The sequence below is a fragment of the Rhinoderma darwinii genome, chromosome 8, assembly GCF_050947455.1.
Source record: "Rhinoderma darwinii isolate aRhiDar2 chromosome 8, aRhiDar2.hap1, whole genome shotgun sequence".
Taxonomy (NCBI): Eukaryota; Metazoa; Chordata; class Amphibia; order Anura; family Rhinodermatidae; genus Rhinoderma; species Rhinoderma darwinii.
Window position 1 is genome coordinate 80,810,176 of NC_134694.1, and position 121,896 is coordinate 80,932,071.

Consider the following 121,896-nt stretch of genomic DNA (forward strand, 5'->3'; position numbering starts at 1 on the left):
AACACCACAATGCCCCTGTAGATAGTGTCCACATAGATAGTTCAACACTGCCCAAAGTAGGTAGTGCCCACATAGATACTGCCAGTGCCCACTGTAGATAGTGCCCACATAGTACAAGTGCCCACATAGATAGTGCCACAGTGCCTACAGTAGATAGTGCCCACATAGATAGTGCCACAGTGCCCACTGTAGATAGTGCCACACTGCCCACTGTAGATAGTGCCAACATTTAAAGTGCCAGGGCCCACACAGATAGTGCCACACACATCGTCCAGATAGCGGCACATTCTCCCCTGTAGAAAGTGCCCACACAGTTCCACAGTGACAACGTAGAAAGTGCCATACCCCCAACAGCCATATGGACAGTGATGTCAGGGGCTTATCCTAGGAGCGGAATTCTCGCATTACAATGCCCCTAACATCACTGTTCATATATGGACAATCACGTCAGTGGCTCCCTCTAAGAGTGGAATCCCCGGCCAGAGCGTTGCCGATGCTTTGTCTGGGGATTTCGGCATCTAAAAAGCCCCTAACTGCGCTGTCCATATATGGACAGTGACTTCTGGGGCTCCCTCTTGGAACTCCCTCTGGTATTCTTACATTACAATGTCCCTAACATCACTATCCATATATGGACAGTGACGTCAAGGTAGGGCTGGGCAATTATGACCTAAATCAAAATCACGATTAATTGAACATGTAACCTTAAATACAATTAATGAACGATTATTTAGGCCACACCCATTTTTTCATACCACGCCCCCTTATTTGCATGCTACACCATTGAATTAATATTTATCCCCTGAGCCTGCTGTATACTACTGTATATAATATACCCCCTGACACTGCCCCTAAACAGTATATTGGCCCCATAGTGCTCCCCACACAGTATAATGCCCCCATAGCTGCCCCCACACAGTATAATGTCCCTATATCTTCCCTCCACACAGTATACTGCCCCCATAGTGCTCCCCACACAGTATAATGCCCCTATAGCTGCCCCCACACCGTATAACACCCCTATAACTTCCCTCCACATAGTATACAGCCCCCCTAGTGCTCCCCCCACAGTATAATGCCCCAATAGCTGCCCCCACACAGTATAATACCCCTATACCCTCCCTCCACACAGTATATTGCCCCCCATAACGGCCCTCCACACAGTATATGCCCACCCACACAGTATAATGTCCCCCATAACTGCCCTCCAAACAGTATAATGTCCCCATAACTGCCCCCACACAGCTTCTATAGTGCCTAATAAAGTACATATTCACCTAACCCCGTTCCAACGACGAGTGGAGGAGATCCCTCTACTCCTCCGGTCCGTGTGGCTCGGTGCACACAGGCGCGATGACATCACTGCCTCGCGCCTGTCTGCGCCGAGCTGTGTGTCCGGCAATACACAGTGAATGGTAGAGCAGGGACCTTATGGCTCCCTGCTTTACCATTGGATTCAACTGTATCTGCATACTGAGGACACAGATACAGTTGAAAGCAGGGGGGGAATAAAATAAAATAAAAATAAAATTTCCGATTAATTGCCCAGCCTTCTTAACTTCTATGAGGGCCGTTGGGCCGTGAAAACGCCCTGAAAATAGAACATGTTTTATTTTTTGATGGCCAGTATTCACGGGCCGTTAAAAAACGGCCGTGTGTACACAGCCATGGAACTCCACTGTTCTGAAAATGGGCATGTGATGATCGTAAAAAAAAATTGTCCCTCACATGGGCGTTTTATAACTGTTGTGTGACTTTAGCCTAAGAGATTAAGATGTTGGTGTCTAGAAAATCATTTTGTTTTCATTATATTAGTAATTTATTATGTTCTGTTGTAGACAGACCGTGACCGCAGGACACTACCTTAATGCCGGCATCTCCCTCCCCAGAGACGCCGGCACATGCGGCTGCAGCTCCCCTCTGAGTTCTGTAAGATGCGCGCATCTGCTCGTTCCCGGCCTTAAAGTGCCAGCATGCGCACCAGTGCAAAGTTCCCTAATCAATCCCTATACACCATGGCTCTGCCCTTCCTCTCCTTGCCTGAGTGTTGTTGTGTCTGCCCATATTCGTTACTACAAATGTTCCCTTATTTGTATCCTGTGTTCCTGTACCCTGTATACTGTATCCAGTAATTCTGTTTGTTCCAGTGCAAAGTCAAGTGTCATCTGTGCCAAGTGTCATCTGTGCCAAGTGCCATCTGTGCCAAGTGTCATCAGTGTCAAGTGCCATCAGGGCCAAGTGCCATCAGGACCAAGTGTCTACTACTCCTCATGTCTGCTACATCATGTGTGCTACGTTGAGTGTCTGCCAAATCATCTATCCAGGTACTCTTGTTATTGACTATAGTTTGGACAGCTGCTACTCCGCTATGGCGGAACAGCCTAGTGGGTCCACATACTCCATAGCCGTGACACCTATAGACTATAAGGCTGGGTTCACATGAGCATGTTACGTCCGTAATGGACGGAACTTATTGCGGTCGGAAGTCCCGGACCGAACTCAGTGCAGGGAGCCGGGCTCCTAGCATCATAGTTATGTACAATGCTGGGAGTCACTGCCTCGCTGCCGGACAACTGTCCCGTACTGAAAACATGATTACAGTACGGGACAGTTGTCCGGCAGCGAGGCAGGGACTCCTAGCATCGTACATAACTATGATGCTAGGAGCCCGGCTCCCTGCAGTGTGTTCGGTCCGGGACTTCCGGCCGAAATACGTTCCGTCCATTACGGACGTAACATGCTCGTGTGAACCCAGCCTAATAGTATTAGTTTAAGGAATACTTCATGAACAGAACCATGAGAGTTCATGACGTATACGTTTAAAGTACACCCTTAAGGCCCTTTTACACAGGCCGATAAACGGCCGGTGCAGCGAGCGCCGATCAACAAGACATCGTTGATCGTCACTCGTTTGCTCTTGTCACACAGCTATGGATGGAGACGAGCGGTCGTTACTCCGATCGCTCGTCCCCATACATTATTATCATGTCGGCAGCGTGTCTCCCTGTTTACACACGGAGATGTGCTTCCGACAACAATAATATTTCACTTTTTTTAAACGATACAACTAGCAGATGATCGAGCGTTTGCGGAACTATTTTACCTGACAAAAATGACAGAATCTGTGATGGAGCCTCCTAACAGAGCCTCTGACATAGATGTGAACAGAGCCTAACCTGCACACAGAAACCATTCATTGTTTCTAAAACCAATAGCAGGCCTGCGCGCCAGTTGATAAAGTATCAGCAAAGCTGAGCTAACAAATCCTTCGACAGGTGTGTGGCACTGATTCATTTCCTGTATTTCTATCTAAGGGCATGTTCACACAATTATGCAAAAAACATCTGATTTTCAGCCGGTTTTTATTCAAACTCGCGTTTTTTACCGCCGTTTTTGGAGCTGTTTTTCTATAGAGTTAATAAAAAATGGTTCCAAAAACAGCTCAAGAAGTAACATGCACTTCTTTTTCACGGGTGTTTTTCTACACAGCCATTTTTAAACGCGGCCAGGTAAAAAAAAACGCTCCGTTGGTACAGAACGCCGTTTTTCCCATTGAAATCAATGGGCAGATGTTTGGAGGCGTTCTGCTTCCGATTTTCGTCAGTTTTTCGGCCGTTTACGGCCCGAAACACGGCCAGAAAAAAGCTGTGTGAACATACCCTTAGGCTAAGGTCACTTTTACATGGCAGTATTTCAGCCAGTATTTTGCGTCAGTATTATTAAGGTCCAAAACTCGGAAGAGGTACAAATCTTTCCATTATACTTTTTTTTGTGTAGGTTCCACCCCTGGTTTTGGCTTCCAAATACTGATGCTAAATATTGACCAAAATACTGCCGTGTGAAAGTGGGCTAAGGGTGTATTTACATGAGTCGATTTTGCATTGTTTTTTTGCCAGAATTTTTATCAAACCTGCGTTATTATTTTTTAAAAACTGGCGCAGTTTTGTCGGGAAAAAGAAAATTGTATAAAAAAAAGAATACTGCGATAAACGACTAGGGAAAGCTCCTAGCACATACACAAAAGGTATCTATAGGCTCCAGCCTACAGACGGAGGCCAAAAGAGTGTTCTGCTATGCGTCGGTACGCCAGAGGACGGACCAGGGTTTAGAACCAGGAGAAGAACAACAGGTACCAGGCGAAAATCCAAAGAAGCTAGATGGGAGCGTAATCCAGTAACAAAGAAAGAGTCAGGGTCAGGGTCAGGATTACAGTCAGGAACAATACAAACACAAGGATGTGCCCCAAATCACAGGCATGAGATACTGGCTAAATCTTCGCTTTAAATAGGCCCCCGGGCCTGACATATTTGCAGATGCCAACGATATTAACAGTATCAACTGGCAATCTAATGTATATTGGTCAGTCTAACTATCCGTCAATGTCTGCTTAGGCATGTTGTTCGATTTGGTATCATATTTGATTTGGTGCATACTTTCCACAGGAATTGCCGCTGCAGACACCAGATAAGGGGAGAAAAAAAAATGGTCCACTTACCTCCCCTTGGTTTCCCGATGCGACGCCTCACTCCTCCCAGGACTGGTGTCAGTGCTGCCGGCCTCCTTGGATGACTTTTTCTCCCATGCGACCGTTGCTGCCTATGATTGGCTACAGCCGTCACATAGGATGAAACGTCATCCCAGGAGGAAGGCAGCACTGACACCAGCCCTAGGAGGAGTGAGGCTTTGCTATTGGAATGGCAGGAGCAGTGACTATCGATTTTCGTTTTTTAAACTGTAACGTCTTGCTTACGATTTTTGCTGAAAATTTGCTTCTTTTCCACAGCAAATATCACAATATTTTCACTTCCCCATTGTGCCCAATAGGGAAAGTCTGCAACAAATATGCAACTATTTTGCAGCATATATTGAAATGCTGCGGTTTCAAAAATCTGCACTGCAGGTCAACTTTGGAATGGAAATTTTCAGCAGCGTGAGGTTGACATTTTTAAAATGTCATCCACTTTGCTGCTGCTGTAAGATGCTGCAGATTTTCCATTTCCTTAAATCCGGACGGAAAATCTGCAGCAATTAAGCTTCGTGTGCAATGGGGCCTAAGCGGAGAATTTAGTATTCTTTATTAGGCGCATACATTTTTTATTTTAATTGTAAAATCGTGCGCCCATTAATTAATACACACTTTATGGCCGCACGATTTTTCAGGTAATAGGGCGGTTTTACCCACAACAAAGCGCAGCCATTAACAGGGTATTTGACAGCCGCGCCGCACATGGTGGCGGCGCGGTTGTTGGGCACAATGTGGCCGCTCTGTGTGGCCTTACCCTAAGACTTCACCGTAATTAGATGAGCGCTGTAAATGACAGTAACCTCCAACATTTTTGTGAGTTTCTGTTAAATTCATAGGTAAGATATAAACAGTCACGGTCGGATAAGAAAAGGGAACAGCGCCCTTCTGACAGACATTCCCATTTCCTTTTGGTAGTTCTGGCAGTTGAGAGCACAGCTGGGCTAAACACAACTATAGTTATTGACGGGGAGTTGTTTTTCTTCTTTTTCTCTCTATAATTTGCATGTAGTAACTAAGCAAATAAATATAGCTCACAATTCTCCAGTGCTGGAGTAGAAAGCCATTTAGGCAGGATTTTTTTGGCTCAGTATCCCCTTCACACCTTTAATTACACACGACTATCAGATCTTTTTATGAAACTGCTTGCTGAGTCACACGGCTCCTGGTACTGATCATTTCCAAATGGATAACAATAAATTTTCCCTCCTACTACCACTGAGTCACTTCACAACTCTGGCCTCGGCGTGCATGTATAAGGCCACATGCACACGATGCGTATTACGTGTGGATTTGCAACGCGAATTTTACTGCGTCAAACAAATCCGCAGATTAATACAGTAACCGGAAAGTAATTTTTCCATACAGAAGGGCTTATTCAGACAAGCATTGTTAAACTCATCCGAGTTCAGTCAGTGAAATACTGATGAGTTTGCATCAGTTTTTTCTGAGATTTCCTTCAGTTTGTCAGTTTGTTCCATCAAGATGGCATCAGTTTGTCGTTTTCTTTTTTACAATAAAGATTTTTATTGGGTTTAAGATAATAGTAAGAAATAGGTAGAAAACATTGAAGGTCAACCGGACCAGAGACTGTCCCACATAGAATACCACATTGATAATAACATACAGTAATGAAGTAATGGTATGTTCACACGGCCTATTTACGGACGTAAATCGGGCGTTTTTGTCCCGAATTACGCCCGAAAATAGCGCCTCAATAGCGCTGACAAACATCTGCCCATTGAAAGCAATGGGCAGACGTTTGTCTGTTCACACGAGGCGTATATTTACGCGCCGCTGTCAAATGACGGCGCGTAAATAGACGCCCGCGTAGAAGAAGTGACCTGTCACTTCTTTGGCCGTAATTGGAGCCGCTATTCATTGACTCCAATGAATAGCAGCGCTAATTACGGCCGTAATCGACGCGGCGTTCAAGCGCCTGCACATGCCGGTACGGCTGAAATTACGGGGATGTTTTCAGGCTGAAACATCCCCGTAATTTCAGCCGTTACGGACCCCCGCCGTGTGAACATACCCTAATAGTTATCAGATGTGGGATAAAAAATGCTTATGGTAAAATGTCACAACTGGTGTACACATCTGCGTTGGAGGTTCCATTAAGGGCCTCCGTCACAGATGCGGCAGAGATTACCGGAAACAATAGCACAGCATGCTGCGCTGTTGTTTCCTGTAAAACCATGGATACTCCGAAATGAATGGGTTCCGTCGACAACCGGTGCTGTCTGTAATGCAATGGAACCGTCGCTTCCAGTTTTCCCTTGTTCCGGAAAGCAGCGACGCAGATGTGAACCAAGCCTTACACGTCTGCAAAAAAACCTGAAGAACGTCCTTATTTGTCAAAACCCACAGAAAACACCCCCAGAATGGTCTTAAGACCGCAGAAACATACTTTTTTACTGCTTATAGCATAGGGAGCATTGTGTTTTTGTGTGTGTATTTTTGGCTTCTGTCGTGTTTTAATCCAGGACCACAATGCTCTGGCTCTATTACTTAGTTTCACTTCTCAAGTGTTTCCAGGCAACCATCCGTGAAAAACAGAATGCAACGGTTAGCATCTGCGTGGCCTACGTTTTTCACGCAGACCAATTGACTTCTATGGGCCATTCCTGAGTGAAAAACAGACAAAAATAGAGCATGCTGTGTTTTTTTTTCACCAAGTGAAAAAAACTGCTGTCTAAATTGGGAAAAAACGCAACTGCATCGAAAAAAGCACCAAATTGTATTGCATTGCAAACGCTGGCATTTTTCAGATGTGTTTTGTAATGCAGTATTACCTGCACCTCAACTGCAACATCTGAATGGACCCTAAAGCTGGGATTCTACAGGCCGTTTTGATTGAGTTTTTGTAGTGATTTCTATGTGCTTCTTAAGGCTGGGTTTACACAACCTATTTTCAGACGTAATGGAGGCGTTTTACGCTTTGAATTACGTCTGAAAAAACGGCTCCAATACGTCGGCAAACATCTGCCCATTACTTTCAATGGGCTTTACGATGTTCTGTGCAGACGACCTGTCATTTTACACGTCGCTGTGAAAAGACGGCGCGTAAAATTACAGCCTCGTCAAAAGAAGTGCAGGACACTTCTTGGGACGTAATTGGAGCCGTTTTTCATTGACTCCAATGAAGAGCAGCTCCAAATTACGTCCGTGAAAGACGCAGCGCAAAACGTGAGTACATGCAATTACGTCTGAAATTCAGGAGCTGTTTTCTCCTGAAAACAGCTCCGTAATTTCAGACGTAATTGCAGTTATCTTGTGCACATACCCTTAGGGTATGTGCACACGATAATGTAAATTATGGCTGAAATTACGGAGCTATTTTCAGGAGAAAACAGCTCCTGAATTTCAGACGTAATTGCTCGTACTCGCCTTTGCGAGGCGTCAATTACGGACGTAATTTGGAGCTGTTCTTCATTGAAGTCAATGAAAAACGGCTCAAATTACATCCCAAGAAGTGTCCTGAACTTCTTTGACGACGCTGTTATTTTACGCGTCGTCTTTTGACAGCGACGCGTAAAATCACAGATCGTCGGCACAGTACGTCGGCAAACCCATTGAAATGAATGGGCAGATGTTTGCCGACGTATTTGAGACGTTTTTTCAGGCGTAATTCGAGGCGTAAAACGCCTCGTTTACGCCTGAAAATAGGTCGTGTGAACCTAGCCTTAGGGTATGTTCACACGCAAACTCAAAAACATCTGAAAATACAGAGCTGCTTTCAAGGGAAAACAGCTCCTGATTTTCAGAAGTTTTTTAAGCCACTCGCGTTTTTCGCTGCTTTTCTCGCGGCTATTTTTGGAGCTGTTTTCAATAGAGTCTATGAAAAACGGCTCCAAAAACGTCCCAAGAAGTGACCTGAACTTTTTCGCGGCCGTTTTTCAAAGTTGCCGCGTATAAAACGGCCTGTCGGAACAGAACGCCGTTTTTCCCATTGTAGTCAATGGACAGATGTTTGGAGGCGTTCTGCTTCAGATTTTTGTCTGTTTTTCGGTCGTTTACGGCCCGAAAAACGTCCGAAAATAACTCTAATTGTAAAAACCGCATGGTTAAAAATTTTATCCATGTACTTCACCTATAATAACCTCATGATGTTAAACTGCAGCGATTCGCATTAAAACGCATGTGTTTTTTCACAGCAATTAAAAAGCACATGAAAATCCCTACAAAGCCTCCTAAGAATCGCAATCAAAATGCCCTGTGGAATCCCCCCTGCAGTTGCTCGCTTATTATTACGTTTTTAATATAGATTTTTTATGTTGAATACTAAAAACCCATAAGGAACATACATCTACGTCTCAGGCATCATGCACACAACCGTTGGCATTTTGCAGACCGGAAAAACACGAATCCTAGTGGCTTCCGTGTGATGTCTGTTTTTTGGGCGGACCCATACACTAGAATGGATGGGACGGACTGCAGACACGAACAAGAATAGAACATGTCCTATAATTTTGCGGAACGGACACATGGAGCCGCAAAAAAAACGAATGTGTGCATGGCCCCGTATAAATTTATGGTTCAGTATGCTATCTGCAAAAAAAGATAAGGGTATGTTCACACGCAAACGCAAAATACGTCTGAAATTACGGAGCTGTTTTCAGGCGAAAACAGCTCCTGAATTTCAGACGTAATTGCAAGTACTCGTGTTTTTCACGGCGACCATTACGGACGTAATTGGAGCTGCTTTTCCTGGGCAGTCCAAAAAATCGGTCGTGTGAATAGCCCCATTTTGGGTCTATTGTTCCTACTGCGGTCGTGTGACGGCCGTTTTTTGAACGGCCGTGATACGGCCGGGAGACCCTGTCGTGTGAATAGGGCCTTAGTCTTCTGGCTGTGGGCGGAGCTAACTGGTGGTTGGGCTGTGGGCGGAGCTCTATGTGGGTGGAGCTCGATGTGAGCTTCGGACACCACGTCCTTCTCGGTTATATAATAGATTGGGAGACACTATAGGCACAATATTGTAGGAGGGCACAATGGTGGCATTATACTGTGTGGGCTGAACTGGCTGTGTATGGACAGGGAATTGTGCGGTGTTGGGGGCGTAGCTTAACGTAAAAAAAATTGCTGCACCGCATGAGTTGTTCCTCTTTACAGTACTTGAAAGTTGGGAAGTATGGTTCAGATGTTTTCTATCTCAGATTCAGATTTTGTTGCTGGTGCTTACTGACGTATATGTTTCATGTATACCAGTGACCGATGCCCAACAGTGGCATCCATCACCATAGGCTCCCATGTTAAAAAATATATATACCGCGCTGTATACGCTTTTTTGTGGGATCCCTCAGGCTGAAATAGCGTAGTCTACTACCTCTATTCCATCCATAAAAAAAAAAGGTTTACCAACATATACCAGCCAGACGGAGGCCTAAAGTACACCCTTTTGGCCTCCTTCGGGCTTATGGAGCCCTATGGACACGTTTATCGTGTACGTCGGGAGCTTTCCCGACGTACAAGATAAACTTAGTTCATAAACAAAATGTGAAGATGGCCTAAGTCACAATTATAGACAAACACAATCTAACATGTACTGTTTATGTCATATTAAGCATATTAAGTAAACATCTACAGTGCAGTGCGGTCGACTGCGGTAGTGATATCGTCAAAACAACAGAAACCTGTCACAACGGTGACAAACGGAAATCATAAACCAAGTTTCCGTCTCCATTGAGATCAATGGTGATACAAACGGAAGCTAAGGTTTCCATTTGCCTTACCGTTGAGGGGTTCCCCCGACTGAAATTTCCGACGGAACCCCTCAATGGAAAGACAACGCTGATGTGAACACAGGACGGTTATTGGGCAGACGAGCATTCATAGAACGTTCGTTGCCGATAATTGTAAACAGGGGAACAATCAGCAGATGAATGAGCAAACGCTCGATCATCTGCCGGTCGTATAGTTTTTAAAAAGTGAAATATTATCATTGTGGGTAACACATCTCCCTGTGTAAACAGGAAGACGCACTGCCGACATGATAATAATGTATGGGGACGAGCGATCGGAATAACGGCCACTCGTCCCCATCCATAGCTGTGTGACAGGAGCACACGAATGCCGATGTAAAAGGGCCTTAAGGGTGTACTTTAAACGTATACATCATGAACACTCATGGCTCTGTCCATGAAGTAATCATTAAACGAATACTATTATAGTCTACAGGTGTCTATGGGGTATGTGGACCCACTAGGCTGCTCCGCCATAGCGGAGTAGCAGCTGTCCAAACTATAGTCAATAACCGTCTCTAGGACAAGAGTACCTGGATAGATGATTTGGCAGACACTCGGCGTAGCTGCACTGGCCTCTTATCATCTGGTGTAAAAGAGCCTTTAGTCTAACCATGGATTGATGTACTCCCAGGTCTTTAGCAATGCTTTTGTAGCCTTTTCAAGCCTTTATGCCTATCTAAAACACATCTTCTGAGGTTATCTCAAAGTTGATTGCCTCAATTCAAGGATCTCACTGATCAAACTTTCTTGAAAAAACAACTGATTTGTAGGTAACCAAGCTTTGTGTGCCACACTCTTCCAAGATCTCCCTAATTAAGACATCTTATGGCAATTAGCTCTTACAGAAGTCATTAACACAGAGGCTCACTTAATTTTTCCCCCTGCATTGTAAGTGTTTACTCAACGTGCGTGATAAAATACATGAACATACAACTGTTTGTCTGTTATTAGTTTAGTTATATTGTGTTTGTCTATAATTGTGACATAACAATCAGACCACATTTTATTAGTAATCAATGCAGAAATCCAAGTAATACCAAAGTGTTCACTTACTTACTTTCTTGTGTTTTTCTTAGGCCTCCTTCACACCCACTTTTTTCTCAACATTTTAAAACACTGTGGAAGAGATGTTTCAATATTGCGCCAGTCTTCATGAAAAATGAAACCCACCCCAGCCAGGAGTTGGCATAGATTTCCGTTATAATTTATGTCAGTTTCTGTTATAAATTATAGTATAATATATAAACATGAACATTACTAAAATGTAGCCAAATTTGAAAAATCGACTGCTTTGCACTCTCAGAAGGCTGTGGATCTGGTGTTCCTGTACCCCCATACTTTGCATGCAGCTGGATCTTGAGTAGAGTAGCCAGGCCCCCTGAGATATCCCCACCTTCAAAGTGTTTCTGTATATGTGTTTATGTATGTAGATGTTAGGCATGAGAGCCATTATTGAGCATCTTTTACATAAACGGTCTAACAGAAAATCTGTTCCTCTTGCAGATAGTAATTCAGAGCTCAGCTTTAATTTCCTGTTTATCCAATCCAAATCAATCCTGAAAACCATGTTAAATGTTATGGATATACATATGTTTTTCTATGACCCTGGATGGAAGTGTGAGTAATGGGCAAGGACATAGAATGTGAAGAAAGAGTAGGAGGTTTCTTGAATTAACATCATGTAAATACAGATAATCTTGAATGTATTGTAGTAAATTGTGAGGCATATCCATTTTATAATGTATTGAAGCATAACAAACCTAGAAAAGGAAAATGAGAATTAGGAGAAGGGGATAAGGGAAGAATGGGGAGGAAGGGATAAGAGGGGGGGGGGGTGTACACCAGGCCTACTTCTAAGGCTGTACACTCGAATCAAACCAAGGCAGTAAAGTTGGCTGTGAATTATATTAGAAATGAATCCTCCCATCTAATCAGGACCCCAAGGAAACCGATGAGGTGGTGTGAAGTTAACCTGTAGAGGGATGTATAGATAACCAAACCCCCCATCTCGTTGAAAAGTTAGCAAGAATACGACTGGCTATCAAGCATTTTCTCGTACACACAATTTATGGAAACAATAGATATTAACTCATTCATGGACAGTGTTAATGTGGACTTCCAATGTCTAGCTATAAGCAAACGTGGTGCGTTTAAAATGTGGCACATAACTGTCCTGTATTGACCGGGTACTAGATCTATCTTAAGGAGAAGCAGAATCAAGGTAGGTTGTAAGGAACCAAATTGTGGGAAAATGGCCCTAATTACAGAGGATACCTGGAGCCAGTATTGGGAAATGTATGAGCAATGCCAGAAAGTATGGAATAAGGAACCCACCCCGCCAAATCCCCTCCAGCACTCCGGAGCAGAACCAACATATATTCGGGATAAGCTCAAAGGGGTGTAGTACCATCTTAATTTTAGTTTATGGTATTGTTCCCAATGGGATGTGCAATTCGTCGACTTATGGGCCCAAGTTAGAGCAAATCCCCAAGTCTTGGAAGTAAAGGTTTTGATGAAATCGGTTTCACATTTGAGAAAATTGGATAATTTCTGAAGGCACATATTATCAGACAGTAAATTCTAAAAAGGTTTAATACCTTTAACAGAAGTGGTGTTGGACTGGATCAACGTATCCAGTGGGAATGGAATGGAAACCTGAGTTTGCGGGTGTGTGTTCAAAAAGTTACGTATTTGTAAATATTTGAAATGTTCACAATGTTCTGGCAACTTAAATTTATTCTGGAGAAGAGGGAAAGACATAACCCTGGAGCCATCAAAAAGATCAGCAAAGTTGTGAATACCACGGTCTACCCATGAGCCAACCGAGATACCAGGGATTTGGAGGGTAAGAGCTAAGAGGGGCATATTTTGGTTTGTTTTTGGTATTGATGAATTGCCCATTTGGTAACATCTAACCCATGTATCCAAGGTGACTTTTACTGCAGGTGGGGTCGATCTAGGGAGCTTTTGGGGAGATGGAGGAGAAAGGAGGAAATTACTCCAATCTTTTATTTGTGACATTTGAGCTTCAAGGGATGGCCAGAGTTTATCAGAAGCAGACGAGCACCAATGCTTGATCTGTTGTAAAAGCCATATGATAGTGACGAAGATTGGCTATGCCCATACCTCCATGATTCATTTGTTTGGACATTATAGAGAAGGAAATTCTTGGTCGAGTGTTATTCCAAATAAAGGAGCTCATCTGCTTGTGAAATGAGGCAAATGTAGATAGGGGTATGGGGATAATCAATGTCCTTAGGTAATATAAAATACGAGGAAGGATTAGCATTTTATATAGTACTATTCTACCCATCCAACTTGATTTGAACGTAGAAAGTCTGTCCAATTCTTTTTTGTAAGGTACCTAATAAAGGGGGGAAGTTGAGCTCGACTAGTTTGGAAGTATTTTTGGTCATGAAAATTCCTAAGTTAGGAATTGACTTGGAGTTGCACTGGAAGGGAAAATCCTCCCTCAGCGACCTTTCAAGGAGATGCAGTATATTAAAGCCCAGTATCTGTGACTTAGATGCATTGATTTTGTAGTAGGAAACATCACTGAAACAATCCAACACATTCACGACTGCCTGCAGGGAATTGCTGGGGTCCGTCAGGGTAAGGATAACATCATCAGCGAACAAATTAATTTTGTGAGAGGAAGAGACAGACGGGACTCCTGTAATGTTTGGATTTGACCTAATAGTCTCCGCCAGAGGCTTCATTATGAGAGAAAATATGAGGGGAGACAACGGACACCCCTGGCGAGTGCCATTAGAAATCAAAAACGGCTTTGACAAAAGTCCATTAACCATCATGTTTGCTGAGGGGTGAGTATAAAGAGCCATAAAAGACGAAAGAGATGTCTCCATAAAACCAAACCTCCGCAAGGCCCCATCTATGTAGCTCCAGTGAACCCTATGCCTTCTCCCCATCCAAGGAAATGAGCAGAGAAGGCATCCGACCAGAGCCAATCCGAGCTATAAGGCTAATCAAGCAGCGTGTCCATTCCGGCACCTTTCTGCCCTTTGTGAAACCTACTTGGTCAGGCGCAATGAGAGAGGGGACAATAGGCAAAAGCCTTGGTGCTAAAATTTTGGCATAAAGTTTGACGTCCGCGTTAAAGAGACTCTGTCACCACATTATAAGTGCCCTATCTCCTATATAAGGAGATTGGCGCTGTAATGTAGGTGACAGTAATGCTTTTTATTTAAAAAAACGATATTTTTTCACAACGTTAGGAGCGATTTTGGTTTATGCTAATGAGCTTTCTTAATGCCCAAGTGGGCGTACTTTTACTTTCGACCAAGTGGGCGTTGTACAGAGGAGTGCATGACGCTGACCAATCAACATCATGCACTCCTCTCTATTCATTTACACTGCACTAGCGATATAGTTATATCACTATGTGCAGCCTCATACACAAACCCTAACATTACTACAGTGTCCCGATAATGAATACACATGAAATCCAGCCTGGACGTCATGTGTACTCAGAATCCTGACACTTCTGACTCTTTTTTTGTGAGATTCCGGCAAGTGAAACCAAATCTCGTTTAGCTCCGTGATCTCGTGAGATTTCGTATCCGTTGCTGGAATCTCACAAAAAAGAGTCAGAAGTGTCAGGATTCTGAGTACACATGACGTCCAGGCTGGATGGTCATGTGTATTCATTATCAGGACACTGTAGTAATGTTAGGGTTTGTGTATGAGGCTGCACATAGCGATATATCTATATCGCTAGTGCAGTGTAAATGAATGGAGAGGAGTGCATGATGCCGATTGCTCAGCGTCATGCACTCCTCTGTACTACACCCACTTGGTCGAAAGTAAAAGTACGCCCACTTGGGCATTAAGAAAGCTCATTAGCATAAACCAAAATCGCTCCTAACGTTGTGAAAAAATATCTTTTTTTTAAATAAAAAGCATTACTGTCACCTACATTACAGCGCCCATCTCCTTATATAGGAGATAGGGCACTTATAATGTGGTGACAGAGTCTCTTTAAGGAGGGATATTGGGTCGAAATTTGCTGGGGACATGGGCTCTTTACCAGGCTTAGGAAGGGTTATTATGGAGGCCTGTAGCAGTTCTTTCGGGAAAGAACCCGAGGTCCGTGCTAAGTTAAATAAGGAGCATAAATGAGGAGCCAAGACAGGGCCAAACAATCTGCAATACTCATTAGAAAAAACATCTGGTCCTGGGGATTTACATAATTTTAAGGAGCGTATAGCTCTAATTATCTCAGAGTCTGTAATATAAACATTTAAAGCTTCTAATTGGTCAGAAGATAGGCTAGGAAGATTAATTGAGTTTAGAAAGTGTTGTATTTGTGTCATCGTGGGCTGATGGGTGTCAGGGTCAGAGCAAAGATTATACAGTTTGCAGTAGTAATCGCTAAATGCATCTGCTATTTTCTGAGGATTCTCAACCTTTCCCCCAGTAGTATGATCTGCCAAATGTGCTATCCTCGCCTTTAATTAAGCAGCCGTGACTCTATTAGCCATTAATTTACTAGCTTTTTTATAAGAACAGTAATAGGAAATTTTGAGTTTCCTGGTATGTTTTTCAGATTCCGTAGTTAGAAGGCTCTTTAGGGCAAGATGGGCTTCTAATAGCGAGGACAGCACATCCGGAGAAGGTGTGGACTGATGTTGTAATTCCAAGGTAGCAATTTTGGCTAAAGCTAATTGCAGGTCATTGCGTCTCTTTTTGTTATATCTAGCAACTTGTTGGATTAATATGCCTCGCATGTATGCCTTATGTGAGTTCCACAAAGAAAAAGCATCAGTAGCGGAGGGTTGGTTAATATCAAAGAATTCTTTGAGCCTGGACTCAACATGCGTCTCAGATGAAGGAAGAGACATAACAAATGTGTTATTGCGCCATATGGAAGTATTAGGGGGACGCACAGGGGAGCACAGGGTTAAGGTTATCGGGGCATGGTCCGACGAAGTTATGTGACCGATGGTGCAGTCCTGAACCTCATGCATGAGCCATTTTGTAGAAGGAATCATATCAATACAAGTGTATGTATTATGACAGTTGGAATAGAAAGTATAATCACGTTCTGTTGCATGGAAACATCTCCACACATCATGCAAATCTTCTTGAAACAACCACAAAGCTAACTGAGGGGGGAGATCTGCTGCCCACAAAAGTGGAATCTACTGATATATCATGTATGATTTTGAAGTCTCCACAAATTATAACTTTACCACGAGTCTTTTGTCTAATTGACTTCCTCACATAGTTCATAAATGAAACCTGGGAGGTGTTTGGAGCATATATATTGACTATAGTGTATTCTATATTATTTATGGTGCATATTAGGGCTATAAATCTTCCCTTACACCGAGTCTTTAAGGCCTCATGCACACGACCGTGTTTTTGCGTCCGCAATTCCCCCGCAAATCCACGGGAGAATTGCGGACCCATTCTTTTCTATGGGGCCGTGCACACGACCGTAGTTTTTGCGGTCCGTGCACGGCCCGGGAACCCGGACCGCAGAAAGTACGGACATGTCCTATTATGGTCCGGAGTTGCGGTCCGGGCTCATTGAAAACAATGGCCCGGCCATGTGCATGTGCGGGCGGCTTGCGGCTGACAGTCCGCTGACAGTCCGCAGCCGGCCGACACGAAAATCACGGGCGTGCACACGGCTACGGTCGGGCTACGGTCGTGTGCATGAGGCCTAACTGCAATAAAACCCCCAGCTTTCTTTTTATCTACATTAGAGAAAAACATATGAGGGAAAGCTTTGTTAAAGAGTCTAGACGGTGACTTTTTCTGAAGATGGAACTCCTGAATACAGAGAATGTCCGCTTTAGACTGTTTCGCCTTCTTCCACAGAAGAGACCTTTTGAAAGGGCTATTCAACCCCTTCACATTCATCGACATTACCTTAAAGTGAATTTGTCGCTAGAAATGTACATTTTTTTTTCAGTTAAACAATTTGTGGAAGGGAACATTGTGGACATTGTGGAAGGGAAACGCGAGAAATTGCCATGAGTAGGAAAATTCCAGTAAGACCCAGCAATGGAAGGATAAAGAACCATGATTCAAAGCTGTTTGTGTCCGGTTTACCAAGGGAGGGAGGTTCAAAATGTGGAAGTTGCAACAGACAACAGAGGATGAGAATCCAAACATGAGGAACAAAGGTAACGTAGACTGTGCAGCGGGTTAGACTGCGCAAACTGGGGTGGGGGACAGTTTGCTAGGAAAATGTGAACAAGTATGGTGACCTGCAAAAAAATAGAACATGAAGACATGCACCTCAAGTCCCTTTAGAGTTGAATGACCAGTCTAAGGAAACTTTGGTTGTAGCAAGCCTTCCCGGATCAGAGGGAGCCAAGGCCGGTGCCGGGTTGGTTATACCCCACTGATGTAGAAGAGCCATTCCTTTTTCCAGAAAGCTGAAAATGTGTGTAGAGCCATTCTTTAAAACAATAACTTTCATCGGAAAACCCCATTTGAAAGGGATACCATGCTGTCGAAGAAGTTGTGGGCGCTACTTTCTTCCTAGCAGAAATAGTTGCTTGAGATAGGTTGATGAACAGTGAAATGTGTTGATATGGCTCCGGTAATTTAGATAGTTTCCTAGAAGCGAACATCAATTGTTCCTTAAAATGGAAGAAGTGGATTCTCGCAATGGTGTCACGAGGAATTGCATCCGGCAAGTTGTTGGGCTTTGGTAGCCTGTGATCACGGTCTATAGTCAAATCTTGAGCCGAGCAACGTGGAAGCATGGTTTATCATCAAATCTTGTAGATACAGAGTTAGGTCAGCCGCTATCACGGTTTCAGGTATACCTCTGAATTTTATGTTATTCCTACAGTTTCTATCTTCGATATCAGCCAATTTAAGTTTAACCGCTTCTAGGTCATCCTCTAGAGTATTATGGGCATTGGCAAATTCACCCATTTTCGTTTCCACATGGTCTATGCGTTCTCCCAGTGAGTCCACCTGAGCTGTCACATTGGAAATGGCACGCGTGGTCTTTTTGTATAGATATACGCAACGCCAACATGGCATCTTTTAGAAAGATTTCATAGGCCGCTTGATTCCGCGTAGGAATAGCAGTAAGTGCGTCTTCAGGGCAGTCAGCTAGATTGTACTCCACCCATTGAAAGTCCAATGAAGTGTCCCACCTTGAGCGTTGTTTCGCAGGGCTACGAGAGGGTGACGGAGCCTGCGATACAGGAGCAGATGCAGCTTGATCAGAGTCAATAACCTGTCTGCAAGATGGCTGCCTGTCTGCCACGTGCGTCCCGACACTCTTTATGGAAGCTGAAGACTGAGCAGGAGGACTCTCTCCAGTGGCTACCTCGATGTTTGGAGGATCAGGTGAACCCCGCGATTTGGACTCAGGACGGTAAAGCTGACCTGAGAGTGGTGTAGCATTCTGGTATTCCATAGACGGCAGAGGGGGAGAGGAGGACGCAGATCCGTCATCATTGCTCTACTGAGACTGCACTGGGAAAAAGTCAGTTAGTCGTTTCGTCTGATCTTTTTTCATCCTGCGGGTCGTCACTGCAGCTACACATAGAGTTAAATTATACAATTCTGTGTGTCTGCAACCACCACTAGGGAGAGTTCAGGAGCTAACTGCATACTGTTTATACATTGCACTCAATGACATGCGGTAGGCACCTAACTCCCTCTAGTGGTGGCTGCATGGAACTTGGAGCTCTGTATCAGACAAATATATCTCCAGCTGATATAAAGATATTTTAAAAAATTAATCAGTACAAAATGTTGGCCCAAAAAACGAAATTATAATAAAAAATTTAACATTCACTTTAAAGGGGCTGTCTGGATTTAGAATAAAAGGCCTGTAAATTTACCACCACCAGCGCCACTCATGAGCTTTATCTGGTATTGCAGCTCAGCTCATTTCACTTGAAATATTACTTTTCATATTAGTATTGTAAAGGATCTGCCAGACACAACTTCTGTGTCGACGCCCATAGGTAATCAGTCTGCACCTGCTTCTATGTCTGTGAGACTGACTCCATCTTCCACCACCCAGGATGGTAGGCTTAGGAGTGGGAGAGCCTATCACAGCCTGGCCAGACGGAGCTAGCTCCCGCCCTCTGTCTATTTATACCTGCCTTTCCTGTTCCTCCTTTGCTTGTGATTCTTCTCTGCTGGTTTCCTGGCCCTGCTGCAGCTTCTTGAACTACTGATCCTCTGCTTGTGATTGACCTTGGCTTTACTGACCACTCTTCTGCTCTGCGTTTTTGTACCTCGTTCATCTCCTGGTTTGACTCGGCTCGTTCACTTCGCTTGTTGCTCACGGTGTCCGCGTGGGCAACTTCCCCATTTCCCTGTCTTCTTTGTACCCTTGTCTGTTTGTCTGTCGTGCACCTATTGAGTGTAGGCACCGTCGCCCAGTTGTACCCCGTCGCCTAGGGCGGGTCGTTGCAAGTAGGCAGGGACTGAGTGGCGGGTAGATTAGGACTCACCTGTCTGTCTCCCTACCCCGACATTACAAGTATCTTATCAGATATTATTCTAGCTACTTTCCATGTTGTAATATGGTATATGTGCCCACAGTAATTGGTAATGGCAGAGTGTGTTGTAAGATTTAAGAAAGCATTAGAGATTTTTATTGAGAAAGACAGCAGACAGGGTAACTGGTATTAACTCTATAGAATATTGATCAAGGGATCTGTCCAATTGCTAGTAGGGGGTCAAGAAGGAATTTTTCCACCTACTCTATAGCAAATCAGTCAATTACTTTAAAAGGTAGTTTCAGCCTTCCTTTGGGTTTGTAAGTATAAAAGGTTGAACTCTACGGGTGAATGCTTTTTTTTCTACAGAGATCAGATGACAGATAAGCAAACGCTCGTTTGTCAGCTCATAGGCGTAGCTAGGTTTACCTGCACCGGGGCAAAGATTCAGTTTGGCACCCCCATGCGATGCTTAACTCCATTTGCTGCGCTGACTACCCCTCCCACCAATTAATGTAAGCTTTTTTTTTAATTATTATTTGACAAATTTAATATTTACTTTTTCATATCAGTAAAGATTTCACATCGGTAAGGGATGTCAGTAAGGTCAAATAACTTTAGTAATTGTGCCCCTAGACAGTACTAGTGTCCCCTTTTGTGATTCCTACAGTAGTGCCTACCTCTGTGCCCCCACATAGTAGTAATGTCCCCCTTTGTGCTTCCATACAGTAGTAATGCTCATATATACAAAACAAGCACAAATTCAGTACAGAGATAATTTGCTAATACAGGATAGCCCCTGCCGTATAAGTTTATATGGTGTGAAACTTCTGCTCCCAGTATGGCTCGAACAATGGTAAGGATATTATGGGAGTTGCTATTTCACAATAAAATATGGTACCACCCATCAGGTCACTTCAGATCATAAAGTAACTACAATACTGATCAGTCAGAGAGAGAGAGAGAGAAAACATTTACATTCAGTGATTTACAGGTGACGTCTTCTCTGACTGGTGTCGTTCTCTTTCCTTTGCCATCGGTCCAGACCTTCATGACAACTTCTCCTGACATCTAGCACAAGACTTCTCCAGACATGACTTAGATGTCTCCAGTTCCTCACCTTCCAACATATTCGCATCATAAACTAAAACAAATTCCTCATGGTGCAACACACTAAGCACCTCAATATAATAGCACCATACTCTGTGCACCTGAATATACTGCCACACACTGTACCCCTGTATACAACAGTATCACACATTATGCTCCCTGAACACAATCATGTCACACACACTGTGCTCCCTGAAAATAACTTGACATACGCAGTGCCTGCTAATGCTACATGCTGTGCTCCCTGAAAATAGTGCCAAAAGCTGTGCCCCATGAAAATAAAGCACCACACACACACACACACACACACACGCACGCACGCACGCACGCACGCACGCGCGCGCGCACACACACACACTGTGCCCCCTTTAGCTATTGCCACACAGTGCCTTCTGGAGATAGTGCCACACAGTGACCTCTGTAGATATAGCCACATATTTACCTCTGCTCAGTGTTTGTAAGTCAAAACCATGCATGGAACTTAAATACAGAAAATATAATGGAAAGATATGCACCTCTTCCGTGTTTTTGACCCACTACTGGTTCTGGCTTACAAATACTGATGCAAAATACTGACAAATATGCAACAGTGAATGAGGTCTAACTATGTAACTTTACTTTTGCTATGCATTTCTAGCAAACAAACAAAAGGAAAGTATCTGCTTACCACATTCCTTCCACACCTGCAATATTTCAATTGTTTCTGGAACTCCCAGAGAAGTGAAAGGATAGAGTCGTGGTCACCTTTCCATTGATTTTCCGCCTGGATGCAGTGGCCACCTCACCAGATAGAACAGGGTCAGGAGCATCCATTCTTGACATAGGTGTGGGCCCGGCCCAGAGGTAAGAATCACATCTATCAGACATTTATGGCATATCCTGTAGCTGTGCCATAAATATCTGTTTGGGAATAAGTCCCTTATTTAAAAAAAAAACATGTAGCATTTACTGTTGGGACAATATGATGATGATAGCCCTTCTACCAGCATCACTGGTGGTGCCAGCTCATGAACGTTACGTTTGATTACATTTTCTCAAAATGATGTGCAGAAGTGTCACCTAACTTTTTCCTAGTTCAGACAATTTTGTATACTGCATGTATTTTCACACTACAATAGTATGAATATTAGTACCTAAAAACCACGTTCAATGAGTGTGTAATGCCCTCACAGGGGTTAACACACAATACAAATATAATAGGTGCACACACCCTGAAATATAATTAAACTGAAAATACAAAAAAGCCTTGGGGAGACATCTAAGGAGTGTTTTTGATAAAGACTATGAGAGTGAAAAGCCCTTGTTGACTTGTTGCTGTGTAGCGATAAGAGGAAACACTGGGTAGAAGTCACAAGTGACTCAGGCTAGACCAAGGCAGCACCTGGTTCTTCGTGCTCTGGATATTTTAGCAGGATGTTACCACCTTTTCTTAGGATTTTCGTACTTTTGTGGAGTTTTATAGGTAAGCAGCAAAGAGAAAACCCATATTCAATATATTTCAACCTAAAACAAATAATCTTATATTAGCCATTGCTATAATCTGTTTTTAAGAATTTGTTTTTGTAGGAGCTGCTATGTTTAGCTTTTATGATGAACATATAGCCATATGTTCTAATCTTGGGTCAATTATCAGACATTAATTTAAATGATCCCTCAATGGCTGAAAATTTATCAAACTCTTTACCGTAGTAAAAAGTTGCATCGTGAAATGGTCCAAATTTGCTTAAAAAAAAGACACTTTTTTTTTGTCACTCATCAAATTTGAAAACTGCTGAGAAAAGTGGCAGTGGTCTCCAATGAGATGCCGTTTAGGCTGGATTCACACAAGCATATTACATCCGTAATGGACGGAATGTAATTCGGCCGCAAGTCCCGGACCGGACACAGTGCAGGGGAGCCGGGCTCCAAGCATCATAGTTATGTATGACGCTAGGAGTCCCTGCCTCTCCATGGAACTACTGTCCCGTACTGAAAACATGATTACAGAACAGGACAGATGTCCTGCAGCGAGGCAGGGACTCCTAGCGTCGTACATAACTATGATGCTAGGAGCCCGGCTCCCTGCACTGTGTTCGGTCCGGGACTTGCGGGACATTATATATTTTGATGTGATTTTCCTGCCATCGAAAAGATTAATGCACAAACATTTGTATTATTGAAAGAAAATGAATTTGTGTGGTTATGTTTTTAGGAGTCGTCTACTGTGTGCAGGTGACTGTACCAAATCCTGTAGTAAATGTGACTGCCGGACAAACTGCAACTCTCCCCTGTACATACACTCTTTCTCAGCCCAATACTGGCAATCTTGTTGTACAGTGGGATTTTATAGAAGCACACTCGCAGAAAACAATTACTGTAAGTATACAAAATAACCTCCGATGCGGTTATTATTATTATTATTATTATTATTCACACACACATACTAGCATTTAGTTGGATAAATTATGCAGTCGTAGAAATGTTTTCCTTCACCCTGGGCAAAGATCCAGTTCGCTCCCTTTGCCCTGTATCTGAATATCTAGTCCAAGGCTGAGTAGGTCTGGCTTAGTGAGGAAGGAAAATTGCTTAAAAGTAGCCAAAGTGCGCCAAGTGAAAATTAAGACAACCAAGGGTTGATATAAGCAAGAGAAAAGTGTCTAGCATATCTAGCAAGATACAACAAATTTATCATGCAGCGTGCGCCACTGTGCTAAATCTGGCGAAATCTTCAGACTGCTTGGTCTAAGTTTATGCTGTCTAAGGCTGGGTTCACACGAGCATGTTATGTCCGTAAAGGACGGAACGTACTTCGGCCGCAAGTCCCGGACTGAACACACTGCAGGGAGCCGGGCTCCTAGCATCATAGTTATGTACGACGCTAGGAGTCCCTGCCTCGCTGCAGGACAACTGTCCCATACTGTAATCATGTTTTCAGTACAGGACAGTAGTTCCACAGAGGGGCAGGGACTCCTAGCATCGTACATAACTATGATGCTAGGAGCCCGGCTCCCTGCAGTGTGTTCAGTCCGGGACTTGCGGCCGAAATACGTTCCGTCCTTTACGGACATAACATGCTCGTGTGAACCCAGCCTTAGGCTGGATACACACACATAGTTTTCCTGTGCTTTTGTGTGTTTTTCGTTGAGTTTTTGTTTTTGCATTTTTTTGTGCAGCCGGATATTACATTGAAGTCTATAGTAAAATATAAAATGGACTACACACGACTATGTTTTGGTTTGTGGCTTTTTTAGGCAATGTGGTGTTTTTTCAGGTGTTTTTCTCATAGTCCTTTCTACAGGACTTCAAAAACGCTAGAAAAAAAGAATGCACAAAATTACACCAAATGAAAAACGCTACCAAAAATACCATAAAAACTGCATGTGACATTTTAATAACGCTAGCATTTTAAGCAGAGGGTCTTTTTTATGCAGTTTAAATTGCCAGAAAAATGTTGTGTATGAAGGAGGTCTAAATCTTATACAGTTTAGGAAATCTTCCCCATTGTTTGCATATCTAAGGCTATGCTCACATGGTCAGGATTTGCACTAAGAAAATCCAATGTGGATTTTTAGGATTTACGCTGCAGAAAGCTGCAAATGAAACACAGATTTGCATGCGTATTCACATGCGGATCAGCTCCCCTGAAGTTCAGTGGAGCTAATCCAGGGTATTTCAGTGCGGAATGTGCATAAATAATGAGCCCTGCTGGGGATTATATAAGATTTTATAAAATACCCCATTCACATGCATTGCCAGTGGAATTACTGCGGATACTGTCCAGATTTAGGAAAAGAATCCGCACCTAAATATGAGCAGAATCCACAATGTGTGAACATGGCCTAAAGCTGGCCCTAGACTTAAAATAAGGGTATGTGCACACACACTAATTACGTCCGTAATTGACGGACGTATTTCGGCCGCAAGTAGTGGACCGAACACAGTGCAGGGAGCCGGGCTCCTAGCATCATACTTATGTACGATGCTAGGAGTCCCTGCCTCTCTGTGGAACTACTGTCCCGTACTGAAAACATGATTACAGTACGGGACAGTTGTCCTGCAGAGAGGCAGGGACTCCTAGCACCGTATATAACTATGATGCTAGGAGCCCGGCTCCCTGCACTGAGTTCGGTCCGGGACTTGCGGCCGAAATACGTCCGTCAATTACGGACGTAATTAGTGTGTGTGCACATACCCTAAAAGTTTTGTAAAATTCAGCATTTTAATTCTAAGGATTCTGATTTTTTTTTTCTTTTATTAGCATTGTATTAGATATTTTTAGTAAGATCCTTCAACATTTAGTAAGATCCTGAACATTATTCACATCCATTTTTTTTATTTCAGTGATCCTATTTCAGTTGATATTATGATGTGCATTAAAAAATGGTTTGGTACCATGTTAGCCAGCAATATCTATGTGATGTTAAATAGTTTTGTGTAAAAAAAAAAGACAAAGCATTAAAGAAGTGATACCTTTATTGGCTGATCAAAAAATTATAATTGCAAGCTTTCGACGCACAGAGGCCCCTTCATCAGGCAGGTTTACAAATGAGTGACTGAGACAAAGGCCCAACATCTAAAGAATGTTACACAAAGACATACATCGAAACAATCCAATGCAATAAAACTGAGGTTTTTTTTGAAGATGGAAGGGCAATAGTTAGGCCTCGTGCACACTTCCGACACAGTTTTCACGGCCGTTTGTGACGGATCCGTGTGCCAGTTTTAGCGGCCGTGTGCACTCCGTGTTTCCGAGCATGGTAGTGTCCAGGGTGCTGAAAGAGTTAATGAGCTGCACTGATCGGCGGTAACGCTTTCAGCACCCTGGACAGTACCATGCTCGGCGCTCAGAAAATACAATTTTAATGTAATAAAAAAAATAATAATAATAAGTTCATACTTACATTCCTCCTGACCGGCCTCCAGCGATGACATTTCATCCATGTCGCCGCTGCAGCCAATCACAGGCTGTAGTGGCGGTCACGCACGTCAGGATGACGTCAGAAGGCCGGCCTCCAGGGATGACGCTTCATCCCACGGGACCGCTCCTGCAGCCAATCACAGGCTGCAGCGGCCTCTGCAGCCAATCACAGGCTGCCGCGTCAGAAAGGAAGGTCGGACTGGAGGAAGAAGAGGGACTCGTCACCAAGACAACAACCGGGTACGTATGAACTGATTTTTATTTTATTTTTAATCAGCAGCCTCTTTTCTCTATCAGTGATTGATAGAGACAAGTGGCTGCCGATTAGTGTAATATTTCTGTAATGTTTTTCTGCCCGCCCGGCCGTTGCTAGGCAACGGCTCCGTCACACACGGCGGCACACGGATGGCACACGGATGTCTTCCGTGTGCCTTCAGTTTTTTTGACGGCCCCATTGACTTGCATGGGTCTCACGGTCACGGAATCTCAGACCAAAGTAGGACATGCTCTACTTTGGATCGGAACGGAGCAACGGGACCGTCAAAAAAACTGAAGTGTGCATGGCCCCATTGAAATGAATGGATCAGTGTGCTAACCGTCAGAAAAACGGCTAGCACCCTGAAGGAAAAAACTGAAGTGGGCATGGGGCCTCAGATATCTGGAGTCAGGCTGCTGTGGTACAGGAGTGTGCATCTTGGAAGGTACTGATTCTCATTGCAGAGATCCAGCTGGTATGGAGGGTTAGGCTATGTTCACACAGGGAGGACACGCTGCGTAAAAGTACATAGAGCATCTGCCCTGGAACCCGCAGGAAATTCCATCAGAGAAACCGCACTAAATATTGGTGCAGTTTTTCGGGCAGAATGTCCTCTGCGGAAAACAAGGGTTTAAAAAAACCTCTAAAAAAAATAAACCTTATACTTACCATGGTCTCCGCAGTCATGGCAACGTGTCCCTCTGTTGTCCGTGCAGTCCGGCCTTCTTGAATGACGTTTCATCCTATCTGACCGCTGCAGCTTGTGATTGGCTGCAGCGGTCATATGGGATGAAACGTCATCCCATGAGGCTGGCATGGACGGAGAAGTATAGAGGAAGGGCTAAGTATACAGTTTTTTTTAGATGCGATTTTTGCAGCGGAATCACAGCTTTTTCGCCACAAAAATTGCAACATTTGCTATTTGTTGCGGGTTTTACCTCCCCATTGGATTCAATAGGGAAAACCCGCAACAGAAATGCAGCGATTCCAAAGCATAAATTGACATGCTGCGACTTAAAAACCGCACCGCACGTAAATTTATCAACGGTTTATTGGCAGATTTTTTATGCAGCGTGTGGATGAGATTTGTTCAAATCTCATCCACTTTGTGCTACTGTATTACTCTGCAGATTTTCAACAATGAAAACCGTTGCGTAAAATCTGCAGTGTTTGCGCTATGTATGGGCATGCAATGCTTCCTGAAAATAGTATGCAAAATCGCTCTCCTCCAGTATGTCCATGTAATAGCTCATAAATCCACCTGTTAGATTGAGTCATAGTGTCAATGAATGGAAAGTTATTAGTTTGAATTTCTAGACTTTCCCCTCTATGTCATTCAGTATTTGGGTAGGAACACACTAGGTGTAAACACTGCGTATTTTCCGCAACGGATTTCATTGCGGAAAATCCGCAACGTATTACAGTAGCAGCAGTGTGGGTCAGATTTCAACAAATCTCATCCCACACATGGGAAAATAGCCGCTGAAAAAAAATGCACATAAATTGACCTGCGGCCACAGCATGTCAATTAATGCTGCGGAATCGCTGCTCTTGTGTTGCGGGTTTTCACCATTGAATTCGATGGGGTGCTTAAACCCACAACAAAGTGGTGTGTGTTGCGACATTTGCGTCAGAAACAAAGCAATTCTGCAGCAAAATTCGCAAGTAAGAATTAAAAAACAGTTATACTTACCAAGAGTTCATCGCTTTTTCTCCAGTCCGGCCTTCTGGGATGACGTTGCATCCCTTGTGACCCCTGCAGCCAATCACAGGCTGCAGCGGTCACATGGCCTGCAACGTCATCCCAGGAGGCTGGACTACACGCAGAAGCGAGGTACTGGGTAAGTATGAAAGTGTTTTTTTTTTCCGGCTTTGCTTTCCGCAGCGGAGTTTCTGCCCGACGGCATTCCCTGTGGTGTTCAGGGCGGATACGCTGTGCAGCTTGACGCAGCATATCCGCCCTGAACACGCTGTGTGTGTTCCTACCCTTAAAGGATAACTAAACTTTCCAAAAAGTTCCATAGTGACATGTCAGAAGTTTTGATCGGGTGAGCACTGCGCAGCTTAGTTTCTGATCGACTTTTCTCCGAAAGTCGAGCAGTTGGTGTACGGGCTAAATAGAAAGTCTATGAGCCCGTACACCAACTGCTCGGCTTTCTGAGTTTAGTTACCCTTTAAGGGCATGCCCCCACGTGGCGGTTTTCCTCCGCAACTGTCCGCATCAATGCCGCACAGAATCTGCGTTGCAGATTCTGCGGCGGATCTGCCCAAAATGTGCAGTAAATTGATGCGGACTAGCTGCTGCGGACTGCGGGAAAAGTGCTTCCCTTCTCCCTATCAGTGCAGGATAGAGAGAAGGGACAGCACTTTCCCTAGTGAAAGTAAAATAATTTCATACTTACCGGCCGTTGTCTTGGTGACGCGTCCCTCTTTCGGCATCCAGCCCGACCTCCCTGGATGACGCGGCAGTCCATGTGACCGCTGCAGCCTGTGATTGGCTGCAGCCGTCACTTACACTGAAACGTCATCCTGGGAAGCCGGACTGGAGACAGAAGCAGGGAGTTCTCGGTAAGTATGAACTTCTATTTTTTTACAGGTTGCTGTATATTGGGATCGGTAGTCACTGTCCAGGGTGCAGAAACAGTTACTGCCGATCGCTTAATTCTTTCAGCACCCTGGACAGTGACTATTTACTGACGTCTCCTAGCAACGCTCCCGTAATTCCGGGAGCCCCATTGACTTCCTCAGTCTGGCTGTAGACCTAGAAATACATAGGTCCAGCCAGAATGAAGAAATGTCATGTCAAAAAAGCAAGACGCATCCGCAGCACACATAACATGTGCATGACAGCTGCGGACTTCATTGCGGAATTTAGAATCTCCATTGAAGTCAATGGAGAAATTCCGCCATGAGTCCGCAACCAGTCCGCCACTGGTCCGCAACAGACAGAGCATGCTGCGGACACCAAATTCCGCTCCGCAGCCTATGCTCCGCAGCGGAATTTTACGCATCGTCTAAACGAACACTTCTAAATAGAAGTGGAAGTCAATGGAGAAACGGCTCCGCTGTGAATTAACGCTGCGGAGTGTCCGCAGCGGAATTCAAGTGAAATTCCGCCACGTGTGAACCCAGCCTAAGCCTTTTGAATCTGTCATGTGTGTTCAGGTCCAGAGAAATGTTTACCCATGGGTCTATCCAGCTTCTTCCTCATTTTGTGTCTGAGTAGATCCATCCTCGATTGTAGTCTCGCCGATATAGATTCCTCCATTGGGCCCCTTTAATTATCATGTACACTACATTGGAGGAAGTATATAAAAAATATCAGTGATTTTATAGTCCTGCTGTGTGCTGGGTATGTGGATTGTGTTTGTTGGTAAGATGTGCCTACAGGTCTTGTATTTCTTACTTTGACAAGGGAAAGGCTCTGTCTCTGACGGTGAAGAGCCTCTGTGCTCCAAAAGCTTGCAATTATCATTTATGGTTAGCCAATAAAGGTATCACCCATAGTACTTTACACAAAAGTATTTCATTTCACAGGAGATCTTATTAAAGGTATTGGAATTATTATGATCATAATGTTATTAAATTTCTATTTTGAAGTGCAATTTAGTGTATCATGAATATGTAATTTCAAAAGAATCTATAGCCACAATTTTAAAGGGATTTCCCCATACATAAACATATATTTGAATGCAGCTTTAACCTCCTGTAATGAGATATCAGATGGAAAATCTTTTGGCGGACAAACATTACCTTTAGTAGTCTCTTGCAATGGCTCTCCGTTCTGATTAACTGAGTGGGGTCTCAGGCAGGAATCCCCCTTCTACGAAGTCCATATGCAGGGCTGCCATGAGACATTTTGTGGCCCCATACAGCGAGATTGGTCAGCACCCAGGGTGGAGGTAGCGTTTGAGTCTTTATTGGGAGGGGGGTGAGCAGAACAGTCAGCGGAAGCACAGCAAGCTGTCAGCAACCAATCGGAAAGGTCATTAAAGGGGTATTTATCTCGGACATTTATGGCATATTCACATTTAAAAAAACAAAACATTTTGTACATGCTTGTATTCTGAAGTTTTTTGCAAGTCCTATAAAGAAGCTCATGAGAAATGTCAGAAAAATCACCATACCCAGAGCACTCTGCGTTTTAAAAAAATAGCACTCACTCCAAAAACGTAGCCTTTTCGATAATGCACTATAGACTTTAAAAGTAACATCGGGCCGCAGTGTTTTACCTGAAAAAACCCCCAAAAATGCAGTGAAAAATGCCAACAAAAACACAGCCAAAAGCGCAGCAAAACGCTGTGTGTGTGAATCTAGCCTAAAGGTGTTTTCTGAAATATTAAAATTAGTTTTGATCTGACAATAACTTAAAAATAAACCAAATTGTTACGTTCTTTCCTTAGTAATTCCGTACCATACCCACGCAGTGCTGGCGATTACTTACCAGCATATTAACTCAGACCACAATATCTTGCAATCATTATTGAGGAAAGGCAGAAATCGACTTCCCCTGACTTGCACTTCTTGCCCTTGACGGCAGCACACATATTAAGGCCGGATTCACACGAGCATGTGCGTTTTGCGCGTGTTGCACTTCCGTCTGTCATCAGTGAATGGTGCGTGGCTGCGTGATTTTCACGCATATGCCATCCTTATGACACGCGGTTTTGATGTTTAGAAAAAGAAATGAAGGAAGTGCTTTTATTTTTTCCTTCATTTCTTTATCTACTGTTGCGCGAATCACGCTTGTCACACGGAAGTCACACTGCTTCCGTGTGCCGTGCGCGATTTTCACGCACCCATTGACTTCAATGGGTGCGTGATGCGCAAAAAACGGCCAAGTATAGGACATGTCGTGAGTTTTACACAGCAGACATACGCTGCGTAGACATAGGTCCGTGCGACGCGCGCGATTTTCACGCGCGTATCACGGACGTAATACACGTTCGTGTGAATAAGGCCTTAAAGTAAGGCTGGAGCTTGGGTGGGCAGATCCATCCATCACTGAACTGGGGCCTATGCAGTTCCAATTATGTGAAACGTGCGAGTCCCTTCGAAGCACAAGCCTTGATGGCAGTACCATCTTGGAGTACCAGGTTGGAGTACACAGCACACCTCTCCAGCTCCACACCAAGAACAGCCTGCCCACTCAGCACAGGCATAGAGAGAAAATGGACATTAAAGGGAAGGTGTCATGAATTATTTTTTTTTTATCATATTGCTTTTAATATGATAATAACATAAATTGTATTTATTTATATTCTCGTGTTCTACTTTTTACTTTGTGCTTATTTTTTACTTCTCTACTTATTTTTTTTTCATCTCTGTACGTGTCGATTAACGACACATACAGAGATGGAATACGGCACATACAACCCCATAGAGAATGCGAACAGGAGCCGTTCCGTTCACTGCAGCGTACGCCGTCTGTGTGGGAACGGAGCATGCGCCGCTCCCACACAGACCAAAACGAAGCTCGTTCGCAGAGTGAAATCTGGCGCCATTTTCATGTGGACCGAAAGCCGCGGCCGGACAGTAAGATGATGACTTCCGGCCGCAGCTTCCGGCCATATGTTCAAGGAAGCGAAGGCGCAAGGAATAGGAGCGGAGGCGGCAGCGGCGGCAGGAGCAGGTAATTTATGTTTGTGTATGTGATGTGTGTATTATGTTCGTGTTATACTGTCTGCTGAGCACTGTATCTAATCCTCCTACATTGTGCAGTCGCTCAGAAAATGGCGGCACACAGTGTAGGAGGTTTGAAGATTCAAACCCCTCCTTCTCCTGGCACTAGCTAGAATAAGGGAGGGGGGATTGTGTGAGGACACTAGAGAGTGTGTCTACCCCAAATTTGCAGCATAAAGCAATGAGGTTACTTTACCACATTGACCATGCTGCAATTTTGGGAACTGCTCCCACTAGTGGCCAGCACATGGAAATGTTATAAATTAGAATCTAATTTATAATATTTCCTGACTTGTGAAAAAATGTAAAAAATTAAAACTGTGTAATCACTTAAATAATAATTGTTTAACTAAAAAAAAATCTATATATTTCTAGCGACACATTCTCTTTAACAGAAAGGCGCAGAGAGAAGCAAAAGACCCAAAATCTGAAACTGAAAAAAGGAATATTCATTTTAGCTAGCACTTTTTAAATTAATGTTTGGATCCATTAAATGATCATAGCGTGAACCTATCTTTCCCATCGAATGGCAATTGAATATGGGCCTATGAGCTGTTCTGTATTTTGTTTATTTTGCCTAATTCTCTTTAATGAAAGCCCTTTTAATGTGTACTGATTGATACTTCATTTAAAGAGTTTGTCCAGTCATAAGAAATGAATGGCCTATTCTCAGGATAGGCCATCAATATCTGATCAGTGGGGGTCCGACTACCGGCACCCACGCCGATCAGCTGTTTTGAAGAGGCCATGGCACTCGTATAAGTTCTGCTTCCCCTTCATTACTGTCACTGCTCGTATTGTGAATCATCGACACAATTTTAGCAGCAGTTCACAATATTACAGCCTTCTGCCATTAACTAGAATGGGAGAAGTCTGTAAAACTGTGAACCGCCACTACAAGTGTCAGCGATTCACAGTAAGAGCAGATAAGGAATGAAGGGGAAGTAGTGCTCGTACGAGCACCGCAGCCCCTTCAAAACAGCTGATCAGCAGGGGATCCTTTAGTCGGACCCCCACCGATCAGATATTGATGGCCTATTCTGAGGATATTCCATTAATTTCTTTTGCCTGGACAACCCCGTTAAGCTTATTCCAGAGATCTGAACAACAACTGTTCAGAGTATGTGTCATAGAGAGTACAATGAAACTGGCCCATTTGTTTGTTACACTTTTTATATTTCTTTTCATGCAGTTATGTCCCAGACTAACATCTAGAGTGAAGGAAATAAGTATATGATCCCTTGCTGATTTTGAAAGTTAGCCCACAGTCAAAGACATGAACAGTCTAGAATTTTTAGGCTAGGTTAATTTTACCAGTGAGAGATAGATTAGATTTAAAAAAAAAAAGAAAATCACATAGTCCAAATTATATATATTTATTTGCATTGTGCACAGAGAAATAAGTATTTGATCCCTTTGGCAAACAAAACTTAATACTTGGTGGCAAAACCCTTGTTGGCAAGCACAGCAGTCAGACGTTTTCTGTAGTTGATGATGAGGTTTGCACACATGTTAGATGGAATTTTGGCCCACTCCTCTTTGCAGATCATCTGTAAATCATTAAGATTTCGAGGCTGTCGCTTGGCAACTCGCATCTTCAGCTCCCTCCATAAATTTTCGATGGGATTAAGGTCTGGAGACTGGCTAGGCCACTCCATGACCTTAATGTGCTTCTTTTTGAGCCACTCCTTTGTTGCCTTGGCTGTATGTTTCGGGTCATTGTCGTGCTGGAAGACCCAGCCACGAGCCATTTTTAATGTCCTGGTGGAGGGAAGGAGGTTGTCACTCAGGATTTGACGGTACATGGCTCCATCCATTCTCCCATTGATGCGGTGAAGTAGTCCTGTGCCCTTAGCAGAGAAACACCCCCAAAACATAATGTTTCCACCTCCATGCTTGACAGTGGGGATGGTGTTCTTTGGGTCATAGGCAGCATTTCTCTTCCTCCAAACACGGCGAGTTGAGTTAATGCCAAAGACCTCAATTTTAGTCTCATCTGACCACAGCACCTCCTCCCAATCACTCTCAGAATCATTTGCAAACTTCAGACGGGCCTGTACATGTGCCTTCTTGAGCAGGGGGACCTTGCGGGAACTGCAGAATTTGAATCCATTACGGCGTAATGTGTTACCAATGGTTTTCTTGGAGACTGTGGTCCCAGCTGCCTTGAGATCATTAACAAGTTCCCCCCGTGTAGTTTTCGGCTGAGCTCTCATCTTCCTCAGGATCAAGGATACCACACGAGGTGAGATTTTGCATGGAGCCCCAGATCGATGTCGATTGACAGTCATTTTGTATGTCTTCCATTTTCTTACTATTGCACCAACAGTTGTCTTCTTCTCACCCAGCGTCTTACTTATGGTTTTGTAGCCCATTCCAGCCTTGTGCAGGTCTATGATCTTGTCCCTGACATCCTTAGAAAGCTCTTTGGTCTTGCCCATGTTGTAGAGGTTAGAGTCAGACTGATTAATTGAGTCTGTGGACAGGAGTCTTTTATACAGGTGACCATGTAAGACAGCTGTCTTTAATGCAGGCATCAAGTTGATTTGGAGCGTGTAACTGGTCTGGAGGAGGCTGAACTCTTAATGGTTGGTAGGGGATCAAATACTTATTTCTCTGTGCACAATGCAAATAAATATATATCATTTTGACTATGTGATTTTCTGTGTTTTTTTAAATATAATCTCTCTCTCACTGGTAAAATTAACCTAGCCTAAAAATTCTAGACTGTTCATGACTTTGACAGTGGGCAAACTTACAAAATCAGCAAGGGATCAAATACTTATTTCCTTCACTGTATATTCAATTCTATTGAACGACAAGTAGGAGAAGAAACAATCCGCTTTCTCCTCGCTTTCAAATTATTAAGATTCAAAAAAACTAATAACCTAATTGGCTATAAATCGGAATGAAGGTTGACACATCCCTAATACCTAAACAAACATTTGGTCACGGACACCACATCATCAGATATGTTTTACACTCTACAGACATAGGGTCAAACAAGCATTGAAAATGATGGGAAAAGGAGTTTTCTCACTGAGATAGACTGCCAGGAGGACCTGAGAGAGGAAGTGGCAGGGACCTCTAGGTGACCGGAAGAGAGGGAAATTAGCTGCTAGAGAGGTAAAATAGATGACAATGGTATCGGTCAAATATCGACATAATAGTCGAGATTTCCTAAGACTGGCGTTTCATACGCAAGTCTTAGACTGAAGTAAGATGCAACGATTTTATTAAGCGGTGCATGCCTCTTAATAAATTTGTTGCATCTTGGGCTGTCCATGTGCCACAAAGTGAGATTTTTGCTATAATTTATGCCAGTTTCTGGAGTAAATTATAGCAAATCTGTTGGGCTGTGGCTGCCCCTGTCAAGCCCTACCAACTTTTTTTTTTTCTGAAAGTGCAGTGAGCGGCGTAAAACCGCAAAAAGATACAAATCATTGCGCAAATATGGCGTGCGCCATAAGTTCTTCAATTTCAACCGATGTCTCTGATGACAGAAAGAGATGCGGGGAGTGTGAACAGAGCTTACAAGAGGAAGACACACACAGTTACTACACTCAAGGTGTCAAAACACAGTCAAGTGTTCATTTTAGGCTGGTGGGATGCATTAAAGGGGTTTTCCCATGAAGGACATTTATGACATATCCACAGGATATGTCATAAATGTCAGATTGATGCGGGTCCCACCTCTGGGACCCGCACCTATCCTTAGAACGGGGTTCCCTAAACCCCGTTATAGCTTTTTGTGCTCACGCTTCCTCCCGGCCACTTCCTGATTACATGGTCGGGAGTTACGGAAACAGCGTAACTCGCTGAGCTACGCTGTTTCTGTAACTCCCATAGTAGTGAATGTCAGTTACGGAAGCAATGTAGCATGCGAGCTACGCAGTTTCCGTAACTACTATTCAGTTTTATAAGAGTTACGGAAACAGCGTAAACTCAGCGAGTAAGGCTTCGTTCACATCTGCGCCAGGGTCCTGTTCCAACGTTCCGTCTGAGCTTTCCGTCGGAACGGGACCCTGACTGACACAAACAGAAACCATAGGTTTCCGTTTCCATCACCATTGATTTCAATGGTGACAGATCCGGTCCCAATGGTTTCCGTTTGTCTCCGTTATGCAAGGGTTCCATCGTTTTGACGGAACCCTTGCACAACAACGGAACGACCGAAACGAAAACTACGGAACCCTTGCACAACGGAGACAAACGTAAACCAGTGAGCACAAAAAGCTAGAATGGGGTTTAGGGGGCCCCGTTCTAAAGATAGGTGCGGGTCCCAAAGGTGGGACCCGCATCTATCTCACATATCCTGTGGATATATCATAAATGTCTCTGATGGGAAAATCCCTTTAGAGTTTACCTAGATTTATTTCATAAGCATTCGTAAGAAATATAGCTCAAAACTGAAAAAGTAAAGGAGACAAAGGGCATTGTGCTGTATTTGTTTTGCCATGCGTAATTTTTTTTATCATTTTACTATTTAGTTATAAATGTACTATTCTTTATAATTAAATGTGGATTTATTGTTAAGGAACTGTCACATTGGAGAACTTAATTTAACAGTAAAGTATTCCTCAGTGTCTCTCAGTAGCCTCTTCTCCATCAGGGGTTAAAGCTGGAGTGCAGATATTTGGAATTCCAGGACTTTACCCACACTATTCGTATATTCACACGAACAAGTTGAGGTGTAGTTAAAAAAAAACACCAAAAAAAGCATCAAAAACGCTTCGGAAAAATCGCATGCAATTGCGTTTTTAACCACAAGTGCAACAAAAAAAAAAACACACCAAATCACGGAAGAAATGCATGAGGTATTCCAGATGCGTTTTTTAACTGCACCTCAACCGCCACGAGTGAATATACCCTTATGAAATTAATGACACCTTGTCAGAAGTAGATAATTTGCTTTTATGTATGTACTTGTGAATAGGCTTATGTGCAGGTGCAGAAAAGTAAATAGCCCACATTTTACTTGACTATAAAGACTGGGATCTCACGTCGTAGTCAAAATAAGTTTTCTGCCGTGATTTGCCTCACTACTTATCTACTGTGAGAGCAGGGGCTCCCAAGTTACAATGGAAATACTTTATTATTACATCAAGTTTACAACTACTAAGACAGCTCCTCTTTATTGTGGTATTGTGTAAAACATTGTTTATATGTATACCCAACCAAGAAATATTATTTTCCTTACAAAATAGACTGATCCAGTATAAGTGATTAACACCGCTGAACCGGTCTAATCTCATCATACTAAAAAGTCTATTTTAAGGTGAATGTTGGGATGCTGGTACATTACTTCTTCTCTAGCTGGTGTAGAACAGTTGGGTGGGGTTTAGCTCTTAGGACTTTGGACCTTTAGTGTTATTCATTTTTTGTTTGATTCCCCTTTGTTTCATATTCCATATTGACTTAGTGGTGTCAACACAATAGGGCAAGCTGCCTAATAAAATAGGCTAATATTTCAAGAATCATTGTGCATCAATAATTGAACGTCTAGAGATTTATTCGCAGCTCATGAACAGCAGGTTTCCCAGATGGAGGCGGGTGTGATCAGATAAAAGGATGGTCAACGTGTGGCTTATAGAAGTTGAACAGAGGAGCAGTTGCTACGGTTTGCAGAACATTTTCAATTCTGACAATATTTAAATACCAGAAAAATACACATTTTCCCATTTAGTCATGTCTAAAATAGGCGGTATTCAATTGTATCACCCTTAAAGTTAAAGAGGCTCTGTCACCAGATTATAAGTGCCCTATCTCCTACATAATGTGATCGGCGCTGTAATGTAGATAACAGCAGTGGTTTTTATTTTGAAAAACAGTCATTTTTGAGCAATTTTAGATTTATGCTAATTAGTTTCTTAATAGACAATTGGGCGTGTTTTAACTTTTGACCAAGTGGGCGTTGTAAAGAGAAGTGTATGATGCTGACCAATCAGCGTCATACACTTCTCCTTATTCATGTCCATTTGAACTCGGCACAGCGTGATCTCACGAGATCATGCTGTGGTGTCACATACACCCACATTAGCTTTACTGAAGTGTCTTGAGAGTGAATATACATACCTCAATCCAGGACGCGATGTCTATTCACACTCCCGACAAGTCGGTAAAGTTAGTGTGGGAATTTAATCACAGCACTGCGTGATCTCGCGACGCCCACTTGGTCAAAAGTTAAAAAACGCCCAGTTGGGCATTGAGAAACTATTTAGCATAAATCTAAAATTGCTCATAACTTGCTCAAAAAAATGTAAAAATAAAAACCACTGTTGTTATCTACATAACAGTGCCGATCAGATTATGTAGGAGATAGGGCACTTATAATGTGGTGACAGAGCCTCTTTAAAGGGTTATATCAGAAATCTATGTGTTTTTTTTAAAGAAAACCTCATCAAAAAAGATAATCCCCATGCCCTCCTAATCTTACTGTAGACTTTCCTTCTGTGATTTCTCAGTCTGTTTTCACCGTTCCCTTGGGGTTCTTTCCCTAAACTGGCTTGTCCTGCAGCTGGCATTGCGTGACTGCCGTTTCACTCTTGAGTACTACATTTCCCATCACCTGATGCGTCTGTTCTCCCTGCTTCTGCCACTCTTCTGCTGTGCGCGCTTGCCCAAAATTAAAGAACAGGGAGAGCTAGAATGCCGCTATACTGATGTAGCGGTGTATAACTGCGCATCATTGTCCTGTGCTGGATGGCATTGCAAACCGTGTATGCCCAGAAGCACAGCACAAGGAGAAATAGAACGCTGCTGTACAGATATAGCGGCGTATAACTGCACACGCTCGTCTGGGGAAAAATATAACTACTGGAGGACAACTCCAGTGGAAACCAGTGGTAAATATAAGGTTTTACAGGTACTTTGGGGGGTGATTATGGAGAAAGGGTTTATTTTTGGAAATGAAGTATATTTCATAGCACCATTGTTTTTCACATACTAATTGACTGAGCACATGCAATTCTGGGAATAACCCATTAAGTTCCAACTTTGAGCATTTTAAAGTAGCGTTACATAGATGCCATACCAGCACCCTGCATTCACGTGTGTCCCTGCCCTTGTGGTCTCAATATAAAGCAGACAGGCTTGGTTAAGTTCTTAGATAATTTCTGCTCCACAACAGCAGTCCCCGTGCTACAGCTTGAAGAACAGTTCAGTGAATCAGTGTGTAAACCTGGCGTATGGCAGAGATGCACGGGGAAGGTGTAGCAAGAGATACCAGGTAAGTGGAGACTAGTATTATTAATCACTAGGCATTAGTGTCTTGAGATTAAACAGTGATGTAAAAATGAAAACGTGAGCTCATATCCACGGACGGCCTGTTCCACCCATATTCATATATAATTTGCTAACATATTGTATGATAAACGGTAAGGCTGGGTTCACACGACCTATTTTCAGGCGTAAACGAGGCGTATTATGCCTCGATTTAGGGTATGTTCACACGCACTAATTACGGACGTAATTTGGCCGTTTTTGCCCCGAATTGCGTCCGAAAATAGCGCCTCAATAGCGTTGACAAACATCTGCCCATTGAAATCAATGGGCAGACGTTTGTCTGTTTACACGAGGCGTATATTTACGCTCCGCTGTCAAATGACGGCGCGTAAATAGACACCCGCGTCAAAGAAGTGACCTGTCACTTCTTTGGCCGTAATTGGAGCCGTTATTCATTGACTCCAATGAATAGCAGCGCCAATTACGTCCGTAATGGACGTGGCGTTCAAGCGCCTGCACATGCCGTTACGGCTGAAATTACGGGGATGTTTTCAGGCGGAAACATCCCCGTAATTTCAGCCGTTACGGACGCTGTCGTGTGAACATACCCTTAGGGTATGTTCACACGGCCAAATTTCAGACGTATACGAGGCGTATTATGCCTCGTTTTACGTCTGAAAATACGGGTCCAATACGTCGGCAAACATCTGCCCATTCATTTGAATGGGTTTGCCGACGTACTGTGCAGACGACCTGTCATTTACGCGTCGTCGTTTGACAGCTGTCAAACGACGACGCGTAAAAATACAGCCTCGTCAAAAGAAGTGCAGGACACTTCTTTGGACGTTTTTGGAGCTGTTTTCTCATAGACTCCAATGAAAACAGCTCCAAAAACGGACGTAAAAAACGCCGCGAAAACGGCGCGAAAAATGCGAGTTGGTAAAAAAACGTCTGAAAAGCAGGGTCTGTTTTCCCTTGAAAACAGCTCTGGATTTTCAGACGTTTTTGTTGACTACGTGTGAACATACCCTCAGGGTATGTGCACACGTAGTGACCAAAAACATCTGAAAATACGGAGCTGTTTTCAAGGGAAAACAGCCCCTGATTTTTCAGACGTTTTTCGCTGCGTTTTTTACATCCGTTTTTGGAGCTGTTTTCATTGGAGTCTATGAGAAAACGGCTCCAAAAACGTCCAAAGAAGTGCCCTGCACTTCTTTGATGAGGCAGTCATTTTACGCGTCATCGTTTGACAGCTGTCAAACGACGACGCGTAAATTACAGGTCGTCGGCACAGTACGTCGGCAAACCCATTCAAATGAATGGGCAGATGTTTGCCGACGTATTGGAGCCGTATTTTCAGGCGTAAATGGAGGCATAATACGCCTCGTTTACGCCTGAAAATAGGTCGTGTGAACCCAGCCTAACAGTCATTTCAATGTTATTTATTAATCATTAAAGCCAGTGACATACATCTTTCATAATGTATCTTTTTATCTACTTTAACATTTAGTTGTCAAAAAAATCCTTTTGAGGGCTTTCGACAAGATTCTATAAATATATGTCCATTTTTACATTCACTGCTTATTGCCGGGGAACTCAGTTTTCAGGAATATTGAATATGGATTTATTTTTGTATGGGGGAGCGTTTAGAGAAAGTTGGGGGGCTTTCATTTCGAGAAAGATCATTGGTTAGTGTTCTGTGTGTGTTTTTATTGAAATGATAGATTATGCCTGAAAGAGAACCTGTCATCTCTCCAGACAAATATATATATATATATATATATATATATATATATATAGTTTAGCAAAAATTTGGAATTCCACATGCAATAATGTAGGAGCATCTTTTCTTAGAATGCTGCATTGTGCCGTTCCTCCGTTATTCCTCCTGGAAATGTATGAGTTTGTTTGAGACTGTCAGCACTGATTGAAGTGTGTTGGGATATGCCCCATCGTAAAGGATATGGTAACACCCAGATGACAATTAGCATAGGTTTAACGTATATAGCATACAGAAGCTCCTGACGTGTTTGTTAAACGTAGGTTGTGAAGGATGCCTTACAGTGGCAACCGTCAGTCATAGGCTATTATGGCATCTGCTTAATGTAAACATCCTGAGCTTTTCATGACGTATACTTTAAACTGATGCCATAATATCCCATGGGTGACAGATGGCACTGTTAGGCATTCGTCACAGACACCCATCACCGATAGGCTCTACTCAGTGATTGACAGCTTTCCCTGTATGAGTGTGTCTGCAGAAATAACTGTCAATCACTGAGTGAGACCACCCAATGGACTTAGCCAGAAGTCTTTGTTTCTTCCTCCAGGGCGGCCTTCTCGGATGACGTTTCAATCCATGTGACCACTGCAGACAATCACAGGCTGTAGCGGTGGTCACATGGGATGAAATCATCCAGGAGGCCGAGCTGAATAACGTCAGAGGACCGGCCTCCTGGGATGACACTTCATTCCATGTGACCGCTACTTCTTCCCTTCCGGGCAAAAAACTGCACCACCTAGTGTATCCGCCCCATGTGAACCTCCGCCTTATAGTGACTATTGTCACGAATAGGGCTGTGCTGGGTCTAGTTACACATGGCAGCAGCCTGCCACTAACGGCATCCCGGCAACCATGTGACCAGTCACATGATCACCAGGACAAATCTATACACATCAAGAAGAAGAGGCAGCCCTCCAAATTGAAGATATCAAAAGTGGATTTATTCACCCATCGGTGCAAGGGATGCAACGTTTCAATTGCTCAATGCAGCCTGTCAAGAAGGAATACACAGGTGTTTCAATCCTTTTATACAGCCCACAGTGGGTGGGGAAAAAACTCAATATTAGCATATCAAAAACATTAAAACAGCTAGTTACATGTGTAAATACATAATATTATTAATCATGGTGTCAATATCACACTGGTTACAAATAAATATTTAATACACAGCGATGCATTGCAAATAGCAAAAAACAAAAACACAATCCCAAATATAGACCTCAACAGGGACAATTAATTGTTTAGAGCAGCCCATATATATATATATATATATATATATATATATATATATAAAATAGCTGTTACTCACTCAAACTGAAGAGCTATAGAGAGCCATGCGTACACTCAAACTATATACCACGCCGATGACCGGTATCAGTTACTGCGCGTGTCAAAGTACAAGTCATGTGACCAAATAGGATCACATGATTACCTGTCAACCATGAAGCGGCAGTTTAGGGTCCATGGTTACCACCAGTGAGCAGGGAAGCGAAATAGCGTTTCACGGACCTCTGCGCATGATTTAAGTGTCAACACTAGACAGAGCGGCGCACTGTCCGGTAACTGAAGGGAGGAGGTAAAAAAAAAAGAGGGCAACTGCACAAATGCTCCATAGAGTGTGACCATTCACTAGATGGATGTGCCATGCCAAGAAATACTGGGGATACTAGAAGCTTATCAGCGGCCAAAAAGTGTAAGGACCCCAGGGTTTAAATGTTCCGGCAGCATCAGTCAATCCACACACTGCTAAACTGCTGCTGCATGGTTTGACAGGTAATCATGTGATCTACCCGACATTCAGCTGCCCGATCGCTCAGGCAACCGGCTAAAACCCGCGCAGTAAATACACCATGGTGAGGGTTTTAAGGACCGCAGGACGTTTATATAAAGCCGGAAACCGGTTAAAGTGTCCCATCTATGTTACTACTTAATCAAAATAGCACCCATGCAAGCTACTCGTTGGGTGTCATACGTTTGCCTCAGCAACCGTCCTGCCCAGCGAGCAGTTGCAGCTCTCCATGACCAATGTCAGATTCGGTGGGAGAGTAAGGCTGGGTTAACACTGTGCGTTTTTGTTGCGTTTTTAACTTGCATTTTTTTGGGGTTTTGGTACATAAATTCCCATGTCTCCCAATGGGAGTTCATCAACCAAAGCAAAGAAATGCTGTTAAAAATGCAACAAAAGGTGTGTAAAAGAGTGTGAACCCAGCCTAACATTGGAGGGACACTTTAACGCCATGATGACATGCCACATACACGTACCTGGCAGCCGCCACGGGGAAGAATGTAACAGGCTCACAGGCTGAGCGCGCTCCATACTGAGTGGGTGTCGGTTGTATGTTACAGCCGATACCTCACTGCAATGAGTGAAATCAGAGATAACTCAGATTTTGCACGTTTAACCACTTAGATGCCGCAGTCAATAGGGGGCGGCCTGCTCAAACAGTCCATTGCGGGGTGCCGATGGTTGTCATGGCAACCTGGTGGAGTAATGGAAGCCCCCCAAAACGAAAATTGTCCACGCCTCCATGGTTACGCTGTTTTTAGTTTAATGCGATATTTAAAGAGTCTCTGTCACCAGATTATAAGTGCCCTATCTCCTACATAATCTGATCGGCGCTGTAATGTAGATAACAACAGTGGTTTTTATTTTGAAAAACAATCATTTTTATAAACAATTTTAGATTTATGCTAATTAGTTTCTTAATAGACAACTGGGCGTGTATTTACTTTTGACCAAGTGGGCGTTGTGAAGAGAAGTGTATGGCGGGATTCACACGACAGGGTTTCCCGGCCGGGTGCCGGCCGTTCATAAATCGTCCGGCACCCGGCTGCATTAGGAATAATAGACCCCTAATGGGGCTATTCACACGACCGATTTTTTGACGGCCGGGAAAACCGGCCGTCAAAAAATAGGACATGCTCTATTTTCGGCCGGGTGCCCGGCCGCCCGGCCCCCATAGAAGTCTATGGGGCCGGGTAATACCCGGCCATCACCGGAATGTGTCCCGAGTGATGGCCGGGTCTACCGTCGCTCGCGCACTCTCTCTCCTCCTCCTCACAGTGCAGAGTGCATGTGAGGAGGAGGAGGGTCTTTTATTGCTCGCTGTAGGAGTCGGAATCCCCGGCCGGGGATTGGGGATTCCGCTACAGGAGAAGTGCGTGACTACACTGTCCAGATATGGACACAGCGAAGTCACTCACTTCTGCAGCGGAATCCCCGACTCTATGGCCGGGGATGCCGCTACAGGAGAAGTGTGTGACTACACTGTCCGTATATGGACACAGCGAAGTCACGCACTTCTGCAGCGGAATCCCCAACTCTATGGCCGGGGATGCCGCTACAGGAGAAGTGCGTGACTACACTGTCCATATATGGACACAGCGAAGTCACGCACTTCTGCAGCGGAATCCCCGACTCTATGGCCGGGGATGCCGCTACAGGAGAAGTGCATGACTACACTGTCCATATATGGACACAGCGAAGTCACGCACTTCTGCAGCGGAATCCCCGACTCTATGGCCGGGGATGCCGCTACAGGAGAAGTGCGTGACTACACTGTCCATATATGGACACAGCGAAGTCACGCACTTCTGCAGTGGAATCCCCGACTCTATGGCCGGGGATGCCGCTACAGTAGAAGTGAGTGACTACACTGTCCATATATGGACACAGCGAAGTCACGCACTTCTGCAGCGGAATCCGCGACTCTATGGCCGGGGATGCCGCTACAGGAGAAGTGCATGACTACACTGTCCATATATGGAAACAGCAAAGTCACGTACTTCTGCAGCGGAATCCCCGACTCTATGGCCGGGGATTCCGCTACAGGAGAAGTGAGTGACTACACTGTCCATATATGGACACAGTGACGTCACTCACTTCTGAAGCGGAATTCCCGACCTGTGGCAGGGAATTCCTCTTCAGGAGAAGTCAGTGACTACACTGTCCATATATGGACATTGAAGTCAGTGACTTCTCCTGGAAGGGGGGGGGGGGTGGGTGCAACCTACAGGGGGCTGTGTGGGATCACCTACAGGGGACTTGGTGGCATCACCTACAGGGGGCTGGGTGGCATCACCTACAGGGGGCTGGGTGGCATCACCTACAGGGGGCAGGGTGGAATCACCTACAGGGGGCAGGGTGGCATCACCTACAGGGGGCAGGGTGGGTGGCATCACCTACAGGGGGCTGGTGGGTGGCATCACGTACAGGGGGCTGGTGGGTGGCATCACCTACAGGGGGCTGGTGGGTGGCATCACCTACAGGGGGCTGGTGGGTGGCATCACCTACAGGGGGCTGGTGGGTGGCATCGCCTACAGGGGGCTGGTGGGTGGCATCGCTTACAGGGGGCTGGTGGGTGGCATTGCCTACAGGGGGCAGGGTGGCATCGCCTACAGGGGGCTGTGTGGCATCGCCTACAGGGGGCTGTGTGGCATCACCTACAGGGGGCTGTGTGGCATCGCCTACAGGTGGCTGTGTGGCATCGCCTACAGGGGGCTTGGTGGTATCACCTACAGGGGGCTTGGTGGCATTACCTACAGGGGACTTGGTGGCATTACCTACAGGGGACTTGGTGGCATTACCTACAGGGGGCTGGGTGGCATTATCCACAGGGGGCTGGATGGCATTACCTACAGGGGGCTGGGTGGCATTACCTACAGGGGGCTGGGTGGCATTACCTACAGGGAGCTGGGTGGCATTACCTACAGGGGACAGGGTGGTATTCCTACAGGGGGCTGGGTGGCATCGCCTACAGGGGGCAGGGTGGCATCACCAACAGGGGGCTGTGTGGTATCACCTACAGGGGGCTGGGTGGCATTACCTGCAGGGGGCTGGGTGGCATTACCTACAGGGGGCTGTGTGGTATCACCTACAGGGGGCTGGGTGGCATTACCTGCAGGGGGCTGGGTGGCATTACCTACCAGGGGGGCTGTGGCATTATCTACAAAGGGCTGTGTGTGGCAACAAATTTAAATGAAATTCATCCGATTTTAAAACGGACAGGGAAAAAAACGGATGCAAATCGGGTCCAAATCGGCCGGTAAAAACGGCAACTCGGCCCGGAACGGAATCGGAACGGATGCAAACCGGCCGGGAAAATCGGCCAAAAACGGCCGACACTCGGACCCTGTCGTGTGAATGAGGCCTATGACGCTGACCAATCAGTGACCAATCAGCGTCATACACTTCTCATTGTTCCAGCCCAGCTTCTTTCAGTGCACAGCGTGATTGTGCAGTGAAAGAAGCTGGGCTGGAACAATGAGAAGTGTTTGACGCTGATTAGTCACTGATTGGTCAGTGTCATACACTCCTCTGTACAACGCCCAGTTGGTAAAAAGTAAAAACACGCCCAGTTGTCTATTAAGAAACTAATTAGAATAAATCTAAAATTGCTCATAACTTGGTCAAAAATGATCGTTTTGCAAAATAAAAACCACTGCACTTATAATCTGGTGACAGAGCCTCTTTAACCTAGGTATATCAATGCATGAATCTACAAGTGTGGGACCCATTATACGGACTGTTTAGCTCATCAAGGATTTGGCTGACCTTACACAGCAACCTTTTATGTGGATCCTAGGACTAGCCCTCTCTCAACAATTTCCTGCACAATCAGAAAGACCCAGTCCAAAGTCTCAGGATGTGCACCAAAGGCTTGATCTTTAGGTCCAACCTGAGGAGCAGCAGCCACCTAAGAATCTCGGATAAACCATGGTACCCTAGTCTTTTGCTCACAGCCCAACACTGCAAGATGTTTATTTTTTTCCATTCTATCACATATTACAGTTCCCGTTAGAGTGCCAGTTTATTGTTTTGGGAGAGCCAACAGATCCTCTTTAAATGGCATTCTCAGACCTACTAATGAGTCTCAAATTACTGAGTTGTGCTTAAAAGGAGTTTAGCCAATTGGACATCCCCATCCATATTCTCTATTACAGCATATTGACATCATAGAGGGAGCCCCCAACTCAGGATCTACTCTATTGACCAAAGTGGAGAGAGGCTAGAAGGAATGATCTCTCTCTTGTAGACTTGGAGTGACCATGTATAACAAGGTTACACATTCATTAGCTTATGCCTACGGCAGCAGCATTTGAAAATGTGTTTTCCAGTTGGGACAACCCCTTTAAGCCCACAATGGCACAGACCGGAGAGCAAAACAGGGCAAAGAGGCTCGGCAGTAATCAAACGACACATTTATTTATTGCTGACATACTTATAATATTTTGTAATAATACATTTAGGTGGAGATCCTCTTTAGAAAATGTGCCTATCCAGCTGATGTGGCGTTCTATTCAGACTGCATACTTTTCAAGTACTTTTTTTTACAAACGTATATTTTCCATTTTTGTGTATTGTATATAATGATTTGCTATTTGTGTTCTGCGTCTAGGTATATGCTTACCAAAGAGGGATTCCATACGCAATGGGAAGGTTTGCAAACAGGGTGACAGCTTCCAATACCACTGGAAATATTACAATAACTATTTCAAACATGCAGCCACAAGATACTGGAATCTACAGGTGTGAGGTGTCCAACTTTCCAGAACCTCTTGGTCAAAGTCAAATGCAGCTGATTGTCCAGGGTATTTACATCATAGTAATCTCTTTTAAAGACTATTAGAAGTATTTAGAGTACTGTGCCTATTGCAGATGCCGTAGGTAGGACTCACAAAACAGAAAACCCTCCGTATACCACATCCGGTGCACAAACTAGATAGGCCACCTCAGGAATCTCTTAGAATCTTTCTTTCTTTTTATGAGTTTGATTATAACAGTAGATCCCAGCTTATGTATGTGTAGAGGATGCACATAGCAGACAACCCCCATTTCCAAAGGTAAACTACATGAAAAGTGAGAGCAATATATGCATGCAAATCTACACAAGAATGTTCAAAAACTACGAAACCCTGTCACAACGTCATAGTGACATGTCAGAAGTTTTGACCGATGGGGATCAAAGCACTGAGACCCCCCACCGATCGCTAAAACAAAGCGACAGAAGTGCTCGGTCGAGCACTCTGCTGCTTCGTGTCGTGTCAGAGAGCGGTGTACGGTCTCAATAGAAAGTCTATGTGCCCATACAACGCTTGCTCAGCTTTACGAGAAAAGCCGATCAGGAACACAGCAGCACCACGCTCACCGGAGTGCTTCGGCCGCTTTGTTTTAGCAATCGGTGGGGGTCTCAGTGCTCGGACCCCCACCAATCAAAACTTCTGACATGTCACTGACATGTAATAAGTTTAGTAACCCTTTAAAGTGTTATTCCCAACTCAGACATTTATAAAATTTCTTGAGTTGGGAATAATATTGGCATAATTTTGTGAAATGAAAAATGGCAACCTGTGCATCTCCAGCTGTTGCGAAGCCACATTTCTGAGCAGGTCCTGCAGGCCAAAATGCTCTGGAGGTTTTATGGGTTTAGTGGACTACTGATCAATTGAAATATACACAAAATCTATGATTCCCAGGGTCATATTAGACCCAAGATATAAATATTATAGAGACCTAGGTCAGTATTTAGTTACTCCATAATGCCAAGTACCAACTGATGACCCATAAAATGGTGGAAGAGATAGCTTGTTCCCAATGCCATTAAATCTATCAAGCACCGCAATTTGCTTAAACGAGTAAATACAACCATTACTAATAAGAACGGAAACCCATAGAGAGTATTTGTATGTATTTTAAAGACTTTACATGTTAAACTTTAGAACATAGAACGAGTAGTCTTAGTGCTCATGGCCACTCCTGTAGCCTTGCGGCTTCTCGAATTTGTTCGGGTACTTTGTAGGAGTTTCGCATGTTATCTGTAATTAAAGGTGACATTCGTTTTTTTGCCATTATATGTATCACTGTTTTCAGAGTACTCACAATTTATTTTACAGTGGCTCCATCAACTCCACATTGCAGTATTCAAGGCGACATAGTGACTGGGCACGCTGCACGGCTGGCATGTCTATCTGAGCAGGGGATGCCTCGTCCAGTGTATGTCTGGACTAGAATTGTAAATGGAAATCCGAAGCCAATTAATATGAGTAAGTAAAACCATAGGGCAATAGAAAGTTTGACGCAAGCAGGCAATTGTTAAGTGTTGGTTTGCAGGTAAAGTGTTTCATTATTTTTGTGCTTTGGCAAACCTACTGCGGAAGGGGTGATACTGTTGCCAAGGCAAACGTACAAAGCACCATACCGACATCGTATGGTTGCCTCAGCATTAGTACCACCTGATCTACCGGCCTCCTCTCCCGCTATTTGATATGAACTTCTGTCGGGAGATGAAATTGCTCAAATTATTGGTGGTACATTTAAAATAAAAGTGAAAAACATTTAAAGAGCATTCCTGCTTTAATGAAATATCACATTAAAAAATAAGTCCTTATAATTCATCCTCATCTGTCAAGTTGTTAAAACAATTGTATCCAGGCATCATTTAGTTTCATGTTTTTCTCTATTGTGTGACAGCCACTAATGACTGTCATTACAGCCGCTGACTGTCATAGTTCTCTAGTGGATGTCACCTAGTCTCTTTTGTGTTAGAATTTGGTGACAACTTGACAAACCAAGAACTTATATTTACTTTTCAATTTTTTTACGTTCAGTGTTTTCTTTACTGTATTGCTGTGGTGGTTTAGGTTACATATTCATTGCAGTAACTATTATTGAGATTGTAAACAGAAGGCAAAGTGACTTTCATAGTCACCCCTCTTTCTTTCCTTTTCACTAATGCTTAACATTAAGGCCATATACTATCCACAAATGCGGATAGTATAGAACACATTCTATCCTATGGGCCAATGCACACTGTGGTTTCCACAGTCTGTGCATTGCCCGGAGTGGCAAAAAAAATATTACATGTCATTATACGGTCCGCAATTGCGGCGGTCCGGGCTCATTGAAGTCAATGCACATCTTGTGTATGCACGGTCCGTGATTGCAGACGGACCGCGGATGACCCTCCGCAGCCCATCCAGGCTGTAATCACGACCCGTGCACACCTCTACAGTCGTGTACATGAGGCCCTAGTAGCCAATCTGGCTTTAAGAAGAAATAGAATTGTTCTTTCATTATTTGTAGTAAGAACTGGCAGATGGCACAAGCACCAATTAGTCAGTGAATAATTAGAATCAACTAAATAAGCTTGGTATAGGTTCATGTAGGTTGGCGTACTTTAGTGTCCCAGGTATGTTCAAGTACTGTAAGCAATATCCATCCTTCCCTAGTAAAGTAAACTATGCTGTAGAGCAAAAGCGGTTATTACAGACCTAAGGTTGTCAGGTGAATTGTTTTTCTTTGTTTTATACATCCCATTGTAATATCATATTTATTAAAAATGGCGTTATCATACACTAAGGCTCTGTTCACATCTAAAATTTCTTCACAGCTGGCACATAAGCAGGGAGAATCTCACAACATATGCACTGAACGTAAAACTCTGACATATGCAAGTTTATGCCATACAGATGCCTCTGCGTTGAAAAAGCGTAGTTGACAATACTTCATAATAGTTTAAAAAAAACAAAAAACGATGCATACCACCTAAACGTAAGGACACTATTTTGGCATACATTGGGTCAATTAAATCCTGTGGAAGCCTTTGCCATATGCTTCATGAACATACCTGGTGCATACGCCAGGTATATAATAAAAACAAGTGGGAGCATAGCCTAAAAGTGCAGCTTCAAGTTGTACAATGACAAATTCAACGTCTACATTTGTATGTGTTTTGACTAGTCAAGCATATTCTCAAAAAGCTTTTCTGTACAATTTCAGTATAGTTCGTGTACTGGAGAAAGTGTGCAAATTTTATTAAATCAAGTTATGAGAATTTGGTTGTTCGAATCCTGTGTAATAATAAATACGAATCATTTACTTATAAATACATTTATTTGACAGCACAGCAGAATGGAATCCTTATTATAGGTAATATGAGTAAGTTAGAAGACGGATACTACCAATGTACAGCAAGCAACAACTTAGGCAGCGTAACCTGTGAGCTGGATTTACATACAGGAGGTATGGAATTTGTTATTTTGTTTTGATTTAGCTCATGTTACCATTCATTTTTAATTTGGTACCTTTCTCTTGTCTATTATGTTTTTTTTCCTAAAATAGGAGGAAGAGCAGTCATAAAAGGAAAGCTCACCCTCACTAACATTTTCTTTGTTTTTTATTAAAAGCTAAAATTAATTGCTTTATGTTTCCATGGTAACAGACTACAAACAATCTCTGTGTAGTCCAATCCTGCAGTCATATTGATATCCATCTGTTCCCCACTATCCTATTGCTAACCTTCCAAATGTAAGTTAGTGAGAATTAGGCGCCTGTATAGGAGCTGCGGACACAAAATTATAATTTTTAAATATGACAATTTACATCTGTAGACATAGAATGATAGGTTCACACGACCACATTAACGTCCGTAATGGACAGACGTATTTCGGCCGGAAGTCCCGGACCGAACTTAGTGCAGGGAGCCGGGCTCCTAGCATCATAGTTATGTACGATGCTAGGAGTCCCTGCCTCTCCGTGGAACTACTGTCCCGTACTGAAAACATGATTACAGTACAGGACAGTTGTCCGGCAGAGAAGCAGGGACTCCTAGCGCTGTACATAACTACGATGCTAGGAGCCCGACTCCCTGCACTGAGTTCGGTCCGGGACTTCCGGCCGAAATACGTCCGTCCATTACGGACGTTAATGTGGTCGTGTGAACCCAGCCTAATAGGCAATGTTTCTTGGCAAAAGTCTCCAAATTAGCTCTCCTCCAGAAGGAAGTAAACTGGCTCTCTAGTGCCACCTATAGATTGTTTTTTTTGTGTCATATTTGTAGCTGTGCACAATGGCCCACATTTCCCAAGACTGACACAGCTCACGCCAGTCTAAATAAAATGAGATAGTTGGAGTGACTTGCGCCAAATGTATGTTTTTTAATAATTTGGCTCATTTGAAACTTTTTTTTAGTCAGAAAATCAATTTGCTACAAAATTTGCCACATTTTTACCTATTTTTCTTCATAAACGTGGCCTAAACCAACTCTCCTTGGAGACCACATTCCCTTTTTTTGTGAATGTGGTCAAAATATGTCACATTCGCTGCACTTCACCGTTTGTAAAAATAAATGTGTGCAGTTTATGGCGATAACTGGAGTAAACTGCTTGATAAATATGGACCAGTCTAATGAAATGATGACGACCACACTTCTCCTTTTGTTACTACTGCAGGTGCAGCAGGGATTATCTTGGCAGGAATCATTGGGGCAGTGCTCTTGGCAACGATTATTGGTGTTGTCACCTGGTTCCTTATTGCAAAAAAGAAGAACAAAAAGAAACATTTAAAGACCAGCGAACTCCAGTAAGATACTTTGATAAGGTTATAAGGGAATACACTAGAAAGATGTAATGGGGTTTGAAGTGCTTTATTTTATCCTTGACAACCCGTGTGCATTCAATGTGCACAAATGGGCCTCATTTATCAAAAACGTCTAGCAGTAAAAAGATCCCTGCGACCTATCGCTCAGCTTTCATTTTTCCCCAGCAGTTCATAAAAAACAAAAGCTTAACCCTGATTGGTTGCGATGGCCAATACGGATAGTTTATTAGACAGCTTTGATCAATGAGACCCAACGTGCATTTATAGTACACATTTTACTGCCCCTATTCAATCCAGTTGTGATCTAGATACTGTATTAGTGTGGATTGTGATTTGGATCCACACAAGGTCCTGAGAATACTGCACCTTACCAAAATCAGAACAAGTGACTTAAATGGGTTTGTCATCTTGGACACTTATGGCATATCCACAGGATATGCCATAAATGTCCGATAGCTACAGGTCCCACCTCGAATACCAGCACCTGTCTCTAGAATAGGGCTTCCTGCCCATGTCCTACCTTCTCTTGCTCTCAGACCACTGACTGATGAAGTTGTTGAGAGTACAGAAACAGTCGAGTTCGGCAGTGTCTGTACTTCCGACCACCTTGTCAGTCAGTCGCCGAAGAGCAGCGAGAGCAAGATCAGGTAGGATGACTGTGAGGGGGGGCCCCGTTCTAAAGATAGGTGCAGGCCCCAGAGGCGAGACACGTATCTATCAGAGATTTATGGCATATCCTGTGTATAGGCCATAACTGTCCAATATGGGAAAACCTTAAAGGCTATGGACACCCTTGGGGAATTTTTTTTTTCATTGGTTGCGTTATGTGCTAAAAAAAAAAAAAAAAATAGCAGCCTACAAAATGCCACTTAGGCTGGGTTCACACGACCTATTTTCAGACGTAAACAAGGCGTATTATGCCTCGTTTTACGTCTGAAAATAGGGCTACAATACGTCGGCAAACATCTGCCCATTCATTTGAATGGGTTTGCCGACGTACTGTGCCGACGACCTGTAATTTACGTGTCGTCGTTTGACAGCTGTCAAACGACGACGCGTAAATGGACTGCCTCGACAAAGAAGTGCAGGGCACTTCTTTGCAACGTAATTTGAGCTGTTCTTCATTGAACTCAATGAAGCACAGCTCAAGATTTACGAGCGTCTCAGACGCCTCGTAAATTACGAGGAGCAATTACGTGTGAAACGAGGCAGCTGTTAACAGTCTGTCTTTTCACACGTAAATGCCTCTCATCGTGTGAACATACCCTTATAGTGAAATCTATTAGACTGTTCGTCACACAGCTCTGCTACTCTAAATTTAGATATGAAGATTTGCAATAACAAATACTTAGTTCTGTAAAAGTAATACACACATGAACTGTATACACTTCTTTAAGGCATTTAACAAAAGATTCTTAAAAGGGTAACTAAAAAACTCATACTTCTGACATGTCATATTGACATGTCAGAAGTTTTGTTCGGTGGGGAGCACGGAGACCCCCATCTAAAATGAAGCCGCAGAAGCGCTAGGGTGAACGATGAGACGCTTAGTTTCTGATCGGCTCTTTTCGGAAAGCCGATGTAACGGTGTACGGGCCCATAAACTTTCTATTGAATCCGTACACCATTACATCGGTTTTTCAAAGAAAGGCAGATCAGAAGCTAAGCAACTCAGCCCCCAACCACGCTTCTGGCTCTTCATTTTAGAGATTGGGGGGTGGGGGGTCTCCGTGCTCAGACCCCCACCTCTCAAAACTTTTGACATGTCAGAATTTTGTTAGAAGTTTATTTACCCTTTAACAGATATGCACAGGTGAGCCTGAAGGCACACCCTACAATGTAATGGACACACAGGCACACAGTTCTGATACACAAACTTCAGCTGTAATTGGTGCTGCACCCGTGTGTCCACCACATGACAAGAACAGATTTGCATCCACTGGAATAGACGATAAAGGTTTCTATTGAAGGACAGCAAGCAGAGATCTAAAGCTGTGAGTAATTGAGAAAGTATATTGTAAAATGGAATAGTTTCATTATACAAACAATATTTAATTTTCTGAAAACGGAATACCTCTTTAAATAAGAAATCAATGCAGAGAGTATATTATTGCACTGAAGAACACATTAACTATAAACTGGAAAACTCCATTCATGTGTGTAGAAGAGTCCTCCCGTGGCGTTTGTGCACAATGGACTATATCATTTATTCATCCATCACACTTCATTCTTTTTCATCAACAGAACAATGTCTTCCCCAGGAGTCCACAGCGCAGCAGAGGAGCCAGCTCAGCACACCCTTATGGTGTCTGAGCCCCCAGAAACCATAGAATATAAAGATGTGCCTGAAAACGCTGCTGCCAATGGTGAAGTGGAGGATCCGGCTGTGTAAAATGCTTTTTCCCATCTAGGCTATACAGATTTCTCAGTTCAAAAACCACCATAAGATTGTAAATACAGCAAACACAGCTATATTAGGGTTTTTCCCACAAACAACATTTATGGCATATTATGACCCCCCCCCCCCCCCCATATTGCCTGGTGAGGTGGGCACTACATCCAGGCAGAGCTTGAACAAAGAGCTGGTCTCCCCCGACAAGCAGGCAGATCGGGGGAAAGGCGACTACCAGCAATTAGACATTTATGGCATATCATGTGAATTTGCTAGAATTGTCTTTTGTGGCAATACCCATAGTACCTGCTGCGAAAGGGAAATCTGTTTTTAATCAATTTTTTTATATTATTTGCTCTGTTTGATGTCTTTTAATAGTGTTCTGCTAGATGGATTTGTAGGAAAGGTTAAATCGTCTAAGAATCAAAACGCAATTTAGGAGCCACGGTGATGGCCAAAAGTTGGGCATATGGCCAGGGTACACAAGCTGATTAAGAATCTTCTTAATCAGGATAGCGCCCCCAACTGTCCAAGAATATGCATTGTATTCTCACATTCATTCAATTTACAGCTGTTAGCAAAAGTATTGAACACATTTCTGTAGGTTATTTACCACTTGTTTCACATGTAAGCTATGGAAAATATGGGTAGTAGCCCTGAGAATGATCTCCTGTGTAAAAATAAATACAAATTGTGGGTTATATGTGTAAGTTGGATGTAGTGGGCTCCACTGCAGTGTTTTTTATTTTTAATAGAGAAGGTAAATTATAAGGCACAGGCGCACGCACGCACACCCGTGTATTTTCTGTAAAACATTCTTTGTATTGTCCACTAATTGGCCCAAATGTAATATTCAAGTTATGCCTAATTTTGGCTGAAATTGCCCATTTTAATTTCATTGGTGTAAAATCAGGCATTATTAATAAATGTGGGCAATTGTGGTCCACAGTGAAGAAAATTAGGTTTGTAGCAATAATAGGTTATAGTCACACACAGACCTTCATGAGCATGCCCCTAAAACAGCGTTTTGCTTTTAACACTTAGGCAGTGATGTCACGTCGTGGTCAAAATGAGTTTTGTTTTTTTTCCAAATCTCGTCATAAGGACACGGTTTTGCCCTTGTTTGAGAACACAGCCCCAGTGTGACTTACAGGTCCTTCTCAATGAACTAGAATATCAAAGTTCATTTATTTCAGTAATTCAATTCAAAAAGTGAAACTCATTATATAGATTCATTACACACAGAGTGATCTATTTCCAGCATTTTTTTTTTCTTTTAATGTTGATGATTATGGTAACAGTTAATGAAAACCCAAAACTTAGTGTCTCAGAAAATCTGATTATACAAGACAAATTTTAAAAATTATTTTTAATACAGAAATGTTGGCCTACTTAAAAGCATGTACAGTATATGCCCTCAATACTTGGTTGGGGCTCAGAGTGCATGAATTACTGCATCAATGCGGCGTGGCATGGGGGCGATCACCCTGTGGCACTGCTGAGGTGCCCAGGTTGCTTTGATAGCGGCCTTCAGCTCGTCTGCATTGTTGGGTCTGGTGTCTCATCTTCCTCTTCACAATACCCCATAGATTCTCTATGGGGTTTAGGTCAGGGGAGTTTCCTGGCCAATCAAGCGCAGCGACACTGTGGTGATTAAACCAGGTATTGGTACTTTTGGCAGTGTGGGCAGGTGCCAAGTCCTGCTGGAAAATGAAATCAGCATCTCCACAAAGCTTGTCAGCAGAGGGAAGCATGAAGTGCTCGAAAATTTCCTGGTAGACGCTGCGTTGACTCTGGACTGGATATAACACAGTGGACCAACACCAGCAGATGACATGGCCCCCCAAACCATCACTGACTGTGGAAACTTCACACTGGACCGCAAGCAACTTGGATTGACGCCTCTCCACTCTTCCTCCAGATTCTGGGACCGAGATTTCCCAATGAAATGCAAAATTTACTTTCATCTGAAAACAGGACTTTGGACCACTGAGCAACTGTGTTGGTCCACTGTGTTATATCGAGTCCAGAGTCAGCGCAGCCGTCTACCAGGACACTTTAATAACCACAGAATCACTGCGCTCGATTGGCCAGCAAACTCGCCTGACCTAAACCCTATAGAGAATCTATGGGGTATTGAAAAGAGGAAGATGACACACCAGACCCAACAATGCAGACGAGCTGAAGGCCGTTATCAAAGCAGCCTGGGCTTCCATAACACGTCAGCAGTGCCACAGACTGATCACCTCCATGCCACGCCGCATTGATGCAGTAATTCATGCAGGAGCCCCGGCCAAGTATTGAGTGCATATACTGGACATACTTTTCAGTAGGCCAACATTTCAGTATTAAAAATCATTTTTGAAATATATAATATTCAAATTTTCTGAGACACTAAATTTTGGGTTTTCATTAACTATTCGCCATAATCATCAACATTAAAAGAAAAAAATGCTGGAAATAGATCACTCTGTCTGTAAAGAATCTGTATAATATAGGAGTTTCACTTCCTGAATTAAATTACTGAAATAAATTAACTTTTTGATGATATTCTAATTCATTGAGAAGGACTAGTAGATTGCCAAAAATGTTATCAAAAAGGCCCATAAAGTGGAGTCTTAGCGAACAGTACAATAATAGCAATCTGTGCCATCCTGTGAATGATGAAAATATGGAACAAGTTTTTTTTTCCCCAATGTTATGAAAAATGTATTACCAAAAAGACCACCAATGCACCGGACTCCAGCTTCAGTTGAAGATAAATGACCAGACTTGCTACCATAATATGTAACCAATACAGGACAGACAACTTTTCAGCCAGCAAGTGGTTTTTCTCAAGTCACATTTCTCAAGGACACTTGTGGGCCAAAACTTTGCCTGTCCTGTACTGCTTATGTATTATGGAATAAAGTCTTGTCTTCAAATGCAACTGGAGTCCAGGGCATTGGCATTGTTTTTGGATCATGTGTGGTTGGAGTTTGTGGAACCCGGAGCATCCACAGCTGGTGCTGAGGGATTTAAGAGATATGAAAAATGTATTAAAATCCAAGTGTAAACAAGTTTTAGATGTTTTTGTAACGTGCTATTTGATCACCATTCTTAGATTTCACCACTGCTTCATCTTTGTCTCTTTGAATGATTCCTCTTTGTGGATTGCTTCCACGCTATATCTGCCACTGTAGGTTGTATAACTGATTGTGCATAAAATAGAAATAAATCAAAGTTGTGCTGTGTATTCTTGGAAAATCACGTTAAGATTTTATTTAGAAGAGGACTACCCGCCACTGAAGCTGCTTGACTTTAGGTTCTATTGATAAAGTATGTACTTACAATTTGCACAGTTAATTTTTAATGATAGAAGAATCGTCCCTTAGCCAGTGACATACCTACAGATGCAGCCATCTGTATCTTGACTTCACGCATTAAATACAGTGTCAGGAAACTTTAACTTGACTTTTTCAATTACTTTTGTTGTGTGATATCACGCTGCAGCAAGTTATCAGAGTCAAGATAAACTTGGCTACATCTGTACCAGAGAGTCAGGGCATGCAACTACTATAAGGCTGGTGGTGAGAAGGGGCCAGGCACTTAACTGCTCCTGTCACTGTGCTTGCCTGCAGGTGCCACTAGGGAAAGGTCACTGTGCACTATTATTTTACGGCTACCAGTAACTCTTTCACTGCCAAGGATGTATGTAATATTTCATGACTCTAATTTTTAAATTTAGTCAAATTCATGAATTTTTCAAACAGCCATAAGAGCCATACAGGGATAGGAAAAGTACATATTCTCCTCCTGTCCCTAAACGTTGCTTCCACATCCCCCGCCTTCCCCTTCACAGGCTGAAGGGATTGCTGCAAATATCTTTGCATAAATTAGCTAGAGCTGAGAGTCTTCGCTTTAATAGAAAACTCTAGCACAAGCTGTGACCTAGCCTGAGAGAGCAGTTAGTAGCAAGGACTTATCCGCTTCATTCTTGGCTACTGAAGTGCCTTCCTGCCAGGATATATGAGATACGTTTTTAGCAGGCAAAGGGCTAAATACAAACTCTATAGTGTGTTCATTGAAGACTGCTGATCAGTCAAATTTCCCACCATTGCCTTAGAGAGTCATCAGTAAAAAACTACACACGGGGACTCTCAAAAGACCAATGTCTGTTAACAGTCTTGACAAGGAAGCCATAGAGAGTTTGAGCGCTGTACCCTGGACTGCTCCTATTCATGACAGGAGAAAATCTGATTAATGAAATATACCTGGAAATCGATAAATATGCAATCGTACACTGTACAAGCGCTCATTCCACTTACTTACACTTTACTTATCTCACAACAAGTGCATTGAACGCATCTATCCGAAACGTAATCAGCCACTTATTTTCCATATATGTGGAATCAGTATAATTATATTTTAAGAGAATTAGACAAATAATTTCGATCAAAATAGCCACTACTTTTTGCATTTATTTGTGAATGAATACTAATGCTTACAATATATATGTTTCATCCATTAAGGAGGTTCCAAGAACCTGGCACAGATCTATAAAAAAAAAGCATGGAACTTGCTGTTGGTGTATACCGTCAATGAAGGTTCCTATAAAAATAGTCCAAACTAGTGAGAACATATAGCGCAGAGTAGGTCAACGTGACGGTAAATCTACAAGTTATGGATCTAGTGATGTTCTATATTTGTAGAAAAATAACTAGCCCTCCACTATTCTTCTAAGCAATGTACCCAGTCCTCCTCTAGCTACTTGTAGTGGCGTCTTCTCATCTTTATTTTCTATATAAATACTTGCTCCATTTTCTACCAAGAACTTGGCTTCGTCTGTTCGCTCCTCATCACAGGCAAGATGACTGAAAGAGAGAAAATAGGATTATCTATAGAACGGTTCATAGTAAGGTTTTGACCAGCAAGTTTTAAACGATTCTTATTTAGATGTGACGTTTTGAATGGAGCCATAATAAAACTACAGCAGAGGACCTACCGTAGCTCCGTATGCCTTTACTGGAGGATTTCATAGGTGCACTGAGCTCCGTACAGCCTTGTGCACTGTTGTACAGGCTCATTGCACATGGCTCAGTCGTCTGCATGAGCCCAAATCGCTGTCTATAGAAATGCAGATCTGCAAAATTCCTCCAGTCAAGCGAGATCTTTAATTTTTTTTTGCTGTGATTTGACAGCATCATGTGCATAGACACTTATTACAAGCAGTTTGTGCACAGCCCTAGCCTAAGCGCTCTCTCTTGTAACGAACTGTGCACCTGTGCTAGCTAAATATGAGCAGGACATGCTTTCAAAATGAACTAGAATGTTTCCATCCGTTGACAGCAAACAGATATAGAAAATAGTGAGGAATTGAGACAAGAAGTATGAGATTTATTAAAACTGGTGCATCATAAGTGCGAGTCTTCGCCGGTGTGTCCGGTTGAGGAATTTGCGATAGGCAAAAAAAAACAACGCCAAGTTGGACCAGGCATTATTTTCCAACACCGACCTCATGCACACGAACGTATTTTTTTCCTCCCGTAAATACCGCCGTAAATACGGGTCCTTTGTCACACGTATTCAACCAATATTCCACCAGTATGTACGGACCCGTAAATACGGGTACGGTGTCACCAGTATTCCACCCGTATTTACGGACCAGTTTTCTCTGCACTAATCGGCAGCCCCTTCTCTCTATCAGTGCTTGAAAGAGAGAAGGGGCAGCGTTTCCGCAGCGATTGAAAGTAAAAGAAGTTCATACGTACCGTTGTCTTGGTGACGCGTCCCTCTTTTGACATCCAGTCCGACTTCCCTGGATGACGCGGAAGTCCATGTGACTGCTGCAGCCTGTGATTGGCTGCAGCGGTCACATGGGATGAAACGTCATCCCGGGAAGCTGGTCTGGAGGAAGCAGGTAAGTTAACTTTTAATACCATTAACTCCAGCGGTAGTCACTGTCCCGGGTGCTGAAAGAGTTACTGCCGATCAGTTAACTCTTTCAGCACCCTGGACAGTGACTATCCCGTGCCGTTATTATGGCTTTTAAATAGGACATGTACTATATTTTTCCATGGCACGGGCACCTTGCCGTAAGCATACGGGAAGGTACCCGTGGCCAATAGAAGTCTAAGGGCCTGTAATTACAGGCGTTTTTACGTTCGTGTGCATGAGGCCTTTCTACTCAGATTTCGATAAAACAGAAGCGACTGAAGGCCCACTTCAAAACGTTGCAAATGCCATATTTATCAACACCATCAAACGGTTTTAAATACATTGATAGAATTTCTCCAATGTAAGAAAATTGTAGAACCTTTCATTATTCAAAGGCCAAAGAAAGTGACACTGCTTGCAGGAGGATATTAGCATTACTATTATTACAGGTTCAGTGATATTACTTACAGAGCTGTATTCCCTTCAGTGTCTTGTATGTTCGTTGATGCTTTATGTTTTAGGAGGATTTCTACAATCTTCAGGTTGCCTTTGGAAGCAGCACGATGCAGAGGTGTGGACTCCAGTTTGTCCTTTGCATCCGGCGAGGCACCATTTTCAAGTAGCAAAACTGCAATCTGCAAAAAGTAGACAAGGAGAGGTTATAGATACAGCATCTCAAACAAAGAATATGCACAGAAGAATGTGGTAGCTTAAAAGTTTATGTATACTTTTTATTTTACAACAATGGTCGCAAGGAGCCAGCTTTCTAGGAATTTAATGACCGATGACCACTCGACTGTACTGCTTGAGTCCTAGATAAGGCAGGATAGCAGCACTCTACACACAGATAAGGCAACTTCTAGAACTTCCGTCACTCCCTCGAGAAGGAGAATGTACGTTCTCACATCCTAGAGACTGTAAGGCCTCGTGCACACTTCCTTCACCGTTTTTGCGGCTATTATTGACGGATCCGTGTGCCCGTTTTGTTGGCTGTGTGGTTTCCGTGTGCTCTCCCGTGTTTCCGTTTCGGAGCATGGTACTGTCCAGGGTGCTGAAAGAGCAGGGATGTTCAACGCTAGTCACTGTACAAAGTGCTGAAAGAGTTAATGGGCTGCACTGATCGGCGGTAACTCTTTCAGCACCCTGGACAGTGACTAGCGCTGAAGAATGACCATGCTCGGCACTCGCAAAATACAATTTTAATGAAATAAAAAAAAAAAAATCAGTTCATACTTACCCAGAACTCCCTGCATTTTCCTCCTGTCCGGCCTCCTGGGATGACGTTTCATCCCATGTCACCGCTGCAGCCAATCACAGGCTGTAGTGGCGGTCACACCGGACTGGATGACGTCAGAATGCCCGCCTCCAGGGATGACTTCATCCCATGTGACTGCCTCTGCAGCCAATCACAGGCTGCAGCGGCCACATTGACTGCTGCGTCATACAGGAAGGTCGGACTGGAGGAAGAAGAGGGACTCGTCACCAAGACATCGACCGGGGTACGTATGAACTGCTTTTTATTTTTAGCAGCAGCCTCTTCTCTCTATCAGTGCTGGATAGAGATAAGTGGCTGCCGATTAGTGTAATATCTCTAAAGTACTTCTGCCCACCCGGCCGTTGCTAGGCAACGGCTCAGTCACACACGGACGGCACACAGATGCCTTCCACATGTGCATTGTTTTTTTGACGGCCCCGTTGACTTGCATGGGCCTCACGGTCATGGAATCTCGGACCAAAGTAGGACATGCTATGCTTTTGTCGGAACGGAGCAACGGGACCGTCAAAAAAACTAAAGTGTGCATGGCCCCATTGAAATGAATGGGTCAGGGTGCTAGCCGTCAGAAAAAACGGCTAGCACCCTGAAGAAAAAGACTGAAGTGGGCATGAAGCCTACTGACACATTTCTGACCATTAACTCCCATTCATTCCAATCCAACTGCCATTAAGCACCATAAAGTATATTGCAATAAAAATCCATATATTTAACAGTCAAAGGTTGTTAGTATCTCTATTTTTTATTGTATAGTTTTATTCTTCAGTCCAAAACTCAAGCCTTCTTGAACGAGAAAATGTTAAATATTGCAAATGGATTACATTTTTGTTTAGTTGTGGAATGTTTATTATAATATCATAAGAAAAATGAAACATTTGTGACGGATATTTAAAGCAGAGTTTAAAAAGTAAATACATTCAATAAAACTGAACATCAATAACGTGTTAATGATCAGGGAGTCTGACAAGAAGAACACATAATACCTCGAGCTTGTTCTTGGAGGCAGCATAGTGCAGAGGCGTGCAGCCATTCTGATTGGTCGCGTTCATTTGTGCCCTTTTCCCTATTAGGGCTCTAACTATATCAGTGCGTCCTGCAGAAGAAGCAATGTGAAGAGGAGTCCACCCTGCCTGGGAGTGAGAAAGAGCGCACACTTCAGGTCATCCTCTGATAAAACATATTGTAATCTCCTCCAATCATGTGTTTGTAGTCTGTGCATTTCATTTACATTGGTCTCCATGTGAAATGGATGAAAATAGAGTTTCATTGGGGAGCTCTTCAGACTACGACATTTGTTTAATCACTTAAAGAGGCTCTGTCACTACATTATAAGTGGCCTATATTGTACATGATGTGATCGGCGCTGTAATGTAGATTACAGCAGTGTTTTTGATTTAGAAAAACAATCATTTTTGACGGAATTATGACCTATTTTAGCTTTATACACCTCTCTCCAACGCCCAGTTAGTCAAAAAGTAAAACACGCCCAGTTTTCCATTAAGAAACTCATTCGCATAAAGCTAAAATAGGTCATAACTCCGTCAAAAATAAAAAACACTGCTGTAATTTACATTACAGCGCCGATCACATCATGTACAATATAGGGCACTTATAATGTGGTGACAGAGCCTCTTTAAAAATAAAAAAATTAAAAAAATAATATAAATATATATATATATATACACACACACACATCGTTTTTACTGGTACCATATTTTGGTACGTAGAACTTTTTGATCACTCTATTTCAAAAGAAAACTGAGACTTTGCTGGTTTAAATGTTTTGTTTTTTTACGGCGTTCACAGTGCGAGTTAAATAATGATATATTGGAATAGTTCAGACTTTTACGGACGCAGCGATACAAATTGTTAATTTTTTACATTACTTTAGAGGAAAAATTGTTTTTTGTTTATTTTTAACTCTTAACATATATATTTTTTTCACTACTAACGTTTTTACACATTTTATTAGTCCCCCTTGGGGACTTTGAACAAGCGATCGTTAGATCGCTGGTACAATATATTGCAATACTAATGTATTGCAGTATATCGTCATTTTCATAGGCTTCTGTTAAAGCGAACCTTCCACCTGCCCATACATGTGCAGCATGCAATAGGCACTGCTGCACAAACCCTGGGGCACTTTACATTTTTTTTCCTATCCTCCTCCGTTATTTAGATATAGGTGCCGTTATATTTGACGGCCGATATGTAAATCACCCCTGAACTGTCAAAATGGCGTGAAAATGGAATGTAGGCGTTAGTATCGCTGTGACACTGTCCAATCAGCTACTGATAGTGGCGATACTGCTTATGCGGTGTGATCTCTCTTGCGAGAACAGTCTTTCCTTCAATGTCTCAAGAGCTGGAGAGCAAGTGCGCACCTACACACACAGCTCCGCCGCGGCGGAACAGAAGAGAAGAAGAATGTGAGACAGGGAAAAACGGGAAAAAATTATTCGTGGGGTAGAAAATGAAAAAAAAAAACAGCAGTTCCTCCATGTTTTCTTGCATGCCGTTTTTACGGAATTCACTGTGCAATTAAAACAACATGTTAACTTTATTCTCTGGATCAATATGACTACGGCGATACCAAATGTATATAGTTTTTTCTATTTTTTATTACTTTTACAAGTAGAAACCTAAGTGTAAAAAAGAAAATGTATTTTGTGTCGCCAAATTCCGAGAGCCTCAAATTTTTTATTTTTCCGTCGATTAAATAGTATGAGGGCTTATTTTTTGCGGGGTAAGCTGCAGTTTTTAATAATACCATTTTGGTGTAAATGCAACGGTTTGATCACGTTTTATTTCATTTTTTGTGGGAGATTAGGTGACCAAAAAATAGCAATTAGACCTACCGGTAATTGTATTTCCAGGAATCCATCATGACAGCACTACAGGAGGTTGCCCTCTTGACCTCTGTAGGGACAGGAAGACAGAGAGGTTAAAAGGCCCCTCCCACCACCCACTTGCCAGTGTTTTTCAATTACTACACCAGGATGGATGCAACCCTATTTTATTTCTAGGGATAATAACTGACATGTTAAATGCACAAATCAGAATTCAATAAGGGAGGGAATATAATGGTGCTGTCATGATGGATTCCTGGAAATACAATTACCGGTAGGTCTAATTGCTATTTTCCAGTACATCCCTCATGACAGCACTACAGGAGCAATACCAGATTATAATGCTCAGGGCGGGACTATGGATTGGAGGACTTTCCGTCCAAAACTTAAATCCGTATCGGACAGCACATCGAGTCTATAATGTTTGTAAAACGTATGATGGCTTGACCAAGTGGCAGCTTTGCAGATTTGGTCAATAGAGGCTTCTCTTCTTTCTGCCCAGGATGCCGAGACTGCCCTTGTTGAATGGGCTCTGATGCCTTGTGGGGCACATAGTCCTTGGGACTTGTAGGCTTCTTGTATGGTGGTTTTTACCCATCTCGCTAGAGAGCCTTTTGAGGCTTTCTTTCCTCTATTCTTTCCCCCGAATAGGACAAATAGATTTTTATCTCGTCTCCAGGAGGAGGTTCTATCCAGATACTGAAGAATTGTTCGCCTGACATCCAGGCAATGGAATTTTTCTTCTTGTTGGTCTTTTGGATCTGGATAAAAGGAAGGTAGAATTATTTCTTGTTCTCTATGGAAAGCGGTAGATACCTTTGGAATAAATGAGGGATCCAGCTTTAGGATGATCTTATCCTCTTGTACTTTTAGGTACGGTTCTATGATTGATAGAGATTGGATTTCTCCAATCCTTCTTGCTGAAGTAATAGCGACTAAGAATGCAGCTTTTAGAGTTAAAAAATGCATACTAATTTTGTCGAGCGGCTCAAAGGGGGGCTCACAAAGAGTCGTTAACACCACATTCAAATCCCAGGTAGGAACTGATTTCTTTAGGGAAGGTTTCAGTTTAGAGACCGCTTGGGTGAATCTTCTGATCCACCGATGTTCAGCCAGAGGAGTGTTAAAAAAATTACCTAAGGCTGAAATCTGCACTTTTAAGGTACTAGGGCTAAGTCCTTTTTTGAATCCCGATTGTAAAAAATCTAGGATTTTTGCAATGTTGGGAGAAAAGGGATCTGGTCCTGGGATTCCATGCCAGGAACAGAATTTCTTCCAAATCTTTTGATAGATTTTTGAGGTAACTTCTTTATGACTTGATAAGATAGTTGAAATTACCTCGTCTGACAGACCGTGGTTCCTCAAGATCTGCCTTTCAGGATCCAGGCTGACAATTTCAGAGTCTCTATTCCCTGGAAGAATAAGGGACCCTGGGAGAGAAGATTCTCCTTGATTAGGGACCATTCTCCTGGGTCTACTTTTTTCCGACTCAGGAAATCTGCTGATAGGTTCTCTGAGCCTTTTAGGTGGACTGCCGTGACTGATAGGACGTTTTCTTCTGCCCAACTGAAAATTTGTGCAGAGAGGCCCTGAAGAAGAGTGTGTCTTGTTCCCCCTTGATGGCGAAGAAAGGACACTGCTGTCGTGTTGTCCGATAAAATTCTTATATGCTTCCCTTTTATGGTGGGTGAAGCTCTTATAAGTGTCTCCCATACAGCTCTTAGTTCTTTGAAGTTTGAAGACATCATCTTCATTTGACCAGTCCATGTGCCCTGAAAGTGTTGGTCTTGGATTACTGACCCCCAGCCGTGTTTGCTGGCATCTGTGGTAATCACTACATAAGGAGAAGTTCTCCAGGGGACTCCCTTGTCTATGTTGTTTGTGTAGAGCCACCACAGGAGAGATGATTTCACAGTCTCGGAAATTTGCATTTTTAAATTCAGGGAGTTTTGTTTTCGATCCCACCGGGATAAGATCAGATTCTGTAAGGGTCTGGAGTGAAATTGGCTCCATGGAATAGATTGGATGCAAGATGTCATCATTCCCAACATCCGCATACATTCCCTTATGGAACAGGCGTCTTTCCCCCAAAATTTTCTTACTTCTGCCAGTAGGAGTATTTGTTTCTCTCTTGGGAGGAAGGAATGTTGAAGGGAGGAGTCTAGCAGTACTCCTAAGAAGACCTTCTGTTTCTGGGGAGGAAGACTCGACTTCTGAAAGTTGATTATCCATCCCAATTTTTGTAGTAGGGAAAGAACCTGTGACTGATGACTGACTAAGATAGCAGGAGTATCTGCTGTCAACAAGAAGTCGTCTAGATATGGGATAATTACTATACCTTGACTTCTTATGAATGCCATGATCTCTGCCATAATTTTTGTAAAAATTCTGGGGGCGGAGGAAAGGCCGAAGGGGAGGCAGACAAACTGGAAGTGGAGAATGGAAGGACCGTCCTGAATTGCGAATCTGAGGAATCTCTGGTACGCGGGGTGGATAGGAACGTGATAATACGCATCCTTTAAATCGATCGTACACATTGATGCCTCTTCCCTTATTAGAGGAGTAGTCGATCTGATAGACTCCATCTTGAATTTCCGATAATTCACCCATTTGTTTAGGAACTTCAGGTTGATTATTGTCCTGTAGGAACCATCTGGTTTTTTGACCAAGAAGATTTTCGAATAGTGGCCCTTGCATATCTCGTTGTGGGGAACTGGGGAAATGGCTCTCAATCTGAGTAATTTCTGGACGTCCTGGATAAGTACCTGATGAAGATCTTTTGCTTGGTACTGGGTTATTAGGAATTTCTCTGGAGGAATGGAGGAAAATTCTATTTTGTATCCTTCTTCTATTATCTTTAGAACCCAGGGGTTCTGGGTTATTCTCGACCATTCGGGATAAAATTGTAGGAGTCTTCCCCCCACACTCTTGGCGTCATTGCTTTGAGGGCTGGAATGAATTATTTGGGTTAAGGAGATATCCTCGACCCCTTTTCCCTTTGGGGTAACTCCAGCGACCGGACTTCCCTTTCCCGCTGTAGTTCTGTGAAGTAGGATCCCTCTGTTGGCGAAATCTTCCAAATTGAGGGGGTTTTTTTTGGTTTCTCTTCAGGAAACCCCTTTTTTCTATCTGTTGCACTCTCCAGTATGTTATCAAGGAGAGGACCGAACATCAGAGACCCTGTAAATGGGATAGAACACAACTTGTTTTTGGACTTAGTATCTCCTGACCACATTTTGAGCCATAATGCTCTTCTAGCAGCATTTGAGAGAGCCCCATTCCTGGCAGCAAATCTAATAGATTCCGCTGAAGCGTCTACTAAGAATCCGGTTGCCATTTTTAGTAAAGGTAGAGATTCTAGTAGCTCTTGTCGTGATGTCTTCATCATCAGATGGGTCTCTAGCTGGTTTAGCCATATGAACATTGCTCTTGCTACTGATGTGGCCGCGATATTAGTGGAGATCAAGGCCGAGGAAGATTCCCACGCTCTTTTTAGTAGTCCATCTGCCTTTCGGTCCATGGCGTCCCTCAACTGAGAGGAATCTTCAAAGGGGATTGCGGTTTTTTTAGCAACCCTGGCGACTGGGACATCTACTTTTGGGATTTCATCCCAAGGCTTAGTGTCCTCTGGATCAAAGAGAAGTCTGTTCTTAAAATCTCTTGAAATGAAGAGCCTTTTTTCTGAATCTTCCCATTCAGTTGTCACCATTCTTTTAAGATTTTCGTTTACCGGAAAAACCCTTGTTTTCTTTCCCGTTAGACCTCCAAACATCTCATCCTGGATGGTATGTGGTTGGTCCACTTCGGGAATATCCATAGTTTCCCGTATTGCTTGAATTAGGGTATCAGACATCTCGGAAGAGAAGAAAAATTTTTTCTCTTGAGTGGAAGAAGTTGAAGGTAAGAGTTCGTCTCTTTCTTCTAACTCATCTTCCGATAGGTAATAGCACTCCTGTTCAGAGTCCGACCCCTGAGAAGGAGGCCGATATTTTTGATCCACTTCAATCCGTGGTCTTTTTGCCCGGGAGTGTGAGGGAGTTTCTTGCGGAGTGGCGAGGGAGGCTACTGACTGACCCACTTCCTCACGAATCATAGTCCTAAGTTCGGACATGAACGTTGGTTGTTCCTCCTTTAGTATTTTGGCAATACAATCCTGACACAATTGTTTTTTATGGGACTCTGGCAATTTTTTTGCACAAGTCGCACATTTTTTAACCTTCTTTTTATCAGTTTGTCTCTGAGAGAAATCTTTTTCCTAGAGAAAACAGAAGGTAGGTAAAGTATGGTGTACATACATAAGGGGTCATACCCTTCCCCAAGGGTGAGACTCACGTGACCCTGGGACATATCTGGAGTTCCATCAGGACGAGGAAGTTCCATATCGCGACAGGTAACAGGCAATGCAATATGCAAACCACAAAAAATAAATCCAAGTTAGAGTTATCAGCTCTAACTACATACCTGTGCGTGTCCCTTTAAATGCGGGCGTTTTGAATTTCCCGCCTTCCAAGATGGCCGCGGACCGGAAGTAGCCCGACGTCATATCCGGTCGGCTATTCGTCCAGCGTGTACCTGGAGTGCAGCCGCCATAGCCGGCGCTAAGGCTTGCTATGCGGTGCAGCGAGGATCCCTGCCGGTGCGTCCATGCCTATGGAGCTGCCGGTCCCCGCCTGGTCCGCGGTCCGGCCGAAGCCTGCTTGGGAAACCCCAGCCCCCACACACTACCAGAACCCTGCCTAGGATTCCTCCGGTAGGTGTCTTAGGGAGGGAGCTAAGGGACCCGTCGTATGAGGGGTGTTAGCCTGGGCTTTAGGGGGAAGAGAAGGGGGAGTGCACGGACCCCCCGATCTTGCCCCCTGCCCGAGTTTTTTCCTGCACTAATACAGGAGCGACGCTCTCTGCTCCTGACCCTTGTGGGGACAGGAAGAACACTGGCAAGTGGGTGGTGGGAGGGGCCTTTTAACCTCTCTGTCTTCCTGTCCCTACAGAGGTCAAGAGGGCAACCTCCTGTAGTGCGGTCATGAGGGATGTACTGGAAAATAGAGATTCTGGCGTTTACAATTTTTTTTTTTACGGCGTTCACCGTGTGGGTTAAATAATGATATATTGTAATAGTTCAGACTTTTACGGACGCAGCGATACCAATTAGGTTTATTTTCTTTCTTTTTTTTTATTATGCTCTAGGGGTAAAATGTTTGTTGTTTTTTTTTTTTTACACAAAACAACTTTATTTAACTAATTTTTACTTTTTTTATTAGTCCCCCTAGAGGACTTCAACCAGCGATCGTTAGATCGCTTGCATGATATACTGCATGATATACTGCAATACTAATGTATTGCATTATATTGTGATTCTGACAGGCAACTATTAATAGGTGTAGCCACCATCGCCCCCCCCTTCCCGCCCGCGATTGCATTGCGGGGGGGGGGGGGGGTGCGATGAGCTGATAGAAAGAGGGGGACGACCCCCTCTAACGATTTAAATGCTGCGGTCTCTGTTGACCGCGGCATTTAATGAGCGGGATCGCGCTCGAGCGCGATGCCACTAGTTACTCTGAGGTGTCGGCTGTAACATACTTCCCCTACCCGACTTTGGCATATGGATACGTCAAATGTCAGGAAGGGGTTAACAGATGCCTTTGAAAATGACGATACACTGCAATACATTAATACTGCAGTATACTCTACTAGAAATCTAACGATCGCTGGTTCAAGTCCCCTAGGAGGACTAAAAATGTGTAAAAAAAGGTTTAATAAAGTTAATAGTAGTGAGGCAGACAAAAGTCAGTCCTGGGGGCCTTCATGTGCCATGACAACCACCAGCGCCCTCCTCTTTTCAACGCTTCAGATGCTGCCGTCACCATTCATAGCAGCAATTTAAGGGTTAAACGGCCAGGAACAGTGCTGTTCCCGGCCGTTAGTCCCGGGGGTCAGGTGTAAAAGACAGCGGACACCCACAGCGTATGGGGCGCGCTCAGCCTGTGAGCATACTTCCCTATGACGCTTATCACTTACGTGATAATGAATCAAGGGGTTTAAGAGGAAGAGTGCCACTAGTCCTCAGCACGGAGGACTTCATCTCACTGATGGAGGATCTTTCTAAATTATTCTAAATACCAATCTCCAGTCTAGTTTTTGTGCGGCATGTGTTCCTGTATAAACGCACATATAAAACACAAACTTACATCATCTTTGCCATCAACAGGTACGCCTAGTCGAAGTAAATAGTCAGCAACTTCTGTCTGCCCTGCAGAGCATGCCCAGTGTAGGGGTGTCCTGTCATCCTAAACCAGCGTAAGGGTAGAGAGATAAAACATATTTAACAGTTATTTTTATAAAGTGTTTTTGTAGATGTTTCCCACAAGGTGCTCTATTAAACCCCCATAGAAGTTCTTTTTACCTAAAAATATGTAAAGATTCTGCCCTATTCTGCCATAAAGAGTCATCATTGAATGTATGGATGTAGCGCTAGCTGACGATGTGGTCATATGATTACGTCACCATGCTTACATACGGCTGCACAGGGGCAGAATTTACCTAACTTTTTCGGTGACTTTTCAGAATGAGCCGTCATAGGTGTGTACGTGAGGAATAAGTATTTCTGGCCATTATAGGACTGGTATACGGCACCTTTTTTTTTTAGCAGTTTTTCCCTCTGCAGGTTCTCTCCCTAATTGTCCGTTTTCTGTGAGCAGAGCCTAACGGCTATCATGTCTTCTATTCACTGCACATATAGAGGAGGAGAATCCTGTTTTCATATCTATCCATCACATGCACAATATGGACAAAAATATCAGGACACCTCTTAAACATTGAATACAAGTGTTTCCTTTTGTCCCACCGCCTCAGGTGTATTAAATAAAGCACCCAGCCATGCAGTCGCCTTTACTAACATTTGTGAAAGAATGGCTTCTAAAGAGCTCACTAAATCCCGGCGTGGTCCTGTAACAGGATGTCACCAATGCACCAAATGTGCGATGCATGAAATTACTTCCCTCCTAGATATTTTACAATCAACTGTAAATAGTATTTATTGGATAGTGGAAGTGTTTATGAACCACAGCAACTCAGCCACGAAGTGACAGGCCACGTACAGTTACAGGGCAGGGTCGCCGAGTGTCGAGGTGCAAAGTGCATAAAAATCACCAACACTCAGCTGACGCCAAACCTCCTCTGGCATTAACAGCCACACAAAAACGGTGTGCCGGGAGCTTTACGGTGAGGGTTTTCATAGGCCTAGCAGCTGAATGGCAGCCTTACATCACCGAGCACAGTGCCAAGCGTCGAATAGCCCCAGCCACTGAAACTTTGTGGGAACAGTTTGGGCAAGGCCATTTTTTATGTACCAGAATGACTGTGCCCCAGTGCACAATGCAAGGTCCATAAAGACATGGTTGGGTGAGCTTGATGTGGAAGAACTTAAATTGTCCCGCACAGACCCTCTTGTCTAACATCAGTGCCTGACCTCACAAATGTTCATCTGGATAAATTGGCAAAAATTCCCATGGGCACACTCCGAAATCTTGCAGAAAGCCTTCCAAGAAGAGTGGAAGCTGTTTTATCTGCAATGGGGGGAGGGGGGGGGGGGGACGGGGGACGACCAACTCCATATTAAGGTCTTTGGATTTAGAATGAGATGTCATAAAAGCTCCTGTAGGTGTCCCAATATGTTTGTTCATATAGTGCATATAGTAGCAGTCAAAAGTTTGGACACATAAGACAATGTTGGCTACTCTTGATTCAGAACTTACAAGCCTATGTATGACTAAATTGTACGATTTGTAAGGATGTTAATAAATAAAATGTTTAACCGGTTAAGGACTAGGCTGTTTCACAGCTAAATGAACAGAGAAAATTTTACAATCTTCATTGGTTTAAAATGGATCACGTAGTCGAGGCCACGCCCATAATCACGGGTCGTAATCACGGCCCGTAATTACAGACCCATAGACTTCTATTGGCCACGGGTACCTTCCCGTTTGCTTAGGGGAAGGTGCCCGTGCCATTGAAAAATATGGAACATGGCCTATTTCAGGCCGTAATTACGGCACGGGCAGGCCCATAGAAGTCTATGGGGCTCCCGTAATTACGGGTGGCTACGTGTGTGCACCCGTAATTATGGGAGCGTTGCTAGGCGACGTCAGGGGATGGTCACTGTCCAGGGTGCTGAGATTTAACTGATCGGCAGTAACTCTTTCAGCACCCGGGACAGTGACTACTGCTGGAGTTAATAGTATTAAAAGTTAGCTTACCTGCTTCTTCCTCCAGTCCGGCCTCCCGAGATGACGTTTCACCCCATGTCACCGCTGCAGCCAATCACAGGCTGCAGCGGTCACATGGACTGCCGCGTCATCCAAGGTCGGACTGGATGTCAAAAGAGGGACGCGTCACCAAGACAACGGCCAGGGTACATATGAACTTCTTTTATTTTACTTTCAATCGCTGCGGAAACTCTGCCCGAAAGGGCTGCCCCTTCTCTCTATTCAGAACTGATAGAGAGAAGGGGCTGCCAATTAGTGCAGAGAAAACGGCTCCGTAAATACGGGTGAAATACGGGTCGAATACGTGTGACCAAGGACTCGTATTTACGGGAGGAAAAAAATACATTTGTGTGCATGAGGCCGAAGTTGTCTTTATTCCTCGCATTCCCCTCGTTCCAAATGATGTTCCTTTCGAGTTCAAGCGGCAACAGTTCCCAGTACTGTAAATTCATACTGAGAGGTATTTAAATAGTGAGCTTTTACTCTATACCGTAAGTCAACCTCCCGAGCATATTTTTCCATTTTAATTGACCGAAAACAAAAGCCATCACAATTGCCAAATGTGTACAAAATATTTCACCCATTTGAAAAGAGTCCTGGAAGTGTCCTGGTTAGAATTCCGTCTTAGTCTTCCCGATTAGATCCAGGGCTTTCGCCGATAGCAGAGACAACACATGTGGAGGGTCAGCGTCTGACGACACCTGTGCGACGTTACAGGGGAGGGGGCGTTTGCGGGAAACGTCACACAGGTGTTGTCAGACGCCGACCCTCCCCACGTGTTGTCTCTGCTATCGGTCACATGTTCAGGGACCAACAGATTGGTCCCCGATACTCTGCCCAGTGCTGTTAGCAACAGCCAGAGCTGTGTGCACGCCATCGCGCATGCACACTCTCTGAAGTGCCGCTGTAATTTGTCTATAAGGCGGAATTCAGAGACCCTGACCGCTGGCTGTAAAAACATAGCCATCGGTCGGGAACTGTTAAACTTATTTGATATTGAGTGACAACTAAGGGGTTATTCCAAGATCAACATTTATAAACGTATAATCGCTGGGGGCCCTCCACCGATCACAAGAATGAAGGTCCCGAGCACCCCAATTCCCCCTTATTCCTAGTACACAGAATACCCCCCCTCACTCCTAGTACACATCAAGGGCCCCTCTCATTCCTAGTACCCAGCATGGACTCCCCCCCCCCCCCTCTCATTCCTAGTACCCAGCATGGACTCTCCCCCCTCTCATTCCTAGTACCCAGCATGGACTCTCCCCCCTCTCATTCCTAGTACCCAGCATGGACTCTCCCCCCTCTCATTCCTAGTACCCAGCATGGACTCTCCCCCCTCTCATTCCTAGTACCCAGCATGGACTCTCCCCCCTCTCATTCCTAGTACCCAGCATGGACTCTCCCCCCTCTCATTCCTAGTACCCAGCATGGACTCTCCCCCCTCTCATTCCTAGTACCCAGCATGGACTCTCCCCCCTCTCATTCCTAGTACCCAGCATGGACCCCCCCCCCCTCTCATTCCTAGTACCCAGCATGGACCCCCCCCCTCTCATTCCTAGTACCCAGCATGGACTCCCCCCCCTCTCATTCCTAGTACCCAGCATGGACTCCCCCCCCCCTCTCATTCCTAGTACCCAGCATGGACTCCCCCCCCCCCCCTCTCATTCCTAGTACCCAGCATGGACTCCCCCCCCTCTCATTCCTAGTACCCAGCATGGACTCCCCCCCCCTCTCATTCCTAGTACCCAGCATGGACCCCCCCCCCCTCTCATTCCTAGTACCCAGCATGGACCCCCCCCCTCTCATTCCTAGTACCCAGCATGGACTCCCCCCCCTCTCATTCCTAGTACCCAGCATGGACTCCCCCCCCCTCTCATTCCTAGTACCCAGCATGGACTCCCCCCCCCCTCTCATTCCTAGTACCCAGCATGGACTCCCCCCCCCCCCCCCTCTCATTCCTAGTACCCAGCATGGACTCCCCCCTTCTCATTCCTAGTACCCAGCATGGACTCCCCCCTTCTCATTCCTAGTACCCAGCATGGACTCCCCCCCCCTCTCATTCCTAGTACCCAGCATGGACTCCCCCCCCCCCCCTCTCATTCCTAGTACCCAGCATGGACTCCCCCCCTCTCATTCCTAGTACCCAGCATGGACTCCCCCCCCCTCTCATTCCTAGTACCCAGCATGGACTCCCCCCTTCTCATTCCTAGTACCCAGCATGGACTCCCCCCCCCTCTCATTCCTAGTACCCAGCATGGCCCCCCTCTCATTCCTAGTACCCAGCATGGTCCCCTCTCATTCCTAGTACCCAGCATGGTCCCCTCTCATTCCTAGTACCCAGCATGGACTCCCCCCCCCTCTCATTCCTAGTACCCAGCATGGACTCCCCCCTTCTCATTCCTAGTACCCAGCATGGACTCCCCCCCCCCTCTCATTCCTAGTACCCAGCATGGACCCCCCCCCCTCTCATTCCTAGTACCCAGCATGGACTCCCCCCCCCCTCTCATTCCTAGTACCCAGCATGGACTCCCCCCCTCTCATTCCTAGTACCCAGCATGGACTCCCCCCTTCTCATTCCTAGTACCCAGCATGGACTCCCCCCCCCCCCTCTCATTCCTAGTACCCAGCATGGACTCCCCCCCTCTCATTCCTAGTACCCAGCATGGCCCCCCTCTCATTCCTAGTACCCAGCATGGTCCCCCTCATTCTTAGTACCCAGCATGGCCCCACTCAATCTTAGTACCCAGCATGGCCCCGGCCCTCTCATTCCTACTACCCAGCACAGCCCCCCCTCTCATTCTTCCAGCTTCCTTTCCTATGACGCTACGTGGTGCTGGAAATGCTCCTCCTCCTGCTCGCTCTACCCCAGTGATGCTGGCAGCTTCTCTCTCCTGATGTGCCTAGCAAGTCTCCTTATGCTCTCCCTGGTCCAGTGATGCGGCACGCTCCTGCATCAAGATGGTTCACAGCGCATGTAAGTCCAATTTGCAATCTTTTCAAAGGGGTTTAAAAAGCGGTCTTTGGTCAGATCATGGCGTGGTCTGCTCATGGCGTGGGCAGCTTCCATAGACTATAAAGCCACATGCATACAATACATATTACGTGTGAATTTGTTGTACGGAATTTCCAGGAGCAAATTCGCAGCATAATACAGTACCAGCAAAGTGAATGAGATATCGAGTAATCTCATCTACAAGTCGAAGAATTTTTGCCCAAATAAATTGACCTGTGGTGTAGATTTTAAAATCGGTCACAGAAAAATTCAGTCTGAATGAGCAGATCTTCTCAAGGGGTGGTGTCACTGTATATCCTATTAGAGAAAAATGCCTCTCAACATATCATACTCTTCTCCTCCCTAAGGGTGCAGTCACACGCGGCAGATTTTGTTGCAGAAATTTTCCGTGACTGTAAACAAGGCCTAAGAGTAGGTGAATGGATGAGGTATAGATGTGTGGTTCCCACCATGATGAAGGGGCAGGGAGTGATGGTGCTTTGCTGGTGAAAAGTTGGCAATTGATGCAGAATTTACGGCACACTTAACCACAGCATTCCGTCTGGTTTGCGTTTAGTTGGGCCATTATAAGTTTTTAATGCAGAATTTCAGAAATGTTGTGCATTTGTATTGCCACGCATGTATTTGTCCCAGACTATAGTCAATTATACAATTTGCTTTACCACTAACCCCATAAACAACGGCGTTCGACATCTGACCAACGGATCCGATTTCTATCACTCGGCACAGATCATTTTTAGTACTATAGACGCGCTGCAGTCATTACCACGCTGCTTTTACGAGGCAGTTTTTGGCCGCACATCTTGTACAGGTGAAAGGCATTGGTGGGCACAACCTAAAATCAGTCGGATGGGTAATGATAGTAGTTATGCCTACGGCATCACCATGCATTTCCCCTGCAGAAGCTGCTTCAGTAGAAATGTAGTATTACACGCGGAGTCCGTGACCGCTGCTCTTTGTTAGGCCTATAGAGGGAGGTTTCCAGGCCACGGACCCACGTAAGGTCAATAGGGCATATAAAGCGGGGGTTGGAGTGATGAGATTAGGACTTATGTACATCTGTATGAGCCCTTATAATACTCACTTGGCTATATTACCATAGGGGGAAAAGTGGGCACATCATCTCCTGACACATGAAGCCATAGGGTGGTCTCTAGGTCCTCGGGTCACCTACATGAGGCTGTTACTATAGTTACATGACAAGGTAATAATGGTCTCCACCTTCTAAACGTGTAGAGCATGCTGAGAGTAGTAGTCCCACAACAGCTACACAAGCTATTGCCATTAACTTACCTGGTCTGTTTTGGTGGCCAAAGACTTATCTGCTAGAACCTTGCTCCTCAGCTCGTCCAGCTGTCCCCTGTACGCCAGGTTACACACCTCCACATCAGACACTCTCACCTCCTCCATGCTGACAAAGGGAAAGAAGCCGCCTGCTACATACAGCCAATCAACAAGTTCCAAATCTCTGACGTAAGAGCAAGAAAAGTACCGCGAAGAGTTATGGGAATTGTAGTATTTTCTTCCCCAACGTCCAGGCTACCTATTCTAGCAATAGACTACATCTCCCAAAGTGCATTGCGTTTACTGTTGTTGTGGACGAGGCTGCGCCGGTCCTGGGTGACAGGGCAGGATGGAGGCCGGTAAGTTCCTCAGACGGAAACGTCTTCACATAGTCTGTAAGTAAAGGAATAAGTCCTGGAAGTGTGAACCTGAGAGGTGCCGGGCAGTCAGCGAGCCTGAGGTGGGAGAAAGTCCGCTCTATGGCCTGTTGTGCCCTGTTCTCCAGTATAGGCTCTTCTTACCTCATTGTTATTTCCTTGTGTGTTGTCGTGTGTGTACGGAGAGAATGTGGGACATTGTAGCTGTGGACCAGCTGCTGCACAACCTCTTAGAAGATAAGCCTGCTGTAGCTGCCAACTTTTCCTTCCATAGGAATGCATTCAGTTACACTTCGTAGTAGCATTGTGTAGTCTGTGCCGTATTCCTCATCAAACTTTGGTAAGTCCGTCACATGGAATATGAAGACCACAGACCCCTTTCCCAAAAGAGACAAAAATTGTATTTTGTGTCACGCGGCTTCGAGAATATGGCGCTTGTGCTGAACGCTGTTTCTTCAATACAGTTATGCCAGAACACGGCCACAAGAGTGTGAACTGCGCCAATTAAAGTTAGTTCTGTTTACAGCAGTTATGCCAGTGAGCTAGTATCATTGTGTTTGCCATTCTCCTCTAATGTCAATTTACTAAGACTGGCGTGCTACTTGGCAGTAAAAGGCGGTACTCACTAACATTGCACAACCCTGTTGGTTAGCTCCGTTCACACTACAAAAGTACAGAAATGGCGCATGTGTAGAAAGTGTAGCCTGAACGCTGTCGATTTCTGTGCAATTATGCCGCAAAAAGTAATTCCATTGATAAATTTCCCTATATGCGTCCATGATGCCGCTGCCTGGACAACCCTGGCCTCCCATAGTAGTCAGTGGACGTTAAAGGAGTTGTCAGTGACTGATGTTATTTTTTTCTGTTTCATTGAATAAAGTTTTTTGTTTTTTTTGTATAATTAAAAGTTATACAATTTTTTTCAATATACTTTTATTTATTCCTCACGGTTTTCAAGATCTCTGCTTGTTGTTATTCAGTAGGAACATTCATTGTTTACTTCTAGTGGATAAAATTCTGTCCATGGTCATGTGATGGACACACAGGTGCCGGACTGATTACAGTTCCCGTATGTGTATCAGAGCTGTGTTTTTTTTAACGAGCAGTGCACCTGTGTGTCCATCACATGACCATGGACAGAATTTTATCTACTAGAAGTAAACAACTACTGAATAACAACAAGCAGAGATCTGAAAGTATATTGGAGAATTGTATAACTTTTGATTATACAAAAAAAAAAATAACATTAATTTTCTGAAACCGGACATCCCATTAACACATTACCAGGGATTTCTCTGAGAAGAACCTTGTGTAACTCATTGCTCAGTGGTGTATGCAGGATTTCCTCCGCGGTGGGGTTTAGTGTCAGACGTAGAATGAGAATAGTCAAGCCCTTATACCAACACATTGAGTCTAGAATATGTTCAGCTAAATGTCTATAGAATAAACTGGGGTCGTAGCAGTTGTTTTACCTTTCAGTAGACAATGTGCCAGTAGTGAAGGGTGAGGGGGGGGGAGCAGCTCCCCTGGTTCATGCTGGTAGTGGTGCTGCAGGTGGCGCTATGCACCATATTCCTCTAAGTTGCATGACGTTATACAGTGTAAACTAAAATACTGGTCTGACTGCTGGTACCCAAAATTCCCCCCCCCCCATTGACTTAAAATGGGTTTGTCCGCTTTCTGTTCTTTAGTTTACTGGTAGATTAGGGCAGCAGACTACATTATTCTGCCTGATACAACAGGACGATATGCCAGTGTGAACAAAGCAAAATATGCCAGTGATATCGTGAGAAATCCAGGTTGGACCTGATATTGTGTTCTGACATTTTCTAGTGTTCCATAAATGACGCATTCGTATGTATGTATTGGAAAATCTTTGCAGGGGCTTCATAAAGATGGTGCCGAATGCCGTATTTTTCAATCTATTTAGCTGCCGACATCCACTATATATATGTATACGTCAGATATTGCAGGGGGATGTCAGCTGTATGTTACAGCTGAGACCCTGCTTTAATGGCTGGGATCGGCGATAACACTAATTCCGACTGTTTTAACCCTTTAGATGCCGCTGTCAATGGCCACCACGACATCTAAGTGGCTAGACACAGGGGGTCTAGGCAGCCGAGGGCCTAATAAAAACCCCCAAACATGCCATCTAAGTACTCCTATTAGCCCCAGCCAGCTGTTTTTTCCCCCTCTAGTCCGCACACGGCTCTGTACAGATGAGGGGCAAAAAACAGAAACAGCTGAGGTTCTCTGAGGACTCTGGCTTGGCTAAAATCCGGATCAGACATTGGTTTACAGAGAAGCTACCTCTAGGTGGCACTAGAGAGATTGTTTTACTTCTGGAGAGAAGATCATTTGCATGCACAGTTGGAAACCCCTTCTTAGCTGTTATTTATTATTCGTAAGTAATTCTAGAAGCAGCGTGTCACTGTTCATATTCATTTCAGCTACAAGACTGGCAGCAGACCCTGGTTTTTAATGGCTATAGCTTGAATAAATCTATTACATTCTCATTCTGATGGGTATTGTCATCTTGTAACTAGAAAATCAGGCCAAGCCACAAGCTTTAGTTCTGCATGCACAAAGAATCTCCAAGCCTTCTCTGGAAAAAGAATAGGACATGCCATGTTGTAAGAGGCTTATCCTGTCCCTCAAAACATTTATTGTGGCTTCATAATAACCACAATATTGGAAATATGTGGAGGGAAACAATTAAATTGACCGAAAAAATTTCAATGCGTCTCGTAAGGTAAAAGAGAAATCCAAATTATTATTAGGAATGTAAGTTTGCTCTCGAATATATATAGAGAGGTTGAAATCTATTATCTTGCAGTATAGTTACGTGTTGAAGTTTTATAGAAGGATTGCAACAATTCTTTGATTGCTGGGACTCATTACAATTAATAGAAAGAGCGCGAGCTTCCTCCAGCAATAGTGCGGGACTACGACAGCGACACCTTCTGCGAACAGCTTCATTCTGGGACAATCCCTTTAATAGAGTATATTATAATATTAAATGCTATATACACCTTTAATAAAAATGTGTATTAGTGTGTTTGGTGCAACTTTCTAACTACTTCCTATTAAAAATAATCTTTACTCTTTGAGCTACAACTGCTTTGTATCCTGTATACAGAGCAGCTGTATCTAGCGCTGAAACCTGTATCCGTCAGGTCAGCGGCACTGACAGGTTCAGTCACAGCGGGTTGGCTTGAGCTGCTATCAATCACACCTAAGTTCATAACTTAAATGTGATCGATTTACAGGTGGATCCTGCATGTCAGAGACACACAGGACCCGCTGCCGGTGAACCCGTCAGTTCCGCTAACCTGACGGATTAAGGTCTCAGCGCAAGATTCAGCTGCTCTGTATCCAGTATACAAAGCAGCTGTATCTCAACAAGTAAACATAATTTTTAATAAAGAGTAATTTGAAAGTTGCACCAAACACACTGATACACATTTTTATTAAAAAAACAAACAAAAACGTTTTCAAAGGTGTACAAAGCCTTTAACCCCTTAACAACCGCCAATACGCCTTTTCACAGCAGCCGTTAAGGGTACTTATGCCAGAGTGCCGCCTTTTCACGGCACTCTCACATAAGCCCGGCACGTGTGTCCTGTGCCAGCTACAGCGGGTGTCAGGCGTCCTAAAAACAGCTGTACACCTACACTAACGGATGGGATTAATTTCGACATCGATCACACCCGTTTAACACCTTAGATGCGGAGCTCAATAGCGAGCGCCGCATTCAAGTGGTTTTGGAGTGAGGGAGCTCCCTTTCTCACCCCATCAGCACCCTGCAATCACAGGGTGCCAATGGCTTCTACGGCAGCTGGGGGCCTAACAAAGGCCCCCAGGTCTGCCTGTTGTGGATGCCTGCTAAGTCATGCCTGAGGCATGACCTAGCAGGTGCCTGTCCGGTTTACACTGACAGGCAATAATACTCTGCAATACAGAAGTATTGTAGTGTATTATAAAAGCGATCAGGTGATCGCATACCGAAGTCCCCTAGTGGGACTATAAATAAAGTTGAACAAAGTTAATAATAAATAAATAAAAATCCCTTATAAAATACTTTAATATGAAAAAAAATAAAACAAATTAAAACATTACACATATTTGGTATCGCCGTATCCGTAACGACCCCACCTATAAAGCGATTACGTTATTTAACCCACACGGTGAACGCCGTAAAAAGTTAAATAAAAAACAATTCCAGAATTGCTGTTTTCTGTTCATCCTGCCTTCAAAAAAATTTGATAAAAAGTGATGAAAAAGTCGCATGTACTCCAAAATGGTACCAATAAAAACTAGAAGTCGTTCCGCAAGAAACAAGCCCTCAGCGTAAAAAAAATAAAACAATTATGGCTCTTAAAACATGGCGACACAAAAACAAATAATTTTGAAAAAAAAGTGTTTTTACTGTGTAAAAGTGGTAAAACATACAAAATCTATATACATTTTGTATCGTTGCAATCATAATAACTCACTGAATAAAGTTATTATGTAATTTAGACCACACCGTAAACAGCGTAAATCTAAGACGCAAAAAAGAGTGGCGAAATGTATGTTTTTTTTTCCATTACCCCCCCAAAAAAGTTAATAGAAGTTAATCAATAAATAATATGTACCCCAAAATGGTGCTACTAAAAAATACAACTTGTCCCGCAAAAAAACAAGACCTAATACAGCTATGTCGACGTAAAAATAAAAAAGTTATAGCTCTTGGAATGCGACGATGGAAAAACGCAAAAAATAGGCTGGTCACTAAGGAGTTAAAGTTCCTCGTGAGTGTGATGTCTCGAGATGCACTTTAGATTCTGGTGCATAACTTTGTGCAGAAAAATATTTTAAAATGTATATAATATATATTTTTCCATATTTATTGCAGGTTTTGCAAGTTATGAAAATCAGTTTTTTGAATCGGATTACCTGGAACTAGAAGAACTCCCAGATACTGATGAACCTGTTTACATTTTAGGAAACCAATATGATATTAAAATAGGTTGGTGGTGTAAGCAGCAGCAAATGAAACAGGAATCTATTGCTGTATGTGCCGTCGTGAAAACATCTGACAAATGCAAATCGAGTTTATCCTGAAAGAGCAGTAGAACCGAATACCTTTAAATGAATCTGTTTTTTTACTTTATAGGGGGAATGTAGCAACCTCTCTACGCTAATTTTCTGGCGTAGACATATTGCAAACATCCCAACAGTCTCAAAAATTGTGACTTCTGGGTAGTTTTCCCCACTCTGGACACTTTATAAGTAAACGGCCGGAACTTAGCAAAAGGGGGTTACCGGCGGCCTGACACATTTACTATAATTTACGCCAGCTTTTGGCTGGCATAGATACCATTCAGTGGCCCGCAGACAGGTGAAGATGCTGATATGGCGTGTGCCTCATTAAATTTGCTGCATCTTACTCCAGCTTGATTTTTACGAAGACCGGCGCAGTCTTATTACATCTCCCCCTTACTGTAAATTTTATATTGGATTCTGTGGGGGAGATATATTAAAACTGTGCCAGTCTTCATAAAAATCAAGCTGGAGTAAGATGCGACAAATGTATTAAGAGGCTCTTCGACTGATGATGCTCCACCGAATGAAATCTACGTCAGCAAGGAGCTCGTGTAGATTTCCGCTATAATTTACGATGGTTTCTGGCTTAAATTATAATAAATGCATCAGGCCGCTGATGGCAATGCTCCTTTAGCTAAGATCCAAAAGTAAGGAAACAACCCAAAAGTCGCAATTTTTGCAACCTTTGGCTCATTTGCAACATTTCTATGGCAGGAAACGGGCATAGAAACATTGATAAATTTCTCGCTTGTATATAAAATCACATGAGAGGTATTTATAGTATTTCTGTGTAATTCTGTGTTGACCTTTTAATTAACTTTGCACAACTTGCAGAGAGTAAGACAAATGAGTTGCTCAGAACTAATGCACATTACTGTAGATGATGCTGCCAGTTAGCATGTGTAAGGATTTGGTTCAGGTGAAAGAAAAGTCTGTGCATGTGCGTCCTCTTTCTATTTAATGAATGAAACATTTGATTTTAGTGCCGTTTTTCGTTTGGTGTCATATTGTACATGCAATAATACACTGAAATACAGAAGTATTGCAGTTTATTATAAAAGCGATCAAAAGATCGCGCAGTAAAGTCCCCCAGTAGGACAAAAAATTTTTTTTAATAAGGTTTGTAATAAATAAATAAAATTCCCAAGTAAAACAAAAATCTGCTTTTTCCCCTTACAAAATACTTTATTATAAAAAAAAAGTTACATATATTTGGTATCGCAAATATAACGACCCCCAACTATAAAACAATTGCATTATTTTACCAGCACGGTGAACGCCGTCCAAAAAAAATAATGAAAAACAATGCCAGAATTGCTGTTTTCTGTTCATCCTGCTATAAAGAAAAATTTATAAAAAGTGATCAAAAAGTCGCATGCGTTCCAAAATGGTACCAATAAAAACTACTACTAGTTGTCCCACAATAAAAAGCCCTCATACAGCTATGTCAGCAGAAAAATAAAAAAGCTATGACTCATAAAATATGGCGATACAAAAACAAATTATTTACAAAAAAAGTAGTTTTTACTGTGTAAAACTAGTAAAACGGGAAAAAAAACTAGATAAATTGGTATAGTCGCAATCATAATGACCCGCTAAATAAAGTTATGTTATTTATAACACACGGTAAACAGCGTCAATTTAAGACACAAAAAAGAGTGGCGAAATTTCAGATTTTCTTTTCTTTTCCTATTACCCCATCAAAAAAGTTAATAAATAAATTATAAGTACCCCAAAATGGTGCTATTAAAAAATACAACTTGTCTCACAAAAAAACAAGTTCTTATACAGCTATGACGACAGAGAAATAAAAAAGTTATAGCTCTTTGAATGCGACAATGGAAAAACGTAAAAAATTGCTTGGTCATTAAGGTTTAAAATACCTTTGGCATTGATGGGTTAAACACAAACGTCTTTTGGTTTGATTTCATTTGTTATGTTTATGTGATCCCAGGCAAAATGCAAGCTTCTGATCTTAAACTAGTGCCTTGGTTTCTTTATATGAAAACCTTGAAGGTGAATGTTTGATGGCAAATTCCTAACCCTGTAGACCTAATCATAGTATGTGCACAGAACATAGAAATAAAGAGGTAGAATCTTGGAAATGTATTTTCTGACAGTTCTTACCAATAGTACAATACTTGGATATTTTGGTTTTACTTATTTTCGTTTTAACTAGAAAGTAGAGATTTTGGGCAAATCAAATATTCAAATGATTAAGTTTTTACTGGAATTGATGGGAATTTTTTATTTGTTTTTGTTATAGAAAAACTTAATCTTCTCTCAGACATTACCTCCCGTTTGTGGTTTACATATAGAAAGAAATTTTCTCCCATAGGTAAGTATTTAGCTGCTCCTGTCTAGGACCTTGTTTGTTCTGCTGCTTAATAAACAGACTGTATTAATACAGCACCATGTAAAATTATGTGCCCCTTCCCAGTTTCTTCTAGTATCCCATGTTTGTCTCATTGAATGGTTGCTGAAATTTAAAGCGGATTTGTCATCCTACTATGCTGCCCTAAGTCTAAAAAAGTATTTCTTCCTCGTCGCCAAGTTAAAAATCAACATTATTTCATTTAAAATAAAGAAAGCATTTACACCAGACTGTGGACTGACAGACCTCAGCGTTTACACCAGACTGTGGACTGACCGACCTCAGCGTTTACACCAGACTGTGGACTGACAGACCTCAGCGTTTACACCAGACTGTGGACTGGCCGACCTCAGCGTTTACACCGGACTGTGGACTGGCCGACCTCAGCGTTTACACCGGACTGTGGACTGGCCGACCTCAGCGTTTACACCGGACTGTGGACTGGCCGACCTCAGCGTTTACACCGGACTGTGGACTGGCCGACCTCCGCGTTTACACCGGACTGTGGACTGGCCGACCTCAGCGTTTACACCGGACTGTGGACTGGCCGACCTCAGCGTTTACACCGGACTGTGGACTGGCCGACCTCAGCGTTTACACCGGACTGTGGACTGGCCGACCTCAGCGTTTACACCGGACTGTGGACTGGCCGACCTCAGCGTTTACACCGGACTGTGGACTGGCCGACCTCCGCGTTTACACCGGACTGTGGACTGGCCGACCTCCGCGTTTACACCGGACTGTGGACTGGCCGACCTCCGCGTTTACACCGGACTGTGGACTGGCCGACCTCCGCGTTTACACCGGACTGTGGACTGGCCGACCTCCGCGTTTACACCGGACTGTGGACTGGCCAACCTCCGCGTTTACACCGGACTGTGGACTGGCCGACCTCCGCGTTTACACCGGACTGTGGACTGGCCGACCTCCGCGTTTACACCGGACTGTGGACTGGCCGACCTCCGCGTCTACACCGGACTGTGGACTGGCCGACCTCACCATTTACACCAGACTTTACATAAGACAATGTGGCAGATTTACTATCCAAAGCTCTTACTTAGGGACATCTGAAGAAAGCCAGAATGTACAGCACAGCACATTTAAGTGAATGGGTCAGTTGTGCAATACCTTGCATGACCGCTACAAATGGAACGGCCTGTGCAAGTACCAACAGAGACCATGTAAATAATGAATAGGCTGCAGCATTCGTACTAGCGGCGCGTCCCCTTTAAACAGATAATCGGCAGGGCAACACGTCGGCGGCTGGCGATCTCTTTTCCGGGCCGCCGATGGGTGACCGAGGGAGCTCCCTCCCCCTGTCAAAAGATTTAAATGCTATGGTCGCTATTGACCGCGACATTTAATGGGTTAAATGGCTGAGATTGAAGGTTTCTTCAATCTCAGCCGTTGCAGCGAGAGCCCGGCTGTCAGTCACAGTCGGGCTTCCGCGGTGATCGTGCGGGCACAGCATCTGTGCCCACGCAATCGCTATCACGTACAGTACATGCACGTGTGAATGTGCAAACTGGCTGCATTCCCCGACTTGCATGTACGTGAAAATGCGGGAAGAGGTTAAAGATCAGAAAACATTCCTATCATGACATATGAAATATTAGACAACGTCTGTAAATGGGCCAAATATCTAACTACTGTATGTGACCGACTCCAAGGCCTCATTCACACAAGCGTATCCGATTCACGCCCGTGAAAAACGTGCGTTAATCGGGTCTATGTGTGTTATGTTATGCATCAGTGTGCTTTGTGAGGGGCATGCGTTATTCACGCACTCACAAAGCACATCTTTTTTTATTATTATTTTCAACTGAATTGATGGGCAAATCACGCACCGCACACGCATGTGCAGCCGTGTGTGGTGATAACGCACCAATATGGGACATGCAGTGAGTTTCACGCAGCGGACTCTCGCTGTGTGAAAAATCACGCATGTGTGAACGGCCCCATTGAAATCAAACACTAGAAAAGTGACACATTATAGAGGCGATTCCCTATGACACAAACTCCTGAGACAATTCTGCTCTGCTAAAATGAGTCCCAACAGCCAGTAAAAAATATCTTATTAGCCCGTGCGTGGTGTAAAGCAATATTTCACTAAACACTTTAACATAACATCTGGCCATACTAAAAAACACAGAAAAAAACACCGTTTTAAAATGCCACAAAAACGTATCAAAATTCTGTGTGTGAATCTGCTCTAGAGCAGGAATTCCAAACCTTATTACCATGGGCGAACCTCTGAAAAATGGCTCTATGCCCAGGAAACCTTTACTTCCATTTCTACCTCAAATAATATGTGTGTAGCGGCAGGTAAAGCATTCTATATTGTCTGAGATTTGTTGACAGCTTTGCCTGCCTCCTGCCAAGCATCTATGAGGCTAAAATCAATCTGCCATCCATACTGTAAAGTGACAGTACTTGCTGCTGCTATCTTCAGGGAAACCACTGACCTGTTTTCAGGGAACCCTGGTTGGGAGTCACCGTTCTAGAGCTGAGTTGATCCAACATGGAAATGTAAACTGTTGATAATTGTTTATTCTTTGTTTTAAAACAGGAGGAACAGGCCCTTCATCTGACGCTGGCTGGGGATGTATGCTGAGGTGTGGACAAATGATGCTGGCACAGGCCTTAATCTGCCAACATTTGGGCAGAGGTTAGTCCTGCAGCTAGGATAGATGATACTATGACTATCGCATAGATTCTGGATTAAAGACGAAACATTGTGATACAAAAGATGATTTTTATTGATCTCATGATTAGGAGGTTGTGTCTGTATATACCTGAATCACTACATGAGTATTAGGATGACATAGGCTTGGTTTGCACTCCTTTGGAAGATATGCACAGTGTGTACGTTTAAAGTATGCCACCAAATATATGTCTATTTGTACAAGAAAAAAAGGGGTATAGCAACTTATACTGGCTAAACATATGTCAAAACTTCTCATTTTTGCCATAAAGCCCAAATCATACATAAATTTAAATTGTGTCTCCCACTCAATTGCAGCGTTTGTTGGGAATTACGTTTTGACATTGCTTCTATCATTGACCTATACAGTTATACTCGCATAGAACCTATACTTTACTACAGTGAGATTTCCAAGAATGAATATAGTGTGTAAATATTTTATTATCCGTCTTTGCTTATTGTTTTCATTTTTATTTAGAGTGGAGATGGGAGAAACATAAAAAACAGCCAAAAGAATATTACCAAATCCTACAGTGTTTTCTGGACAGAAAAAATAGTTGTTATTCTATTCATCAAATGGGTAAGAACAATCCATTTATTGATGGATTTCATGTGGAAATGGATATTACAGCTAATACAACAATAGTCAGTGCCATCACCAGATATTTCTCCATGTTGAATATATTGTTTATCAAAATACTGTATTTTTCGAACATAAGACCTCTGGGCTATGTGGCGCACCAAAGTTTAATAAACAGAAAATAAGGATAAAGATTGCAGACTATTTGCTAAAGTACTTAAAGGGAACCTGTCTCCGGCATTTCACCTATTAAACCAGCAATACCTTGTGGAAGTGGGTGAAAAATAACTTTTATGTTACCTATAATTATCTGCTAAGTAGGTTCTGTACCTTTTTAGTATTCAGTGTTTTAGTGTTCCTAGTTTATGCTAATGAGCATAAAAGAGTCATCTCTTCGTTCCTCAAGCCTTTCTGAGAAAACCCTGCCTCCTTACTTTTGATTGACCGCTCCTCGCCTCCCACCAGCACACACGAAATTCCGCCCTTGTTCATCGATATCCTGTATTGGAGTGTGCGCACAACGGGACACCATAGCGGCGCATGCACAGTTTTCAGCGGTGGGCGGGCATAAGAGGAACAAACAAGACTACCGTATTATTAGCATAAAAGGCGCAAAATGTTTGCACCGTTAATTATGGTCAGAGGAGGAGTATAGGAGAAGGGATAATCGCAATGAACTTTTGACAGCAGCTTCCAGCAAGGGGTGAGGAGGGTTCAATAGGTGAAATGCTGGTTACAGGTTCCCTTCAAACTAAAGTAATGAAACTGCAGATAGACCACAACTCTAGAGAGGTTAATACATTTTACTCCTGGTGTTTTAGAGTAGTGGAGGTGTTGTCTTATCAGAGCTGATCGCCGCTTGTCTGGCTCCAACACCCCCGGCAAACAGCTGATTTTGTTGGGGTTAACCGTCGCCATCCAGACAGTGACCGCTGTTTGGAAAATTAAGAATTACATGGCAGCCATTCAGGTTAATGGATGTCTATGTATATTCATGGATGGCTTAAAGAGACTCTGCCACTAATTTATTGATTCCCTATCTCCTCACTGATCTAATAGGCGCTATGATGCTGATAACCTCAGTGTAAAAAAATTCAAAGACGTTTATTATTTGCAAAATTATGAGCATTTTTCTAAATATGCTAATTTGACTAGACTTGTCAAATGAGAGGTAACTCTTTCTTTTCACTCTGGTCAATGTAATGTTTTCTGTATGATGCTGTCCAATCATCATACAGCTTCTCCCGCTTCCCTGCCCAGCAACACAGATTGATCTTATAGTATACAGCTTTTATTCCCGACTGTGTTTTCAACTGGTGATATCTTTGGTTATTTTCACAGAGAACCTGGTGTCATATGAGAGATTAGAATCTCATCTTTCATATGCCACTGTTCTAAGTGGTCCACAGCCTGAGATATGGCTATTTGAAGTGATCCCTCCAGCCCCAGTCTCACACTGTGTGTGAAGCAGCTTCATGCTGATAGGACAGCGTCAGAGGCTGTGAGGAGGCTCCACCTCAGGAGAATCGCTGGTGTTGACACCCACTTGTCTAGTATAGCCTCATTTGCATATTTAGAAAATAGCTCAGATCCTCTTTAAGTCCGCGAGAGCAGGAGCTGCTCTTACAGAAGGGTCATTCTGGCTCATTGAGAGGTAGTCCCGAACAGGTACCCCTTCTATGCCAGAAATATGCTCACTATATGGTGTTCTAGGGTAGTGAAGAGGATAATAAGCTTGATGATGACACAGAGGTATTAGCCATGGCCCAACCAGTCCCCATCATCTAAATTCCTATGGACTCCAGTCCCTTCAGCAGCACTCATGCTGGTCAATGTTCTCCAGTTTTGCAATTCTTACTTGTCCTTGCCCCTATGCTCTTGTTCTCTATTCTTCCTAACCAGACCTCCTCTTATGTCAGAACCTGACCAACCTGGTAGAGCAAAGGCACCGCACAAACCCCAATATTCCACTAATACGCTGCTGGGCAGGCTGCACTGAGGTTCAGGGACAGGGGCAGCTTCTGGAATGCCTTTGCCTTCCGTTCTTGTAGGCCCTGTGAAAGACAAAGTGCCATCAACACAGCTCTATTCTTGTACCACCAGACCATTCCACCTCTTGGTTGGCTAAGTTCACACCAGTTTTTTTGCGCCAAAATTTGACGCACGTTGGTGGATTTTAAGCCACATTTTAAGCCTTCCCGCTAGACCATACTTCATTTTGCTCTTAGCCACATTACCTTGAGGAACGAGCTGTGTAAAACCGTTAATAAATGTGCCGCGCGCGCATCAATTTGAGACCATATTCTGGAACATTTTGAAGAGTATATTGGAGGCACTTGACTTATGTAATTTACATTGCAGGTTTAACATTTCAACTAAATAGTTTCAGATATTAAGGAGAATGTTCTTTTCTTGCCTGTATGTTGAGACACTAGTGGTGCCATCAGCACAATTTTTAGGCAATAGTATATTTCATCAAGAAATTCAGCCACAGAAGAGGAACACAATTTTGGCCGTAAATAACAGATTCTTACTACATAACTGAACCTTAGTTTAACCGGTTAAGGACTAGGCTGTTTTACAGCTAAATGACCAGAGCAAATTTCACAATTTTGCTATGCGCTTCTTTAGATGACTATAACTCAGCAGGTGAATAAAGTTCATCTTTGAATTTTACACTCTTTTTAAAGGACAGATAGGGCTTTGTTTTAGTGGCATTTGTCAGTATATATCATTTTTTTTTTTTTCTCTAAAGTGGGCAAAATTGGAAAAAAATGCAAGAATTTAACAATTGCGTCGGTTTATGCTAGCATTTTTCACACACGGTATAGACCACGGCCAAAATTCATCTCCTTTCACGTTCTTCCACTTCTCCCGTGCATGGGGATACCAAATATGTGTGCCTTATTCGCTGTGCGGGCATGTGCCAGGGCTTGGCATAAAAGGAGGCTTTTTGGCCTTTTCGGTCCAGGAATTCTGCATTTGATTTTAGAGCCGCATACTGTTTTCTGGGGGGCCTAATGCTGCTGAAACATTAGAAACACCCCATAAATGACTTCATTCACACAAGTAGACCCCACAAGGTTTCCTTCAAGGGGTTTATCATATTTTTAGCAAGTCCAGTTTTCTTCTGAAAGTTTCTTGAATAAGATGGAACAAAATAAAATCAGCACTTTTTTAGCAAATGCGTCAGTTTAGGCTAGTATTTTTCACACACGGTATAGACCACGGCCAAAATTAATCTCCTTTCACGTTCTTCCACTTCTCCCGTGCATGGGGATACCAAATATGTGTGCCTTATTCACTGTGCGGGCATGTGCCAGGGCTTGGCATAAAAGGAGTCTTTTTGGTCCAGGAATTCTGCATTTGATTTTATAGCAGCATACTGTTTTCTGGGGGGCCTAATGCTGCTGAAACATTAGAAACACCCCATAAATGACTTCATTCACACAATTAGACCCCACAAGGTTTCCTTCAAGGGGTTTATCATATTTTTAGCAAGTCCAGTTTTCTTCTGAAAGTTTCTTGAATAAGATGGAACAAAATAAAATCAGCACTTTTTTAGCAAATGCGTCAGTTTAGGCTAGTATTTTTCACACACGGTATAGACCACGGACAAAATTCATCTCCTTTCACATTCTTCCACTTCTCCCGTGCATGGGGATACCAAATATGTGTGCCTTATTCACTGTGCGGGCATGTGCCAGGGCTTGGCATAAAAGGAGTCTTTTTGGTCCAGGAATTCTGCATTTGATTTTATAGCAGCATACTGTTTTCTGGGGGGCCTAATGCTGCTGAAACATTAGAAACACCCCATAAATGACTTCATTCACACAAGTAGACCCCACAAGGTTTCCTTCAAGGAGTTTATCATATTTTTAGACAGTCCAGTTTTCTTCTGAAAGTTTCTTGAATAAGATGGATCAAAATAAAATCAGCAATTTTTTAGCAAATGCGTCAGTTTATACCAGCATTTTTCACACACGGTATAGACCACGGTCAAAATTAATCTCCGTTCACATTCTGCCACTTCTCCCGTGCACGGGGATACCAAATATGTGGCCTTATTTATCACATAGAGATGTAGGAGGGCGGAGGATAGAAGAAGATTATTTCACAAATCGCTTTTTTTCAAAGCTGGTTTTACAAAACTCAACAGAATTTCTATAACACTTCCAAAATATCTGCTCTTGAAGCAGAAATCTCAAAATATTCATCTAGGGGTATAATGGGAATTTATTTTTTGGGGTTTTCTAAAATAAGAAATTGCAGGTTAATGCAAATGGAGCTCTCCAGCAGATGAACTTTAGAAAACATCAAACATGACATCCACCCCCCACCCATTCCCTCCCTCACCCTTGGAGTAAAATCAGGGGAAAAATAAAAACGTAATGTAGGGCAAATATATTTTCAACAAATTAACTAAAATCTAATAATTCAGAACAGTGTGGTATTTTTTAAAACATGGCTCAATGCACAGGCCTGGTTGTGAGGGACATGAGGGACAGAAATATCGGGAATCTTTGCGGTGCCCGTCTTTTCTGCAGACGCGGCACTTTTTCTGGGGGTTGCTTCTGGTTGCTGTTGGGGGAATCCGACTGATGAAGTGTCTTTCAGTCAGTCGCGTGACATCCTCAGACTGGGGGCATTCTCGGGTGTCCTGAACATCAAAAATGAGGCCTTCAATAATTTTTTCCTGGAAATCCAGGTATGTGTCTCTGCCTCTGTTTTTTTTGTAGAGCACAAATGAATTGTGGATGGCCACCTGTAACAAATAAATGGCCACTTTTTGTACCAGGTTTTAGTTTTGCGTTTTACTAAATAGGGCTGTAAAACCTGGTCGCTTAAATCCACCCCCCCCATGTACTTGTTATATTCGGACACGCTCACTGGTTTGTGCTTGTCCGATGTTGCCCCTCTTTCCCTCACTGCCACTGTTCCTGCGGTATGAATCATGCTTAGCACATACACGTCTTTGCGATCCCTGAACTTGACCGCCAGCAATTCCTCAGATGCATAAGCACAGGAGTCCCCCTTTACCATGCGCTTCCCCACTAATTGCTGTGGAAAACCAATTCTGTTTTTTGCGCATGGTACCACATGCCCCAGTCCTTGCAGCATGCAAATGCCTAAACAGGGTCACACTCGAATAAAAATTATCACAGTACAGGGGGTACCCCTTGTGAAGCAGAGGCTGCATTATCTCCCACACAATCTTACTGCTGGTGGAAAGATCAGGGGGGCATCCAGGTACATTTATTGTGCGGTCCCGCCCTTCATAAATTCTGAAGGCGGTGGTATATCCTGACCCGCTTTCACACAATTTGTAGAGCTTAACGCCATATCTTGCCCTTTTGGAAGGTAGATATTGGCGAAAGCTAAGTCTGCCATGAAAGTTGAGGAGGGATTCGTCCACACTTACATTCTGCTCAGGGGTGTAGAGTTGCAGAAATAAATTATTCAGGGAATTTATTAGCGGTCTTATTTTGAACAACCGATCCCGGTTTGCATCGGTACTTGGGGGGGCCTGTGCGTTGTCATTGAAGTGGAGGAACCTCATTATTGTCTCATAACGAGACCTGGGCATTACTGCAGAATATACTGGGGTGGCTTGGGCGGGTCTTGTTGACCAGTAAGACCTAATGGAGGGCTTTTTGACAATACCCATATTTAGGGTGAGCCCCAAAAAATTTTTTCATTCCTGCAAATTGGTGGGCGTCCAATCTCTGGCATGGGTGGATGAAGGTTTCTGCCTTATATATTGCGTGGCATATAAATTTGTTTCGTGGACAATCTGATTTAGGATGTCGTCCGTTATAAATAAATGGAAGTAATCCATTTGGACAAAATTTGTATTGTCCACGGTTATGCCAGGAGTGGCCGTAAATCCGTGGATTCTAGGCCCAAAAGATGGGGCAGGTGCCCATACAAAAGCCTGGACTGGAGGGACCAGGCTGTCCCGTGCTACAGCGCTACTTGGCCCTGCGCTTTCATGTTCTGCAGTTTCGACTGCATCAGGGACAACGTCCCCTGAAGATGAACCTGAAGTGACGCTGTCATCGTCACTACCTAAAACAGGTTCCATCTCGGACGCCATCTCTGATGCGGTCTCCGACTCAGACCACAGCATGGCGTATGCCTCCTCGGCGCTAAACAACTTCCTCGCCATAACGTGACTAACACTAACACTAACTAAACAAATTTTTTTTTTTTTTTTTATAAAACACACAAACTAACTGCTATATATATCTACACTACCGCTAACAAAAAAATAAACCGCTATTGCTATATATATTATATATATGTGGATATATATATAATTATATACTCCCTACCTGCCTATTCTAATAGAATAAAAGAAAGAAAGGTAGATAGATAGAAAAAAAGATAGATGGATAGATAGATTGTATAGATAGATAGAAATCTATCTATACAGAGAATGTTTTAGAGTGTAACTGTATTTTTTTGTAACTGTAACTGTAATCTTCTGGCAGCAATTCTCCCGAGTCTCTTCTTCTCCTCAAACTGAAACAATGTTTGAGGAGAAGAAAAGAGGCAGGAGATTTACTGCCAGAAAAGTCAAAATAAAACAAATGTGGTCGCTGTGATAGGTTTTCACAGCGACCACATGATCAGGGACCATCAGATTGGTCCCTGATACTCTGCCCAGTGCCCAGAGCTGTTGGTAACAGCGTGGGCACAGGGCTGTGTGCACGCGATCGCGTGCACACTGTTTTATAAGCAGGAATGCATGTGATCGCTGTGATTGGTTGTCACAGCGACCACATGTTCAGGGACCATCAGATTGGTCCCTGATACTCTGCCCAGTGCCCAGAGCTGTTGGTAACAGCGAGGGCACAGGGCTGTGTGCACGCGATCGCGTGCACACTGTTTTCTATGCAGAAATGCATGTGATCGCTGTGATTGGTTGTCACAGCGATCACGTTCAGGGGCCAAAAGATTGACCCCTGACATTCTGCCCAGTGCCCATGGCTGTTAGCAACAGCCAGGGCATAGAGCTGTGTGCACGCGATCGCGCGTGCACAGTCTCTGAAGTGCGGCCGTATATATACTATACGCCGGACTTTAGAGACCCTGACCGCTGGCCGTATATTTACGGCCAGCGGTCGGGAACCTGTTAAAGTTGAATTATTTACGTAACAACATTCACGACTGGATTCTGTGCTTTCACTGCTACGGCTGAAGTGACATTCGTGCCACATATAAATGATAAGCTCTCCAGTCTAAAAGTTATTTTATATGTTATATAGATGGAGTTGCCAATATGCTTCATGTTGCTGTGAAAGAGAAACTATTTATAGAAATGTTTTACATTTAAAGGGGTTTCCCACGAAAAAACATTTAACAACTATCCACAGGATAGGTGATGTATGATCGCTGCAAGTCCGACTGCTGGAACTCCCAACGATCGTGAAAATGAGGGTCCCATGTTTCCTGTTTAAATGGAGCGGTGGTCACGTATGTGCACGACCACTCCATTCTCTATGGGACTGACGGAAAAAACGGAGTACAGCGCTCGGCTATCTCTGTCAGTCCCATAGAGAATGATTGGAGCCACCGTAGTGCGCATGCGCACCTCGTTCTAATGAGCGCTGCTTGTTCCCAGCACTCGGACTCGCAGCGATCATACAATTATCACCTATCCTGTGATAAATATTTTTTGTGGGACAACCCATTTAAATATTAATAATACATTTTGATGGTTAACATATTATATGGGTTCGATGGACTTCCATTTAAAGGGGTTGTTCATTTTGTATTAGTGTGTAGTGACCACTCAGGGTTGATAAAAATTTCTGTATTTATTTGCACACAAAATTAAGGACAACAATGGTAATACACGAGGATGAAATCAAAGTCTTGTTAACCCCTTAGTGACCAAGCTTGTTTGGACCTTAATGACCAAGCCAAATTTGTCAAATCTGGTATGTGTGACTTTATCAGAGAATAACTCTGTGAAAGTTTTGAATATCCAAGTAATTCTGACATTGTTTTTTCGTCACATGTTGTACTTTATTTTAGTGGTAAAAGTAGACTGATACGATTTGCGGAAATAACTTAAAAAATAGAAAAATTGAAGAAATTTTGTAAAAATTATCATTTTTCCCTATTTTTAACTGCAATATGTCACATATGTACACACATACTGTACAATTTTTTTTATTAAATATATATTTCCATCTCTTTACTCTATTTTGGCAGCACTTTTGAAAAAAAAAATAATTTTTGAGCAATTTAGAGGACTTACAAGTTAAGTAATAATTTTATAAATTTTGTAGTACATTTTGTTTTCCTGCACCAAGCCAGGTTTTCATAGGCTCATAGGTGTCAGAATGGTGGAAACCCCCACAAGTGACCCCATTTTGAAAACTAGACCCCTTAAGGTATTTATTAAGGGGTGTTGTAAGTATTTTGACCCCACAGTTTTTTTGTAAGAATTCATGCAAAGCAGGCATAAAAAAATATAATTTAACTTTTTTCATAAAAGTATCACTTTGAAGACCGATTTCTTTGTAAAGCGACCATGAGAATGAAGAAACACACCCCAAAATCTATCACCCTGTTTCTCCTGTTTTCAAAAATGCCCCCATTGTGACTCTAATGCATTGCCTGGACACACAGCAGGGCTTGAAAGGAAGGGAGCACCCAGAGGCTTTCAGGACTCATATTTTGCTTGAAAATGTTTTAGGCCCCACTGTATATTTGGAGAGGTTTTGAACTACCAGAACGATAGAAACTCCCCATAAACGACCCCATTTAGAAAACTAGACCCCTTAAGGTATTTATCTAGGGGTGTAGTGAGTATTTTGACCCCACAGTTTTTTGCTAAATTTAATGCATAGCAGGTGAAAAAAAATAAAAATTCACTTTTTTAATAAAAGTATCACTTTGAAGACCGATTTCTGTGTAAAGCGACTATAAGAATGAAGAAACACATGCCAAAATCTATCACCCTGTTTCTCCTGTTTTCAAAAATGCCCCCATTGTGACCCTAATGTGTTGCCTGGACACACAGCAGGGCCCGAAAGAAAGGGAGCACCCGGTGGCTTTCAGGACTCCTATTTTGCTTGAAATTGTTTTAGGCCCCACTGTACATTTGGAGAGGTTTTGAACTACCAGAACGATAGAAACTCCCCATAAACGACCCCATTTAGAAAACTAGACCCCTTAAGGTATTTATCTAGGGGTGTAGTGAGTATTTTGACCCCACAGTTTTTTGCTAAATTTAATGCATAGCTGGTGAAATAAAATAAAAAAAACACTTTTTATATAAAAGTATCACTTTGAAGACCGATTTCTTTGTAAAGCGAACATGAAAATGAAGAAACACACCACAAAATCTATCACCCTGTTTCTCCTGTTTTCAAAAATACTCTCATTGTTGCCATAATCTGCTTATTAGACCTGTGGCTGGGCCAAAAAGAGAGGGAGCACCCTTTGGCTTTCAGGGCACAATTGAATAAATTCTAGGCCCCATATCATGCATTTAGAGGCATTGAGCTGCCTGAACAAAAAAAAACCACGCAGAAATGACCCCATTTTAAAAACTAAACCCCTAAAGGTATTCATCTAGTGGTGTAGTGGGCATGCGGACCAAAAATTTTTAAATGAGGAAATAATGGGTATCATTTCAGACACTATGGGTATATAATGTTTTCTTCAAGCTTTTATTACGTTTCCACATGAAATAGAGGAGACGTGGTAGAAGGTTATTTTGTTAGAAATACGCCACATTAATAAATTTGTGCGGCACAGAATAGAAGTGAAGCCGTGTATTCATAACGGATACATGTCGCTATAGACGTATTTGCCTGTACTTATGACTATGTCTTGCTGAAGAAGCAGTTGGTGCCATTATGATGTCATTGTGGACAGAATTCTGTCCTAATATAAAATCAGTCAGAGAGGAAAAAATAAACTGTACTGGAGTGACGGGCAATATCTTCAAACAAATGGAGGAAAATGTATCCAACTATGTTGCAAACTCGAGTCTGTTCACTAGATAGAAGAACACCTGCAGGGCTGTCATGACAAGGATTTTTTTTTTTCAGTGACTGGTTGTACAACGTCTCTTTAGCTCCATCAATCCTTATGAGGGACGAATGTGCCAAGTGACGCGGTACACCATAACAGGCCCCTGCCCGGCAAGGTAGGAACCGCTATGTGCACAAAACAACCAATCACCTACAGAATATATAAAAGGACAGTGTCCAAAACCATCTATAGGAACAGTAAAGGATCACTAATCCCCAAAATGATGTCAGTATTTCCAGAAGAACCGTAACAAAGCCCATGGTGTATTGATAAGGAACAGCTCAATTATTAGAGATCCTCCAAATAAAAAAAAAAGATCATGCCCGTATCACGGTACAGAATTAGGAATGTAACAGCTGTATGTGGCAGGACATAGTCATAAGAACAGTCAAAATAAAAAAATTGTGGATGTGGGATTTTGTACTGGACAATTAATTCCAGCACTTGATCACCCACAAATAAATAAAAAAAATCATAAGGGGTAAAATTAGTTTCACGGTCTGAAAAAAATGTGCTCTACAACCTCTCCCACAAGAAATAATCCCTACTTGGAAAGCCCACGAACTAAAAAGAAAATATAAAGAAATTGACTCCCTAAAAAGGCCCCCAACCCATTATTTTTTTTTGTGTTAAATTCTAGTAATTTGCAACCGTGTGAAAGGTTTCGAAACAGGGATAGTTACAAAGGGCTGGTTTTGATGGACACATGGGGCAATAAAAGCGGGTATCCCTCCTCCTGCCATGCCTGCTACATACCCGACACCTTTTTTGGGGATATTTTTGGGTCTCAGTGGAGGGAATAGGGTGTAAAAAGTGGCGCTCTGAAAGCCTGCGCACATCCTCAGATTCGCAGGATTGTGCCGGTATAGTGGACTCAAAAAGGAGATGCTCAATGACCTTCTCCTGAAATTGAAGGAAAGTGAGCGTTCCTTGGGCTTTTTTGAAAATAACAAAACTGTTATAGGTAGCAACCTGGATGAGGTAGATTGCTACCTTTTTGTACCAGGCCTTATTTTTGCGCTTCACCAGGTAAGGCTGAAGCACCTGGTCGGAAAGGTCTACACCCCCCATAAATTTGTTGTAGTCTGTTACACAGACAGGTTTCTGCTTTGCAGTGGTAGCCCCCCTCTCCGTAATTGCCACAGTGGTGTCCGTGTGTACGGTGGACAGCATGTAGACATCCTTCTTGTCGGCCCACTTCACTGCAAGCAATTCCTGACTTGCAAGGGCCATGGATGTTCCCTTTCCCAAACGCCTGGACACCAACTGTTGTGGGAGTCCCACTCTGTTCTTCCGTACTGTCCCACAGGCCCCTGTATTTGCAGCATGGAGGGCTTTATAAAGGGCAACGCTGGTATAAAAATTGTCTGTATAGACGTGGTACCCCTTGTGCAGAAATGGCTCCATTAGGTTCCACACAATTTTGCCAGAGGTGCCAATAGTTTCTGGGCAGCCTGGGGTATAAATTTGGCAGTCCCTGCCTTCATAGATTTTGAAACCGCAGGTGTAACCCGTTGTGCTCTCGCAAACTTTGTACAATTTCACCCCATATCTGGCTCGTTTGGAAGGGATGAATTGACGAAAGGAAAGACGCCCTTTGAAGCTCATGAGCGATTCATCTACTGACAAATTTTTGTCAGGGGTGTACAACTTTAAAAATAAATCATTTAGAAGGGTGATTAATGGCCTTAATTTATTAAGCCGATCATAAGCTGGGTCACTTCTTGGGGGGACTTGGGAATTATCAGTAAAATGCATGAATCGCATTAGGGCCTCATAGCGGTTTCTGGACATCACTGCTGCAAATACAGGGGTAGCGTGGACAGCACTACAAGTCCAGTAGGACCGGACAGAGGGTTTTTTAACCAAACCCATATTGAGGGTAATGCCTAAAAATTTTTTTATTTCTGGGACACTTGTGGGGCTCCACATTCTGGAGTACATAGATGCAGGCTTTTGTAGAACAAGCTGCCTAGCATACAGATTAGTCTGCTGGACTATCAAGTCTAGGACCGTATCACATATAAATAAATTAAAAAAATTATAGGGGGTAAAATTTTGGACGTCGACACTAATTCCTGGGGTCGCTTCAAATTGGGGTACTTGGGGGGAAAATGATAGTGCAGGATCCCACATCACGGGAGGGACTGCAACACTCGGCCCTGCACTTGACACCTCTACAGCGACTGACGTATCCACCACCATAGGACTATGGGGTTCAGCGGTGGAATTAGAATCGTCACTGTCACTGTCTGGAACAAATTCTGAAGCGGTGTCTGTTTCGCTTTCAGAAGTGTCGGAACATAGCAAGGCGTAGGCTTGCTCCGCGCTGTACATACGCTGAGACATATTTATAGATGTGTATGTATATATATATATATATATATATATATATATATATATATATATGCCCTATAAGTCCTAACCCTAAAGTAAACCTAAAATCCTAAAAACGACACAAATTTTTTTTTTTTTTTTATATATATATTTTTTTTATATTTTTTTATTTTTTATATAACAGACGTAAAATTAATTCTAAACGGCCCTAAACACGAACGCTAAACTAGCCCTAACCCTAAAGTAACGCTAAACTAACGGTAAACTAGCACTAACGCTAAACTAGCGCTGACGCTAATCTAGCGCTGACGCTAATATAGATTTGATATATTATATATATATATATGTATGTATAAGAACGATGATTTTTTTATCACTTTTTTTCTTTCTTCACAGCACAGGACTTAGACTGATTTCTCTCTCCTCTCAGAACAACTACAATGGGAGGAGAGAGAAACACAGCCCATGTCCTGGCTGTGTTTTGAAAATAACTGTCAGTGATCTCTGTGATAGGTTTTATCACAGAGATCACCTGATCAGGGACCAGTCACAACGGTCCCTGATTGTTGCTGTGCCAGATGACGACACAGGTAAGTTATGCAAAGCGCACTCGGGCGCCATTTTGGGGGGGGGGGAATCGGACCGTGGGGGGGGGGATCGGACCGGGGGGGGGATCGGACCGGGGGGGGGGGGGATCGGACATGAAGGGGAATCGGACGGGGGGGGGGGCGCACTATTTACCCGTTCTCTCTCCTCTCTAAGGAGTTATTCCATGAGAGGAGAGAGAAATGGCGATTATCCGCCGGTTTAGCGTGAACGCCGTGAAATAGCGATTCACGGCGATCACGTGACCAGAGACCACTCGTTATGGTCTCTGGTCGTTGCCCCGAACTCTCAGCTACCTCCGGTAGCTGAGAGAACGGAGCCCCGATCTTTAATTTCGGCGCTACTTTAGGCTAATGCGATCACGTTAAAAGGCGTCGCATTAGCCTAAAGCCCATTAGTGAGGAACGTAAAAAGGCGTACTGTTGGTCACTAAGGGGTTAACTATAATCCACCAAGAACAGGTGACTTTTTAATTCCATAATCCACAGAGCATAAAGTTTAGTCTTGTTAGCTATAATGCACCAAGAACAGATGGCTTTTTATTTTTTGGTAGAAAAGTGCAGGATAGAAAATGGTGGAGGTCTGTCAGAATTTAACAACTATGTCAACTGGTCCACAGGTTTCTTTTTCAGGGTTTAGGAGACGATATTTTTTTATTTGTACATAAAATATTGGTGTTTACTTACATCAGTTTTCGCTACCTAACTTTTCTTAATAATGTCCAGTATCCCTCAATCTGTCCTTCTTTAGTTGACTTCTCTGACGCATGTTCTAAAAAAAATCCTTCCCCTCTCTAGCTCTCTTCAACTCAACTCTCTTTTTTTCTTCCCACTCGTTCTTTCCTCAACTCTTCCTTAACTCTTAGCTCCTCCCCATTTCTTTTAGCTCCTCTCTTTTTTTTCTCTCTTGACCAATCGCCACAGAGGACCGGACTACTCCGTCCGGATCCTCTGTTCTCTTACGTCCCGCAGCAGCAAAGAAGCCCCCCCGTTTCTCCCGTTACAACCCTGTCCGCACTCCGATGCAGTCACTGCCCCAGGGTTGTATACAACCCGATCCGGTCCCTCCTTCTCTCCGTTAAATTCAAGAACAGTGAAGGGATCGTGCTCCACTTGAGTCGATCCCCTCACTGCTCCAACTCCACCCACGCCGGACTCGTACGGGGGGGGGGGGGGGGGGAACCGCCTCAGGACTGCAGACAATCCGGACCAGTCCCCGCATCTTTCTACTCGGCACCGCACAAAAGGAACCATGCTTATGTAGAGCCGGTCTCCTCTTCTCCCTCGCCACGTCTTCACACAATAAGCTGCACCATCCTGCACTCCGCTCTGCCGTCTCTCCAACCAAGGCAACAATGTAGAGGGGACCATAGTTAGCTCCCTTATCGTCTACATCTTTTCCCCCATTTTTTTCAATTGTCGTCCCGATCTTTAAATCTTGGGGGTGGATTTACAAAATTTGACCTATGAGTGTCTGCTTGTCATGTTTTCGGTATTAGGAATTTCTTCTAAAGAGGCTCTATTGTATTCTTCTTCCTGTATTACTTCTTCCTCATTAGGAATTTGCCACCATACTTCTTCTTCCTCTTGACCATCTGTACTTGGTAGCATGGAAACTTCTGTTCTGTGAAGTGACTTTGTGTTGTTAAACATGCACGGTCTTAACATATTCTGGTGCACAATACGCTTTGGACCCCTAGTTCCTTTGATTTTTTATTTCAAATATTGGTAAATTTGCATTGGGGTGTCTCATGACCTCATTTGGTGTTGGTTCCCATCTCCATATAATCTTTCCTCTGCCTCTGGCGATTCATTTTTAAGCAACACTCTAACTCCTACTTGTAGTAGGGATGCGCGATGCATCGAAACTTCGATACTCTGCATCCCCAAACGGTTCGATACCGCTATTTCCTGTATTTCGATACTTCGCTGCGCAGCCGCACAGCTCAGTATAGTAATACATGAATGTATGAGAGCGGGGCTGCGGCTGTGTAATTCAGCCATTGCCCCGCTCCTGAGTCCTGATAACAAGTGCGCGCTGTCAGGATGATGAGATGCGGTAAGCGCTGCACTAATGAGCGGTGGCACTGAAGACAGAACATGGCGGGCGCACTACAAAACACCCCCATGTTCTGTCTTCAGTGCCTAAACCGCCGCTCGTTAGTGCAGCGACGGCCGCATCACCTCATGCTGACCGCGCGCGCACTTCCTGTCTGGAGCGGGGCAATGGCTGTATTACACAGCTGCAGCCCCGCTCTATAACGGCGGAGATCAGAGAAACCTCTCTTCTCTGCCGTTATTCCCCTGAATGCTGCGATCACAGCTGACTGCAGCATTCAGGAGAAAATGAGAAGGGGGATGCCCATGGATCGCGTCACAGCGAATTCCTGTGACGTGATCGATGCCATGCCATATATGGGCAGACAGCTCAGGGTCTATTGACGGACCCCAGGACTGTCTTACCATATTTCTTGTTGTTAGGGCATACTGAGGTATGTCCTAACAACTGCCTGTGTGCTATCCGTCCACAGGCTAATGTACTGGCACATATCTGATATATGCCAGTACATTAAAGTTTAAAAATAAAGTAAAAACAAAGTAATGTTAAATTAAAAAAAAGAGAAAATACACATACACCTTTTTTACAATAAACATTAAAATAAGTCTCAATACATAAAATATTCACACATTCAGTATTGGCGCGGCCGTAATAACCGGCACAACAATTTTTTTTGCATCATTTATGATGTGTACGCTGTAAAAAAATAAAATAAACACGGCTTTCTCTCACTTATTAATGTGAGGCACGAGGTGCGATGAATTTAAGCTCCATGTTCTTCACATTAATAGTAATTAACCCCATCATGTACCTCACACATTAACCCATTATGACTGAGAAACATGATGGGATTAATTACTATTAATGTGAGGCACATTTAAAATTCATCACACCTCGCGCCTCACATCAGAAAACGGAAGAACTTTTTTTTTTATTACTGTTGGCAAAGTATCGAAATTGGTATCGAAATCGCAATACTAAACTAAGTATCGGTATCGAAGTCCAAATTCTGGTATCGTGACATCCCTAACTTGTAGATGTAGATTACGGTAATGTGCGATTTGCAGACCGTTCTCGAGGACCCAATTGATGTGTTACTATCTCATAAACATCTTTTAGTCGTCTCCAGGGTTCTTCGGCCCAGGTTGGTGGGGTCCATACTTCATCACTTTGCGTTTTGGGCATAACAAACTGCAATGGACAACGTCCATTTTGCCCAAACATCAATAAAAAAAAGGTGGATCTCCAGTTGTAGTGTGTACTGTATTATTATAGACCCACACTAATTCGGCTAAATATGCTGGCCACAGTTCCTTCTTATGCACTTCTAAAGTACGTAGTAATTGTAATAATGTCCGGTTTAAACGTTCACATGCCCCATTTCCTTGAGGGTGATATGGGGTAGTGTGTGACTTCTGAATATGATACATATTATGTGGCTCTTTAACTTTCCCTTCAAGACAAGCTCCTTGATCGGAATGTATCCAAGTTGGGCAACCGTAGCAACCATATGACAAAATGAAATTCTTCCATAATGCATTTGTTGCAGACTCCGCTGTCTGGTCATGAGTGGGAATTGCTACTGCAAATTTAGTAAAATGATCGGTTATGACCAATATAAAACGATATCCTTGAAATTACTCTTCTACTAATAGATAATCAATCAGAAGCATTTGTAAGGGGTAGGTAGTCTGAATATTTTGTATGAGTGCACGTTGTTCAGTGGCTTTGGCTAATTCACAGTTTTGGCAAGTAGTGCATTTTACTTGAGCTTTAGCCTTTGAAATTGTTGAACCCATTGAATGTTTTTTTTTTATGTTCCAAAGTGTCCCTTCTTTTCGAGGAGCCATCTAACCATTTGGTTTATTGGTTCTGGAGGAATAACAATTTGCCACGTCGGTTCTAGATTAGTGGGTAATTGTGCTTTTGGATACAAAACGCCATCTTGGATTATCAGACGATCCCATTGTCTTAGTAACTGTTTCTCTTTGGGTGTAAGTTTTTCTCACTCTTCATAGTTAGGCCGGTGATTTCTTTCCCGTATATACAGTAAATGATTTTGTGAAATCCGCTTATGCCAGGATAGGAGCTTTGGTCAATAATTATTTCAGTGTTTGGAAAGCGTTTTCTTGTTCTTGTCCCCAAGATAATTTCTAAGATCTTTTAGATTTACCTTTTCCGTTTAAAAGAAAATAAAGTGGTGCAGCCACTTTCGAAAAATCCTTAACAAACCAAGAATGATCGTAGTTCTGTCACTATTAACTGACTGTTGAACAGCTCATACAGATGTAGCCGTCTTTACCTTGACTTTTAACACATGAAATAAACAGTGGCTAGATCGCTTATCTTTTTCAATGACTTTTCAATGGCTTTTGTTGTGCGATTTCACGTTGCAGCAAGTTATCAGTCAAGTTAAAGATGGCTACATCAGTATTTTGGCATCTATGGGTTGTATACCTTCTCTGGTTACCACATGTCCCAGATATTCTCCTTGAACAGGAAACACTTACCAGGTTTGAGTTTTAGCCCATGATGTTCGATACGGGTCAACACTAAATCCAAACTTTGAAGATGTTCTTCGAAAGTGGCTGAAAAGACAATTATATCGTCTATGTATATGAATAGACATTCAAAATTTAGATTCCCTAGACAGAGTTCCATTAATCAACCCAATAGGCATTTTTAAAAATTCAAATAAGGCTGTCTTTTCTTGGTCTCATTCATGTGCAGGTATGTGCCAATATCGACTAGCCAGGTCTAGCGTAGAGAAGTATTGTGCTCTGCCTAGAGCGGATAATGAATCTTCTACTCGTTGAGGCGTCGATAATCTACACAAAATCTTATACTGCCGTCCTTCTTCTTGACTAATACAACAGGTGAAGCCCACGGACTTTTACTTTTCTTTTATTAATTGATTATCTAACATACGTTTCAATAGTTTTTTTACTTCTTAATATAAAGGATGGAGGAATATGTCTATATTTCTCCTGCATTGGCCCGTTATTTCCCGTAGGGATTTCATGTTCAATAGAAGTAGCATAGCCAAAATCGTCCTCTGTTCTGGAGAATGGTTGCACAATTGATTTGCCATATGTTCTAGTTTGGTAGATTGAAATTCTTTATTCTCTATATTTACTTATGTTAGGAGTTCTGAACCGAATCTTTCTCTATTTGATCCAGTTATCTTACATACTCGTAGAATCCTTTTGTCCAATTCTACAGGTTTCAGTTGCCATCCTGAATTTTGGATGACTTCTATCTGGAATCAGGAATAATTCAGCTATTAACTCACGAGGTCTAAGCAGAACAGTTTGTTCAGAAATTTGAATGGCCCTCATTAGTACTCGTCCTGACTTTATGGTGCATAAGGTTCGAGCAATGGCAAGACCTTCACGTTGGATTACAGGTTCTATCAGAACAGTGGCTCCCTTTAGGAGCCAGTGGGTGCCAACTGGTACTGATACTACTAATTTGTGGCGTGATGGGATAGAACTAGGAGCTGTACTTGGTATTTTGACTCTTCCAACTGGCCCTGGAAGTTCCAGTAGCCCTTGTTGTATTCGGCATTGTCTCAAGGTTTTCTGTAGTGCTAACTAGGATGGTTCAACTACATGTACTTGTTTCCAATATTTTGGACCCAATTCATTTACCATAAGTCCATTCAGATCTCTCAGGGCATTCATCCCAATTATTACAGGAATATCCGGATCCATGGCTTTTTCTACGATGACTACTCCTTTTTGACCTACAATTCGAGCCCACAACTTAATGTTTCATTGGGCTACTCCTATAACAGTTATGGGGAGGTTGTTCGCAGCAGTCAATACTACCCATGAAGCACTATCTTCCTGAAGTAAATTAGGAAAATATTTTTCAAACATATTTCTTGCCATCGTAGTCACGTGAGACCCAGTATCTGTTAAGCATTCAAATGGAATTTATTTTAATGTAGCGGTAACTACTGGTCATTCTCCAATTAAATCTGTAGCTTGTATTATGCAGGGAGGGATTGTGTTCTCTACTGCGGTATGCCCTTCTACAGAAGGTGGCTTTAGTTTTAAATCCCTTTGTTCATCCCTACGAGGAGTTTGAAGAGGGGCTTGGCTACAAAGTGACCCACTTGAGTTGATTCCCTCACTGCTCCAATTCCACGCCGCATTCATACGCGGGGAACGTCTCAGGACTGCAGACAGTCCCTGCATCTCTCTACTCAGCACCGCACAAAAGGAACCGTGCTCCTATAGAGCTGGTCGTCTCTCCTCCCTCGCCACGGCTTCACTGAAGAACCTACTCCGCCCTGCGCTCCGATCTGCCGTCTCTCCCACCACGGCAACTATGTCGAGGGGACCATAGTAAGTTCCCATATCATCTACATAGAAACATAATTGAGGTGGGTCCCCTGCTTGAGTCCCCCCTCTATAAGTCATAGCGGAGGGCTATTAACAAGTGGCAGCTCTCATCCTGGCAGGCCCCGTCCGTTCATGCTTTAAATTGAAGGGCATTCATTCGAATGGCCAACTGTAACGCTATATGTAGCGGCTTCTACAAGGGAATTGAGCAGTCAAAATATGCAGTTCATCTCATTTCAAAGGGTTTACCTGTGCTAAGACAAGTTAAATAATGACATTTTTAAAGACATTTAAAACAATATTTGCAGATCAAATATAACTGTGTACTTCTTTATTTGGGGGTAATAAATCAGCACAGATGGGAGTTGGAGAAGGAAAGTCTATAGGAGAATGGTTTGGACCAAATACTGTGGCTCAGGTTTTAAAGTAAGTAAATCTTTCCTTATACCCTCCATTACATAATATCAATTAGTTTGAACATTAATTGAGAAGCTTGTTGTTTTTCCTCATATTCACAGGAAACTTGCTCTGTTTGATGAGTGGAATTCACTAGCTGTTTATGTTTCAATGGATAACACCGTGGTCATTGAGGACATAAGTAAGTTACACTTTGATAGAACCCATGTATTTATCTGACAATTCAAGCTGATCATTAAACATTTAAGAGCCTACAACCGAAGTACAATCTCTAGCCATCTTTCAAAACAAGTGTCTTTAGCACCCATTTTGAGAGAAAGAAATGTAGAAGACTGAACCAAAATAATAATAAACATAAATGAAAATCCCTAAAACAATATGAATTTACAATATCACTAATAACATAATAATATGCTAAAACCTCTTTCCGCATAACACCGCAATAGTAGCTGGCAGGAGCGGTAGTTCGGCTGACAGTCATAGCTGATTCCCGCTCCTCTCACGGTGGAGATCAGAGAGACCTCTGAACTCCCCTGTTTAACCCTTTGAGAATTAACCAAAGCATAGAGGATGTATAACAAAAAAAAGTTTTTCATATTCGTTTAGATTAATTGGAGACAATAAAGCGTAACTAAACTTTAAAAAAAACCTATAAAATGTCATAGTGACATGTCAGAAGTTTTGATTGGTGGGAGTCCGAGCACTGAGACTCCCACCAATCGCTAAATTGAAGCGTCAGAAGCAAGTGGTGTACCGGCTCATAGACTTTCTATTGAGCCTGTACACTGCTTAGCAATTCTGCGGCTTTGTTATAGAGATCGGTGAGGAATCTCCGTACTTGGACCCCCACCGATCAAAACTTCTGACATGTCAAAAGTTTTTTTAAACGTTTAGTTACCCTTTAAATAATAGAGATATTTAGTATCCCCATAACCATAACAATCTGTACAGTACATTTATAACACTATTTAAAGAGGCTCTGTCACCAGATTATGAGTGTCCTATCTTCTATAACAACAGTGGTTTTTATTTTGAAAAACGATCATTTTTGAGCGAGTTATGAGCAATTTTAGATTTATGTTAATTAGTTTCTTAATAGACAACTGGGCGTGTTTTTACTTTTTACCAACTGGGCGTTGTGAAGAGAAGTGTATGACGCTGACCAATCAGTGACCAATCAGCGTCATACTCTTCTCAATGTTCTAGTGGGAAGAAAACAAAATCCCCATATGTTAGCTGATAGGTAAAATAGTAATCATTGTTAGACATTTTTCTGGATTTGTTGTCAGTAATACCATTTCAGAACAGTACAACAAACCACCTCTCAGGCCAAATAACCTGCTTACACCATAGATACTACTCAATGACATAGAAAATGCCCATACGAGGCACTCAGTTAAGTGTCATGTTAAGAATATTTATAAACATTGTGATTATCTTGTTCTCACTCTGCTTCACATTGTATCTAATGTATTAGGACTGACTGAGGTGGTTGTTTCATTAATGTAGGGAAAATGTGCCGCCATCACCCTCACCGCCGGAGTACAGCGCAGAGTGAATCTCTCACATACCAAAGTGCTTGGAGCAGAGGTAGAGACACGTCACAGCAGTGTTCTGCATGGAGGCCTCTGCTGCTAATCGTACCACTGCGGCTAGGAATTAACCAGATAAATCCTGTTTATATTGATGCTTTTAAGGTAGGTTCTCTCCCATTCCACTGTTTTCAGAATTGGCCAAGTTTAAGGAGTAGTCTGGTTTGTTGTTTTTGGATACATGTGTTTTGTGGGACAACCCCTTTAAAGTGTCTAGAAAAAGAAATGTGGCTAAGAGAAGTTATAAAATGCGCCGGATTTATATATGGCGCGCCCTATTTTTTGGGCGTAAAATATAGGTGTAAAGTATGCCAGCCATGAGGTAGTATAAGGAAGAGAAAAGTGCCTAACATGTCTAGCTAGACGTGGCAAATTTATCATACAGCGTGCACCACTGATTAATTTGGCGCAGTTCTGGTGATGTTTTAGCCTGTCATTCTTTAAGACAGTATTAATAAACCTCCCACAATGTTTCCATGACATCGGGTTTCAACATTTTAAATTTACAATAAAGTTTTTGTTTTCTTGATCTTTCTCTAAAACAAAATTTGTCTAAGGCACATAATGCGTGTAGTGTTGAAATATTAAAGGGGTATTCTCATCTTCGACATTTATGGCATATCTATAGGATTTGCCATAAATATGTGATGCGGGTCCCAGCGCGACCCTCTCTCCTCTAGGTTCTCGTGTTGATTCTGTGGCTAGCAGCCGCTGCACCAGGTGAAACGGGTCGGGAGACCCCTGTTCTCGATTATAGATGCTGGTCTCCGAGCTAGGACCCATATATATTAGACGTTTTTGACAAGTCCTATGGATATGCCATAAATGTCTAAGTTGGGAAAACCCCTTTAGCATTTTTCAAGCTGATATTGTTTATTTAAAATAACTTTGTAGAGACATTTATTTTCGTTAACTTAAAATTGATCTTTTTCTATATGATGTTCTTTGTGCTGTCTAAAGATATTGCAGTATTGTGAAGACATAAGCTGGCCATACACATAAGGTATAAAACCCGATTTCGAGTCGATCTCATATGTTTGGCCAGCTTAATATTCATAGAAAATACGTAAAATTTTCATTGCTTTCTCTCCACAGGAATGTTTTCAAATGCCACAATCACTAGGAGCTTTAGGTGGAAAACCAAATAATGCCTATTATTTCATAGGCTTTTCAGGTAAGCGGTTGATCAACTGTGGGACCGTGCTTAAAATACGGGGATGTGCTCATCCTACTGTGGGATTATTTTGCAACCTGGTTTTTAAAGGCTATGTACACCTTTGAAAACTAAGAATTATTTCAAAAAAAAATCAAAAAAAAATCTGTGTGTTTTGGTATTTTTACTTTTTCAGATACAGCTTCCTTGTATCCTGTATACAGAGCAGCTGTATCTTGCATTGAAACCTGTATCCGTCAAGTCAGTGGCACTGACGGGTTCAGTTCATAACTTTGATGCGGGCACTGCACAAGTACTGCCACATACCCTAAAAACTATAATCAATAATCAACAATAAAAATTGGGTATGTATGTTGGCAAAATAAAGATACTGTGGTAAATTAAATAGATTTGTTTTTCTTTTAAGCACATTAAACCACACTTACAAGATTTAAAAGCGTTTAACATGGCCAAACAATAACACCCACCAAACCACCGATCCCCCTCAACACAAGCTGGTACTCAAATGACCTCATGGTCTACAAGCATAAATATGTATGGATAAACGAAATATTGCGTCAATATGACAAGTAATGTGTATAGCAATGTTACTAATTCTGGGGATCAGGGACAAAGATGCCCCACGCGTATCACCACAACATGCCTTCCTCAGGGATTGTGGTGATACGCGTGGGGCATCTTTGTCCCTGATCCCCAGAATTAGTAACATTGCTATACACATTACTTGTGATATTGACGCAACATTTCGTTCATCCATACATATTTATGCTTGTAGACTATGAGGTCATTTATGTATTTACATACACCTTATTAGTGCTTTCTATTTTTTTGAAGGGGATGAGCTTATTTACCTGGACCCTCACACAACGCAGACCTTTGTGGATACAGAGGAAACGGGTACAGTGCAGGATCAAACTTACCACTGCCTAAAAAATCCTAACAGGATGAAGATTCTGAATCTGGATCCCTCTGTGGCATTAGTAAGTAAAGGAGTCTGACCCATGCTTCATTGAAATAAAATGTTGTCAGGACATGCCCATATTCATGTTAAAGGATCACTTTATAAGATGGCAATAACACCTTAATTCCCAGTCACAGATCTATCGGGTTCTGCTATAAATCAGACAGCATGACATCACTGATCAAAACCTAAATATTAATTATAAAGTCAATATATTTTTAACATCTGCAATCCAGAGTAATGCACAAGTGTTATGTTTAGCATCAATTATGTGATTGGTTTGTGATCTGCTTGTTAAGAGGATCTGTCCCCAGTTTATTAATTCCCTATATCCTAACAAATATAATAGGCGCTATGTTGCTGATAACTACAGTGTCATTTGTTTTTCAAAGCAGTTTATTATTTGCAAAGTTTTGTGCATTTTTCTAAATATGCTAATGTGACTATACTTGCCTAATGGGAGGTTACTCTTTCTTTTCACTCTGGGTGGTGTAATGTTTTCTGTATGACGCTGTCCAATCAAAGTCATACAGTTCTCATCTTCCCAGACCAGCAACACAGTGTGATCTTATAGTATACAGCTTCCATTCCATGTGGTGCCATATGAAAGATTAGAATCTCATCTTTTATATGCCACCAGAACCACAGATATGGCTATTTGAAGTGACCCCTCCCTCCAGCCTCAGTCTCTCACTCGGTGTGAAGGAGCTTCAAGCTGATAGGACAGTGTCAGAGGCTGTGAGGAGGCTCCACCTCAGGAGAATCGCTGGTGTTGACACCCACTTGTCTAGTATAGCCTCATTTGCATAGAAAAAAGCTCATAACTTTTAAAATATTAAACTTTTTTGGACACAATTTTCACTAGCATTATCAGTGTGACAGCGACTATTATATTAGCTAGGAGATGGAGCATTACTAAACTAGTGACAGATCCTCTTTAAGTCTGTTTTTTGTTATATTTCCTAGGGATTTTTTTGCCAGGAAGAAGCAGATTTCGATACTTGGTGTACTACTGTAGAGAAGGTAAGCATTTAAATATATATATTTGTCTTTAAAGGGGTTGAACAAGAATATGGCCTTATAAGCATAGTGACAATAATGTGCTAAGAAAAAAGAATAAACTTAGCCAAAGGACTTAGTTTAAAATGATGTTCAGTGTCCATGATGCCGTGGCTGTATTGTTTAGGGTGACGTTACGTTCATTTGTTGTTACGACATAGTATGGCCATGGCTTTTTGGCAATAGGGCCCCTGAACAGAAATTTTAACACAGCCCTATTGGCAAGTTCTTTTTCTATGTTTGGCACATTACAGACACAAGTTTTATGTAGCCATACTCTAAACAGCCTTTCAAAGAGATAATCAAAGTACATTTGTAATTTACATTTGGAGTTTCTGTGGTTCAGACACAGCCTTAAAGGAAGGGTGTCGCGAAAAAAACATTTTTTATATCAATTTGCTTTTAGTGTTTTATTAAAAAATGTTTTATTTATTTGTGTGTTTTGTGTTTTTACTTTTTTTATTTTTGCACTTTTTCTTGTCTATGGGGGCTGCCATTTTTTTTCTTTCATCTCTGTATGTGTCGATTAACGACACATACAGACATGGAATACGGCACATACAGCCCCATAGTGAATGCGAACGGGAGCCGTTCCGTTCACTATGCTGTATGCCGTCTGTGTGGGAACGGCGCATGCGCCGCTCCCACACAGTCCAAATGGAAGGTCTTCGGCCGAGCGATGTCCGGCGCCATTTTCTTGTGGACCGGAAGCCGCGGCCGGACAGTAAGATTACTACTTCCGGTCGCGGCTTCCGGACTTGTGCACTTGGAGCGAGCAGACGGACCGGACGGACCGGAGGGAGCGGCGGTGGCAGGAGCTGGTAAGTTATGTCTGTGTATGTAAGTGTTTTACTGTGTGTTTACTACTGTATGTAAACCTACTACACTGTGTGTTAGCTCAAAAAATGGCGGCACACAGTGTAGGAGGTTTGACCGTTCAATCCCCTCCTTTCACCTGGCACTAGCCAGGATAAAGGAGGGGGGATTCTGTGAGCTCACTAGAGCGAGTGTGTTTTCTCAAATTTTGCAGCATAAAGCAATGTGGTTGCTTTACCACATGCCATGCTGCAATTTTGGGAATTGCTCCATCTAGTGACCAGCACTGGGAAATGTTATAAATTAGAATCTAATTTATAATATTTCCTGACTCGTGAAAAAATTAAAAAAATTAGAACAATGTTTAATCACATATACACTAACTGTTTAACTAAAGAAAACATTTTTTTTTTGTAGCGACACATTACCTTTAAATAGGCAATCTCTCCCTTCCTGCTCAGGACTCCCCCCTGAGAGTTATTGCTCTGGTGGACCTGATACGCATGTAATACTACATATTCCCTGTAGGGGTTGCTACAGTCATAATGAGCAGCCAATGGCGACTTCCTCCCGCAAAATTATCTATTTGCCAGGGGACTTGCTGCTCTCATATTAAATGGGTGGTCTGTGATAAAAGAACCCATTTAATTACATCTCCAGGTTTCATCTGCTACGAAAATTGACATGGAGCTGCTAAGGAAGGTAAGCTCTTTTTGGGGGGTGATAGGGGTGATCGATCGGGCAATCTCTCGGGCAAAAATGTAATATCTGAAAATGTGTTCACTTCCTGCTTTATTTTTATTAACACTTTGTAGCCAGGTAGAAAATGTGCAGATTGTTAGGTTAGCTAAGCAACAACAATCTAACTAGACTTGTATTTAATTTTGGGATTCATATAGGAGATTTGGACAATTGTTTATCCTTAATCAGATGCTTTATTTTTATCTCCAGGAAATTTTAAAGAAGCAGAGTCTACGGATGTTTGAATTGGCACCAAAGCACCCTCCCCACTGGCCTCCATTCATACCACCAACAAAGCCAGAGGTCTCCACAACAGGCGCAGGTTAGTTGGCAGAAAGACATTGGCATTCTGTGACTATCAATTATATAATCCTTTCATGTTTATATTTATTTTGTGGTTGAAGTTTTGTGAATTTTTTTTTCAAAACTATTTATACAATTTCCTATTTTCCTATAGTCTCCTAAAAAGTGGCTAATAGCTAATACTGAAATTTTAAAAAGAAAAAAAATAGAAAATATTAGCAAGGACTTACAGTAGGTGTTTTCTAACAGATCTTCTGGGAAGTGCGAATGAAAGTGTTTTTCTTAGTAGCTCCATAACCAAAATGTCAGCAGATATTGTGGGGCAATGACATAAAAAAGGTCACAGAGCTCAAATGATGAAGCTCTTCCTAGACAGATTTCCAGAAGTATTCCACTGCCTGAAGCATCTGCCTTCTTTCCCAATATCATTTCTTCAAATTAGAGAAGACGGAGTTCATAACTTAGGACTGAACAACCCTACCTACTTTGCTTAGTTTTGTACTGGACAATTTTTCACACTGGTTATGCTGCTACCCGACTTGTGTTGCGCTGATCATCATGTGTGTGCGTTTTTTAATGGGTCCCTTCATCACTTCCATAGCGTTTGACATTTTGTGGATAATTTTTTTCTCAACAGAATTATATTAAATATAGCCTGTTGCGCTCTACTAAATCCGGACGATCCTTCTCTCGTTGTCCATAGGAATAAGGATTTCTGGCGTCTGCAGCTATTTGCACCTCGTTTTTCTCCCAAAAAGCTGTAGGTGTTATACAATTACTGACAGGAAAAACAAAACACATAGGGCAAGACTGCTCTCCAACACCATTTAAAGAGCAAAACCTGTAACTGTACTCAAGGTTCATTTTTGTTAAAATCCTTAAAGGAGTTGTACCAGAATGGACAATTATCACGTATCAACAGAATAGGTGATAATTGTCTGATCGCTGGGACCCCCACCGATCGTCAGAGCAGAGGTCCTGAACACCCTGGTCCTCCTCCACTGCACAGTGAGGAGGAGCTTGACTGGAGCGGCAGCCGAGCATGGGCCCGCTGCTCCTTTCAATATCTAAAGAATGATGGAAACCGCCGAGCACTGTACTTGGCTGGTCCGTCAGTCCTATACACTTTGAATGGAGCTGCAGCACGCATGCTTGACTTCTTTAAATTATACCAAATAAGTCCACACAAAAAAATATAAAATTTGTATACAATAACCTTCAAATAAACCCTACAGGTGGGTTTAATGGTCTCCTTGGACGCTACAAAGGCGTTTGATTGAATATTCTGGGGAACAAGACAAGGGGTCTCCACTGTCCCCACTGTAATTCTACCTTGTGTTGGACCCTTTGTCTTCTTAGATTAGATGAGATACTTCAACCATCAGATAGAGGAGGGGGGACTATTGCTACCAAACTTAAAGGGAACCTGTCACCAGCATTTCACCTATTAAACCAGCAATACCTGGTGGTAGTGGGTGAAAAATCATTTCTATATAACCTATAATTGTCTTCTGTAGCTTTATTATTCAGTTTTTTTTGTGTTCCTACGCCGTATGCAAATGAGCATAAGAGTCATATCTTCCTTTGAAAAGAGTAAAATCTTCGTGTGAAAAGAGTCATATCTTCATTCCTCAAGTCTTTCCAAGTTTACCCCAACTCCTTACATTTGATTGACAGCTTCTCGCCTTCCCCTAACACACAAAATCCCACCCTGGTGCATTGATGTCCTCTTCTGAGGTGTGCGCACAAAGGGCACCGGATTATTATTATTATTATTATAAAAAGCACAATGATTCTATGATTAGTGAAATTGTGGGGAACAGTCAGGGAAATTGAACGTTTATAAGGTTTGACAGTAAAATCAACCCACCGGAACTACAGACAAATTGTTTAAAGAGAACCTTTCACCTGCCCATACATGTGCAGCATGTAATAGTCAGGGCTTCACAAACACGGTCTCACTTTACTTTTTTTTTCCTATCTTCCTCCGTTATTTAAATATCGGTGCCGTTATATTTGGCGCCTGATATGTAAATAAGCCCCTGAACTGTCAATGGAGTGTTTCTATCTAACTAACTGGCAAGGGGGCGTGATGTCTTCGCTCTGACACTGTCCAATCCGCTACGGACAGTGTCCGGGCGGCTTGCGCTGTGTTCCATCCCGCGAGAACACACAGACTGAGAGAGCGCTCTCTGCAGAAGGGGGAGAGCAGAGACAGATGACACTGCCAGGAGCCGTGTGCTGTCTGATTTATGTCAGAAACAGAACAGCGTCACAGCCAGCTATGTGAAGGAGTTCCACAAACTCTACAGCAACAAAATAGTAGGGTCTTCTTAATTAAGACTATTTAGAAAGTTTCTTCATTTTGCATTTAGGAAGCAAATAATCAGTAAAAAAAAAATCTGCATAAAGGTGTCTATAACCTTTAAAGGGTTATTCCCATCACAGAAAGTGATGGTCTTTCACTTGGATATGCCATGACTTTTTGATTGGTGGGTTCCGAAATTGAATAGAGCTACGTTGCCGTTCCATACTCAGCGGTGCTCCTGGCCAAAAACCAGCTAAACCAGCACTGTAGTCCCTTTGTTTTCTGGATTGGTGGGGATCACAGCAGTCTCTCCCCTACCGATCAGAAAGTGATGGGAATATCCTTTTAAAGTCCGTTTGGGGTCTCGCGTCCTCTGGGGGATGTTACTTTTGTGAGTATCATAAATATATGGTTTGACTCTTTGAATGGTATTGGAGTAGTCTTGCACTATGAGACTTGCTTTCTTTCTCTGCGATTCTACATCATAGCTTTTTTTTGGAGAAAGACTAGATGCAGATATCGGCAGATGTCAAGAATCCTTTGATCTTTCCAGGGAGAAAGAAAGGTGGATTGTCAGCTTTCTGTACCTTTTATTGGAACTGGTAGAGCGCATCAGACTGTATTTTATATATTGACATTGGAAGAGTAGACATTTTCGGGGGGGGGGGGCTGCACCCAGTTTTAGTTGGTTGCAGGTGAACAGACTATTTATCTTTCCCAACAGAACTAATTGAATCCACCGATAAATTATTTGAAGAGGAGGAGTTTGAGATCCTGACCGTGTGATGAGGTGTCACGTGTTGGCCACCAGTGAACATATCGCTGATACAAGCTTTGCTAGCCAGAAAGTGCCTCAAACACAGCGGGAACGAGCACAATACGGGGGGAATTGGACTAATGGCAGGATCTGTACGGAAACCTCCATGGAGAAAATCACACCGGTCCTTTCATGCTCCTGGGATGACACAGCGGAGTCTTTACAGCCGCACTGAGATGGTTGTCAGATACTTGTGCTGGACAAAGTTGTTGCAAGCCAATGTATTCTACAGTATATCAGTACCAGCAATGGTTTACTGTCTCTCTTTCAATACCCTGACCTATAGTATCTTCAAGTATTCTTCTGTATTATTTAACACTTCCATGCTGGGAATAATGTAAGTCATTTTCCTGCAAGATTCGTAACCATTATTTGGGATTTCTCTTCATTGACCTTTTTCCATGGAGGGTGTTCTGTCTTATTTCCTCTCTGATATTGATGCAATGTACAACGTATGTGAAGATCCAGCCAGCATTCTGTATTCTATTTTTATGTTGCAGCGTCTGAATGTTGTCTAATAACTACGTTGGGTGAGTAATGTTTTTTTTTTTTATAGCTCCAGCAGTTTGTAAAATGTTCTGACAATCACTTATTACACTTGTGCCAAGTCACTTACGCCAATCCATAGCAATACTGTTGAGCATTGGTGGAAGGAGCCCTCTTTTACGCAAAGACGAGGGATACATTAGGCCTTTGTTTTCTTGAATCCGTTCAGCAGCAAAAGACACAAATGTAATTGTAGCTTCTTTTTGTTACAAATGTTTACTCAAAATGTACCTGTTGTTTACATACAGAGGAGTCGGACATTTTGGAGGTTGAAACGATATTCATTCGGATTTACAGGCTACATTTTTAATGAAACAACCTATAAAATGTTTGTTCCCCCTGCGTGCGGATGGCAGAAACACTGATAAATGCTTGTTTTCTACAGACTAGAACAGAGAAGGATTATTTATTTACATACAATACATTGAAACAGTAGGATTTTTCTTCTTCCGCACTTTTTTATATAGCTACATAGGTTTTGGAGCATTATGCTGTTAAATTAATGTGGAAAAAGTCAACTTGGTGCGACACAGAGGTAAGCAAGGCAGTGTTTTTTTTACTTTTCACTACATAATAACTTTCCTGCACTCAGGTTTGTTTTATTACGCATGAATAAATAATTAAATTGTGTTTTATTCACAAATAGTGTGTCGTAGATGTCGTCTGAAATCCCCACATTTGTTTTCTGTGGATGAAATATGAATATGAAATCAGTGTTAGATGAGGTCCTAAGAAAAGCACAAGGTTTTGTGGGAAAATACAGAGGCTGGCAATAGAAAGAAGAGTTGTCAGAGGTGAACTCTGCTGGTGCCGCCTATGCAAATCAATCAATCAATCAGAAAGCCAAAAAATCCTTTCACAGAGATCTAGATCATCTTCATGACCGCTTATTGTTGTGCTGCCTTAATTATGTTTGCATCTATGACCAACTTCACTGATGTAAAGATCCTTTTACACGGGCCAATGATCGGACAAACTGGGGGGCGTGGCTGACTTCCGCCGCGAGCAGTCGCATGCTGTGAGAGCTCCGTCCCGGCTCCGGTGTTTCTGCATTAATCCTGCTGTAAAACTTCCCGCAAAAACTTCTTGAACGTGGGGCAATCGCAGGCACAGTAGAGGAGAGCTCAAAATGAGCAAGACACGCAATTCGGCGGCCGCTGACCGCCTTAAAGAGTTCGCCAGAGCAAGTAGCCATCATGGCGCCGTTACTCCTGGACAGCAGCATGACGAGGCGGACCCTCAGGGAGATGAGGATCCGGAACCATCACTGAAACAAGTCACAGCACAGCTCCTGACTGCTATACGTGAGTCTACTACTTCTCTTACTGGGAAAATAGATGAGGTTAAGGTGGACCTTGGATTGATGCGTCAGGATCTCCAGAAGCTAAGAGACCGGGTTCGTGATACCGAAACTCGGATCTCGCAAATAGAGGATGATTCTGCTCCTGTGGCGCGGCAAATCGGGGCCTTGGAAAGGGCTGCAGAAGCATGGGCGCAAAGATCGGATGATCTTGAGAATAGGATGCGCAGGAATAATGTTCGTATCCTGGGCCTGCCAGAGCGTGCTGAAGGCAGAGATCCAGGGACATTTATGGAGCAATGGCTCAAAGATACGCTGCCTGATGCTACACTGTCTGCGGCCTATGCGGTTGAACGAGCACATCGCGTTCCCGCCAGACCACCACCGCCAGGGGCCATGCCTAGGCCTATGTTGGTTCGCTTACTCAGCAGCAAAGATAGAGACGCCATTTTGAGAGCTGCGCGCCAAAAAGGCCAGATCACACACAACGCCGCTACGGTCACGATTTTTCCAGATTTCTCTGCAGCACTCCAGAAAGCTCGAGCTACATTTGTCGGCATTAAACGACGGTTGAGAGATCTTCAGATTCAATACTCCATGGTCTTCCCAGCACGGCTCAGAGTTGTACATCATGATAAATCTATCTTTTTCAATACTCCGGGAGAGGCTGACGAATGGCTGAACAGCCGAAATAACCTAGGCCCCAGACCATGATTGTGGTTTTACTATCCGACACCTAGAATCGTGGACACGGAGACTCTGGGACTTTTGTGGAGCTGAGGACTGCTCCGGGAACTTTTATTATCCTCTTCTCTTGACGTTGATCCAGGTTGCTGCGTTGTGGTATAATATATGCATATCTGATACGTTTTCATTGAATGTATGCTCTCTCTAACCACTGTATTTTACTTTTGCTTATATTGTTGATATTGGATTGGGATTGTCCATGAATGGGTTGCTAGACCGATCTGAGGCGACTAGATACTCCATATTATTGCGGGTTCTAATGTGACGGGTTGTATGCCTGTCTTATGTGGGTTGGAGACGCTGGAGGAGGGAAGTTGGAGTAATAGTCTGTGTGGAGTTTCCAGTCTCACACAGGCTACCCCCGTGATTCAGAAGGGATATATTCCCCTAGTTCGGAAGATTTTCTTGATAGGGCGACTGAGTTCACCCTCCTACTATTGTTGTTTTGTTAAATCTTCTACTTTTGTATTTTAAGGATCGTTCATTTAGCGGTGCATGATGTTTCTAAGTGTTATGTCTTGGAATGTGCGGGGACTGGGAGAGCCACGTAAACGCAATCAAATCTTCTCACAGATCAGGGCAAGAGGCCCGCAAATAATATGTTTGCAAGAAACGCACTTAATGTCAGACACTATTAAATTTATGAGGAAGCCATGGATACAATGGTCAGCTCACTCCACGCACTCCTCATATTCCAGGGGGGTCTCCTTGTTAATTCACAAGTCCCTAAGGTGGGAGCCAGGAGTTATGCAAAAAGACCCAGATGGGAGATATATTTTTGTACATGCCTGGATAGAGAGTCATCCTTTTGTCATACTGGGTATTTATATTCCCCCGACACAATCCCTAGCGGTACTATATGAGGCAGCCAAATTTGCATCAGAGTATCCCCAAGCTACGGTCCTCTGCATGGGAGACTATAATACTGTAGCAAATCCTACATTGGACAGATTTCGTCCGGATGTGGGGACAGATCCCCCCGGTATAGCTAGACCCCCTTCTTTATTGCTATTTCTGGAAGAGGTGGGATGGCATGATCTATGGAGGTATATGTGGCCGGATGTTCTAGAATATACTTGTTATACCCCGGGGAGAAATGCATTGTCCCGGATTGACTACATTTGCGGTAATGTACGAGCATGTTCGATGCTCTCATCTGTAGAACATTTACCCCGGGTGTTTTCTGACCACTCCCCTATGATGGTTAAATTGGTCACGTCCCAGAGAAGGAGCCATATCTGTAGGAAAATACATCCATTTTGGTTAACTCAATTTACCCAGCAGGATCGCATTCCCGATCAAATTCATATTTACACACAGGGCAACGGAAATGGTACAAATCACTCAGCTTACTGGGATGCATTAAAAGCCTATTTGAGGGGCTGTCTCCAGTCCTCCATTTCTTATATTAAAAAGGAATCGGTTAAAAGGGAACAGGAACTAGCTAACTTCTGCAAGGTACTAGAGGCCACTTATGTCTCGGACCCATCGGAGAACAATAGGGTCAGCTGGTTAAAAGCGGGAAGACAATATTTGCTGTATTTG

The 121,896-nt window shown here is 43.0% G+C and overlaps 3 protein-coding genes across 3 annotated transcripts; 2 read left to right on the top strand and 1 right to left on the bottom strand.

Moving 5' to 3' along the window:
• The first annotated feature begins 23,105 nt into the window (after positions 1 to 23,105).
• On the top strand, positions 23,106 to 54,570 carry VSIG1 (V-set and immunoglobulin domain containing 1). Its single transcript, XM_075834346.1, has 6 exons — positions 23,106 to 23,183; positions 47,069 to 47,261; positions 48,564 to 48,713; positions 50,572 to 50,691; positions 51,900 to 52,029; positions 54,292 to 54,570. Exons 2-6 carry the CDS (start codon positions 47,102 to 47,104, stop codon positions 54,437 to 54,439), a joined length of 708 nt encoding a protein of 235 aa, XP_075690461.1. The 5' UTR covers positions 23,106 to 23,183; positions 47,069 to 47,101; the 3' UTR covers positions 54,440 to 54,570.
• Positions 54,571 to 58,879: 4,309 nt separating this feature from the next.
• On the bottom strand, positions 58,880 to 77,208 carry PSMD10 (proteasome 26S subunit, non-ATPase 10). The gene is made up of 5 exons (XM_075835801.1): positions 77,048 to 77,208; positions 70,663 to 70,761; positions 62,612 to 62,758; positions 60,824 to 60,990; positions 58,880 to 59,292 (listed from the first exon to the last, which is right to left on the bottom strand). Exons 1-5 carry the CDS (start codon positions 77,162 to 77,164, stop codon positions 59,139 to 59,141), a joined length of 684 nt encoding a protein of 227 aa, XP_075691916.1. The 5' UTR covers positions 77,165 to 77,208; the 3' UTR covers positions 58,880 to 59,138.
• Positions 77,209 to 77,298: 90 nt separating this feature from the next.
• Positions 77,299 to 118,947, top strand: ATG4A (autophagy related 4A cysteine peptidase). Its single transcript, XM_075835800.1, has 13 exons — positions 77,299 to 77,397; positions 82,316 to 82,429; positions 84,773 to 84,844; positions 87,450 to 87,548; positions 88,063 to 88,164; positions 107,924 to 107,996; positions 108,089 to 108,168; positions 109,497 to 109,684; positions 110,675 to 110,753; positions 111,588 to 111,733; positions 112,681 to 112,737; positions 114,541 to 114,652; positions 117,666 to 118,947. The coding sequence occupies exons 1-13, from the start codon at positions 77,388 to 77,390 to the stop codon at positions 117,725 to 117,727; spliced, it is 1,194 nt and encodes a 397-aa protein (XP_075691915.1). The 5' UTR covers positions 77,299 to 77,387; the 3' UTR covers positions 117,728 to 118,947.
• Positions 118,948 to 121,896: the final 2,949 nt, after the last annotated feature.

Bases quoted from the DNA above. Each gene is read 5' to 3' on its own strand.
- VSIG1 (XM_075834346.1), top strand. From the start codon at position 47,102: ATGGGAAGGTTTGCAAACAGGGTGACAGCTTCCAATACCACTGGAAAT. The intron at 48,714-50,571 runs GTAAGTAAAACC...TTTATTTGACAG, and splicing joins TCCGAAGCCAATTAATATGA to CACAGCAGAATGGAATCCTT. The intron at 52,030-54,291 runs GTAAGATACTTT...TTTCATCAACAG, and splicing joins TTAAAGACCAGCGAACTCCA to AACAATGTCTTCCCCAGGAG.
- PSMD10 (XM_075835801.1), bottom strand. From the start codon at position 77,164: ATGGAGGAGGTGAGAGTGTCTGATGTGGAGGTGTGTAACCTGGCGTAC. The intron at 62,759-70,662 runs GTAAGTTTGTGT...TCTCACTCCCAG, and splicing joins CTGTTGATGGCAAAGATGAT to GCAGGGTGGACTCCTCTTCA. The intron at 59,293-60,823 runs GTAAGTAATATC...TCTCTCTTTCAG, and splicing joins ACTGAAGGGAATACAGCTCT to TCATCTTGCCTGTGATGAGG.
- ATG4A (XM_075835800.1), top strand. The intron at 87,549-88,062 runs GTTAGTCCTGCA...ATTTTTATTTAG, and splicing joins CTGCCAACATTTGGGCAGAG to AGTGGAGATGGGAGAAACAT. The intron at 109,685-110,674 runs GTAGGTTCTCTC...TTCTCTCCACAG, and splicing joins TTTATATTGATGCTTTTAAG to GAATGTTTTCAAATGCCACA.